The 121,896-nt window shown below is 45.1% G+C and overlaps 1 protein-coding gene across 3 annotated transcripts; it reads left to right on the forward strand.

The window, feature by feature from the left end:
- The first annotated feature begins 65,629 nt into the window (after nt 1-65,629).
- LOC148515112 (uncharacterized) lies at nt 65,630-104,353 on the forward strand. Of its 3 annotated transcripts, none has more exons than XM_088480360.1 (13): nt 65,630-65,747; nt 67,256-67,291; nt 69,349-69,475; nt 72,896-73,028; nt 78,003-78,096; nt 78,869-78,933; nt 81,243-81,303; nt 81,380-81,440; nt 81,700-81,895; nt 81,975-82,056; nt 82,289-82,419; nt 82,803-82,898; nt 102,957-104,353. In XM_088480360.1, exons 1-13 carry the CDS (start codon nt 65,729-65,731, stop codon nt 103,281-103,283), a joined length of 1,428 nt encoding a protein of 475 aa, XP_088336486.1. In that variant the 5' UTR covers nt 65,630-65,728; the 3' UTR covers nt 103,284-104,353. The 3 variants fall into 3 exon arrangements, with proteins under 3 accessions (XP_088336486.1, XP_088336487.1, XP_088336488.1); XM_088480361.1 differs by having other exon boundaries at nt 81,243-81,282; XM_088480362.1 differs by lacking the exon at nt 65,630-65,747 and adding an exon at nt 65,785-65,931.
- The last annotated feature ends 17,543 nt before the right edge of the window (nt 104,354-121,896 follow it).

Raw genomic sequence — 121,896 nt, forward strand, 5'->3', positions numbered from 1 at the left:
AAAACATAGGTGATTATTTCAATATCATAAATCCTATACCAAAATGTTTGTTTTTAATCAAATAGCATAAAAAGAACAAAAGTGAAAAAATTCTGTTGCATATATACAGTACATAGCATATATAAATATATACAAGTAAGATTGAGCATTAACTACCAAGAAGTATTTTCAAAAATCTTCATAATGTGTTCCAAGGTTCTGGGGGGGTAAGTAGTTAAAATAAATTTCCCATTGTTTGTGGAAACGGACAACCCCCTTCTCTACATCTACCAGAGCTCTACGCCTTTCAAAATACCATACAGAGAGTAGGTCGAATTTCACCATAATGATGGATGGTGGGTTTGGGGAAAGCCATTTTTGTAAAATAGCCTTTCTGGCTAATGTGATCAATATGGAAAGGAGTGGGATGTGTGCCTTAGGTAAGGATGCCTGAATCCAGCTAATAAAATCTGCTACTAATAATGGGGCCCACAAAAAAGGTAGAGTAACTCCTGTCAAATCCATTATAAAATTATGAAGTTTGCACCAAAATGTTTTGACCTTAAAACAGTGCTACACATTATCTATAAAGGTTGCAGAGGAAAAGTGACATTTTGGGCAACTACCTGGGATATCATGTGAAATTGCGTTTCTTTGGGACTGTGACATATAAGCTCTGTTCAGAAACGTAAAATGGACTTCTTGTAATTTAGCCGAACCAAGTGAACCCATGGTGAGTGGCATTGTGGATAGAAGGATTTCAGAAGAATCAAAATCGGGAACATCAGACGACCAAGCCTTTCATGTTCCAGCCCACAAATGGCTAATATTAGATGGTAGTAAATCCATATAAAGAAAACCTATTTTACATTTAGTAGAGGAACAAAGCGTTAGCAAGGAACAAAATGTACAATCTGGCATAGGCAGACAGACTGTGCCAGGGGGTAATCTACCAAAAATAGTGTCTAACCTGTAAATATAGGAAAAACTGTGTATGAGGTTATCATGAATTTCTTGAAAAGAATATAGCTGTCCTCCAGGGTCGAATACATCCCTAATCGCTGCTATACCTTTTTGTCTCCAAGTTTTGTAGTGGGAAATGGTTAAAGATGGCGGGAATGTGGGATTACCCCCTAATGGAAGAGAATTAGAAAACCTGGAATCAGAACCAAATTTCTTATGTATGGCAAGCCATGCCTTATAAGTGTCCCGGAACAATAAATTATGTAGAATACCAATAGGTATTTTGGAGCAAGGCATATAAAGGGCTGCTACAGGAGAGTACAGGTGGAACAAAGCATTTTCCATTTGTGGGTCAGTAAAATGTGTAAACCCCACCCACAAATCAGATATGTAGCGAAATGGCACTGCATATCAAAAAGTATTCAAATCCGGCAAGCCGAGACCTCCTTTAGATTTTGGTAAAATTTTGCCTAGTTCTCGCAATTTGGGGTTATTTTTGGCCCAAGAGATTGAAAAAGCTTAGTACACCCTTTGACATTAGAAGGAGAAAGAAAAATAGGGAGCATTTAGAGTGGATAGGCTAGTTTCGGGAACAGCACACTTTCTATTACAGCTATTCGGCTCAAAAGGGATAAAGGTAAAAGCATCCATAGCTTGGATAGGCTAGCAATTATAGTGATAACCATTGGGAAATTTGCTGCATATATATTATTAATAGAAGGTGTAATATTAATGCCCAAATATTTAATGCTTTTATCGGCTATACGGAAGTGAGAGGATAGTATAGGATGTTGGTGCAGCAGGTCGGGACGGGTAAGAGGAAGAACTTTCTGGAGATTAATCTTATATCCAGCAAACAAACTAAAACACAGAATTTCCTCCAAGATAGCTGGTATCGAGGTAGCAGGGTGAGAAATAAACAGGAGCATGTCATCAGCAAATAAAGATCATTTTAGCTGGACAACACTAATATGTATACCGGTGTACAAAGAATTATTTCTCAGAGAGATGAGGCTCTAGTTCTAAGGCAAACAACATTGAGGAGAGTGGGCAACCTTGATCAGTACCACTTTGGATAGAAATTGGTGAGGAAATAAACTTATTAGCTATTACCCTGGATGAAGCAGAAGAGCTTAAGGTGAAAATATGATTTATAATCTGCATTGGGAAACCAAACCTTTTGAGTACCTCATAAAGATGATTCCAGACCACTTTCTCAACATCTAAAGATAATAAAAGGTTGAGATCATCTTTTATGAAAATCGTTCATTTGGTGTAATACCGCCAATACTTTACGGATGTTAGAAACAGAGATATGTCCCCAGATAAACCCTGTATGGTCCCAAAGTACTAAGGAAGAGAGCAGCTGATGGAATCTATTTGCAATAATTTTGGTAAATAATTGATAGTCCACATTTAGCAACGGGATGGGTCGATAGGAGGCTGGGAGAGTGGGATCTTTGCCAGGCTTTGGTAGGTGTGGGTGGAAAGGATAGAGTTAAATAAACTTGTTAGATGCTCGACAATTGATGATTGCAGGATCTTATAAGACTCGGAAGAAAATCCAGCGGGGCCTGGGGATGTGCAGTTGGGAAGGTTTTTAATAGTATTAATTACTTCTTCCATTATCGGTTGACAAAGGGCTTCAGCTTGTTCCCCTGACAGCTGTGGTAATAGAAGTGTTTGCAAAAATTAATTCTTGATGTCATAATCTATTGGGTCCTGTGAGTACAAGGTAGAGTAAAATTTATGGAAAACCTCAACAATTTTTTCACCAGTATGTTGGGGGGAATCTGCATCATCCTTTAGAGGCAAAACACCAGAGCTGGCATGCAGTCCCCGCAAAAGATTAGAGAGAAGTTTGCCAGTTTTGTCTCTTTGGCGATCCCCAACTTGCTGCATCAAACTGTCAAAGCTGTGTCTAGCCTCCTCAAACTTAGTTTTAGGAGAGGTGGAGGAGAGCCACAAAAACGTTGATATGCTAGGGTAAGGGTAGACTGGGCCGCTTGTAGTTTTTGGGAATGTTGTTTATGATAATGTGTGGTATAAGACATAATTTGTCCCCTGAGGACAGCGTTGGCTGCTTGCCAATACAAAGATGGATTTTTTTAAATGTTGATTATTTGATAAAGAGTTCCACGATGATTATAGTGTATCTTTAAATGTGTGGGTGGAAGCTAAATAATAAGGGAAGCGCCAGATCAACCCATTACCAGTGGTGATAGAGGGAGCAAATTCTACCCAAATTAGTGCATGGTCGGTAAGATTTAGAGGTTCAATATAGGAAGATAGGGCTGTATTAACCAACTGGGAGGAGAGCAGTATATAACCAATTATGGAATGTGTCTTATGTGGTGCTGAGTATCTAGTGGGTGGTGAAGTCGCCAGAGATCTGTAAGATGTAGTTGTTCAAATAAGAAGGTCATACCAATTTTACGCTGTGTACCTACATTGGAGGACTGACGGTGCATAAAATGGGAAGATAATATTAAAATCATCCCCTAGCACCAGGTTTGAGTCTAGGAAAGGATAAAGCAAATTGATCAATGATCGAAAAAAAGAGCGGTCATAAATATTGCATAAGGTGTAGGCAGAGCCAGAAAGGACAATCTGGAGTACAATAAAGTGACCAATTGGATTGGATATCTGCTTTTCTACAGATACCTTTGCATATTAATAGCTACTCCACGGGCTTTAGATGTGTAAGAGGAAAACTCCACAACCTGTTATCACAACATAGATAATTTGGATTGCTCTAAGTCTGTCAAATGGATCTCTTGTAAAAAAGATATATCAACCTTTTATAAATTCAGATAAGAAATGATTTTGCAACGTTTAGTTTGGGAATTAATACCTTGGCCATCCCGAGAACATATTTTGAAATTAGTAATTTAAAGGAAGGCATACAAAAGTATTCTCAGATATCCAACCCAAAATATAACACCTGCACTTATTGGGAATAGACATAATGAATATAGTACAGAACGCAACATATCCCTGACTTCCGGGAGGGGAAAAGGGGAGAGAGAAGAAAAGAGGAAAAAGAGAAAAAAAATAAGAAAAATTAAACAGAGAAAACAAAAAATAAACCACAGCATATATCTAATCATAATACTTTGAAGAAAATGGAGAACCATGGGCCCCCTACTCAAATATAGTTAAAAAAATAAACAACTGTACCGACAATAATATTAGAATAATAATTCTATGTAGAACCAAAGGAACAGCAAGATAGGAGAAAACTATAGGTATCATTTAGTAAGAGTGAGAGTAGCGTAACTATATAGGGTACCCATATAAACTAATTTAGTTATAACAATTCTAAAAAGCCAAATTATGGCAATGGAGCAAAGAAGAGGTTAACACATGTTAAGAGGTTAACAAAAACATGGCTCGCACATACTGTACAGACACTTTCTCCCCTGCTGCACTTTCACATGGTGACCTACACTTCTCACACACCTCCAGGCCTGGTAATTGTAAAGGAGGTGGGGTAGGAATATTACTGTCCAAATCTTTCACATACACTGTTCTCCCACAGGTACCTTCACTCACATTTACATCATTTGAAGTACATTCTATCAGGACTTTTACCCCTTTCTCTCTGCAAGTTTCTGCTATCTATTGCCCACCTGGGCCACCTCAACAATTTCTGGAACATTTTTTTGTCTGGCTCCCTCACTTCCTATCCTCAGACATCTCCACCATCATTAGGGTGATTTCAATATCCCCATTGACAGTCCACAATCTCCTCATGCCTCCAAACTATTCTGTTTAACCTCCTTTCTTGGCCTCTCCTCTACTCATCAGAAGGGCCACTGCCTTGATTTTGTATTCACCAGACTATGCTCAGTTTCTGATTTCACTAATGCTCCTTTCCCTCTCTCAGATCACAATCTTATCACCTGCACACTCTCCTCCATTACATCAACCTCAATGTCATTGAAATCAACCAAACCTCCGAAAACACGCAGAAATATTAATGCTATCAACTTTCAACAACTATCCACCTCTCTACAACAACTACTCTCTCCAATTTCTACATTCACTTCTCCTGAGACTGCTGCACCACACCTAAACCAGATTCTAGAAACAGCCCTCAATGAAGTAGTTACAGCTACCCATCACACACCACGTAGACATAGAGGTCAACCATGGCATTCTAACTTAACAAGGCATCTACAAAAACTTTCACGTAAAGTAGAACGTCAGTGGCGAAAGTCTCGTACTGCAAGTGACTTCCTGCCATATAAGACTATCTATAACTCTTATCGTACTGCTCTGGACGCTGCCAAACAAACATATTTCCAATCTCTGCTCAAGCCTCTAACCCCAAGCGACTTTTTAATACATTTAAACTGCTTCTGTTCAAGCATGCCGTGATTACTCCCATTCTGGAAAAAAAAAAATTCTGACCCTAACACTCTCTCAAATTACCATCCTATCTCCTAGCTCCCATGCCCCTCCAAGCTACTTGAGAGACTTATCTACACCCGCCTCACACACTTTCTAAACTCACACAATTTATTGGACCCACATCAGTCCGGCTTTCGTTCCCAACACTCCACAAAGACAGCACTGACTAAGGTAGTAAATGATCTGGTCACTGCCAAGGCTAAAGGACATTACTCACTCCTAATTCTTCTAGATCTCTCTGCTGCTTTTGACACTGTTGACCACTCTCTTCTCATACAAATACTACAATCCCTAGGTCTTAAGGACACAGCTCTTTCTTGGTTCTCTTCCTACCTATCTGATCACTCTTTTACTGTTCGCTTTTCTGATTCTCTCTCCTCTTTGCTACCTCTATCAGTTGGAGTGCCGCAAGGCTCTGTCTTAGGTCCTCTGCTATTATTAATCTGTACCACCTCTCTTGGCAAACTAATCCGCTCTTTTGGATTTCAGTACCATCTGTATGTGGATGATACTCAAATTTACCTATCCTCTCCAGATTTATCAGAATCTGTATTGGTCTGTGTCAATGAATGTCTTTCTGCCATTTCATTTCAGTATTTCTAAAACAAAATTAATTATATTTCCACCAGCCAATAACAGTTACTAACCTGATCTCTCTATCACTGTTGATAACTCGACAATCCACCCTGCCACACAAGCTCTCTGCCTAGGTATCATACTTGACTCTGAACTGTCTTTTGTTTCCCACATTCAATCTGTCTCAAAATCATGTTACATACATCTAAAAAACATATCCAAAATTCGACCATATATCACACAAGACACTGCAAAAACTTTAATCCATGCACTCATTATTTCCCGCATTGACTATTGCAATAGTCTCTTAACTGGTCTTCCCAAAAACAGGCTATCACCATTACAATCCATTATGAATGCAGCTGTGAGGCTTATCTTCCTTGCCAAATGTTCATCATCTGCTGCCCCGCTCTGTCATTCCCTCCATTGGTTGCCAGTTTTCTATCGTATTCCATATAAAATACTTTTACTTACTCATAAGGCTATTAACCAAACCACACCAACATACACTACTGTTCAAAAGTTTGGGGTCACCGAGACAATTTTGTGTTTTACATGACAACTGACTTTTATTTATCAAATAAGTTGCAAAATGAATAGAACATATAGTCAAGACATTGGCAAGGTTAGTAATAATGATTTTTATTTGAAATAATAATTTTGTCCTTCAACTTTGCTTTCGTCAAAGAATGCTCCTTTTGCAGCAAATACAGCATTGCAGACCTTTGGCATTCTAGCTGTTAATTTGTTGAGGTAATCTGAAGAAATTTCACCCCGCGCTTCCTGAAGCACCTCCCACAAGTTGGATTGGCTTGATGGGCACTTCTTGCATACCATACGGTCAAGCTGCTCCCACAACAGCTCAATGGGGTTGAGATCTGGTGACTGCGCTGGCCACTCCATTACAGACAGAATACCAGCTGCCTGCTTCTTCCCTAAATAGTTCTTGCATAATTTCGAGATGTGCTTTGGGTCCTGTTTGAGGTGGAAATTGGCTCCAATCAAGCGCTGTCCACAGGGTATGGCATGGCGTTGCAAATGGAGTGATAGCCTTCCTTATTCAAAATCCCTTTTACCTTGTACAAATCTTCCACTTTACCAGCACCAAGGCAGCCCCAGACCATCACATTACCTCCACCATGCTTGACAGATGGCGTCAGGCACTCTTCCAGCTTCTTTTCACTTGTTCTGCATCTCACAAATATTCTCCTGTGTGATCCAAACACCTCAAACTTTTTCCCAATCTTCCTCCGTCCAATGTCTGTGTTCTTTTTGCCCATATTAATCTTTTCCTTTCATTGGCCAGTCTTAGATATGGCTTTTTCTTGGCCACTCTGCCATTTTAATTCTTTATCATTTCATTAACACTTATTGATTTATCTTTACACATCTTTTCTTTATACTTCACTATCACCTTTTTCCCTTTTTCGTGTGATGCCCTGGGGATGGCCCTTGGCTGGAATTTTTTTGGGGTGCCTTGCTTCTCAGACATGAGCCCCTTAATGTTAGGGACGCCAGTATAGAGGAGCCTTGACGACTGGCCTGGTGCTTATTCATATATTTGCAAATGTATGTAACTAATACCTCTAAATCTCTATTATCATGTAGGATTTAAGTATTGTTTTTGCTGCAGTGTGCTGGGGGGGCAAATCTCTTTTTTTCTGTGTTCAGTGTAAATCCCGCCCTTTACAAGCACCTGTGTTATGCAATTAAGCTGATCTGAGCAACATTAGGAGGAGCTGATGCTTATAGTGCCATGTGGAGGTTTTTTGGGGGTACCTCCAAGGTAAGATAGTTCTCAACTTATATATGTACTGTTATCATGCAGTACATCAATTGTAATTATATGACCCAGAGTGGGTGCTACCATTATGTAGCAATAATTATTTTGGGGTGAGCGTTTGGGAGTGGGGCCCCCGGGGGGGTTCTGGCTGGGCCTTTCTCATGGCATCACCACTTAATTCACATAGAATACTTTTATCACTGCTTTATTTGTTTGTACATTATTTATGTCATTTTAATTCTTTATCATTTCATTAACACTTATTGATTTATCTTTACACATCTTTTCTTTATACTTCACTATCACCTTTTTCCCTTTTTCGTGTGATGCCCTGGGGATGGCCCTTGGCTGGAATTTTTTTGGGGTGCCTTGCTTTTCGGACGTGAGACCCTTAATGTTAGGGACGCCAGTATAGAGGAGCCTTGACGATTGGCCTGGTGCTTATTCATATATTTGCAAATGTATGTAACTAATACCTCTAAATCTCTATTATCATGTAGGATTTAAGTATTGTTTTTGCTGCAGTGCTGGGGGGCAAATCTTTTTTTTTCTGTGTTCAGTGTGAACCCTGCCCTTTACAAGCACCTGTTTTATGCAATTAAGCTGATCTGAGCAACTACCATTTTTTTGCACTCTGCCTAGAAGGCCAGCATCCCGGAGTCGCCTCTTCACTGTAGATGTTGACACTGGCATTTTGCGGGTACCATTTAATTAAGATGCCAGTTGAGGACTTGTGAGGTGTCTATTTCTCAAACTAGAGACTCTAATGTACTTGTCTTCTTGCACAGTTGTGCATCGGGGCCTCCCACTTCTTTTTCTACTCGGGTTAGAGCCTGTTTGTGCTGTTCTCAGAAGGGAGAAGCACACACCGTTGTAGGAAATGTTCAGTTTATTGGCAATTTCTCGCATGGAATAGCCTTCATTTCTAAGAACAAGAATAGACTGTCAAGTTCACATGAAAGTTCTCTTTCTCTGGCCATTTTCAGAGTATAATCAAACCCACAAATGTGATGCTCCAGATACTCAACTAGCTCAAAGGAAGGACAGTTTTATAGCTTCTCTAATGAGCAAACCTGTTTTCAGCTGTGCTAACATAATTGCACAAGGGTTTTCAAATCATCCATTAGTCTTCTAACGCGCTTAGCAAACACAATGTACCATTAGAACACTGGAGTGATGGTTGCTGGAAATGGCCCTCTATACACCTATGTAGATATTCCTTTAAAATCCAGACGTTTGCAGCTAGTATAGTCATTTACCACATTAACAATATATAGAGTGTATTTCTGATCAACTTAATGTTATCTTCATTGAAAAAAACAGTGCTTTTCTTTCAAAAATAAGGAAATTTCGAAGTGACCCCAAACTTTTGAATGGTAGTATACATCTCTTCACTCATCTCAAAATATCTACCTACCCAACTGCGCGCTTAGCACAAGATCTGTGTCTCTCATCCCCACGCAATACTTGCTCCCATTCACGGTTACGGGACTTTATTCGGGCTGCACCCACTCTATGGAATGCCTTACCACACACAATAAGACTTTCCTCTAGTCTCAAATCCTTCAAGCGTTCACTGAAAACTCACCTCTTCAGGCAAGCTTATCAGATTCCAGAACCGCCCACATAACCTTCATATCTTCCATATCTAATTACATCCCCTTTCGCAGTCCACACATAACCTCACACATTGTCTTTCTTTCACATCCTTCTGATATTTGGCCAACATTCCTGTGTGACTGGATCATGCAGACTACCAAGAAACTCTGCATTCTGGCTGGACCAAGATGCAATATATAACACCTATCCTTGTGTATCAATGCCTATTTCCCTATAGATTGTAAGCTTGCGAGCTGGGCCTTCCTACCTATATATCTGTCTGTTATTACCCAGTTTTGTTCTATTAATGTTTCTAATTGTAAAGCGCAATGGAATATGCTGCGCTATATAAGAAACTGTTAATAAATGAAATAAATAAATAAAACACATGGTAACATATGTAAAATATACTCAACAAGCGGGCTCATGAAGAGCGTCAGTCAGGAGAGGCTCTGCGTTCTTCCTCTTCTTCATCTAGAAATGCCTGAGTCAGGGGCGTATTTATAATGAATGCAGGGTGTGCGGGGCACCCTGCACCCATGAAACTTACCTCTCTGGAGTCCCACATCGGCTCCGATGTCTGCGCCTGTAAAAAACGACTGGAAAATGCGTAGTTTATTTTGCGCATGTGCAGGTCCCTGGGAAAATGATTGCAGCAGCCATTTTCCCAAGGACCTGCGTATGCGCTATAGACTCTGGGTACACTCTAGTTCCCAGAGTCTATAAGTGCGGTGCTGGCCACTCAGTGCGCAGCCAGCCGCCAGGCGGAGAGAGGAGGGGGCCCATGACAGAGACTGCACACGGGCCCCCTTCTATCTAGAAACACCCCTAGCTTTAGCATCATCAGCATTAGAGTATTCTTTAAATTCCTTGCCTTGGAAAACTCTGAGTTTGGAAGGATAGAGAAGGGCTGGACAAGTTTGGAGCAAATGGGGCTCATTTCTTTTCGTGCCCTGGTGACTTTGGCGGAGTAGTCCTGGAAGATTAGCAAGCGGTGGTTCATCCACATCATCCGGTCAAGTTTGCGAGCTGCTGACCAAAGAGAGACTTTGTGAGCAAAGTTGAGACAGATGCGTGGGCGGGAGGTCTCTGTGAAATGCCCTATATGATGTGTCCTTTCAATAGCGAAATCAGGAATAGAGTCAGCCACTCCCAGAAGGTGTGGTAAATCAGAATGAAGAAATTTAAGTAGATCAGGGCCTCTCAATGTTTTGGGAAGTCCAACTATACGCAAGTTATTTCTGCGTGAGCGGTGAGCGATTTTTCAAGTCGTTGACTTTATTGAGCAGCTGATACTTATCAGCTGCTCAATAAAGTCAACGACTTGAAAAATCGCTCACACAGAAATAACTTCTGTAAGGAAGCAACTTGTTGTTTCAGGTCAAATATATCTTGTTTGTTTTCTCCAATCTTGTGCTCGTTAGCCACCACTTGTAGGTCTGTAGAGTCCAGCTGGGCCGTAACATCTTTGAAAGCGTCCGCAAATCTAGTGGCTTGTTGCACCTAATAGGAGCCATTGTTTCTTTTATCGCCCAGACCATATTCTCATACATTAAGGGAAATGCAGGTAGCGGTTCTGTGGCTGACATAGTGGATGATGGTGGAGAAACATCTGTAGTTGGTAGTGTCCCGTTTGTGAGCTCTATATCGTTGTGCTTTACTTGGAGTGGGGGCCATTAGAAATATCTCCATACCCCAGGAGTTTGACAAATAATGAATAGGGCAATTGAGGACAGTGTAATTATAGATATGTCAGGATATGGTCAACAGGTGATGCACCAGGAGTAATATCAAGAAATATTAAAGTAGAGTGTCCTGTCTGGTATAACATTCAGCTAATGAGCAGGGAGGATCCCATTTTGTCCCCTAGATCTTCATGTGTAGCATACCCAGTATTGGGGGAAACAATCTGAGTACATGTATAGGGAGGAGAGGAAAGAAGGAGACTTTCCTGCAGGGTGTATAATGCAGGCACAGGCAGCTGTTAGAACGCTGGTATGCCACCTCCAATATGGCCACAGCTGGTCTCTATTGCTGCATAGGAAGGCTGTATTCCATAGAATTAGTGGTGGCAATAGAAGCACTTGCAGCTGAGGTGGCCCTGCACATAACGGGTGAGCGGTCCATCACTTCCCATCGGCACAGCAACCCTGGGCGCTCCGCGAGCAGCGTATACTGAGAGGCAGCGGGTGGGAAACAGCATGAGGCCCAATGGCAAGAGCCGCTCCGGGGACAGTGAGCACCGTACCCAGAGGTACACAGCATCTTGCGGGGGCGATAAACGACCAAGCTGGGCAGTTTCAGAGAGGATGGGCTGCGGGATGGATGTTGAAAATCTCCAGGCGCAGAGCAAAAAGAGGGTGCTGCCGTTCTCCTCCGTGACCAAGCCACGCCCCCTATGGGTTGTACTCTAAATATGGTTGGTAGTTTAGTCAGTCAGATAATAGCAAGATGGTGGCACCCATGCTCCGCTGGTACGGAAGACTTTGAAGGAACACCAACCACCCAGCTGGTTGGCAACCATGGAACTTAGGGATGTCTTCAGTGGCTCACAGGAACACCGATGGCTGTGAGGTGTCACCGCCAAGTCAGATAACTGGGCAAGGTACTCCTATGTGTGACACTCACCCTTCGCTAATTGTGTCGTTTTCCTGTGTGCTCTGTAAATACAGATACACACTATGGGGGAAATGTGAGGCGATTCAGGCGATGTTATAAAGTGCAATAATTTAAAAGGCAAAAATAAGCTAATTTGACTTTTTAAATGGTTCAATAAATTAATGTTTATGAGTTGCCGGTGCTGAAACTACCAGCTCACGTCATCACAAGGCGTCGCGGCTCCACGCACAAGACCTCAGTTGAAAGTTTACCGCAACCTACAATCTGAAGAAGAAACATATTCTAATCCAGGATGGAGGTAGGGTAAGTGAGGGTCAGCTACAGCAATACTTCAAAGCACCTCAAAGGACTTTTTTATGCAAAGCCACACCGGATGCCAAATCTCCCCAAACAACTCCCACAAATATACCTAAAAGGTCTATAAACATTTATAAGTTAAATGTTTTTTATACATTTGTTTTATGTTGTGCTTTAGTCTATCTCTATAATCCTTAACGCTCGTTTTTAACTTTTTATTCTAGTCTATTTTGTACTGAGCTGCTTTTAAGTCAAAGCGCAGGACACTTTTCTCAAATTAGACTCACCTATTAAATAGGTGAGTCTACCAAAATCTATGAAGACAAACACACATTTCAAAAGAATTTATTTATTGGTGGACTTTTTTTTCTTGTTCTTTTGCCTGCATATACTGCATACAAGGAGTCTTCATTTAAGGACACAGCTTGGTTGTCATCGTATTGTTATTTTAGCAATAGATACATCTACTCTAGAGTGGACGTCCCACAGCATAGTATCCTCATCTGCAAAAAGATACCTAAATTTTTAGGGACCTAAAACTTTTTGTCTGGTTTAAGCCAGGCTTCTATTACTGTTGCTTCAAAAAAAGGGAAAAAGCAGGAAAAAGGAATACCTGTTTCTTCTTGCGCTTAAAGAAGGATGCAGAAGAGGCGTCAGAGTCCTATGGGGTCTAATGGACTGCATAAATTAAATGTCGGATGCCTGAACTGGCAGGGGAGTCCCTCTTCCTTATGAGAGGAGTCGGGGAAATTGACTGTGGCCTGAAACTGTCCCTTTTTAATAGCCATATAATGGGCCCATGCTGGTTTCTGTGAAGTAGTAGTGAGAGGTTAAGCCTGTGAGCAAGGAAGAGAGTCACTCACCTGGGACTGTCTGAGCTCTGCAAAAGCATCTGCCATGGGCCGAGTCAATTGTGGGATCACCGCCGCATCAGTGGAGCCCCCCAGGTGACAGTTCCATGGTTCGGTGCTGCACTCTGTGCAGATGGCACCTGGCTCTGTGCAACCTTTAAGTAATTTCTTACCGCAAACAGAAAAATACAGAGCAGAGCAGCACCAGGGATGCCAGCGGGATGCAGCAGAGACACCCAGTCATGGACCAGCATCTTGATCGGGGAAGCAATAAAATGGGTCACGGGCCACCGCTACCAGGGTAGCCTGTTGCTGCACCTACCAATGCCTCCATGGAATGCTGATCTGGCCTGGTAGGGCCCCTAGACCGGCAGAGCTGGTACAGTGACACAATACATGCAAGAGAGAGTGGGATGGGTAACTCCTGCTCCCCGAGAACACTGTCACCTGTGAATAGGGGGCCTGATTCAGAGCCGGACGCTCTGACAGAGCGCTCGCTCTCAATCAGGGCGTCTTTTTATTTTTTATGGAGCGGCCTCCTGGCTGCTCGCATTGCTGTGGGTTGTCACCCACAGCTAATGCGAGTGGCCAGGATGATGGTTGCGAGGGTCAAGACCATCGCGACCATCGGGCTTGCGACGAGACCCTTGTGGTAGGTTCTCGTGGCCGCAAGCCCCAGAGAGCTTTCGGCTCAAACAGAGCCCCACAAACAAGTGATGTCAGTGGGGCCGCCCCCAGACGGTAGGCATTCTCATGGGAATGCCTCTGTCTGGGCAGCCACCCTCCCGGCCCGCCCACCAAAGGGGGTGTGCTGTCACTCAACATCGACAGCACGCTCCTTTTGGTGCGAGACCCAGAGCGACAGATTGCCCGTCGCTATCTAGGTCTCGCGCATGCGCATGACGGAGCCGGCTCCGTCGTGCGCGTGTGCTCTGGGCCACCATCGACCCGGTTGTGAGCACTCAGTGCTTGCGACCGGTCTGAATCAGGACCAGGGTGTGGTAGGAGTGGTTGGTTGCTGGAAGCCATATTGTTGTGTGATTTTATTCATGTATAAAGGGAATAGATATCTGTGTAAGACATTAGTAGGGATAGTTAGGTTGAAATGTATACGTGTGAGGTTCTGATTTTGTTGTGGACCCGGGGTGGTGATAGGAGCAGACACAGAAGCAGACTTAAATGAAAAAGTGGAGTTTTTAATAAGTGACTTAGAAGACATGGGAATGGCAAACGAAAAAGTCCAGGTATAGCACTAAAGTGCACTTGATAACTCTAGTGGGGGTTAATGGGAGAATGTCCAGATAGTGACAGTCATGAACAGTCCAGTATACAGGTATGGTGAGCTGTAACAGAATGCAGGTATGGTGAACTGTAACAGAATGCAGGCAGAGGTAATGAAGTCCAACTGGGAGTGAATGTAGGCAAGGTGCAGGGAAACAGCAGATTCAGGTACTCAGGCAGGTAAAATAGTAGATGGAGGGTGCAGGGTAAATCCAGCAGGTTGGAGCAGGCAAGGTTCAGGCTAGTAGTGCTTCCAAGGAGGCAGGTAAGGCACAGGTAATCTCTCTCAGCCGCAGCTGAGAAACACGTTGCACTGGAAAAGGAAGGAGGGCTCTGGACCTTCCTAAATACTCAGTGCCACGCTGTGACTGGCTGGAATGAGCACATGACCTACCAGGATTGGACAGCTGGAATCACATGGACGCAGACAAGATGGCGGCGCCCATGCCAATGGAACGGAAACACCACCAGACCTCACCAGACCTAGTGACAATGTGCCCACACAGAACCACGCGCAGGCAATGCCCCTCGCCAAACACCAGCACTGCTGCCAGAGACCCCCGCCACAACGACCTCACAGGTAATACCCGGTGACCACCATGCCGAGAAACCCTGGCCGTGACAGTACCCCCTCCTTATGGGTGGCCTCAGGACACTCACCAGGCTTCTCTGGATGGGCAGCATGGAACCTCTTGATGAGTGCAGGAGCATGGACATCTAGGGCATCGGTCCAACAACGTTCCTCTGGGCCGTAGCCCCTCCAATCCAACAGGTACTGCAAATGTCCTCTGCGGAGATGAGAATCCAAGACCTGGGATACCTCAAACTCCACGCCCCTTTCAGTCTGGACACGGGGAGAAGCAGGCAGGACTCTGTGGAATTTGTTCAGCACCAAGGGTTTTAGCAGGAAGACATGAAAGGAATAGGGAATTTTCAGATAAGGCGATAAGCCACTGGGTTAATGATTTTTATGATGGAGAAGGGCCCGATGAAGCGTGGAGCAAATTTCATAGATGGTACTCAAAGCCGTAGGTTCCAGGTGGACAACCAGACTTGCTCTCCAACTTGCATACGTGGTACTTTCCTACACTTCTTATCAGCTTGAAATTTGTAACGGGAGGACTCCTCCAGGTCAGTACGAACTTGAGACCAAATTGATGCAAACTTCCGTACAGTGTCTTCTACAGTTGGGACATCAAAGACGGGCAGGCTTTGAAATTCAGGGACCCGAGGATGAAGTCCGTAGACCACTTGGAATGGAGTTTGGTTCGTGGAAGAGTAGTAAGAGGTGTTATGTGCAAATTCAGCCCATAGCAGCAATACAGACTAATTGTCTTGGGAAGATGTCATAAAAATCCTCAGGAAGGTCTCAAGGTCTTGATTAACCCTCTCAGTGGAACCACTGCTTTGTGGGTGATAAGCCGTAGAAAAATTTAGCTTCACTTGTAATACAGAACATAAGGCTCTCCAAAATGTTGCTGTTAACTGAACACCACGGTCAGAAACTATCTCAGCAGGAAGACCATGGAGACGGAAAATATGTTGAACGAACAAGTGAGCCAAGTCAGGAGCAGAAGGCAATTTTTTCAGTGGCATGTAATGGCCCATGTTAGAGAATCGGTCTACTACAACCCAGATGCTAGTGAACCCTTGAGAATTGGGCTGTAACTGTAAGGTGGCGAACATTCTTGACTCCAGAATAGGAGTATTTTGTTGATTCTCTGATTTGTCATCACAGAGGAGGGATCTGGACAGAGCATCTGCCTTTTGATTAAGGGCTCCAGACCGGAAGGTCAGGGTGAACTGGAACCGAGCAAAAAATATTGCCCATCTGGCCAAACGAGGACTCACGCACTGAAGATTTTTGAGAAAGAGGAGATTGCTATGGTCCGTGAAGACAGTGAAGGGAAACTTGGCCCCTTCCAGACCAGCGGGTATCTCCATTCTTTTAATGCTAACTTCACTGCCAAGAGTTCTTGTTCACCAATGGCATAATTTCTTTCGGCAGGAGAAAATTTATTGGAGAAAAACTCACAGGGATAAACTCGATTATCGTCATAACGCTGGGAAAGAACTGCACCCACGGCCTCTGATGACGCATCCACTTCCAATAGAAATGGCCTATCCAGATCTGGTTGTCGTAAGACTGGAGCAGAAATAAACGCCTGTTTTAAAAGTTGGAAGGCAGTCTCTGCCTCGGGTGACCATAGGGCAGGATTAGCGTCTTTTCGGGTCAGCCAGTAATGATGAAAATCCTTTAATAAAATGTCTATAGTAGTTGGCGAACCCAAGCAATCTCTGGATGGCTTTCAAAGTCTGAGGACGGGACCAATCCAAAATCGCCTGCACCTTCTTGGGATCCATTTCTAGACTGGAGCCAGAGATGACGTAGCCAAGGAATGGCACACTGGGTACCCCAAAGACACATAAAGGTGGTTCTTTATCAGATGGGACAACACTTCCTTCACATGTTCATGATGTTTTGCTACAGAAGACGAAAAAATCAATATATCGTCCCGGTAAACTACAACCGAGACGTACAACAAGTCCCGAAAAATCTCATTAACAAAGCCCTGAAACACGGCAGGGGCATTGCAAAACCCAAAGGGCATCACAAGGTATTCAAAGTGTCCATCTCTTGTATTAAAGGCAGTCTTCCATTCATCACCAGCGCAAATACGGATGTGATTATAAGCCCCTCTCAGATCCAACTTTGAGAATATGATGGACCCCTTAACTCTGTCGAACAACTCTGTGATCAGGGGAAGAGGATATAGATTCTTAATCATTATATCATTAAGGCCCCGGTAATCTATACAAGGTCTTAGGCCACCGTCTTTCTTGCCAACGAAAAAGAAGCCAGCTCCGACAGGAGAGGTGGAAGGACGAATAAATCCTTTCGCTAGGTTGTCCTGGATGTAGTAAGACATGGCTTGAGTCTCAGGCACGGATAAAGGATAGGTGCGACCACGGGGTGGCTTCTTGTCAGGCAGCAGCTCGATTGGACAGTCCCATTCTCTGTGGGGAGGTAAGACATTCGCCTGTTGTTCGGAAAAAACATCAGAGAATATCTGGTACTCCTTGGCAATATCTGGAGATGTTAACAAAGCTGTCTTTCTTACAGGTCGTATCTTGGGAAGACAGGATTTCTGACAGTCAGCTCCCTATGAAAGAATCTGCATTGAACACCAGTCTATCCTGGGATTATGCTGGTGTAACCAGGGTAGTCCTAAAATGATTTCTTGAAAAGCCTCTAGTATTACTAAGAACTTTAAAGACTTGGAGTGAAGTGCCTCAACACAAACTAATGCAGGTTGAGTTTCCTGGGTGACCTCTCCTTTAGTTAGAGGCCGTCCATCTACAGAAGTCAGGGAAATTGCGTGATTAAGAGATGAACAAGGAATCTGTAGTTTATCAACTAGGCTGGAAGTCATGAAGTTTCTGGCTGCTCCAGAGTTTAATAGAGCAGAGACGAAGACAGGGTTGAGCTTGAGATCCAAAGCTAAGGAAATCTTGAAATTTTTGGTATTTGGGGACGGGCTCATAACTCCTAACTTGATGTCCCCAAGGTCAGTTAGGAATGGGCGTTTCCCAATTTGCGGGAGCAGGAGGCCACCAGGTGACACGAATCTCCGCAGTACAGACAGAGGTTTTTTAGCATCCTTCTCTGACGTTCCTCTTTGGAGAGATGGGTTTGGTTCACCTGCATAGGCTCCTCATCTATAGGAGGATGGGGTGGACGGGTAGACAAGGAAGGCGTAAATGACCTTTGCCGGTCAGTTCTGTGCTTTTCAGCCTGACGTTCTCTGAAGCGTAGGTCAATTTTGTTGCAGAGTGAGATCATATAATTTAAATTAGTGGAAAGCTCATGGGTAATCAGATCATCTTTTAATCAGTCAGAAAGGCCATGCCAAAAGGCTGAGGTGAGGGCCTCCTCATTCCACTTAAGCTCTGATGCCAAGATTTGAAACTGTACGGCATATTGACTGACAGGACGGGTTCCTTGTCTCAGGGTCATGATACTGGACGTTGCTGACACTGTGCGTCCAGGTTCATCGAAAATCCTACTGAATGAAGATACAAAGTCTGTATTGTTATCCAGCAGCGAGTCTGAACGCTCTCAGAGTGGGGAGGCCCAATCCAAAGCCGAGCCAGTCAACAGAGACACAATGTATTCCACTTTAGTTCTAGCGGTGGGGAAGTTATCAGGCTGTAATGTAAAGTGTATATCACACTGATTTAAGAAACCACGACAAAGCTTAGGATTGCCGTCAAATTTGCTTGGCATAGGAAGATGTAGACGAGGGGATACCCTGGTCCCTGTATTACCAGGCACAGGAGGAGGTGTAGTTGCTGATACCCCAGGGGTGATTAACGAGGTTTGCAGATTATCTTGTTGTTTAGACATCTCCTGTAGAAACTGTGCCATTTGATGTTACATAGCTTCCAGGTTTTCTAAACGACCAGCAATACAGCAAAATTAATCCACTCCAGACTCCTGTTCCGTGGCCGGATCCATGGGGCCAGTGCAAACTGTGAGGTTCTGATTTTGTTGTGGACCCAGGGTGGTGATAGGAGCAGACACAGAAGCAGACTTAAATGAAAAAGTGGAGTTTTTAATAAGTGACTTAGAAGACATGGGAATGGCAAACGAAAAAAGTCCAGGTATAGCACTAAAGTGCGCTTGATAACTCTAGTGGGGGTTAATGGGAGACTGTCCAGATAGTGACAGGCAGGAACAGTCCAGTATACAGGTATGGTGAGCTGTAACAGAATGCAGGTATGGTGAACTGTAACAGAATGCAGGTCCAGAATGAAGTCCAGCTGGGAGTGAATGGAGGCAAGGTGCAGGGAAACAGCAGGTTCAGGTACTCAGGCAGGTGAAAAGGTAGATGGAGGGTGCAGGGTAAATCCAGCAGGTTGGAGCAGGCAAAGTTCAGGTTAGTAGCGCTTCCAAGGAGGCAGGTAAGGCACAGGTACTCTCTCTCAGCCGCAGCTGAGAAACACGTTGCACTGGAAAAGGAAGGAAGGCTCTGGACCTTCCTAAATACTCAGTGTCGCACTGTGACTGGCTGGAATGAGCACATGACCTAACAGGATTGGACAGCTGGAATCACATGGCCGCAGGCAAGATGATGGCGCCCATGCCAATGGAACGGAAACACCGCCAGACCTCACCAGGCCTAGTGACAATGTGCCCGCACAGAACCACGCGCAGCCAATGCCCCTCACCAAACACCAGCACCGCTGCCAGAGACCCCCCGCTACAACGACCTCCCAGGTAATACCCGGTGACCACCATGCCGAGAAACCCTGGCCGTGACAATACGTATATACATTGCACAAGGTGTTCTCGACAGAAAAAACCCAAGGACAGGACAAAGTTCACTGTTTAAGTTAGGCAAATAGTGTCTTATTGTCCAGACATGTGGCCATACATATGTTAGCCTCTGTCAAAGGGTCTTACCTTCAGTTAAGCCAAGTACACGTCATGAACATTTTCTTAATTGAGGCAACAGTGCCCCCTAAATTTCTATTCTTTCCTCTTTCTTTTACTTAATATTTCCAAATGAACTTTGTACTTGTTAAATGCTTATGCATATGTTTCTTCCCTATATAAGATGTAACCTGTCAGTATACAGTTAGCTTTTTGTCTATGCTTGATGTATGAGATCCCAGCTCCAAGGTGTTGGAGGAAGAGGCTACTGGGAAATGAAGCCGTCTATGTTTTAAGTAGATCTGAAAAGCAAGTTAAGTATTCTTTCCTTTACTTTGTAATAAATGTCTTTTTAACATATATTACTTGTGTGGCTTGATTAACTCTTTGTATCCAAGAATCGATTTCTCGTTCCACCGAGAACAACAGGGACTGAAGCGCTAGTTTGAAAAACTATAAATAAAGACATTTTCTTTTGTATGAAAGAATGTTTCATACAAAAATTAGGATGTTATGAAGTTTACTTACAGGTAAAATAGTTGCTTATTAGTGACTGCCTGACCTGCCTCCATCTTTCTATGCTCTGAGAGTCGACCGATGGTAAAAAGTTCCCTACCTGCTCCCTGTCTAATGAATAATCTGAGGGAGGAGGCTGATATAGTCAAATTATGCAATAGACAGCAGCAGTGCACAATATCGGACACTTTGGGGTAAATGTAATAGGGTGTGGAGTTCTGACTTCGGCGAATCCCGTGTGAAACTACCCCATGTTTTAAAGTAGCAGTTATTTAACAGGTAAAACCAGGTTGATTTTGCCTGTTAAATAACTGCTACTTTAAACATCGAGCAGTTTTGCACGGGACTCTCTGAAGTCAGAAATTCGCACCCTATTACATTTAACCCCTTGGCTGGACTAAATTGCAAAATTGCACATAATTTGTCAAGGCACCTGAACCTACATTTTTTTTTTTTTCAATTATACATTTTTATTGAATTTCACGGTTTTAAATAGAGTTAAAAAACAAAGGGGGAAAATGGGAGAAAAGAAAGAAAAAGAAACACAGCAAAGGGAAGGGTACATCCAATACAAACTATCTAGAGATCCGGCTCAGACAGTTGAACTACCAATCATTCGAGAAAATTTAGGAGCGCAAGTCCATTATAAAAGAAGAACAAATCAATACTCCAAATACAAACAGAATAGCATTGATTATATATGAAGTCATATAGAAATTGTATATATACATATATATATATATATATATATATATATATATAATAAATTGTACAATAAAAGGTTAAAGCGTACATTACAGTTTATGTATGGAACATTAAGTGAGTGGGAAACACATTGATCAAAAAAATAAAAAGTAACCGATATCACCAAATTACCAAGATAGTAAATGGCTACTCCTCTGCCCAGCATCCAGTTGTCTATGAGCCCAGTATTCACTCCAAGTAAACCAGCGAATTAGAAGGTTGCACACAGAGGATGAATAAGGGCAACCTGCTGTCTCAGTCTTTAATAGTATTTATGTTCAGAATAACAGCTGAACGCCAATGGTGAGCATTTAGCAACTTGGTCATAATAAGTATATGCCCCATTATTTACCGGTCATTATTAGTGAGTTCCCGATGATATATATGAAATATAGCTAGTAGAAGGTTTGGGGATAGAGAAATATGTAAAACCTTAGAAATAAGCTCAAAAACTAAGGGCCTGATTCAGACCCGGACACTAAGCCGTGATCACTCGCTATGGGCGATTGTTGCCAGTCTGCGCATGCATGTGCGTCGCAGTCACTGCGATCGGGAATCGTGCACTCGTAGTACACGGACTGAGCGCTACTTTGAGTGATGGAAGGCGCTGCTTGTGGGTGGTAACTGGGGAAGGTCCTGGTAAATGGGGGAGTGGTAGTGCAAACGCAGGCGTGTCTGAGCGTCAAAACGCCGTTCTTGGGGCGTGCATTAGCATTGCAGCATCAATGTACAGGTCACCTGGTTGTATTTCAGCCTGCAGTGATTGCAGTGCTTGCGGTGGGGTAGGGTCTACCTCAAGGGCTGCGTGCTGCTGCGACGGTTCTCGATGTTACTGATTAATCCTGGAGATGACGTCTGCTAAGACAAAAAAGTGGGCATCATTACACCGGCGTCAGATCACTCTGCCGTCGCTCTCAAAGACATAGAGGGCATCCTTAAGCCTGGCCGTGCGATTGTGGAGTTTGTACAACCAGCCCCTGTCGGCTGCAAAAGTGCGCTGCTTTGCGTCTAGGAAGCGACAATGATCTTCTAGTCAATCTAGGGCCCTGATTTACAGCCGCTCGCTGCTGCTGCCCGCACGCTGGCGCTGGGAGTGTGGGCAGTTTATTATTTTGTTCTCTGGCTGCTCGCAAAGCTGTGGGAGACCACCCACAGCTTGTGTGAGTGGCCAGGAGACCATGGTGATAATCGCGACCATCGACCTTGCTACGAGACCCTACGGTAGGGTCTAGGCTGCCGCAAGACCAAGTGGACTACCTGCTCTAATAGAGCAGGAAGTCCACTACTGACATCAGTAGTGATGTCAGTAAGACCTCCCTACAAATGCCAGGCGTACCTAAGGGAATGCCTGCGTTTGTCCAGCCACCCCCCTTACCCACCCACAAAACAGGGCGAGCTGTCACTCACCATCAACAGCCCTGTAGTGACTGAACTTCAGTCACTCGGCGGGGCTCATGCACACTTATGCCAGACGAGGCGCATGCACAGTGCATAAACATTTGGCAGCTTGCGAACGCACAGCGCTTGCAAGCGGCTCTGAATCAGGGCCTAGGTTTCTTAGTTTTCCAAACATATTTAATAAATACTGCATTGAATTTACCTAGTAAATATTTTGGAACTAGAACGGGGATAGTTCTAAATAAATAAATCAGCTTAGGAAGGAGGACTATTTTCAGTGCAGCTGTATACGTCCCATCCACGAAACCTCCTGCATCATCCAGTCCTTTAACATCAAAGAAATGTTATTCAATAAGGGAAGGTAATTGCAAGAAATTAAATTGGTGACTCTTGGGGTGATCTGAATCCCCAAATAATCAAGACTTTTCTTTCAAATTTAGGAATATGTAGCTCTGAGCAATCTCAATAGGTTTGAGTGAAAGGTAATCGGAAGGGCTTCCATTTTAGAGGCATTTAGTTTATAGTAAGACACTTGGAAGTATTCCTCTAATACTGCATGCAAATGTGGCAAGCTAGATATGGGATCAGTGAGGGTCAGCAGCATGTCGTCTGCAAATAAACAAATTTTATGACTCAAACCAGAGATTACTGGGCCCTGAATTGTCGTTTTGGACAAAATAGTTTCAGGGAGAGGTTCTATGGCAAGCACGAATATGAGGGCAGACAAAGGGGCAACCTTGGCGGGTGCCATTAGATATAGAGAACCCAGAGGAGAGGCCATTAACAAATACACTAGCTGATAGTGGATCACCCAAATGCATCACACTGCGCCTGTGCAAACTAGCCAGTGAGATCGGGTTATGGTACGCAATATACACGCAGTGTGCATACAGACCCTTCCGAAATTGATTGACAGGAAGTGCTGTTTGTGGGTGGTGACCAGGCGAATGCAGACGTTATATCGGCGTTATAGGGGTGTGCATAATTAAGGCAGTGCGGCGGCATATGCAGCCATACCGTAAGCTGTACACAGGAAGTGGGCAAAATCCGTTGGCAGGTCAGGTCAACCACTATTATGCTAATTCGTCCGATGGTTTTCAATGTTACCGATGTTTACGCTGTCTTGCATGCTGATCAGGCTGTGAGTAAAGGGAGATGGGCGATTTAGTATGAGGCTGGGAGCCTGCAACTTGTGCTGCGGTCTGCATGCATATGCATTTATTAGCATATTCTTGCAGTGGACGGGTGCGTGCATCTGCATCCGTGCGTTCTTTGCTGAATCAGGCCCCATTCCAAGACCTCATTAAAATGTCGAACCAGATTTGGTGTTAGTGTATCTTTAAATTTCCTATAAAATTTATTAATATATCCATCAGGACCAGACACCTTGTCTAGCAGTAGAGTATCAATAATCACACCCACTTCGAGCAGATGTTTCATCTAACAAAGATAATTATATAGTATTTAGTAACTTGGTGATACCCGCCAATGTAGGTTGTGGTATTTGTGAGTCCTCCGCTAAATTAGAAAGTTTTAGAGAAAGACGGTATAGCTGCACACTCCAATAGATAATGAGTTACGGTCATATATAAGGCCCCATAGTAATTAGCAACCAGTAGTGTTCAATGTATGGGGTGCAGCCCTAATACAACCAAGTTATTATTATTATTAATATCCTTTATTTATATGGCGCCACAAGTGTTCCGCAGCGCCTTACATAGTACATAGAACTAATAGGTGAACAAGAAACAAGTAACTTACAGTACAATACAGTATAGGACAAGTACACGATTTATATACATTGCTGCAATAGCGATTAAAGCACTCACAATAAGCACCCGGGAGTTGGCAGTCACGTGTTCAGTGTCCTTATGGGGAGTAAAGAGTAGAAGAAAATGTAAAGAGGAGCACATGAGGGAAGAGGTCCCTGCTCGTGAGAGCTTACACTCCAATGGGGAGGGGCAGACAGATGGGCGTGACACAGAAGGGGAAGATAGGGAGGAAAGAGCATGAGGTGGGTTAGGATGAGTGCTGGAAGGCCTTGATGAAGTAGTGGGTCTTGAGAGCCCGTTTGAAGATTTGTAGAGAGGTGGAGAGTCTGATGGGGAGAGGGAGAGCATTCCAAAGGCAGGGAGCAGCATGGGTAAAATCTTGGATGCGGGAGTGGGAGGAAGTAATCAGTTGGCAAGAGAGGCGGCATGCATTTGTTGAGCGAAGTGGATGGGTGGGAGTGTGAAGGGAGAGAAGGTCAGAAATGTATGCGGGAGAGGATTTGGTGAGGGCTTTGTAGGCAAGTGTAAGAACCTTGAATTGGCATCTGAAGGGGAAGGGGAGCCAGTGTAGGGCTTGAAGGAGAGGGGAAGCAGATGTAGAACATCTGGAGAGGAAGATGAGCCGAGCAGCAGCATTGAGAACAGATTGTAGTGGAGAGAGGTGAGGGACTGGGACGAGGTTACAGTAGTCCAATCTGGAGATGACCAGTGAGTGGATGAGGGTTTTAGTGGCATCCTGGGTAAGGAAAGGTCTAATCCTGGAGATATTTTTTAGGTGGAAACGGCAGGAATGCGAGAGGTGCTGAATGTGTGGTTTAAAGGAGAGGGAGGAGTCTAGGATAACTCCAAGACAGTGCACTTTGGGGCTAGAGGAGATAGTTGTGCCATCAATGGATAATGAAATTGTGGGAAGCGATGTAGTGGAAGAGGGTGGGAAGATGATCAGCTTAGTCTTAGACATGTTAAGTTTAAGAAAGCGCTGGGACATCCATGAAGAGACAGTTGGAGATACGGGTAAGGAGCGAGGGGGAGAGCTCAGGGGTGGAAAGGTAAATTTGAGTGTCATCAGCATAGAGATGATATTGGAGGTCAAAGGAGCTAATGAGTTCACCTAAAGAGGATGTATATAGGGAGAAAAGGAGAGGTCCAAGAACAGAACCTTGGGGAACTCCTACTGTTAGTGGAAGTGGGGGGAGGAGGAGTCATGAGAGGACACAGAGAAGGAATGATCAGAGAGGTAGGAGGAATGCCAGGAGAGGGCAGTACCATGTAAACCGAGAGAGTAAAGGATTTGCAGGAGGAGAGGATGGTCTACAGTGTCAAATGCAGCAGAAAGGTCAAGGAGAATGAGCAGAGAGTAGTGGCCCTTGGATTTGGCAGCAAGGAGGTCATTGCTGACTTTCGTGAGGGCAGTTTCAGTGGAGTGGAGAGAACGGAAGCCAGATTGAAATGAGTCAAGGAGGGAGTGGGAGGAAAGAATGGCGGTAAGGCGATTGTAGACAATACGCTCAAGGAGTTTGGAAGCAAATGGGAGAAGAAAGATGGGTCGATAGTTGGAAAGCATGTTAGGATCAAGGGTAGGTTTTTTAAGAATGGGAGAGACAAGGGCATGTTTGAATGCAGAAGGGACAGTGCCAGATGATAGGGAGAGATTAAGGAGGTGAGCCAGATGGGAGCAGGCAGAAGGAGACAGGTGGGAGAGGAGACGGGAAGGGATAGGGTCAAGAGGAGAGGTGGAAGGAGGGGAGGACCGGATGAGGGCCATGACTTCCTCTCCAGAAGCAGGGGAGAAGGATGTCAGAGTTGGTAAGACAGAAGGGGAGGGGTGGTCAGGGCAAGGAGGGGGAGGAGTGCCGAGGGTCTTATGGGATATGATGTCCTCACGTATGGAGTCAATTTTAAATGTAAAGTAGGTGGCAAAGTCAAGTGCAGAGAGTGAGGAGGGGAGGCGAGGAGGGGATAGGCATAGGAGGGAGTTGAAAGTGGCAAAGAGACGCCGTAGGTTTGAGGACTGGGAGGAGATGAGGTTCTTGAAATATGTTTGTTTGAAGAGAGACAGGGCAGCACTGTAGGAAGAGAGAATAAATTTGAAATGGAGGAAGTCAGCCTTAGAGCACGATTTTCTCCACTGACGCTCGGCAATTCTTGAACATTTTTGCAGTAACTGGTGCATTTGGAATGCCAGGGTTGTGGTGTGGATCTGCGAGGGTGAGTAGTTATTGCTGGAGCAACAGAGTCAAGAGCAGAAGTAAGGGAGGAATTGTACAGGGAAGTAGCTTGTTCAGCACAGGAGAGAGAAAGGATAGGGGAGAGAAGAGAGTCCAGCAGGGACGAAAAGGCAACAGTGTCAATAGCCTCAATATTACGCTTTTTGTGATGGTAGCCTTAGGAGGTAAAGGAGGGAAAGGAGAGAGGGATAGGTTAAAAGAGAGAAGGTAATGGTCAGGGAGGTGGAAGGGGGAATTGGAGTAATCAGAGATATCATTATGGTGAGTAAAGACCAGGTCAAGTGAGTACCCACTCACATGGGAGGGTGATGAAGTCCATTGGGCAAGACCAAATGAAGAGGTTAGGGTAAGGAGTTTAGCTGCAGAGGAGTCTGTGGGAATGTCAATAGGAATATTAAAATCACCTAGGATAATGGACGGAAGATCTGAGTAGAGAAAGTGAGGGAGCCAGGAAGCGAAGTTGTCAAGGAATTTGGAGGGAGAGCCAGTGGTACGGTAAATGATAGCTACTCTGAGGTTTACTGGTTGGAAGAGGCATATAGCATGAACCTCAAATGTGGGGAATGTAAGGGATGGTTCAGAGGATATAACCTGGTAGGAATAACTGGTGGATAGAAGGACCCCAACACCACCACCATGGCGACCCCCAGGCCGGGGGGTGTGGGAGAAGGCAAGGCCCCCAGAGGATAGAGCAGCAGGAGAGGTGGTGTCAGAGGACGAGATCCAGGTTTCAGTAATGGCTAGGAGATTCAGGGAGTTGGAGATGAAAAGGTCTAGGGTGGGGACCAGTTTATTACAGACTGACCTGGCATTCCAGAGGGCACAGGATAGAGAGATAGCATTCGTGGGGGAGATGTGAATAAGATTATCCGGGTTGCTGTAATGTGGAGGTAAGATTAATTTGGGGGACCGATATGAATAGAGTTTAGTGATGGTGCGGGCACCTGAGCTAGAAAGGGAACCTGTAGGAGGTGGGCAGGGACGGAGATGTGGATGGCAGTGGAGTGAAGTGACAGGGAGAGGAGTGTAGGAGGGTTTGGTGGTGGGGTAGTAGGACAGAGGGGGGGTAGAACAGGAAGAAAGTGGAGTAATGGGAAAGGAGGGAAGAGTAGGCAGACAGAGGAGGGGGGAGAAGGGGAGGAGGAGGTGGAAGAGATAAAGGGGAAAGTATAAAGGTGGAAGCAGGGGGCAGAACAGAGGATTAGGTAGAGACTGATTGAAGGAGGGATTTGAAGAAAACCTTGTCGTGATGTTTATAAGTAGACAAGAGGAAAGAAATTTGGAAATGTGAATGAGATATGAATGCAAGAGATTTGTAGAAATGCAAGAGAAAGAGCAGTGATGGTAAATATGTATGCAGATTATCAAGTTGTTATAGGGAGGATAAAAGTGGGGTTCTAGTGTGTGCAGAATTTGCTAAATAACACAGATTGTAAGCAGATAGAGGATGTGAGGCTAGGCAGGAGAGCTAAGATAAAGTACAGTGTTTCAAAGTGGAAAGATGTACACTGACATGGGAACAAGAAGGATAAGCATTGAGATATATGCGAGAATCAGAAGGCCAGCATTATAAATAGCAGTTGAAGTGTTCTTGCCGTGACTGTACAGCGAGTCCAGTTGTAGCTTGAATATTTAGATCGGTGAGGCTTGTTGCTGGATGGATCTTTTCTCCTTCTGTTTATCCTCGGTTTAACGCAGGTCTAACGCTAGTTTTGCACTTTGAAAAACTGCACCAGCCAAGGCTTCCCCAGCCAAACTACCTACACTTATACAGGGATGCAGGCAAGTGTGGACACTAATTAATGAAAACCCCCAATTAATGAAAACCCAGCCAGAGAAAGCTAGCAATAAAGATGGCTTAAGTCAACAAGGAACACATACCAAGGATCTAAGGCTGGAAATAAATCAAGCCTTCACTTCAGTCAATAGACTGAGAGAATCCTTATAACAATTTAACTATTACAAATCATAAGACATTAGAGACAATAGCAAAAGGATTCAGTAAATAATAAGCTAGTTACCTATATGTTTAATTAATAAACTAGGCACAGAAGGTGACTTGTATTAGTTATTATTGATAATAACTAATAAAAGTCAAGTTTTAATGTATTGATTTTGTGCATGTGTGCCCATCTCTAACAATCCCTAGCCTCTTTTTGTTTAATATAAATTATAAAGTTGGAATAGTATTTTGTGAAAGCATTCACTATTTCCAGCAGATCAGTTACTTTAGCCCCCACCATATTAAAAACAGCTCAAACCCTCTAATTTCTCCCTCAACTTCTACGCCAGCAATCTCCCAGCCATATACATAAAATTTCTGTTTTAATTTGAAGATAGCTTTATGAACCTTCTTTAGAGTTAACACATTCCATTCCTCCCTGACCTTGAGACGTTCCCGATACAATTTACCATTTAGAGGAGAATGTTTATATCTAGATTCCAGATGTGCCAACCTAATTTCTAGGTCCGCTTGATGTTTAAGAATGGCCTTCTTAAGACTAGCCATGGATTGAATTGCGGATCCCGACACAACAGCTTTTAAGTAACACTAAAATGTAATCAACTAATTGGTCTCTAAGTACAATGAGAGTGTTTGAAAAGGAGAGTTACTGTATGGTAAAACTTATGTAGTGGTGATAACCTCCCTGCATTTTACAGTTGCTGGAGATGATTGTGGGAATAGAGAGAGGTTTTCATATAACTAGTTATTTTGTATGGTTGGTGCTGCTGAATAGAAAATGGTAAATATACACAGCCACTTGGTAATAGCAGTAATTATTCATCAATTAATCATCTACAGTCACGTATTGTATCAGTCTTTCTAGCAATGATGAGATTCTGCTACTGTGCTGTAAATTGTATATGAAAATCTCTCCTAGATCTTTCCATAACTGAGCTCTGAACAGATCTCTTTTAGGTTTAGCTTCTTATATACTTAAATGTGGATAGTCTATTTGTCAATAGTACGCCTTTTACACCAAGAGCTGGGCTAGCAGTTAGCGGTCCTTCTCATAATACTAGTGAGAGTAAGGCAGGTGATAACTGCAGTTGTAGTGAAGTGATAACCTCCCTGCATTAGTTAATTTGTCTGGTGTACTATTTCAGTGATGAATGAGGGGAGAGTTTGCTTGGACTGTGCAGTCCTCTTGCCTCAGTACCTCAATTCATGGACAGAGCTATCAGGTTGCTCCCCCGGATCCTCTCTCCAGGCTTATTTGGCTTCTAAGTTTCGCTCTCTATTCCTCTCACACCTGCCGGACCATTCGCCAATCCTTCTTTGTCCCCTCTGTGACAAATCTGTTTCTCCTCAGCTCCAGATCACCTGTCCAGCACCTCTAGTCCTCTCTCTCTCTCTCTCTCTCCCAGGTAACTGCCACTGCACCTGCACTTCTCCCCTTAACTGCCATTTATACTGGTGGGTGTGTCACGTTCTCCCTCTTCTCAGCCCGGCACATGGTCTTCCAAACCTTTCCCTATCATGTGGGATGCTGCAGAGCTTCTTTACAATCACTGCCCGAATGTTTGTTTTAACATGCATGCATATAAAATATATAACACATTACATTTCTGTAATATCTTTATATATAAGCTACCTAAAAATACATATATTTACTTTACCATAATATACACATATTTATACATGACCTAGGGCTCTATTTATTAACATTATTTTGACTAAAATAAAGTGAGAAAGGGTGTTTTCACACCCTTTTCACATTATTTTAGTATCACCTATAGTTATTACAGGGCAATTGGAGTAGAATTCATAAAATTCTACTCCAGCCCCTAAGTATCACTTATTTTTAGTAATCAGATCGCATTTCCCATAATTGTAATGGGAAATGTGATCTGTCTGGTAGTTACTAAAAATAAATTGTGAAAAAAATACCTAGGGAGGCCCTGTGATAATAATGCCATCTGGAGGTGGCATTATCCAGGGTCTCCCCCAGCTACCAGACTCCTACTCTGCGCGGAGAGCAGAGCCGGGAGTCGGTCCCAGTAATCAGCTGTGTGGTCTAAACAGACTGCAAGCTGATTCACTGCAAAAAAAAATTTAAAAATAGTAAAAAAAAAATTAACTTACCTGACTCCAGGGACCGGTGGTCAGGGCTCCAGGTGATGTCTTCCCTCTGATCAGCTGGTCTCCCATGCTGCACTGCGGCCCGGTCATCAGGTGATCACGTCCCAGTGCAGTATAGGATATCACCTGAACAGAGGCATGGAGGACATCACCGGAGGCCCGGATCATGCAGGTAAGTGTAATTAAGGGAGGGGGGGTTGCGGGGGGCCCGCGATCGCAGGGGTGGGGCTTAGCACTCAGGGGCGGGGTCTAGCACCGCAGGGGTAGCAGCAGCGGCCGGTCGGCGCATGCGCAGGCACTTTGTCACTGTATTTTTTCTGAAAATATCACAACTAGTGTGCGAATGTGATTCACAGGGACAGAGCTTTATCGCAAGCTCTGTCCCTGCAAGGGATTTGTAGTAAAACCCTGTGATATTGCCTGAATTCACAATGCGAATTCAGTCGTTAAGATCACACTACAATCTGCATTCAATATGCGGATTGTAGTAAATAGAGCCCTATATAACCTAATTAATACTATTTTGTACTGTTAGGGGTTACATTCTCCCCCTGGTGCATGCTTCCCGAAATACTATATTTTCGAAACCCAGAGCATCAATTTTAACATAACCTTTGTTTTACTTCTCCTATTAATGTATAGAGTGGTGATCAATATGCTACATTATCCTTATTCTAATAACTACTCCCAAAATAAGGCCACATATTTACCAAGTAGGGGTGTACTACCCTTGGTACCTCTAGAGGTATTCCAAGCTTATCGTAAGTACTATAGGTGTTTTCCGCTCTCGTACCGGTCGAGTAGTGAGAGCTTCATCTTGTTCCGGAGTCTCTGCCAACTACAGCTCTTCTGATGAGTCATTCAATTAAAATTCTGCTGCTACATCTCTAAGGATTGATTCACCCTCCATATATCTTCCCTCACTAAAGCCATTAGATGGGCCTACTGCGGGGTCACTAGTTCTATGGCTCATCTGATGATCATGATTAGTCAAGGGGGTGTTATCATCTACCAGTGAGTCTATACTCTCTTTGTAATAATATCCACCAGTACTATATTCACACCTATCATTCCCTAGATCATCACTTTCAGTATAAGGGAGTGCATTAACAGAAGAATGTTGATGTTTTCTTACCCTACTTGTCACAAGCCACATGCGAGACCTCAGAATCAGACCCCGTTACTTACCTCTGAATCCGGACATGTGATGCTCCTTCTGCCAATAGGATCTTCCCTTCTCAATCCTCTGCTAATTGGACTTCTCCAGCCTCTATAAAAGGATATCCTGCTGCACCTTCAAATTGCCAGTGCAACAAGTCCCTTAGCTTCTCTAAGTGAGCCTCCTCAGTGTGCTCCCTCAGATATATATATACTAAGTTACTGAACCAGCCGTCCTCCAATTATCTGGAGTCCAGTCACCTCCCGGTCCTAACCGGTGAACCAGCCATCCTCCAATTACCTGGAGGCCAGACACCTCTCGGTCCTAACCAGTGAACCAACCGTCCTCCAATTATCTGGAGTCCAGTCACCTCCCGGTCCTAACCAGTGAACCAGCTGTCCTCTAATTATCTGGAGTCCAGTAACCTCCCGATCCTAACCGGTGAACCAGCCATCTTCCAATTATCTGGAGTCCAGTCACCTCCCGGTCCTAACCGGTGAACCAGCCTTCCTCCAATTATCTGGAGTCCAGTCACCTCCCGGTCCTAACCGGTGAACCAGCCATCCTCCAATTATCTGAAGTCCAGTCACCTCCCGGTCCTAACAGGTGAACCAACCATCCTCCAATTACCTGGAGTCTAGTCATCTCCCGGTCCTAACCGGTGAACCTATCATCCTTCTACATTCTCTCCACTATCAATTCTATCTAGTACTCTTTTCATGCATAGGAATTTCATTAAACCCAGTCTTCTTCAGAGAGCATCTGGATCTAACGAAACAGATACAAGACCCAGCCCAGGAACACAGCATCCAAATCCTTCGACTGTGACACTACTATTCAGGCAATTAATTCCCTTCTCAATAGTGGTGTTCTGTGAAGATTCTTATTTAGACTCAGCTAATCTAATATCATGACTAATAGGTAACAGATGTTGTCGGTGATATGTTAACACCGATCCAGACCCATTTTCCAATTTTAATCTATAAACAGGAAGATTAGGAAGTTTTTCTACTAATGTATGGTTTTTCCTTCCAATGGTTATACAACTTCTTTTTCTTGGGTAAAGTACCCTATCCCCAATCTCCAAATCAGGCCCTCTCGCTCTCTTATCATATTGGGTCTTATTTCTTTCCCCAGATTTCTGTGCAGTTTGGCGAGCAAGCTGATATACCTCTCTCAACTCTTTTCTCAATTGATTTACATATTTGGTGTGAGATTGGAAAGAATTGTTGACTGATGCATACATCAATGGGTAATCGAGCCTCACGTCCGAAAATTAAAACATAAGGAGAATACTTGGTTGATTCATTACTGGTACAATTGTATGCATGCACTAGCTGACTCAAATACCTACTCCACTGATGTTTTGCCTTGGGGTCTAGAGTGCCCAACATATCAGGTAATGTTCTGTTAAAGCGCTCAGGTTGTGGATCACCCTGTGGATGATAAGGAGTAGTGTGCGATTTAGTGATCCCACAACATGCACAAAGTTCACAGACCAGACGACTCTCAAACTCCCTGCCTTGATCAGTGTGTATTCTTGGTGGCAATCTGTAATGGACAAAAAATTTGTCCCATGTTTTAGCTACAGTATTGGCTTTCTGATCAGGAGTGATGTAAGCTTGGGCATATCTGGTAAAATGGTCTGTTATCACCAGGATATGATACTCTGATACTCAAAAGAAAGAAAATCCAAACAGATTAAATCTAGTGGTCCTTGACTGGTTATGTTAACCATTGGGGCACCATGCTGAGGAAGGGTTTTCCGGAGTAAGCAATTTCCACATGTCTTACTAAATGTGTAACTTCCCAATCCATATATGGCCACAAAAATTGATCAAAGATTAGTCCAAATGTTTTATCCAGTCCTAGGTGACTATGTTTGTCATGAAGGGCAGCTAAAACCATTGATCAGTATACATGAGGTAGCACCAGCTGATAATAAGCCTTTCTTTGTGACAGACATTGTCGATATAATAATCCCCTCTTCAGTGTCAGCTGTTTCAGTAATACCTTTGACTTCCTAGGAAGATTGCTATGTTCCAGCAATACATACATCTTGTGCATAATATTCATCACAGGGCCTATAATGGGGTCCCTCTGTTGCTCTGTTCTCATTTGTTCACACGTTATCTTAGGCAAACCATGCAATTCCATTACACTCAACCAGCAATACATTGAAGAAATCACTTCTCCAGAGACACCCAAGTAGCTTACAGTGGCTACTTTGTTGCTCTTCGATCTTGAATGCACTGGTAGGAGCTTTTAACTGTGGAAGCAGGAACCTCCACCCACTCTTCCCCACTCTGCTCTGTGGTCTGATCAGATATTTGAGAAAGATTGTCAGTGTCAATGTTGCTTATTCCTGAATGATATTTTAAGCTAAAATCATATATGCTCAGGGCAGCAAGCCAGCGATATCCCATGGCATCTAGCTTTACACTTGAATGGATATATGTCAAGGGGTTATTATCTGTATGCACTTCTTGGCCCCATACAAATAATCATGCAACCCATTTTAAGGCCAAATTCTTGCTTGCACACAGGATAGGTCCTTTCACTACTGGTCAGTCCTCAGCTTATATAAGACACTGGACAAAGATCATTCTCATGCTTCTGATATAGCACTCCCCCCAATCCATCAAATGACCCATCTATATGAAGAGTGTAAGGCAGCTTCGGATTGGGATAGGCTAGTACTAGAGCTTTAGTAAGGCTGTCCTTCAATGTAGTGAAGGCTTTTTCACATGCTTCCATGCAACAGCTTCCAAATTCCTCTGAAGGGCGGTAGTATATCTTTTGAGGGTCTTGATTTTTTGCTTTCCTTTGGATGGGAGCATATCGTTTTGTCACTTCAGTGAGTGGCTTGGCAATTTAAGAGTAATGCAGTACAAATTTTCTGTAGTATCCACAGAAACCTAAGAAAGATCTTAACTCCTTCAGTTTTTTGGGTCCATGCCAATTTACTACAGCTTCCACCTAAGAAGGGTCCATGACAATTCCATCCCTACTCACTATGTGTCCCAAGTACTTGATGGACGATTGACAAAATCTTCACTTGTCCAATGACAACTTGAGTCCCCATGAAATCAGACGATCTAACACTTTGATGAGACGGTGGTTATGTTCTTGCAAAGTGGTCCCAAATATGATTATATCATCCAAGTATACTATTACTTTGCAGTAATTCATGTCCCCAAGTGTTTGTTCCATGGTTCGTTGGAATGTTGCCGGGGCTCCTTTTCTTCCCTGGGGCATCTTGAGGAACTCAAAGAATCCTAATGGACAAATCAAAGCAGTTTTACTTCTGTCAGAGGGGTGCATTGGTATCTGGTAGAATCCACTCCTTACATCCAATACAGAGAACCAGTTACTGCCCAAGAGGCAATCTACTGTAATGTTTACTCTATCCATGGAACTGTGTACTGATCTGGTATCCTACGATTGTTAAGCATTCTATAATCAATACACATCCGTATTTATCCTGTCTTTTTCCTTGCTACAAATATAGGTGAAGCATAGGGACTTTCTGAATGCACAATTACATGAGTTTCAATAAGTTTCTTCAAATGTTCCCTTACATCCTCTAGATCAGCTGGAGCCAACCTCCTAGATCTTTCTCTAAATGGATCGTCTTCAGTCAGCCTAATTCGATGCTCCACTCCTTTTGCCGTCCCAATGTCCCATTCATTCCAAGAAAAAGCTTGGGGGCGTTGTTGGATTTCTAGTAACAATTGACTCATGTCAGCTGAAGAAATATCACTGTCTTTGAAACATGCTTCCAGTTGTTCATTCGTGGATAGGATATCTTCCTTCAAATACCTTATGTTTGTCTGCAGACAACAAGATAAAGCATCCATATCTCCAGTGAATATTGCATTATCTTCTCTCATGCACCAGAGGACCAGCCACTTACACAAATGTGTATTCGTCCCTACAATTATGGAGACCTTTCCCTTATCACCCAGGGGATCTAAGGCCATCATTACAATTTCTTCTTTTTGACCAGTAGTATTTTCAAAGAATTTTTATATTCACAACTATGTAGCCTGAATAGGGGTATTTATGGCCACTCAAACCCCAAATTGTAAGCCAGGTGAGGGGATCCTGAGTTTGAATCTCAGCAGTGCCTCCAAAATGTAGTGGGGATAAACTTTTTCCCTGTATTGCTACACTAATTTATTAATCCTTTATTTTATCTCTTTCCCCTTTAGTGCCTTCATCCAAGTCTCGGACCCTTTTACCCCTTCCACGGAGTGGGCTTGGGAACACCCCCAGAAGGTAAATTTAAGATAGGGTTATAATAGCATTAAACAATAAATTATATTTGCTTGTGCATTTATGTTTACAGTATCAATATAGCATATGTCTTATTCTCTCAGTGAAATCCACACAAAAGCTTAAGTATTTTATTATACTGCTACGTTTTTTTTTCAAACTTTAGAGCAAGGATCTAGTTGGATTAGCAATATACATAGGTTTTTACAGTTAACTATTAGCATAGGATAACCATAATACACAGTTAACATATGTGAATAATTCATACATGTGGATTAACATACATTAATATATACAACTATTATATCAGTTACTAAATTGCAACTTCCTTTCAAGCATTAAAGTGCAATACACTGTCACTCACTCCTCTGAGTTCCCTTAAAACTCCGTGTGCATGGCCATGCTCGTTGGTGCACATAAATATTGGCTTTTAATTAGACTCGGTTATAAAAGCAGCCAAAGTTGGGTTGCAATAATATAGTTTTATCAGTCTATATTTATATAGTTAGAACTGTTTGGATCTTTATATTTTACAGTTGCTGGAGATGATTGTGGGAATAGAGAGAGGTTTTCATATAACTAGTTATTTTGTATGGTTGGTGCTGCTGAATAGAAAATGGTAAATATACACAGCCACTTGGTAATAGCAGTAATTATTCATCAATTAATCATCTACAGTCACGTATTGTATCAGTCTTTCTAGCAATGATGAGATTCTGCTACTGTGCTGTAAATTGTATATGAAAATCTCTCCTAGATCTTTCCATAACTGAGCTCTGAACAGATCTCTTTTAGGTTTAGCTTCTTATATACTTAAATGTGGATAGTCTATTTGTCAATAGTACGCCTTTTACACCAAGAGCTGGGCTAGCAGTTAGCGGTCCTTCTCATAATACTAGTGAGAGTAAGGCAGGTGATAACTGCAGTTGTAGTGAAGTGATAACCTCCCTGCATTAGTTAATTTGTCTGGTGTACTATTTCAGTGATGAATGAGGGGAGAGTTTGCTTGGACTGTGCAGTCCTCTTGACTCAGTACCTCAATTCATGGACAAAGCTATCAGGCTGCTCCCCCAGATCCTCTCTCCAGGCTTATTTGGTTTCCAGGTTTCTCTCTCTCCTCCTCTCATTCGCCAATCCTTCTTTGTCCCCTCTGTGACGAATCTGTTTTTCCTCATCTCCAGATCACCTGTCCAGCACTTCTAGCCCTCTCTCTCTCTCCCAGGTAACTGCCACTGCACTTCTCCCCTTAACTGCCATTTATACTGGTCAGTGTCTCACGCTCCCCGTCTTCTCAGCCCGGCACATGGTCTTCCAGACCTTTCCTTATCATGTGGGCTGCTGCAGAGCTTCTTTACAATCACTGCCCCAATGTTTGTTTTAACAGGCATGCATATAAAATATATAACACATTACATTTCTATAATATCTTTATATATAAGCTATCTAAAAATACATATATTTACTTTACCACAATATACACATATTTTTACATGACTATATAACCTAATTACCTAATTAATACCTCTTTATACTGTTAGGGGTTACACTTACCTTCATTAACTCTCTTTCTTTGAAGTCCATAGGGTCCAGACATTGGCGTATAGGTGGGACCTGGAGGACCGGACACCAACAGCAAAGCATTTCATTCCCAGGATGCTCCGTTCCTTCCCCCTATACCCCGCCCACAGCCTGAGGACACTTCAGTTTAGTTAACAAGACAAAGGCAGGAGCAGGATAGGAGAAAAGGAAGACTGGTACACTGAAGAATCACACTCTAACAGAGAAGGAAACAAGTGACCAGGAGAAGAAACCCATAGAAACTAGGAACGTCAAGGCGGGTGCCCTGTGGACCCTATGGACTTTGAAAAAAGAGAGTTAACAAAGGTAAGTTTTACCATAACTCTCCTTTTCTTCTTCAGGGTCCATAGGGCTCCACAGGGAGACACTGGGAAGTCCCAAAGCAGTTGTTCAAGGGCAGGAATGCTCCTAAGCCAATAGGATAACCCTAAGCCTGAAGGAAGCATCCTGAGATGTAATGTATCAAAGGCATAAAACCTGAGAAAGATGTGGACAGAAGACCAGGTGGTTGTCTTGCATAGCTGTTCATCTGAGGCACCACGCCGGGCTGCCCACGAGAGACCCACAGGGTGAGTAGAATGAGCAGATACTGAAGCCAGTATAGGAAGGTCAGTGTGCATGTAAGCCTGTGAGATAGTCATGCGAATCCCTCTGGCCAGACTGTTTGTTAGCTGGCCATCCCTTCTTGTGGAATCCATATAGGACAAAGAGTTCGATTTCCTGATAAAAGTATTGCGGTCCACGTAGATCTTCAGAGCATGGACCACGTCCAATGAGGCCTCACCTGCAGAGAGGTCTGGAGAATTAAATGCCAGAACCACAATTTCCTCATTTAAAGAATGAAACCACCTTGGGAAGGAAACCTGGGTGTGTACGAAGAACAGGCCTCTCCTGATGAAATATTAAAAAGGGGCAGCGACATGAAAGCACCCCTAAATCTGATACCCAACGGGCAAATGCTATAGCCAGAAGAGTCTTCGCAGTGAGCCACTTGTCACCCACTGATTCCAGGGGTTCAAATGAAGGTCCCTGAAGTGCTTGGAGCACCACTGACAAATCCCATTGAGCTCAATGATAGGTAAATAGGGAAAGGGTTGTCTGTATTTGATGCACAAAATGAAAATAAAACTTTTATTAGTCTTTAAAATATGTATATCAATGATACAGTCCGTGAAATATAAAAAAAACAAAAAATTAAATGAAAGTGTGATATAAGTAGGAAAACTGTGATTAAAAATAAGATTCTTGGTACCAATACAGGTCTGTTTCTGTTTTAATGTTTATGTTAGGATCTGCGGTTAGCAGATCATCTTGGTGGCAGTTCCCAGTCATACAGTAGTTGTTACTGGGATGCTGCATCATGTCCTGTCCTTGTTCTGGCTTTTTGCAGGTCACTGGAAATCCTTTCGTCTGTGTTTAGATCATAGCCTGTCATTCATGTCTGTCTGTGTGCTTTATATCATGTGCTCACTAATTACCTAGCTGTCTGTGTGCAGAGCATGTGCACACAGGCCTTTTGATTAGGAAGTGTTCTCTCCAGGTATTGGTTCTGATTGGATCCTGCTTCTGTTAAATTTCAGCCAGCCCTTCACTCCATGCCGGTTATACTGTGTCATTACCAGTGTATGTTTGCCGTGTTCAGTTTTTAAGTGCTTGCCGGTATACTGAGTGCATCTGTTATTGAATCTGGATCATATCACCATTCAGCCCTGCAGTATTATACCACAGTCCTGTGTCTGCATTCAGCTTGTTACCTGCAGTGTCTCCACCTTGCTGCCTCCAGTATGTGTTACTGCAGCATCTGAATCCACCTATCTGTTGTTTGGACCCTGCCAAGACCATCCCAGCTACTTGTGTCTACCTGGCGGCACAGGCCGCATTACAGCATCAGCTGCTCATGTCAAACCCGGTGGCACAGGCTGCACTACAGCGTCAGTTGCTCGTGTCAACTCGGTGGCACAGGTCGCACTCCAGTGAGGTTAATGCGCTATCCTGCACACTGATAAAGCCGGAATATGTGACTGTACATGTTCCTTCAGCAATTCACGAATATATGCATGCTTACGTCTTTCATTATTATTTTTATTGCAATTAAGAATATATAGAAATGATTCAGGATATATATTACTTGTAAGTTGCAGAGGACGTCACATGTGTCAAATGGCCTCAGGCCTAGATATGAGGCCTACCCTCTATCTAAAGTAGGCAGGTGTTTGTCTGAAGCAAGTTATTATTGTTTGATATTGTTTAATCTAAAGGTATAAGTGGTATTTTACAGAAACAGAACTGATTAAAACCTTTTCTTCTCTAGTAAGACAGAATAATGGGTTAGTTGAATATGAACAGACTAGGAGACAGTAGGTCTCAGATCTGGCTAAACAAGGAGGGAGCTAATCAGAATAGCCTTAGCCTATAAGCAGTCACCAGCATTTTGAGAACATAGAAAGGAGATTATAGGTTTTGTTATGATTAAAATATATAATCAGTGAAATGTTTAGTGCACATGAATATTGACTTAATTAATATTCACCATTTTAAAATATGTCAGTAACAGAGAGGGAAAAAGTATAAAAGATTGATCAAATATGGGAGGGGTCGGTCAGTCGGGTTGAGCAGGAGAGATCGTAGGTCGAGAGAGTAGCAAGGCGCTGGGGTGTAAGTATAAAGAGGGCTGATTGTCACCTTGGGAGTCTATGCTAGGCATTGCAAATAATCATTTTGTTACTGCTGTTGAACTAATGTTTTTTTATGTTATAAGTCTGCTTTGTCAATAATACAGTGGTGCATGTAGAATTGATTTGCTTTTTAAGTAAACCATTGTCATTTATTTTAAAGTTGGTATTGGTGTGAATTATTCCATTTCTTCTTATAATAAGTAAGGTTTATAAATACTATCCAAAACACCTCGCAATATTAGCACCAACACCAGAGACTTGTTACAACTTTACTCGGCTGCTGCTGCACTTAGCCAAGTACCAGCCGGCTCTCAAAGCCGCATCTCAGCCCACAGGCTGATTCTTTGACAAGTACCACCCGGCTCTCAAAGCCGCACCTCGGCTGTCTCAGCCACTCCTCAGCCCGCGGGCTGCTTCTTTGCCAAGAACTACCTGGCTCTCAAAACCGACTTCGGCTATCTCAGCCCAGTATCACCCGGCTCTCCAAGCCGCATCCCGGCTATCTAAGCCGCACCACGGCCTCTAGGCCATATCTAGTATCCTGTGTTCATTTTTTTGTGTCCAGTCCGTGTCTGTTTTTCTGTCAGTCTTGTTATGTTTAGTCTAGTCTTTTATTGTTATCCTGCTATTCACACTACAGTCCTGGTCATTCCTGCCCTAGTCCCAAGACATACCTAGACCGTTATTTGTTGCTGCTAGTGTACCCTGTTCTTGTAGTGTCATTTACTGCACCACACTCCAGCTAGCCGTAGTAGTGAAAGGACTGCCACTCCTCCATTATACTTTGCCCTGGTCAGCAGTCCTGCGATCTCTCCTGTGTGAGAGAATCGTAACAGTTTATGTGAGTTATATAGTAGTATCCTGGATATGTTATTATTTATTTAGTATATTACAGCAAATAATTATTTAAATCAATTGCCACTCTGTCAGTGTTATTTCAAGCATTAATTATAGTACTGTGTCGAAACTGGATTATTGGCTGAGACAAGATCAGTTTAAAATTGAATCGCAGCGACACCATCTTACGACTGGCCGCAAGACGCCATTTTGCAAAATAATTGTATTACGCATGCGCGAACCAGTCATTGCGGTCGGAAATTGTGTGCTCGCAAAATAGTGAATGCCTGCTAATTTGAGTGACAGAATGAGGCGTTTGTGGGTGGTAACAGGGGAAGGTGCTTGAAAACGGGGAGTGGAGATCCGAACGCAGGCGTGCTTAAAGGTCAAAACGGGCGTTTTAAGAGTGTGCATAATTAACAAAGCAGCGTCATCGACCACGTCACTTGGTTGTCTTTTAGCCTGAGCTGCTCGCATGATTGCGGTAGGAAAATGCTACCACAAGCACTGCGAGCAGATCATACGCCTTTCGATGTACTCGATTAATCTAGTAAATAGCGGAGATGACGTAGGACGCGAGCGGTCAGGGGGCGTTTTTTAAAAATAGCGAGCGCATGTTTCGTTCTCTCATTCAGACATAGAGGCGTCAACAGACCGCAAAGAGCAAGCGCTCTATTTAAATATCCGGACCCTTTTTCTGAACGAGCGAGCGCAAATAGCGTCCTGCTCTGAATCAGGCCCATATTTCAGAAATGGCTTTACAGTATGTCAAAAATTGGATTGCATTAGATGAATAGAGCAAATGGCTACGTGACAACTAGCTTGTGTAGATAAGCTTCCTGGACAGTGTCTGCTCTCACTACAGGTGGTCTGGCTCAAATACACACCTTACAGTAGCAGGCTTCCTGCAATAACATGATTTCAAAGACTAGAGTGTCATCTTAGATCTATCTCTTGTAGCTGGGCTATTTGCATTTCACACAAGAGACTGGGAGAATAAAGAGTTTTTCTTTTGAAGCCTGGGACAGGTGGGGGGGACTGCTGACAGAGTGGGCATGTGGAACTATCTGGCTCAGCATGTCACACTCCTAAGATGCTCACTTAGTGAGAGTTAAGTGCACCCTTCCTCATACACACATTAATACGTCTTTATATCAAACCCCGAATACTCACACATTACATATTCACACATAAGGTTTAATAAGCTTTAAAGTATATGATTTAAGTTGGTTCAGTTAGTTTAAATGCTGTGAAATAAAGATATTTGATAACTAAGGTTCTATACATGTTAAGACAGTCGTGTTTGGTTTCGAACTGCTGAGTACTCTTTCAACAGAATTCCGGTACTATCGGTGTGGAGATCGCATCATGCATTCCCAACTTATGGACCGCAAAGACTACAAGCAAAAAAATGTATATTTTATGAACAACTGTTAGGATGCAGCATGGTGAGGCGGGAGGGAAAAGACCCTCAGTTGTTAGAGGCTGAGCAAGTCTATTTGAACCAGCCTGTTAAATGCACTGTAACATATGCTTCTCCCCTGGGAACCAATGGCATAAGCAAGAAACCTCTATTGTCCTGTCTATTCTGGGGGGTTATAAATATGTGTGCTCAAACACTGGGTTTTTAGTCTTCTTGCTGAATGCTGATTGACGGAGGTTTTCTTTCTGAATGCCGGGATTTGGTCCAGAGGCGCTGCGTATGTATACTGTACTTGGGTCTGTATAATTCCTTCGCGCTAAATTGTACACAGATCATAGCATGTAACTGACTGTACTTTTACTTGAATAATACTTTGTGCTTCGGAACCACATGTTCTAAGTCTGGAGTCTCTATTTATTGTATGACTGCGTATGCAAATTAGCGTCATCCTTAGAGGTTTATAGGAAGGATTTTAGAAGGTACAGGCAGGGGTATATAGAGGTTCATTTTAATATCGACAGATGGGGGCTCGTCGAGTGAAGTCACTTACCTACTTACACGGCACATACGGCTATCGATATCTCAGCAAAGGGTGGAGTGGCCACATGCAGGGTTTTCCTGCAACCGCTTTGTGCTGAAAAACGTTTTCGTGTAAGCAAAGGAAGCTGACTAGAATCCAGGGACAAGAAAGGAAAAAGTTTGTTTTCCTTTGTTGATAGAACCTAACGTTTAAAAGGGGTGCCGCAGTATTGAATACGCGGCTGAGTCGCAGCTTTGCGCACAGAAAAGACGCACTTTTGCGTACGCAGTTAAAAAAGTCATTATACAGTTGTGTGGTAGTCGCATTATTGTGTATGCGTGTATGCGGCTGGTCGCACAATAGTGTATACGTACTTCCGGTTCTACTGCCACGTGTTTAAACAAAGCCGTCGAGGTTTACCTTTTTCAATTGTTGTCAATATCTAGGTTAACGTGTATTTTTCTGTGCAGGAAAAAGTGTGTAACAGTGAATATTTGTTGGACAAAGTTAAGGGTATCGTATGATCCTCAAGGGCTAGGTGCAAGGATTAGTCTAGCCGCTCGGTAAGTAGCTTTACCGTTCTATACACAGTAGCAGGTGTACACGTTGTCTTTGTTGTAGAGAGGTGCGTGGGAGCGGCCGACATATAAACGCCCATAGGTGTGGAAGTTGCCTTACTAAATCTTATCCGGGTGTGGAAGTTGCCTTTTTCAAATCTTATCCAGGTGTGTGGGCGCCGCCGACTTAAATCGTCCACAGGTAAGTGAAAGTATCTTGATTGTCTTTCACTAGTTTAAATCTTTATTGAAAAGCGTAGGATTTTGTCTCAGAATGGGAGCCATGCAAACAATAGAGATGTTAGACAATGATGTGCTGCTAATGAAAGCTCCGATTGGATCGGCCCGTCGTATTATGCATACTAAGTACGGTACTTATGCAATAAGGTATTGTGATGTATGGTTTAAAATCACGATGAAGAGTGTTAGACCGTTTCCCAGAATTGGTAGTTTTGATAAGGATAAATTAGATAATGTCCGGGATCACATCAGTTTGATGCACTCCCGAGAGAAAAATGTCAAACATTGTGAATGTTTAAAATTGTGGCAGCATGAAGGGGATGCGTGGCTTAAAAATGTGAAAGCGACGCAAACTAGCGTCGCGAGCGCATTGCCAGAAAATACATCCGCAACATTAAATTGCAATACGGGCGAGCCGCAAAATGGCGCGCACGTGCAGCAAGGTAGCGTTGTGGAGAGTATTGCCAGCAGTTCATGCTCACCTCCCCCACCTTATGTGGATGGAGGTGCAAGTACAGTTACCAAAAATACCCATAAAAATTTAACAAGCAATTTGTACCCTCGCTTAAGAAACCATAAAGAAAATGTTTATGATGTGGATGATGAGCCTATTGTAATGTCTGCCATTTCCCATGCTGTGCAAATGATAGATGCTGCATCACCACAATCACGGGTGGTGCCGCCATCTCCATCGGTAACAGCAAGGGAAGTGTTAACACACTCTGCACCCATAGAGGAAGTTGTTAATACCATACGTAGCAGCCCCAGCCAGGTAACCAGGTCAGAGGTAGCAACGCTACCGGTCTGCATCCCATTCGGACGATAACTGTTCCGAACGGAAATGCAGATGCGAACGGTGTAGTGCCCACAAGGGATGTGGTAATGCATTGTCCTTGGACAAGAGCGGAACTAAATTCCATCATAAATGATTTCCCCGATCCCAAAAAGGAACTAGCCAAATGTCAAAGATTTTTGAGAAATTTGGGTAGTTCACATAAGCCAACTAATAAAGATTGGTGTGTGGTGTTAAGGGCCTGTCTGCCACGCAATACCGACGTGACAAAATTTATCACGGATTGTGTATTGGATGGTGACGTTCCCTTAACAGACCAAGTAAACCAAGGTAACATTTCCCGCATTGTAACTCAATTGGGTATATATTTTCCAGTAGTAGTTAACTGCAACAAAATTTTCACAATCAAGCAAAAGGAGAGTGAAACTGCAGAAGACTTGCGACCGGGCTCTGCAGGCTATCACCCAGTACACTGGGATAGAAGATATTAAAGATAGCACTCACCACAGGGGAATGATAGTCACGGTACTCATGGATGGTCTGAAAGATGACTTAAACACTCGGGTTCAGACCTCACAACCTGGCTGGAGGGGAATCACAATAGATAACCTCATAGAGTCTGCCATAGAACATGATAAAAATATCACAAAGAAGAGAGAGACCCATTGCGAAAAACTAATGGCTGTCAGTATCCAAGCTCTGGAAGGAATGACAATAACATCACAGCCAACCTACACACCTGCACCCACACACACACCTGAACAATTACACGTGTTCACCAATCCCACACCACAGCAAACACATCCTTACCCCACATATCATACACAACCACAGGTCTCATACTACCCACAAACTTCATACCTCCCACAATACCCTTATCCTTCACATCCTTACCCATACCCACCACCTTTCCCTCTTGCTCAAATCCCACAACAATCTTTTCATCCACCTCGCTCAAAAATATGTTTTAACTGCAACCAAGCGGGACACATAAGTACTGCAAAGTAAAGAACACCACACATGAACACGGGATTCCCATGGGTTCATAGGTAACCCCAGTATCTTCTCCCAGGCCTTATATGACTGTTTACAATGTTTTCAACCTGCCAGTGTATCTGTTCTAATGTAAAATGTGGACGATTTATTGTTGTATTTTAGGTCATGTTTAAATGATATTAAACTGTTGTGCTTTATCTCCCACTCATAGGACACAAGGTTGCTAAGGATAAACGGCAGCCATGCCAGGCTGAGGTCGACTACTCGGAATACTATACAACCCAGTGGCCCAGACATTATTTAAAGCAGTAGCTATTAATAACAAGATTTAATTGCAGGAACCTGTATGCAGATACTATATCCCTAGAATTATAAAAAAAATGATAGGGGGACTTATTTTACAGGTGACGTTTCCAAGGACATGTGTAAGGTGATGGGTAACAACACTAAGATTATCCCAGACTGTCTTTTCCTTTATTTGCCCCCCTTTGAGATACTGTTCAAACAGGTAGCCTCATGTGAAAATATGATAATGAGGTTACTGTGCAGGGTCTCACGAAGATGAATGCGAATAACAGAAATTGAAAGTGTTATTAACCAACATATTTAATGCAAGCTGTCATGATGTCAAACCTGGGGAATTTGTTATGATCCAAATTTTTTTTTTTTAGCTCAGATTGTTTGACTGATCGGTGGAAAGGTCCATATCTGACGATACAACATCCTCAAAGGATGGCCGAGGAAGATACGTGGGTCCATTCCACTCACTATAGGGAGGTTAACCAACCGGTGGAGAAACAAGGTGGAGACAAGGCTGATAACGTGGACCTGTCAATTGCGAGCTTGTGCCGGAAGGATTAAAAAGGTGACAGTGAGATATCTGAGCTAAAGAAATGTGTAGATCAGTGCTTCCAGCAATGGAGTGGTCTGCTGTGGTCATCCTAGTTCTTTCTTCCAGAAGTTTCTGTCGTGATGATCTGTTTGGAGATACCCAGTTTCTGTGATTGGGGACCGATAAAGGAAATGTGAGCTGATGGCAGAGCTGATGGAGTGGAGTCAGGAGGAGTGCAATGCCAATCAGGGGAGTGTCTGACCAATCTTAGTATTGTAATTGTTATGTTATTTGAAAAAAATACTTCCAGAAGTTATGACCCTCACACATGTTGAAATGCTTGGTATACATAAAAACACACCATCACCATATCTTCACACGCAATATGAACACAGAGGCAAGAGAAATATGATACCTGGTGACGTGCATAAAGCCACTCAGTTAATTAGTGAGACAACTGGCTTTCAAGTTTTAGTCGCACTGGATCCCACCAGAATTGCTCGGGGTACATTAAAATTTAGATATATTCAGGAACTTGCTAAATTGATAGATAATATCACTGAGATGTACGATGACACATTCAGGTATACAGGGAGAGAATTGCAAGCGTACAAGAAAGAACTGGTGCAACACAAGCTAGTGTTGAATTATTTAACTGCTGTTACTGGAAGGTATTGCGTAATGTTAGCCACCCAATTTGAAGTAAAATGTTGCACCTATGCCACCAATGATACCAGCGACCCTAAGGAGGTGATAGACCGGAAGATGAAATTCTGCAGCTAAAGTGGGAATTTCGTAAGAACCATAACGCTTCAGTGGCTGAAGTAGGGGAGAAGATAGAAGGATGGGTTTCATGGCTGAACCCAGTGAAATGGTTCTCAGGTCTAGGGGAATGGGTCCAGGAAGTGATCGCCAGCATAGGCAAATTCTTAATCCTTATACTGATTGTCATCATAATTGGCATATGCGTCCGGTGTGTTCCTATTGTGTTGAAGTGTGGAAAATGTAAAAATAGAGTAAAACGAAAGAATTAAATTATGATAGTGGCCAATATGAATACCGAGGTAAATACAGAACTGCATTACAACCCTGAGCTAGGAAATACCATCATTTAATGTATTATATTTAGCCATGCATAAAAATGTGTTATTGAAATGTTATTTTTAAAACACCTCAGATAATGTAAAGTCTCAATTCCCCTTCAAGACTGCTTTTATAAGACTGGTGCATCCCCACACCTTTCACATGATCTTCCAAGATCCGTGGTGTGCGTATAATAGTAGTTTTATGTCCCCAACCAGAGACACATTATTGATGGATTAAGAACCACCTTGTGCCATCCCATAATAACACTAAATAATATATAAATGTAAACCTAAATTAAATTTTAAGATCAGTTTGTGATAGCATGTTGTTTGCTATCAAAGGGTGGACTGTCGAAACTGGATTATTGGCTGAGACAAGATCAGTTTAAAATTGAATCGCAGCGACACCATCTTGCGAAATGGCCGCCTAAGCGCCATTTTAGATAAACTCACACTTTAGTACATGTGGAGATAATACTATTAGCATCATGCGAATGCATCTGTGACCATCGCCATAGGTTACGGCGATTCACCAGAAGCCTATTTCATGACTTTACGTATTAGAAAGGATATATTTCAGAAATGGCTTTACAGTATGTCAAAAATTGGATTGCATTAGATGAATAGAGCAAATGGCTACGTGACAACTAGCTTGTGTAGATAAGCTTCCTGGACAGTGTCTGCTCTCACTACAGGTGGTCTGGCTCAAATACACACCTTACATTAGCAGGCTTCCTGCAATGACATGATTTCAAAGACTAGAGAGTCATCTTAGGTCTATCTCTTGTAGCTGGGCTATTTGCATTTCACACAAGAGACTGGTAGAATAATGAGTTTTTCTTTTGAAGCCTGGGACAGGTGGGGGGGACTGCTGACAGAGTGGGCATGTGGAACTATCTGGCTCAGCATGTCACACTGCTAAGATGTTCACTTGCGTACTCTTTCAACAGAATTCCGGTACTATCGGTGTGGAGATCGCATCATGCATTCCCAACTTATGGACCGCAGAGACTACAAGCAACAAAATGTATATTTTATGAACAACTGTTAGGATGCAGCATGGGGAGGCGGGAGGGAAAAGAACCTCAGTTGTTAGAGGCTGGGCGAGTCTATTTGAACCAGCCTGTTAAATACACTGTAACATATGCTTCTCCCCTGGGAACCAATGGCATAAGCAAGAAACTTCTCTATTGTCCTGTCTATTCTGGGGGGGTATAAACATGTGTGCTCAAATACTGGGTTTTTAGTCTTCTTGCTGAATGCTGATTGACGGAGGTTTTCCTTCTGAATGCCAGGATCTGGTCCAGAGGCGCTGCGTATGTATACTGTACTTGGGTCTGTATAATTCCTTTGCACTAAATTGTACAGATCATAGCGTGTAACTGACTGTACTTTTACTTGAATAATACTTTGTGCTTCGGAACCACATGTTCTGAGTCTGGAGTCTTTATTTATTGTATGACTGCGTACGCAAATTAGCGTCATCCTTAGAGGTTTATAGGAAGGATTTTAGAAGGTACAGGCAGGGGTATATAGAGGTTCATTTTAATATCGACAACTGCTTTAAATAAAGTATGTATTTGTCCACATAATATAACATAAACAAGTATATTCAGAGGCTGTAGGAAATGTAGTCTAATAGGTTGGTCAGATATTTGTACATTTGATTCTCATAGTAGGATATAATTATGGAGTAGCAGAAAACATGCCCTCCAGGGAGTCTGACAACTCTCCTGCTTGTCATGAAACTGCTATTCTAGATGGATATTAGAACACACCCATTAGTATTTTTATTTTAAATATATAGATAATATTATGCACTGACAATGCATCTATGAAGACCGCGTTGGGGTCCTGTGTTCTGACTCCATAAATTGGAAGTTTGTTGTTGTGTCTTGAGGCAAAGAGATCAACTTCCGGAAGACCCCATTTGGCCACTAGAAGCTGAAAGACTTCTGGATGTAGAGACCATTCCCCTGCATGCATGTCTTGATGGCTGAAAAAAATCCGCTTCCCAATTGAGAATCCCTGGGATGAACACTGCAGAGATGGCTGGGAGATTGCTTTCGGCCCATATGAGAATGCACGACACTTCTGTCATTGCTGACTGACTTCGAGTGCCCCCTTGGTGACTGAGGTAGGCCACCACTGTGGCATTGTCTTACTGAATTTGTACTGGCTGTTTTTCAGAATATTCTGAGCCAGAGTGAGAGCTCTGTAGATGGCTCGAAGTTCCAGGATATTGATTGGTAACACTGCCTCGACTGGGGACCATTGGCCCTAAAAGGAGTGCTGGCCGGTTACTGTGCCCCACCCTCGGAGGCTTGCGACAGTGGTGAGAAGAGTCCAGTCCGGGATCCAAAAGGGATGACCCTTGTTCAAATGGGAAGTCTGTAGCCACCAGGTTAGGGACAGGCGAACCTCTAGGGGGAGGTTCATTGCCTGGGATTTGAGCAGATGGGGTAGCCCATTCCAGCTGGAGAGGATCAGGTGTTGTAGGGGTGTGGAGGGAAACTGGGCAAACTCCACCATGTTAAAGGTGGATACCATTGATCCGAAGGCCTGCATTGCAGAGTGAATTGACACTTGTGGAGCAGTCTGCATAGTCTGTGCTGGATTGCTGAAATCGTATCCACTGTTAGAAAGATTCTCTGAACTCGAGAGTCCAGGAGGGCTCCCAAATGTACCATCCTTTGAGATGGTGTTAGAGATCTTTTCCAGTTGATCAGCCAACCGTGCGTTTGAAGAAAGGAAATAGTTACCTGTAGATGGAGGTGAAGCTGGCCAACAGCAAGAGATCGTCCAAGTATGGGAGCAGTCTGATCCCTTGATGGTGAAGAGAGGCCGCCATAACTGCCATGATATGGGTAAAGACCCGGGGGGCCGTTGATTGGCCTGACAGCAGAGCCTGAAATTGGTAATGTTGATGTAGTATAGCAAACCAGAGATATTGTTGTTGAAAAGGTGCTATAGGTACATGTAGGTAAGAGTCCTGAATGTCTAGAGATCTATAGCTAGGATAATGGAATGGAGGGATCCATATGAAACCTGGGCACCCTGATAAACTTGTTCATAGTTTGAGGTTGAGGAGAGACCAATGAGACCCATTGGGCTTCTGAACTAAGAAAATGGTAGCATAATAGCCCTTGCTCTATTGTGAGGAGGGGAAACAGAATTATTACTCCTGAATTCAGTAAAGACTGAATGCTTTTATTGGAGCAGCAGGGCCTTGGATGGGTCCAATGGAGGTCCTGTGCAAAAGAACTGCTGGGGATCGCCTCAGGAATGAGAGGGCGTATCCATGGGAGACCACTTCCCTTAGCCAGGCATCTGATGTGGTTTGAAGCCAAGCCTGGGAAAAATTAATTGAAGGGAGAGGCCCGCCCTGTCAGGCTGTAGGCTTGTCCTCAGACTTGGCAGGTGAATGTCTAGCCTGCTTGGCTCTAGGCTTGGAGGCCTTGGTTGATGTCTGCTGTCGTGGAAAAGACTGACCCTTGGCTTTTCCTTGAGGGAGAAAGGACCGAAAGGATGATGTCTGATGCTTTGTATTATATGCAGTGGGCAGGGACGCCATCTTGTTATCTGCCATAGTCACAATTTTATCCAATTTTGGACAAAATAGAATGTCTCCTGCACACCTGTTTTGATTCTGAATCTGCTTTCCAGGAACACAGCCAAATAATACGGCGGGCCACTACCAAAGTAGGTGATAACTAGGAGGCCAGAAGAGCCGTATCCATAGCTGCTTTACCTAAGTAGGAGGCTGCATCTCTAATGTGAGATATGTAGGACAGCCGTTCCCTTGACGCATCAGGGGGAAAAGTCTCTTGTAGGGCCTCTGCCCAACTCTCAATGGCTTTTGCCACCCAGGCCACTAGCAGGACAAGTAATAGCTCCTGTAAGAGAGTATATAGATTTATGACAAGCTTCTATTTGCTTATCTGTAGTCTCCTTCAAGGAGGTTGCAGTATGAATGGGTAAGGTGGCATTTTTAACCAGAAGTGTTACACTGCTGCTGGGGGAACTTCCCATTTAGTACAATCAGTAGCTGGAAGAGGGTAAAAGGAACTGAACCATTTTGGAATTTTAAACCTTTTAAAGGGCATATTCCAAGCTTCACTCATGTGATCAGATAGCTGGTCAGAGTGAGGAAACTCTGGTAAAACAACCTTTTGTCCCTTAAAAAGTGCATGTTTTTTTCTTCGAAGTGGGTTCATCCTCTTCTATTTGTAGAATAGCTTTAACAGCTCACAAAATCAGGTATACTTAGTTTAGAGGGTGGCTCCTCTTCTCCTGAGACGGAGTCAGAGTGAGAGAGGTGTGCATCTTCTTCCTCCCCAGATGATATCTCAGAATCAGATAACTGTGTGGATTGGAAAGATATCATAGTACATTTAGTAGGCTTAGTAGGAAAAGGCTTTTCTTATTGCAGCCATGGGGGAGGCAAAGGATTTGCAAGGAGTACCTGCTGTGGCCATCCCATAAGGGGAGCTACCACCGGGACTGCTACTTGGTCCGCAGGTTTTGCCAGCATTTGTGAAAAGGCAGCCCAGGGTGGGTCCTGAGGGAGAGACACCGGGGCTGATGGGCCTGGGGCTGTGTAACAATTAATACAGAGACCATCCTGAATGAGGTCCCCTGTGGCTAAGTCCGCAGAGCAGGACTTACAAGACACCAGTGTAGGAGGAGCACCATCACACTGCTTGTTATTCTATCCTCTGCCAGCCATAGCCACTAGAATAACAAACTACACAGTATGACATAGTGCAGCGAACACCCTGGATAATATGGCACAGTGTAGCATGCAACAGTGTTATAATGTATGTGATAGCACTCATAAGTATCTGGGAAATATGAGGTACAATGAACCCCTATACCTTAGTATGTCAGAGTATAAAATAAAGGGAAATGTATAAGCTGTACAGTATAGAAAGTACAGATTAGCGCTAGCACAAGTCACATACAAATGCAGAAAAACATTACATGTTTACAATGGGTACTAAAATCAACTACACAGACCACAGTGGCAGGTAGGATATAGCACTGTATGACCTGGCCTGTGGGAGAGGTATACAGGGAGACTGGACCCAGCGTTCCTGGAGACCTGTGAAGCAGAAAATGGTTGCTGCACCTCTATGGGGGGGGGGGGGGTGAAGGGTGAGGTAGGAGCGGTGCACATGTGAGTAAAATGTGTAATCTCTAGATGAGGTATTCTTCACCCTCCAGACATCATATAAATCATACTCAAGTAAAATTTGGCCAAAGATATGAGAATGGTCTCTGATAGTTTGGGAGCTTAGCCTACATGTAGGGGAAGATATAACCATAGCCAGGTCTAAAGGCCCCCATACATCAGCAATCGATTGTGGCAATTCTGCCCTTTGCAATCTATTGTGTATAAAAAGCTGCAATGTATGGGCTTCACAGATCGCAGATTGCAACCAAAAAGTGATTGAAATTGTTATATCAATTGTCCAACATGTTGGATTTCACAGATCGATTGGGGCTGTAGATTGCTAGTGTATGGAGAAGATCAGCAGATTTGCAGACCGTTACCAGTAAAATGATGGGGCTTTCAAGATGGGCAGAGCTGTGTTTGCTGAAAATGATCTGCAAATCGCTGCAAAAGATCTGTAATGTATGGGTGCAGATTGCTAGATTGGGAAAACCTATAAATCTTCAAATTGTTCAATTGTGGTTTTCAGATTGCTGATGTATGGGGGCCTTTAGACCATGTTAAAATCCCCTAGGAGGATAACTGATCCTTTACAATATTTTTGGAGGGCAGAACAGAACTTCCTACAAAATAAAACTTGTTTAGTATTTGGGGTGTAAATAGTTGCTATTGTGGCTATCCTATCCTCAAGTTTCCCAATCAGTATGAGGAAGCGGCCATTAGGGTCTGTGGGTCTCATTCAGACTTGGTCACAAGCGCCGATGCGCTCGCAACTGGGTCGATGCGCACAGAGCATGCGCATGACGGAGCCGGCTTCGTTGTGCGCATGCGCGAGACCCGCTAGCGACGGGCGCTCTGTCGCTAGGGGTCTCGTAACAGACGGGGCGAGCTGTCGATGTTTACTGACAGCTCGCCCCGTTTGCTCAGCGGGCCGGGGGCATGCCCGGCCAAACGGAGGCGTTCCAGTTGGAACGCTTGCCATTTGGGGGCGGCCCCACTGACATCATTGATGATGTCAGTGGGGAACTTCCTGCTCAAACAGAGCAGGAAGTTCCCTGGGGCTTACGAGAGCCCAGACCCAACCTTAGGGTCTGGTCATAAGCCCCGATGGTCGCTATGGTGATGACCATCGCGACAATCACCCTGGTCGGTCGCTAGAGCTGTGGGTGGTAACCCACAGGCTAGCGATCGACCAGAAGGCGGCACTTAAAAAAGTAAGTGGCCGCCCTCATTCAGAGCGATCACTTGCAGCAAGCGACCGACTCTGAATGAGGTCCTGTGACTTGTTCATCTAGCTCAAAATTACAAGTGTGAGAAAGTAAAATGGGTACACCAGCTTTTTCTGAAGGCCATTAGACATATAGCAGTGAGGATAATGAGAATCAGAGAATCTAGGAGGGACAGAATTAATAAAATGTGTTTCTTGAACTATATGTACCTTGTTCTTAAAAAAATCTGTAAAATAGCTATAAAATATGGGGACACATGAACACATCAATACAGGGCAAGGCAAAAATGTCAAAATAAAGAAAGAAAAAAAACAAAATAGCACCCGAAAGGGGCTAAAGTGGGCCACCTCTAAAGATGGCACATGGAGAAAAACGTGGGGGATAGTGACCTCCCCCCACCACTCCAAATAAATCACATACTAAACATTATATAAACTAAACATTCTATAAACTAAACATTATATAAACTTTACTGATTTATCAGTAAAGAGTAAATACCAACTTACCAAGTAAAATTTGTCTAAAAAAAGATACTTATGCAGAGAAACTTCACAAAGTGTCATACAGCTTTGAAATGATACATTTACCATTATGACACTAGACTTTCTCTAAACAATGCTAACCAGACATTTCTTCAAAAAAGGAGAATAAACAAGGAATATGTCAGGCAATATGTCCCTTTTAAGCGATGCAGTCAGGAAGCCGACAGTCAAAATGCCGACCGCCGGCTTCCCGACTGTGCAATTCCAACAGGGGACTAATGATAAGCATAGAAATTGCGATACCTATTATTATCCCTATGCCGGGAGCCTGACGCCAGGCATACCGAACGAAGGTAGGTAAGCCGGGCGGTGGGCGTGAGGGTTAGGTTAGGGGCTCCCGGGGGGACTTAGGGTTAGGCACCTCCCGGGAGGGTTAGGGGAAGGGAGGATAAGGCACCCCCGGGGGGAGGATATGGTTAGGCACCCCCCCCCGGGAGGGTTAGGTTTAGGCTGCGGGGAAGGGGGGGGTTAGGTTTAGGCACTTACGGGGGGTTAGGCACTAGGGGGAAGGTTAGGGTTAGGCACCCCTTAAGGTGGGTTAGGGGGGATAGGTTAGATCGTTACTTACCTTGTTGGTGTGAAGTTCTGGTCTTGTTGGGGGCCCGGGGTGGTAATAGGAGCAGACACTGAAGCAGATTTAAAAATAAACGTGGAGTTTTTCATGAGTGGCTTAACAGACATGAATGTGGCAAAACAGAAAGTCCGGGTAAAGCACTAGAGTGCACTTGGGAACTGTAGTGAGGCAATGGGAAAAAGTCCAGGTAGTGATAACAGAAGGCAGTCCAGTATTCCAGGTTTTGTGAGGCTGAAAATGAATTGCAGGCTGAAGTGAATAATGTCCAGAAGAAATGCGAGTGGAGGCAGGGTGCAGGGTAACAGCTGACACAAGTACTCTAGCAAGGGAGAGGCAATGGAGGAGGCAGGAGACTCCAGCGGGGCTGGACAGGCAGGGTGAAGCAGGCTAGGTAATGATCCCAACAGACAGGTGAATGAGCACAGGAACTCTCTCTCAGCTCTCGCTGAGAAACACGTTCCACTGGCAATGAAAGGAAGCTCTGCACTCCCTTAAATACCCAGTGCCGCACTGTGACAGGCTAGAGAGAGCATGTGACCCACCCATGATAGGGCAACTAGGTCACATGTCCGGAGGCAAGATGGCGGTGCCCATGCCAGAACGGAACGGAAGTACCACCAGGCCTAACCAGACCAGAGAGACAGTATGCCCGCACAGGACTACGCGCAGCCAATGCACCCCGCCAAACACCAGCGCCACCGCCAGTCGCCCCTCGCCATAGCATCCTCACAGGTATTACCTGCTGGCCGGCATGCAGAGAAACCCTGGTCGTGACAGTTGGGATCCTCACTGCGTCAGGATTTCAACCGCCAGACATAGGTCCAGCGGTCATTCATACCGGAATGGGTATGATATACCGCCGGCCGCTTGGCCGGCGGTTCGATTCCCGTCAGCGGCAGCCTGACAGGAGCAGAGTGCGACGCAGCGGAAGCCCAACAGCGCTGGAAATCCCGATCATGGATAGTTAAGTATCCACTAACCTAACCTAACCCCCCTAACCCTCCTTAGGGGTGCCTAACCCTAACTTTCCCCCTCTAAGTGCCTAGCCCTAACCACCCCCTTCCCTGCTGCCTAAACCTAAGTCCCCCGGGGGGGTGCCTAACCCTAAGTCCCCCCGGGGGTGCCTAACCCTCCCTCCCCTTAGCCTAACCCTAACCCTCCCAGGGGGGTGCCTAACCCTAAGTCCCCCCCGAGAGCCCTAAACCTAACCTTTCCCCCTACGGCTGTCCGCTCGCGGCGCCCGGCATCACTACGATCGTGTTCGGTAGTAATGTCCTTTTTAAAGGATTCAAGGAGCAGTTTCATGGAGTACAGTCTGGGGCGCGTCATCACCCAGAGAATCCTGTGATGTAGAGGGTAATGAAACATGTTTAGACACCATGTCAGGACTGGTAAATGGTTTAGCTTTCTTTTCACTGGACAGGCGGTCTGATTCACTACAGATCGCTATTGCGATCGCAGCTGCGAATATGCACGCAGACCCGTTGCAAAAATATGCTAGTGAATGCTAATTCAATGCCGTCGCACAGCTAGCAGAGACACCCACTACCACTATCTCACATCCGTAATATCTTGCTGTCCTGTGTATACATCGGTAACATTAGCCCCTCACACAGAACTACAGCATGACTGACCTTACTCAGAAAATGCTAACCTCATTGTACGCAGTGAGTACACAAGATGCATGACATATGTCACAGTGGTTAACTTATGCATGCCCATACAACAGCGTTCAAATGGCCAGACCCACCTGTTTTTTTACAACACCCCCCTTTCACGACCCCCAAGCGCTCACTGCCTGTCAATCATTCTGCCCTGGCTCTCTGTGGTCTGCGTGATTGCAGTGATGCCTGCGCACTGCGATGCGCAGTATGCAAGAATAGGCTGTCTGCATATGCTTTAGCAACTGCGATCCATGCTGAATCAGGTCCAGGGATCCCTTGAATCCTTGTACTGGAGCCACATGCTTAATAAAACTCACAGGGGGGACCTTAGTGGGGTCATTCTGATGCTTAGGGGCCATTGTAAATTAAAAAGCTGTAGCTGTTGGAATCACAAAAGGCCTTGTAAAAAAGAGGTGTGGTTAGATCCACTTGTACATATATACGTTAGAGCATCATAGAGTGATGGGGAGTTTGGAGCACAGGCACTCAAAACATCAATGCAACAGTGGCAGGGACACCATAAAAAAATAGTACACCTGGCCAGATTATAAATTGGCAAGACTCTCAATTTTAATAGTGGCTTGCCTCTTATAAGGCTATAAAGTAATAACAGCTAGCTACCTCAGGAGGGAGCCAAAATATATGGAATGAGCACTGGTAATCGAACTGCCTATACTATAAAATGGCAGAAAATATTAACTTATACTGCCCAGTCACAACAATAACAAGTTGGTAGGAAGGAAAAACTCACCTCTGCAGAATTGTGCCAAGTGCAGGTGTTGCTCAACAATGTTGAGCCAGGCAGACGGATCATATGCTACTGGGAGGAGTAGGAGAAATGGCATCGCCTGACTCCCAGGGTTGCAACCTCCATTCCAGAAACATGGCAGGGTAATGAAGACCAGCGGGGGGAGACCATTGCCAAAGTCCCCCTATCAGCCGGAGACAGCAGATCCCTGATGGAAGCGGCCGTGGGCAATCTGATCCTGGGCACTCTCGCAGCAGGAGGAAGTGTCACAGGAGTCCCCAGATCAGGCCACACCGACTGCAGCATGTGAGTGGTGTCGATCTGGAGTCTTCAGGAGCAGACAGCTCGAGTAAGGGCACTTTGGTGAGACTCCAGCATGGAGTTCCTAAGCTGCACGTCTGCCACTGTTACCGGTCAGGCCAAGCCCACCTGAACCTACATTTTAATAGACCAAAAGTGTGTTCTATCACTGATCTAGTGGATTTGTGTCATTATACTTCTGCTGCGGAAGCAACAATGGAGTCGGAAGCCAGGAGCAACAGCCATAGCCTCAATCACCCTTAAGGTCAAAAACCAACAAGGGTATAGTGATATTACAACACAAATATTTAGAGGTGCATTCCAATTATGGGACACACTAATGTGTACATACCCAGAAACCATAGCTTTGGCATTAGTCCCACCTCTAACTTATCATAGAGGGATGAATGACTGAGCATAAAGGCATCATGGAACGAGCCAGGATAGTCAACTACAACACTCATTATTTTTTGGTTAATGAGTGTTTGGTCACACACCACCTGCACATTTGTAGAATAGCTATACAGGTGAGTTTTGACAAGGGAGCAAAACAAAAAAGGAAAAAAACTTTTTCGTGGCACTTTTATTTATAAATGTAAAAAATTATTTTTATTAGGCATACATTAAAAAAGCAATACAAAATATTTTTTTACATTTATAAAGAGTGTCCCCAAAAAGTTTTTTTCTTTTTTTGCCAAAACTCACCTGTATAGCTAAGATATATAAACCCTGGGGTGCACCACCAACACACTATATTGCTGGGCATTAACCCTATTGATGATAAACCATATTGTTGGCACATACTGATCTATTGTTATTATTACTCTCTTTATATGTTTGGTGCAGGATCCCCCCCCTTTCTGTTTCCATTTGTAGAATAGGCAAGTTGCCTATTAAGATATATTTGGGCCCTTAGGTGATCTCAGCCCAAAGGGTGTGTAGTCTATAGCTCAAAGGACATTATACATGCCTGCAATACTATAGAAAGCTACCCTTATCTTGTGACACCTTGATTGATTCCTGGCAGGGGAAGCAGATACAGGTGGAGAGGGTCTTCAGTGCAGCCAACACCTGGATCAGCTGCGGTGACTGACTGGAAGGACCTAGTGGACTGGAAGGACCTGACTGGAAGGACCAACCCAGAGGTGACTGACTGGAAAGACCTAGTGGCAAAAAAAAAGCATTACAGCCAGCTGCTTGTACATCACATGACCGTCAGTGTCTGCCTCAAGCTGGGTTTTGGCGAAGGCATATCATTAAGTTGGTACGGTTGAGGTAGAACATCTAGATGGCCTCACCATCAGACACTGTATTAAGATTTAGCCATCCCCAAAAGAACCTAGACCTGCGTAGGCTCTGCTGTACCTCAAAGAGCGGCTGATCCAGCTCTGTTTCTGACTGCTGGGCCCTTTCAGTCAGGTGGTGGAGTGCTGAATATCTTAGCTAAATGTTCAACACACAAAAAAAGCCTGCTTCTGCCATATTTGGTTCAGCAACATTGCTGCAGGTGATTTAGTCCCCTTTTATTTGCATGATGAATAAGCTGGACAAATTGGAGGCCCTTTCACATACAAATCCACCACTCATTTTCTATTCTATTTTTTTTCTACTATTGTGTTGCGGTTGTGATCGGTTTTAGTGACACATTGCTTAGTAAATCTGGAATATGTGATGCTGGGTTGTAGTGGATGACAGCTCACTGCTGCCGTTGAGCAGCAGCAGCAGTCTCCTCTGCCTGTGGGGGGATTTACGGAGTGCTGAGGGGCTCCCAGCGGAATGGGTATGAAAGCGTGACACTAAACCTAACCCCCACTTCCCCGCCGCCTAAACCTAAGTCCCCCGGGGGGTGCCTAACCCTAAGTCCCCCCCGGGAGCCCTAAACCTAACCCCCCCCCGCGGCTGTCCGCTCGCGGCGCCCGGCATCACTACGATCGTGATGCCGGGCGCCGGTCTCGGGGAAATGCGGGCGTCTACATCTAGACGCCCGGCATTTCACCCTTGCCGGGATAAGACAGTCGGGAAGCCGGCTGCCGGTATATAGGCAGTCGGCTTCCCGATTGCTTCCCCTCCCAGCACCCCCCCTCCCAGTGCAAATACGTTTTTTATTTTTTCTCTAAGGGGGCATGGCAATGCTTCTTGTGATTAGGCCACACATCTTTCCCTGGGCTAGCTCTCTACGGCCCTGGATGAAGCCATCGGATCACTTGCATGAACATTGGCCATCTGAGTAGGTTGCCATGAAATTCACTCTTCCTGGGCCAGTGAAGCTGAGTCAGGACACAAACACTGGCCTCGGCACGCCCCCATTTTCTGGCACACTGGCTGTCGCCGCTCCCAAATGGCTGCAACTTAGGGGGCACTGCAACAGTCATCACAGAAAGTTTGGTACATGCACAGTACAAATCCTGCACATGCGCTGATTGGTAACTATCAAGAGTTGTATGTTAACCATAGGGTTTGCGTACAATACTGAGTCAGGCTCTATGCCCCAATGTAGGAGTTTTCAGGCAAAACTTTTCGTCCTGATACTGCATGTGTGCGCAATTATCAAAGGAATTTTGCAGGAAATTTTGCAGGAATCTTAGCCACAAAATGTATCTCCAGGATTTAAGAAGGGCTAAGGAGGGGGCTGCAAGAGATCTAGGAGAACTCTGCAGAGGTTCCAACATCTTCGTTTACAAATGCAGCCCCTTATGTCTTTCTACGAGCGCTGCTTAATTGTGAAATTTACACAGCTCCATAAAGTGTAGCTTTCCGGCCCTGATAGCTAACACCATTGTAGCCTAGAGAATACATTACGCCAAATTCTTCAGTCATCCCTGCATGCACGTGTAGTCTGATGACCGTGCATGTGCAGTAGCCGTGGTGGGGGCCAAACCCAGAAGTGACTGCATTACCCCTCACTTTGTTACACACTGCAGGGGCGGGCACCTATCAGAGCTTGTTACCTGCACGTGATTATTTCTACATTCCAACCATAAAGAACTTATTATTACTGTGAAATGCAGCGCTAATGGTGCATACACACGGTCAGATTTTGTCTGATCTGAATGATAACGATTTTAAAAATCGTTCATATCTGAAAGAAAATCTGACATGTAAGCCTGCAACAATGAACGATGCACGCTCCCAGATAACGATAGCTGACATCTGATGTGACTGTCTGAAATCATTCAAATCGTTGGTACAATCGTTCATTTGACAGATCTGACCGTCTGTATGAACCATAAGATATTTAGCGTTCCCGCTAGGCTGTTTTAGCGGGGCGCGGTGCCCTGCCCTCTTTCTGGAAGGCAAAAAGCGCCCTGCCCTCCAGAAGGAGGGCAAAAAGCGCCCTGCCCTAACAGCCTGCGGGAACCGTCTTCTCCCGCGGGTGAAGAAATGTGCGGTGACCCGGTCACCGCTGGAGAATAGACGCCGGGCGCATGCGCCCGGCATCTATTCTCACTGTCTGCAGGGCTTGGGGGCTGCCCGGCATGTCCGTAAGTGCCGGGCACGCCCCCAAGAGTGCCGAAAAGGGGACGCGTCTTATAGACATGCCCCGTTCGGCGCGCACACGGACATGCCCTCTCTAGCTCCGGCGCCCTGCCTCCCACCGGAGCTAGAGGGAACACTAATATTATTTTTATCAGAACCAATTCACGTATATTGCTATAGGGTGTAGATTAACAGACATACAGTAAAAAGGTCGACAGTGTCTATTATTTATTAACAGTTTCTTATATAGCGCAGCAAATTCCGTTGCGCTTTACAATTTGAATCAAGATTAACATTATACTGGGTTGTAAAAGACATACATACATGACATACATAAGGGTAAGGGGGCCCTGCTCGCAAGCTTACAATCTATAGGGAAATAGGTGTTGATACACAAGGAGAGGTGCTATTGCAAATTGGTCCAGCCCAATTGCAGATATTCTTGGTGGGCTGTATAATCCAATCACACTGGAAAGTTGGCCTAGGGTTAGGAGGATGTTCAATTGAAGAGAAGATGTGATAGGTGTTTACTATAAGAAGAGAGTTAGATAGGGAGCTATAAAAGGTTAGGTGGGCGGTCCTGGAATCTGATAAGCTTGCCTAAAGAGGTGAGTTTTCAGAGAACGCTTGAATGTTTGGAAACTAGTGGAAAGTCTTATTGTGCATGGGAGGGCATTCCACAGGGTGGGTGCAGCCCGAAAAAAAGTCCTGTAACCGTGCATGGGACAAGTAATGCGAGGGGATGAGAGACGCAGATCTTGTGCAGAACGGAGATGTCGGGTTGGAAGATATTTTGAGATAAGTGAAGAGATGTATGTTGGTGTGGTTTGGTTAATAGCTTTATGTGTGAGTGTAAGTATTTTAAATTGAATACGGTAGAAGACCGGCAGCCAATGGAGGGACTGACAGAGTGGATCAGCAGACACTGAACGTTTGGTGAGAAAGATCAACCTCGCAGCTGCATTCAAAATGGATTGTAGTGGGGAGAGCCTGTTTTTGGGAAGACCAATAAGGAGACTATTGCAATAGTCAATGCGGGAAATTATGAGTGCGTGTATAAGAGTTTTTGCAGTGTCTTGCGTAAGATAAGGTCGAATTTTGGCTATGTTTCTTAGATGTATGTAACAGGATTTAGAGACAGATTGAATGTGGGGAACAAAAGACAGTTCAGAGTCAAGGCTCACACCTAGGCAGCGAGCTTGTGGGGTGGGGTAGATTGTCGAGTTGTCAACAGTAATAGAGATATCAGGTTGGTAATTGCTATTGGCTGGTGGAAATATAATTAATTCTGTTTTGGATATATTAAGTTTGAGGTGGCGAGATGACATCCAAGATGAAATGGCAGAGAGACATTCAGTGACACGGACCAGCACAGATGGTGACAAATCTGGGGAGGATAGGTAAATTTGAGTATCGTCCGCGTACAGATGATACTGTAAACTAAAAGAGCCGATTAGTTTGCCAAGAGAGGTGGTATATATTGAGAAAAGCAGAGGACCTAATACTGAACCTTGTGGTACTCCAGCTGATAGAGGTAGCGAAGTGGAGGTAGAATCAGAAAAGCGAACAGTTAAAGAGCAATTAGATAGGTAAGATGAGAACCAAGAAAGGGCTGTGTCTTGAAGACCTATGGATTGTAGTGTTTGTATGAGAAGAGAGTGGTCAACAGTGTCAAAGGCAGCTGAGAGATCTAGAAAAATTAGAAGTGAATAGTGGCCTTTAGCCTTGGCAGTGACCAGATCATTTACTACCTTAGCCAGTGCTGTCTCAGTGGAGTGTTGGGAACGAAAGCCTGACTGAAGTGGATCCAATAAGTTGTGGGTGTTAAGAAAGTGTGTGAGGCGAGTGTAGGCAAGTCTCTCCAGTAGCTTGGAGGGGCAAGGTAGCTGGGAGATAGGACGGTAATTTGAGAGAGTTAGGGTCAGAATTTTGTTTTTTCAAAATGGGAGTGATCACTGCATGCTTGAACAGTGATGGAAAGATACCAGTAGAGAAAGAGAGATTACAGATTTTAGTTAAGTGTGGAATGAGCACAGGAGACAGAGCTTTACTGATTTGTGAGGGTATAGGATCAAGAGGAGAGGTAGTAGAGTAGGATGAGAAGAGTGTAGCTACTTCATCTTCATTAGTGGGGTCAAATGATGAGAACATGCCATTGGGTTCAGGTAGGGAATTGAAAAAGACCCTGGCTGAGGAAGTGCATACCATTTCATTTTGGATATTATCAATCTTGTTTTTGAAATAGGAAGCAAGATCTTGTGCACTGATAGTAGCAGGTGGGTTGGGTGATGGAGGGTTAAGAAGTGATTTAAATGTATTAAAAAGTCGCTTGGGGTTAGAGGCTTGGGCAGAGATAACAGATTGGAAATATATCTGTTTGGCATTATCCAGTGCATTACGATAAGAGTGGTAGATCGTCTTATACGTGAGGAAGTCACTTGGAGTATGAGACTTTCGCCACTGACGTTCTACTTTACGTGAGTTTTTGTAGGTGTCTTGTTAATTTGGAATGCCACGGCTGACGTCTAAGTCTACGCGGAATGTGATGGGTAGCTGGAGCTACTTCATCAAGGGCTAGTTCTAGGGTCTGGTTCAGGTGTGATACAGCAGTCTCAGGAGAAGTGAAAGTAGAAATAGGTAAGAGTGATTGTTGCAGAGAGGTGGATAGTTGTTCAAAATTAATAGCATTAACATCTCTGCGGGTTTGAGGAGGTTTGATTTGCTTGGCATTGAGGCGAGTGTGCAGGTGATAAGGTTATGATCTGAGAGAGGGAAAGGAGAATTAGTGAAATCAGAGACTGAGCATAGTCTGGTAAATACAAGATCAAGGCAGTGGCCATCTTGATGAGTAGAGGAGTCAGTCCATTGGGAGAGGCCAAGAGAGGATGTTAAGGAGAGAAGTTTGGAGGCATGAGGGGATTGTGGACTGTCAATGGGGATATTGAAATCACTCATGATGATGGTGGAGATGTCAGAGGATAGGAAGTGAGGGAGCCAGGCAGAAAAATTTTCCAGAAATTGATTGGGTGGTCCAGGTGGACGATAGATAGCAGCAATGCGCAGAGAGAAAGGAGTGAAAGTCCTAATAGAATGTACTTCAAATGATGTCAATGTAAGGGATAGTACCTGTGTATGTAAAAGATTGGGACAGTAGTATTCCTACTCCACCTCCTTTACTATTACCAGGCCTGGAGGTATGTGTGAAGTGTAGACCACCATGTGAGAGTGCTGCAGGGGAGGCAGTGTCTGTTTGTGTGAGCCATGTTTCTGTTAATGCCAGAAGATTGAGGTTATTAGAAATAAAGAGGTCATGGATGGATGTTAGTTTGTTGCAGACAGAGCGTGCATTCCATAAGGCACATTTCAGTGTTTTGGAGGGTGATGGGAGGCATGTGATGTGTCTGAGGTTTGCTGGATTTATTTTCCGTGAGTAGGGCACGTGTGTAGGGCCTGGATTTGGTGATATGTCACCAGCTAAGAGAAGTAGAAGGAGAGAGACATATAGTTCTGTGTTTTGTATGAAAGTTTTTTATGGCAATAGGTTGTGGATGTTATGGTCAATTTAGAAAGATAAGTAAATAGCTCATGTGTGTCTAGATAGACATCAGATGTTAGACAGTCCATAAGTCAACAGGGACAAAAGGCCGACACATTAAATGTCAACATGTAAGAAGGTTGGTATGTACAAATGGTCGACAGTGTCAAAAGGTCGACATGAAAATAGTTAACACATGATTTTTATTGTTTAGCCCTAAGCTTCACCCTAACCCTACCCTTCGTGCCTAACCGTCTGGGAAGGTGCCTGACCCTAACCCTCCGATAAGTGCCTAACCGTCGGGGTAAGTGCATAACCCTAAAAAACAAAAATAATCACGAGTCAACCATTTTTTGTCTATTTTTGTTGACCTTTTGACCTTATCAACCATTTGAACCTGTCGACCTGTCCCAGTCAACCTATTGCCTGTCTAACAACTTGTGTCAATCTAGACATTGTCGACATTTTTACTTTCAATCTATAGTTAGGAGCCCATTGCTAAACACGCCCTTAAATCAAGGCACGTTAATGAATCTATGGCAACAAGACGGGATGGTGAGAGCAGCACCTAATTACAACTACTGCTTTTTCAGCAGGATCCCCAGAGACAAAGCCCCCCCAACTCCCACCAGAGTCCGATAATCAACGAACAAGCGTAACCGGAGGGCATCTCCCACAAGAGCGCCACTATCACCGAAAAACCTCAGTAACAACATGGCCGCCGCTGGATGCGGGCCCCGTCTACTACCACACACAGCTCCCCGGCCTCGTGGCCTCCCGGACGTCACATCCCTCCAGCAGCCAATAGCCTCCCGACTTTCATTCTATGGTCACTGGCTCCGAGGAAGGGCCCAATCAGAGTGGGCGGTGTAAGGTGCCCTGTGCGCAGGCGCAATAGTAGCTTCCGGGAGCAGCAGGCAGAGCGCCTCTCTCTCAGTCACATTGGATTAGTGCTGCTGCTGGGGACATGGATCCTGCATACGGGGGTAAGAGTGATCCGCGGTATAAGGAGCGGGCGGCTGGGGACAAAGGCTCGCAGTGCTGAGCAGCCGCCCGTGCATATACCATTGCTGATGGCGCTACAGAGAAGCTAGCAGGGCATTGTGCGACTTGTAGTTCCATTGCCACAGTAGAGACACAGAGAGCCTGAGCGCTCTCCCCTGGAAACGTGTAAGCATCGGAATGTGGTCCAGGGCTTGGCTGGATCTTTACCACAATGACCCAGTACTTCCTTATATGGGGGGCTCATACAGTGGCAGAGAGTATGTACTAACAGTGAGTGAGTCGCTGTAGTCACTAGTGACTGACATCTATGATATCATGTGATCGCTGACCCACCTGTATGAGCCGTTCCATCTACATAGTCCACTTACTGCGAGAACCTGGCCTAATAACTTGGTGTGAGGTGTAATGATTTTAGTACATCAACACAGGAAACTACAATAGGGATAAGGCCATCAATCATGTTGGAGGGTCATTAATATTCGTTCACTGGGTGGGTATGTGTTAGACAAGGTTTGTACGTGTTTTGCTTCAACATTTGGGGCCATATTCAATTCCAGTCGAAAAGTACCCCCCCCCCCGTATTCAATTAGAAAACAGGACCCGGCGAAACTCTTAACATGCAAAAAGCCCTGTCAGATGTGGGGAGCTCAGCCTGACACCCCACAAAAGATGCACTGATATTGGGGATCACTATAGATCACCCCTAAATAGGCCTGCTGAATGGATTTGGGGTACTTAAATGTTCTCAATAGATGCTATTTAGCATCTTTGCATAAGTGGTGAAGAATAGCGTTTAGCAGGTTTTTTTAATGAAAATAAGTAGTCCCAGCAAATTTGGGGTACATAAAAATGGGTGCTAACATATTTTTAAGTTGCTAAAGTGAAGTTTTCAAAATCGTAAAAAATCCACCTGCCGCAAGCACCTGCAAAATTAAAAACATCTGGGACATACTTGGGGACACCACTGGAATCTGTTTTGCTAGTTTTTAACTTTGTCCCCCAACTTTGGTCTTTTTTGCCCCCAAAATGAAAGTAATTTTTGGGATGATCTACAGATTTTTTATTAGTTTTTTTTAACGCAGTTTACCTTTGGGAGACTGTCCAAATGGGGCAGGGGGCTCCCGCAGCTTTTTACCCCAAAACTGCACTTTTTTCAACTGCTGTTCATAGGCAAATCTTTTTCGCCAATTCCAATGCATTGAGTTAACGCAACGACAAAAACCCTTTGGAATTGAATACGGAGGAAACTTTTTGCATGGTGAAATGACGTCACTCGCAATACTTTTCCGCAGAAACGGGCTTATCGCGGCTAATTGAATACGGTCCAAGGTTTCTTATTTTGAAGTGTACCAGCATGAGAGATATTACCTTTGTTCCTACCATAATGTGGGTGGTTGAGACTTTTGCTCAGGATGCTATTCTTCTTTTAGGACATGCGTATTAACGCAGTACTTGCCGTTATCTTAAAACTTTTTTTTTATACTTACAGCGTTTGGGTCATGGGGGGCGGAGAGAAGGCTACACGGTGAGTACCACAGGCTGCATTGAACTTCCCTACAGTGATGCTTAATGCTGTTTACTTATTTGTTATCTTATCTTTTTGATATCTTAAATTTTTTAACTTTTTTTTTTTTTTTTCCCCCTGGGGAATATGGACAGGTTTGTTGTCTTGGCTAGGTATTGTGACCATTTGCGACTTTATTCTGAAATGCGCTTGGTGTAATAAGTAAAAACTTAGGTTACTGTCACTTTATGACCCTTTAGTAATTGTAAGGTTTATATTTGTTTCCTCCATTTAGGTTTGATTATACCCTAAAATAAGTGTGATTTTTATGTGTCATTGTTGCACCGTTGATTGTTTTTATAATATTTGAAATGCATTTTTCTGTATAACGTTTGCCTGTAAGGTAGTGAGGGCTTTATAGCCCTAGGACATGGATAGAGAGAAAATGATCTCTCTTGGGGTGATAACTGGCTCCAGTAAATGATTGAGCACCCAGTAAATCTGGTCTCTTGACTTGAATGTGATGAAAAAGTCTCATCATGGAAACCATGTTACATGTGGGTATAAAAGAAGGGACACACACATACCCTTCCAGCGGTAAGATTTAACACCATGTATTGCCCAGCTACTCCCCTCTGTTAATGCTAAATGTTGTACCCCTGTAGTGTCACCATCTTGACCAGCCAATGTAATATGCTACCCTGTACAATTGGAGACCTGCTACAAAATGTTTTGGGCTTTGGGTCAGCAGTAATGCACTTTCACAAGTGAGACTTAGGGGGCGATTCTATTATTTTCACCCACGTCTGTCACTAATAGGCACCCGACGGAACAATTAAATTGTAATGCCGTGTGTGGACACGTTTCTGCTCGTTCGCGTGGAGAAATGTGCGAAAAGTCCCGGTATTAGGCGCGCTAACCAGAACGTTAGACGAGTTTAGCAGTTTTAGGGCCAAATTCAATTACCCGCGAAAAGCCGAGATTGGTGAAAAGTTTTGCCGATGCGCGGTTTTCTCATGCTTTCAAATTATTGCCGGGAAGTTTTTGCATAGGCGAAAAACATTTATCCAGCAAAAGGCAGGAGAAAAGAACAGCAAAATCCATATTTTCGGGTACAAATGTGGGCACTTGGTTCAGAACCCTTTTGGACACCCACCCTAATGACTAGGCAAACATTTTTAACAGATTATCTAAATTCACCCTAAAAAAAGAAATCATTTTTGGTGCGAAAATGTAAAAAGTGTAGGAAAATGGGTGAATAGTAGTGGGCCTGGTATTTTGGGGGGCTATAAGGTTGAGACAGGTGTTTTTAGTATTGCAGGAGGTGTATATATTTTTTTGTTTTGTTTTTTAAATCTTCACTTCAGAGACACCAAAATGTACTACGGTAGTACCCATTTACATGTACCCCAAATTTAACTACGGTTCTTATTTTTCTCGAAAAACATTGCTTTATATAATTTTTCCACACTTATACAAATATGCATATAATAGCCCTTTGCCTCAATCTAAGATCACTAAATACTTTTATTAGGGCTATTTATACTCTTCTGTATTGATTCCCAGGGTCACTTAGGCTTTTTATGAGGTACAGACTGATTTCCCCAAAATATGCTATCCTCTTCGCTAGTTTCACCTTTAAATACATTCGCCTATCTGCGTTTTCGCCTGTTTTGAAATGGAATAGGGCGCGCATGGAGAAAACATTGTGTCCAAACAGGCGAACGAGGCGAAAATATTGTGCTTTTCGCGGCGAATTGAATTCGGTCCTCAGGCGGCTAAACCCGATCTATCTGAGCACGACAAGCGCAAAAAGGCATGGACTCCCAAAAACAATTGAATATCGCCCCCTGATCTCCCATCACTTTAGACGAGAGATCTGGCGCGATAAAACAATTGAATCGCCCCCTTAATTTCTCCAAATATTTACACATCACAAATTAATTTTAGATTTTTAGGTGCAACCAAGTCATGCCCTCCTGTATTTGTTGTTGTTTTTGTTGTTTTAGAAGTAAAGGTTTCCAGGGCTAGTCACGATTCACGTTTTTCTCCTAATTCTAGTTTTTATTTTCGAACAGGATTCAATTTTTCAGATTTACCGATGGTCGACTTTCAGGGTAATATGCTAAACTATTCTGATGATTTGGGCCCCTGGTGCAACGAAGGTTTTGGGATGAGGTCACCTGACTTTTCACACCATGAGAGGTAGTTTTTGACAGTCATTTCCTTAATTGGTTTACAAAACGCTGAAGCTGGGCCTATAGCCAGGCTTGTTATATTTGCAGTCCGTTCTACTATGCACAGGTGACATTAAGTTACAAGTGACACATTTCTCCTATCGCACACAAACTGGGGGCGAAGCTTAAAGAGCAGTTGATTATATGATATAAGTTGCTCATATAAAAATAATAATGTGATAAACTTACCATGTTCACTGTGCTGGAGCGAGCCAGAGCCTTGACTCCTCTGATTTGTGTATACTATGTGCCATATGTTTTTTTCATTGAGAACAGTGTGCTCACGATATGTTTCTTGCAGCATACTTCACATCAGTGTACGTGCTCTTTCTTTTTGTCCCTAATCTGTTCTAGCACTGTGCGAGAACACCTGTGGTAATTACTGGCCACTTGATTCAGAGTTGGGCACAGCTTCTTATATGGCCACAAATAGGGAATTTTAGTAAACTGCACATGTGCAGAAGCAAATTAAAATTTTTGCCTATCTTCAGGTGGTTCTGTGTTGGACAGTTGTTTGCCGGATGACTCCTTGCATGTAATGGGTCTTTCTGGACCGCAACGTTGCGGTCACATGCAAGAGTTCAGTCTTGTGGTAGTGTAGTGTAGCTAGAGGTGCATGCTATTCTGAGTTGTGCTTACAGTGAAGGGAAGCCTTTTTCTTATGGATCTCTAGCAACCAGCATAGAAGCATGGTGCAGTTAATTATATGTGTCGATCTTAATGATGCCGGTTGTGGTTGTCAACACCAAAACGGTGGGCGGTGCGACTTACCGCTTGATGCTCTACGGTTACTCGTATTGACATAAGGCAAGTTACGTGGCTTCCCACCAGTGCCATACCGGGGCTAAATAGCGCCATGTGCTGGCCTGTTCCCTTAGCGCCTGGCGACATGACGTCGCATCGAGTGTTCGGGGACAGCAGAACTTGTAAGTGCAGCACTGGTTGTAGCGTCCTGAAGATGCTCTAATCACCGGCATAGAACACAAGGTGCCTGTCTGGAGCATCTAAAGTACATTTCTGATGGCATTACAGCAGTGATCTTGGCGGCACCCTGTTAGCCAGAAGCTAGGGTGGGGTGATGGCGGTGCCGCCCACAGAGCCCTGCACTCTGTGCGGAGGCACACCTCTAGTTACGGCACTGCGTCCCGCAATTACAACCACCTTGTGCTTGACTAATCATGCCCAATAACTGCAAGAGTCACAAATCTATATAGAGGTGTTCATATGCTTATCAGTTTTAACTATATTTAGGATTTTCATTGTAGGGAGTCCATTTTTTTGCACCATGCACATCAGTCTTGCTGGTAGTGTTTCTTTTTACCTCTCATCTGTATCCTTTCCCATGTAGCATTGATTCTAGGCACCTTCCATCGTTTTTCCATCTACTCTGATTCTCTGAGTGCAGGAGTTTCACAATATCATATTACTTTTATTTCTCTTTTCCTAGTAATTGGTGCTAAGATTTTTTATGTGCACTGTTAATATATAAATTGTGCCCTCATTTGTATTGAAACTTCTTCTGCTATTTGTTGTTATCATTATGTCTACACACATAATCCTCATTGCCATACTGAGGGGAAATAGACATAAGTGCCCAACAAGGTAAGGCTAAATACAGGACGTTCAAGAGGTATAAATGCAATAATAGAAAGAAATGAAGCATAATACTGTATACAAGACATACTGGGTGTAAGGTACATAACAACTTTAATACGGTCAGGTGCATAAATATTGGGACATTGACAGAATTTTCATAATTTGGCCTCTATTCACCACCACAATGGCTTTGAAATGAAACAAACAAGATGTGCTTTAACTGCAGACTTTCAGGTTTAATTTGAGGGTAATTACATCCAAATCAGGTGAACGGTGTAGGAATTACACTGGTTTCTATATGTGCCTCCCACTTTTTAAGGGGCCAAAAGTAATGGGACACACTAAACAATCCTAAATCTAACTTTCACTTTTTAATACTTTGTTGCAAATCCTTTGCAGGCAATTACAGCCTGAAGTCTGGAACGCATAGACATCACCAGACGCTGGATTTCATCCCTGGTGATGCTCTGCCAGGCCTCTACTGCAAATGTCTTCAGTTCCTACTTGTTCTTGGGGCATTTTCCCTTCAGTTTTGTCTTCATCAAGTGAAATGCATGCTCAATCGGATTCAGGTCAGAGGATTGACTCGGCCATTGCATAACATTCCACTTTTTAGCCTTAAAAAACTCTTTGGTTGCTTTTGCAGTATTCTTCGGGTCATTGTCCATCGGCACTGCGAAGCGCCGTCCAATGAGTTCTGAAGCATTTGACTGAATATGAGCATATAATATTGCCCGAAACACTTCAGAATTCATTCTGCTGCTTTTGTCAGTAGTAACATCATCAATAAATACAAGGGAACCAGTTCCATTGGCAGCCATACATGCCCAAGCCATGACACTACCACCACCATGCTTCACTGATGAGGTGGTATGTTTTGGATCATGAGCAGTTCCTTTCCTTCTCTTCTCTTCCCATCACTCTGGTACAAGTTGATCTTTGTCTCATCTGTCCATAGGATGTTGTTCCAGAACTGTAATGGCTTTTTTAGATGTTGTTTGGCAAACTCTAATCTGGTCTTCCTGTTTTTGATTACATCTTGTGGTGAACCCTCTATATTCACTCTTGTGAAGTCTTCTCTTGATTGTTGACTTTGACACATCTACCTCCTGGAGAGTGTTCTTGATTTGGCCAACTGTTGTGAAGGGGTTTTTCTTCACCAGGGAAATAATTCTTCTGTCATCCACCACAGTTGTTTTCCGTGGTCTTCCGGGTCTTTTGGTGTTGCTGAGCTCTCCGGTGCGTTCTTTCTTTTTAAGAATGTTCCAAACAGTTGATTTGGCCACACCTAATGTTTTTGCTATCTCTGATGGGTTTGTTTTGATTTTTCAGCCTAGTGATGGCTTGCTTGACTGATAGTGACAGCTCTTTGGATCTCATATTGAGAGTCGACAGCAACTGATTCCAAATGCAAATGTCACACCTAGAATCAACTCCAGACCTTTTACCTGCTTAATTGATGATGAAATAACGAGGGAATAGCCCACACCTGTCCATGAAATAGCTTTTGAGTTGATAGTCCCATTACTTTTGGCCCCATAAAAAGTGGGAGGCACATATAGAAACCGTTGTAATTCCTACACCGTTCACCTGATTTGGATGTAATTACCCTCAAATTAAATCTGAAAGTCTGCAGTTAAAGCACATCTTGTTTGTTTCATTTCAAAGCCATTGTGGTGGTGAATAGAGGCCAAAATATGAAAAAATGGAGATTAAAAATAGACCAGGAGGAGAGAGGGCCCTACTTGTGAGAACTTAGTCTGTAACAAAGTGCACTTTCTTGTTCTTACAGACCTTCTTTCCGTCATGACTCTGGAAATCCTGGATTTAATAGAAATGCAGGTTGGCAAAATGGGAGGGGCAATATGTTCTGGGACAGACCTCAACCAAACTTTTCAGGACCGTTTGGCCAGAGAGATTCCAGGGTAAGAGTGTTCTTTTGGGATTTCAGTCCTGTAATAGTGTTCCTCCTAAGTTTTTATAATTGCATGCTGCTGCTGATTTATTTGTGCATTGCCCTTCCTCTAACTTACGTAAAATTAAGTTTGCCACTAATCGAGCTTCTTAGTGAAGCATACCATTCACAGAGGTCCAGAGTGCGAGGATTCAATCCTGAAATGCCCCTTCTAGCACTCACCGGAATAGCCATACCTAGTATATATATACTTACACACATCTGCATTGATCAAAATTTATAGTCTATAAACTCATTCTATTCTGCCTTTTGAATTTTTATTTCTGGTGGAATAAAAGTGACATGGTATTCAGCCTGAGAAACTTGTGACATTCAGTTGCCAAATGCGGAGCATATTCTGCAAAACCATTTGGGATATTATTCTCCTTCATCCACTAGGGGACACTCGAGCCTAGACAATGGGGTATGGATGGTGGTAGAGTACAGCCTGGCACTTTAAATAATTTTGAAGTGTGACTGGCTCCTCCCCCTCTATGCCCCATCAGCCCCAGTTTTAGAAATGTGCCCGAGAGAACCAGTAGCACATTAGGCTGTGTCCAGCCTTTTTCATATTTTTTGTTTTCTTTTAATCTTTACATTTTATTAATACAGTGAGGACAGGCAGACTGTTCTCTTTGGCAGTCTGCTTGATACGTGGGAGCTGCCGGGAAGGGTCCCAAATCTTACAGGTGTCCTGGGAGGTTTCTTTAGTGGTCCACTGGTCTTTGGCAAGGTCAAAACGCATCGGCGACAGGTGTATGGACCACTAGAGAAACCTCCCAGGACTCCTGCAAGCTTTGGGACCCTGTGTGTATGACCTCCCTAGAAATCCAGAATTTCAAGGAACCCGGTGACCTAGGGGTCCCATTGCACACCATCTGGGTACGTTTTATTTACTTCATCTGCATCTGCTCCCCCTATCCTTGAGGTTGAGGTAGAGCTTTGTATATGCTATAAACTGGATCTAATACAGATCTAATTTGGATTTTACCTTCTTGTAGCACCACATACTGCATATTGTGGATTGATTTGTTTTATATTTTGTATGTGATTATTAAACTTTCTATTGTTTTTGAAACGGATATTACTGTCCTTCTGTTTTCTATTCATCCCAGCGCTAAGAGCAATCTGCCTCACACTTTTTAATTTGTACTTACTATTTCTGGTCCTGGGGTGAACTGGATTTGAGGCAGTGCACTAGCTGCTGTGGGAGTTCAGTGCCCAGGAGAGTACCCCACTATTATTCTTTACAAGCATGCCTCACATTGACTCACCTTAAGGAGGGGCAGTTCTCCTCCCATGCATATATGTGGGTTTATATTGCATCCTTCGGCAGCACATATGCTAAAAGTTATAAGCTCGGTTTAAACAGTTATCACCACAGCCATCTGTGCTAACCTTGGGAAGTATGCATACGCGTTTGTATATGTATTTATATTTTATATGCTTGCTTCGGCAGCACATTACACTACAATTGGAACCTGAGATTATATAGCGTAGTGTACAATAGATTAGGTGGCAATATACACTAGAGATCATGTTCTACAGCTTTACCTTGTGATATTCACGGGTTAGATTCCTAGGGCGCACATGTTTTTACAAAGCAATGTTTCAGGAAGTGACCATTTTACGAAACATATACACACACATATATTAAATATATATATATATGTCCTGTGGCTATCTTGTTTTTCTATACATGTGTATATACAGATATGTATTTTACATGAGTGCTCCATCGGCACTAGGTGTCAGGTACAGCTTAGGCTGCTCTTAGTGGGCATTTCGCCCCACATCTCTTAGGCCTTGGGCTATCGATTTGCGGCCTTTGTCTAAAATCTAGCGTGTTATCAGTTAATATCGGATATGCCTTATCTGGAAATCTATTATTGAAAATTTCAGTAATTCAGCTCTCTTGGAAGTATGTTCTCTCTAAAGGTGCGTATCCACTAGACGAGAGCGGAATGACTGTACAATTACAACATTGTAATCATGCAATCGTTCATCACCCTGTGTAGTGGATAATGTGCCCACACTGAACGATATGTCGTTCATTGCAGGCACCCTCCCTCATCCCTGAACATGCACAACCTGTCAACATGCAGGCTAACCTGCCGATATCAAGGCGGCGATAGATGTCAAACTACCAGCGGTAGTGCACATCGCTGGTCGTTTTTGACATTTTACTGCACGATTTACGAACGATTAATGAGCCATTGAGCGATAACGATGTTATCGTTCAATTGCTCATTTTAATCGTCTAGTGGATACGCACCTTAAGAATGTGTATTCTAAGTACCGTATATATTAAGAGGGCTGTGATTGGGAGTTGGACTCGCTGGGTGCGGGAGTCTGACAGTAAACTAACTACACTTGAAGTTAACTCTCCCTTAAGTATCATTACATACCCTCTGTATCACTAATAGGTACCCTTTTCGGGGGTACATTCCGGTACTCTAAAACAAACACAGGTTCTCAAACTCAGTCCTCAGGACCCCAAACAGTGCATGTTTTCCATGTCTCCTCACATAATCACAAGTGAAATAATTAGTTCCACCTGTGAATCTTTAAAAATGCGTCAGTGAGGACAGGCTGGACTAGAGAATAGCGACACTATTACGCTAGAATCTGTTTGGCTTCTGCTACAGTCTGGACTGCCACGCAGGAAGCCTTGTTATGTTTTACTGCTTGTTGATGTTTTTCATGATACCGATGCCACCCCTTGGTCCCCTCTTGAGACAGGTGTCGTTAATCCCCTTCTTATCTCCGGGTATTCACGCTAGTGTATTCCTGTCAGTCCACGGCCTTCTAGATGCGAACTCCCGTCTTATCTAAGGCACCTTCATGAAAGCCCTCCTAGTGTTCTAGCTTCACTGAGTAGGGTGCTTCCCTATATTGGGGATGGCCCCTGTCTCTTGCTTGTAGGCTAGCTCTTATTCTGAAGAGATCCTTAGTGTTCTTGCACTCTAGGTGTAGCTGTTACTTCTGTGATTTTCAAGTGCTAGGTTATCCCAGTTGTTTTTTCTGCTATGTTTCGTGCTAGGATGCTGGTACCAACTGCACACTTCCATCACCTTTTGGAAGTTGTCTCGTTTTGGCTGATACATGGGGTTTTGGTTGTTTTCTTCCAGACGAGGTGGACGCCGGTTCCGCCTGGGCTCGTTGAAGGGTTCATGTTGCCGCCTTCTCTATCTGCTGTCTGAGCCTCTGCAAGGTGTTGTAGTCTCCTATCTCTCTTGGAGTAGCCTCTGCTTCTGCCCTGTGGGATCTCAACACGTTGGGGACTTCCTACGATCTAACCCTTTTGCTGGCTGGAACCCCCCTACTTCTGTGTAGCGCAAAAATGATCCTGGCCGACTGTTCTATAGTTGGCTCCTGCCTTTATGTATTCTCTGTTGCTAGAGTATTCTTGGACCGGAATAGCTCTATATCAATTTTACTGCCCGGCAGTGTTTGGGATTCTATTGCAAGAGTCGGCTCGAGCTTGTTCTCGTGTTTGTTTCCCTTCTCCTGCCAACTCTGGTTGGTGCTCTCTATTTCCAAAGTGCAGGGTTGGTCTGTTTCCAGTAACATTAGTGTTCTGAGGAAGCTCTTCGGCTTAGGCTGGGAGTTTGTGGAATTATCTGCAGTAGTCCTGCGCGGAGTTCTGATTCTCTCCTGTGCTCTATGGTGCTTGCTCTTCAGCTCTTCTTAAAATATTGTCCTACCGTCCGTTTGTGGCGGTCCCTGTTCAGTTGGCCGCTAAGTCGCAAAGTTCTCAGTGCTTCCCACCCGTGAGGTTAGCCTCGGACTTCCCCATTGTCTATGCTCCAGTGTCCCCTAGTGGATGAAGGAGAAAATAGGATCTTGGTACTTACCGATAAATCCTTTCCTCCGATTCCAAAGGGGACACTGGACGCCCACCCACCGCTGCTTTCCTGCCTTCTTGTTTTGGGTCATTGTTGCCTAGTTTGACTGCGGTTCCTCTGCATTATATTGTATGACTGCATGTGTTCCCTGCAGTGGGTCACTCTGTTCTACTTCTGTGTCTTTCCGTTCTGTTTAGTTCTCGTTCTCCTCCTCGTCTTCCTGTTGTCCTCCATCTCCTCTGGCTGTTTCTTAACTTGGGCTGATGGGGCATAGAGGGGGGAGGAGCCAGTCACACTTCTAAATTATTTAAAGTGCCAGGCTCTACTATACCCCATTGTCCTATGCTCCAGTGTCCCCTGTGGAAGCGGAGAAAAGGATTTATTGGTAAGTACCAAAATCCTATTTTCTCATGTCTTCTTTATAAGAAAGTGGACATGTTATCATAACACCGTGTGTTGGGGACAGGACTATGATGGGGACAAGCTTGCGATTGTGATAAAGAGGCAGATTGATTGGGATTAAACAAAGATGAGGAAGATGGAGGAGGAGTTTGAGTGGGCAATGATGATGCTGAGGGCACTGGAAGGGGTTGAGATGGGAGAGGGAGCTTTGAGAAAGAGATACAGGAGTGAGATTAAGAATATTATTGAGGTGGGGATAGAAAAGTGTTATGTGGATAGAAGTGAGTGTAATTTCTGTCATAATGGTTGCTAGATGTATTATTTGCTATTCATTAGCGGATACCATGGAAAAAGGTTTCAAAATGTGGCTTTTTCCTAGAATAAACAAATTATTGAATTACTCCCATGTTTTATAAAAGCGGTGCATCTTGTTGTTGTCATCTATGATAAGTTGTCCACTAAAGGGGATTTGCCATGTAAGCATGCTGCTGAAGTTTACTTTTATATCGGCCTGTACATCAGCATGGCAGCGTCCATTTGGTTAAATTTTGCAAAATACGCTCTTGACTTAATCCAGCAATAACATTTACAGAAGCATTATAGGAAACATTGGAGTACTCTGGAACAATAGTAGATCTACAAAATGTATGATGTTTGTTTCTTCCATATTTATTTATTTTTTTATTTTTTTTTAGATGGCCAAAAACAACTTCATAAAAACCAAGAAAAAGAAGACCTTTGTAGAAATCAAGACCAATCCGGGCCTGGGGTCAGCAAAGGAAAAAAGTGGTACGTTTGTCCCAGGGTTCTCCTGGATGCCGGTGAAGCACCCAGATTGGATCAGCTTGTTGCCATAGAAAGATTAGAGGCCAGTAACCTTAGCCTCCTGGCTACAGATATCACTGGAGGGGTGGATGGGAAGGCATATTGGTGTCATGTTTGTTGGACTTTTTTTTTTGTCAGGGTGATAAATATAATGGGTTAGTTAGGATCTTCAGTCCCACAGGGGTCTGTAGTCTATAAACTCATTATTTCATTACTTGCCCAACTAATTATATTGTAACAATGGATCACCACTCCCAGGTTTCACTTGGGACATTTTGCTGGGCATGAGTCTTTCTTCAGGCATTTAACTGTAGACAGGGAAAGTACACTCACAATCTTAGTCCCATCACTTAATATTTGAATTGAAGACCAGTCAACTAGTCTGTAGAATGGGAGGAGGCCCAGATCACCACTTGTAGAACAATACCTGCTTAATTTTCACTGATCAGTACCTGGCTATAGTCTCTTAAAACACTGCAGTACTATAGTAGGTCACACATCTGGACATGGGATGCTCCCAGCAGCATAAGTTCACGGAGTGGAGCCTAATGTAGAACTAAAGATCAGACATAACTAGAACTGATCACTCCTTGGGAGCTGGACCATGGATATTGTCCCTCCCCAACTCTTTGTTTTATTATTTTGTTTACCTATGAAATAATACAGACTTCATTTTTAAGTTTTCTGCCTTCGTCGTCTTTGTATGAATAACTGCTTCTTTCACTTTCCCTTGCAGGCACGACAAAGGCTCCACAGCAGCCAAACAAAGCTGCCAGCCAACCAGCCAAATCAGACACCACGGTGAGTACTGGGTTTATCATATAGGATTTGGCAATTTTTTACTCCACTGCCAATTTGGATGTTTATACTCCTTCATAATAGGAGACTGATTTGTTTTACTTGCTGTGGGCAGTGCTCCACCAGATGGAGGTGGTGGCTTTTCTGCAATTCTTGTAGCCGTGCCATTATTCTCAGTCTGGGTGTGTCGTGCAGGAGCTAGGAGAAATTTAGCTTGATTCCTGTATATCCAGTAACTGTACATTAGGATGACAGTATTGTTTCCAGAAATATTTTACAGCTGAGCGTCATTATAAGGTAGCCAGGATCAGGGCAGATTGGTCTTGTGGAGGGGGAGCCCTGACAGGTTTTCTTCCAGCAGGGGCAGCTCCGTGCATTGAGCTTTGCTGTTGCTTACGGCGCCCTCTGCTGGCTGGTGCCAGTGTGCTCTTCTATAATACCCCTTTACCACTGGCCAGAATACGCCGGTTATTACCGTGTCAACCTGGGTAGTGGCTCAGTGGAAAAGGCTCCTAGGAAAAAATCCTGGGTCGATTTCTTCCCATGTATCGTGCAGAGATTTTAGCGGGTAAAACCCTAGTCAAGCTCAGTGGAAACAGGTTACCCAGGTCTTACGACCCAAGACCCGTTTCCAGCATGGTGATTGGGTGGTATTCAGAAGCTTTCTGCGTGACAGCTTTCACCGGGGAGGGAGAGATTACAGCCTCCCCGTATGGTCTGGACCGTACCAGTTTTTACCCCATCCCCGCTTCATACGGGGAGGCTGTAATCTCTCCCTGCCCGTCTCCCCGGTGACAGCTGTGACATCAGACTCCCGAAAGGACTACCCCTTCCCCCAAGAAGGACCCCCGCCCCTGGTCGCCTGTCCGCTTTGGCGTTCAGGGTAGAGCTGGAGTTTCCAGCGCTTGGTGATGACATCATCTCCAAGCGCCAGCACCTACCCGGGATATTACTGGGTTGGCGCCGCAGTGGAATGGGTTAAACCCCGGTCTGGAAAAGTGTTGCAAATCCCGCGTCAGACCCGGGATTTTGGTGGTAAAGGTGTATAAGTCGGCTCAGCCCTGGATGCATGATGCTCCGATTTCCCACCGGTCAGCTGGGTGTTGTGGGGAAAACACTGGATGGGGTAGCCCTTGGACTGCAAGATTACATAATTGCTGCCTCTCCTTTCACTGATTACAAAACCTCAAGCACAAGCTTTGTGTCAAAAAATTACTAATGGCATTCACACACAGCGGTGTAAGTCTCAGACACTTACTGTATAAGAACTGAAAATATGACAACTTTGTCCTCTACAAAATCTGTCTAATAGTCAAACATTGATATGCACTGGAGCATAAAACTGTTCAGTAGCAGAAGACAATAGCTTGCCCTTAACCATTGAAATACTGCATTTACAGAAAAACCTGAAGCTGCTTTCATCTTTGTGCACATTTTAAATATTTTGGAAAGGGCCTGGGTTTTATCATTGTCACGGTCTGTTATTGGTTCTAGTGTCCTACGTATTGTAAATTGGTCTCATTGATAAAATAAGTAGGATGATCAGCAAGTACATCCACGAGAAGCATAATTGGCGAGCTGTGTTTTGTCATTTAAACTTTTTGACCCACATCAGCAGCCCTTTGACTACTGTCCAAGAGCTTGTGGGAAGTTTTGTATATCTGTACTTTTCAACTGAGGAACAATGGAAGGTCAGGATTAAGGTGCCCACACACTAGGCAATATTTTACACGATCAGCCCGATTCCGACGCATCGGGACGACAGATCATGTAAAATACATCCTAGTCGTGAGTCTCTACTCAGGATTACGATGCCGATGCACGTACCCGCTGGTCTTACATCGCATCTTCAGATCTTGCCTGCTGCAGGCAAGATCTGAAAATCTTAACACTATGCACTGGAATAGTATAGGATGCACGATAGATCGTGGGTCAATTTGGATTGTTTTTAACACCAAATCGTGCCCACGACTGCAGAAATCGGACACTATCGGATCGTGACCTGAACGCCTAGTGTGTGGGCACGTTTAGACTGAACACCACACTGTAAGTTTATGCTTTGTATTCACTTTTAGGGTCCAATTGCCTCCTCCATAATCTATTTATGCCTGTAGGGAAACTTCCTGGGCAAAAGAATAAGGGATCTTGAATCTATTAACAGTGCTTGAATAAATACAGGTTTAGGAAAGGTAATTGTTAGCTGTATGCATACACTATTTTAGCGCAAATAATTATAATTCATATACATTTCAATACCAAATAACATTGTTCTTAGGCTGTAAAGGATTTATGTCTTCTGTTCTATTGTTTAGACAAAGAAGACTGAAGCCCAGAATGGAGACACAAAGAAAAGTGAGTCTGTGGGGAAGGCAGGTAATTACTTTGTTACATTACACATTAATCATTTAGTGAGCGCATGAGGTTACAGCAACTCTTTTCTAATCTCTAGATGTGAACAGTCCACCAAACAAGAAGCCGAAGACAGACGTGACAGCATCTACTAAAAATCAGTAAGGACAGCGCCCCTTATGGGCCACTTCTCATAAACCTCTGCTGACCGCATTACTGACCTCATTGTAGGGTTATCCAGTCTTAGACCATTATGTCAGTATGCGGCTTCCTATGTGATATATGTAATGGCAAAGTAAATCTGACATTAACTTCCATTAAGTGGAGGTTACCTCAACTTCTCTACTTATCCAGGAGTTCTAACAGCAAATGTATTGTAGTTTTGTCTTCCTTTGCTTACTGTCTGCTCCGTTTCCAAAGGACGCCCTCAGATGACCGAGCAGGGAATGAGCATTCGGGGAACAGTGATGCCAGCACAACATTTTCCTGTAGCTTATGCAGGTTTCACACTCAAGACGAGATTGAACATCAGATGCACATAAATTCCACTCGGCACAAAGACATCATAAAGTACCTGTATATCTTCTTACCCAACCAGAGAGTGGACTTTATTCAGGTGGGTGATAAACTGATCGGTGTCCTGCGATGTTTGCTCTTCCAATCAGAATGGACGCTCACTCTTTCTTTATTCTTAGGATTACCTCTTGTATCAGAAAAACAAAGTGTTGCGAGAACAGAAGAGGCAGAATATACGCCCCTTCAGAGACTCCTTTCCAGGTGTGGCAGGGCATCAATCAGGCCTTTTCTGGTTTCCCACCTACATACATAATCTGTATTGCTAATGTGTTATTTACCTGGCTCTCTTTCTTGTCCTCTATCAACTTTGGGTTCTATCCATGGTTGCCATTCTGTTCAGCTTCAGGTTTCTTTTGAAAGTACAACACTATTTCTTATTGGTTCCTCGGACAGACTGACGCATCTTACTGAGCATCCATTGTTTGTCTCCCAGGGATAGGTCAAGAACATTTCATGCACCGTATCGCTTTAGCCCACTGCCTGGCTTGTGATGTCTTCATCAAGGATGTCCCGCAGCTTTTGTTGGAACACACAAAATCAGAGAACCATTCAAATAAATGCAAGGTTAGCAATGAAGGGGAGATTTATTATGATATTGCCAAAATAAGACCCTTTTGCCCATTTGCTTCTGGAGTTGTGCACTAGAAATAGACTACACCAAAAGCAAAATCATTATCACAGAAACTATATACATTCAATTCCAGGGAATTTTTATATAAATTGTGAGAACAAGATCAACATTATTCTGATTGTTTTACCATTCCAGCTTCCTTAATCCCCCTTACTATATCAGAGCCTTTCTCTGGTTAATTTCTAGATTCCCTGAGCCATGTTTTTGCCATTTGACCAGAGATCCCAGCTGCCGTCCCCACTCTGATTATTCCTGCAGGAGATGCCGGTCTCCTCCTGTTCCAGGACAGTTACTGTAATTGTTGTATCTTCTACAGATCGCAAACAAGGACATAAGGGGCAACTGCATTGCGGCTGCAAAGACTCTTTTAAAAGATAAAAAGGTTTTACAGTTGCTGGAGAAATATAATAAGGTGAGGACGGTGACCACTTCTGATTCTATCCTACTGACTCTCCCTGTCACTTGCTGTGTGTCACTGAAAGATGCTTGCAGTGTACTTTTTACTGATGAGTTTTATGTACATGTCAATACTACACTACCTGGAGCAGGAGGCTGGTGCTGTGAACATATTAATCTCCCACACCAATCCACTATGCCAATCACAGCACGTACCCTGCCATTAGATATAGCTCCCAATGGTGAACACACTACCTACACACACCTCCAGACACTTCAGAGTGATTACACGAGTGTCTGACATACCCATTCCCCCGCCTGGTCTGCGTGAGCCACCAGGTCCTGTGTTACTCTGCTAGTGTCAGTGGTCTTTTGTTGCGGAAAATGTATGCTGCCATGTGACTAGGACGCACCAGCAGACTGTGCTGATTTTGATATGTGACTGTATATGTATATGCACCTGAGTCTGTATATGAAGCACAATGGAACTTGGAATGAAAAAAGCTGCAGCCCGCTACATTGTAGCAATTCCTGTACAGATTCAGAGACTCAGTCGTACTCCGATATACAAGTGTCGCATATCAAATTAACCAGCTGGTGCATCCTAGTCGCATTGCATTGTGACTTAGACACATTTTCAGTGAAATAAGGCGCCAGCTGCTAGCCGTCTCACGGGACCTTGGACGATGAGAGGAACTTTTTATCGCGACTGCAGTTAATCTGTGGAACAGAAAGGGTCTGGTAAACTGCTTCTATTGAGCATTTAATTAATAAAGATTACTGCAATATGACATGTCACACGGGTGGATTAGAGCAGACCATTTACACCATGTACATTTTTTAGTTTAAATATAGACACAAGTTTGCATACTATTGTATTTTATAGCTAACCATGTAACATACTTCATTAATAAATTTGTAATTGAATACAATTTGAATAAATAGCAGTACAGCTGAGTAGCCCAATTATATTCCACACTTATGCTGGGCATACACGATACAATTATCTGGCAGATATCTGTCCAATCTGACTGGTTGGAGTGAAAACCTGGTAATGTATGGGAGCAAATGACAATCGTCCATTTGCTCACAAACACTGGAAAACAGACAAAAATGGACATTCAGCCAAATTGGTTAAATAAAACAAATTTATCCAATTTGAACAATTTGTTTTTTTTTGTCTGTTTTCCAGTGTTTAAAGACATACAGTGACTTGCAAAAGTATAAAATGGATTGTATGAAGGTGTGCATCATTTCATTCACCGAACATGCCTACAACTGTGAAGTTGTGTTTTTTTTTTTATATTGTGAATCAAACAACATTTAGGGCAACATAACAGAAAATTTCAGTGTGCGTAACTATTCACCCCCCTAAAGTCAGTACTTTGTTGAGCCACCTTTTGCTGCAATTACATTATGACTTATAGAAATAGTGTTCACTCTAGCTCCGGCGGCAGGCAGGGCGCCGGAGCTAGAGAGGGTACCTTTGTGCGCGCGTGCCGGAAAAGGAGGCGTGGCCATTGTCTATAATACGCGTCCCCTTTTCGTCACTCTTGGGGGCGTGCCCGGCACTTACGGACGCGCCGGGCAGCCCCCAAGCGCTGCAGACAGGGAGAATAGATGCCGGGCGCATGCGCCCGGCGTCTATTCTCCGGCAGTGACCGGGTCACTGCACATTTCTCCACCCGCGGGACAATGCGACCCGCAGGTGAAGACTGCACCCGCAGGCTGTGAGGGCAGGGCGCTTTATGGCCCTCCCTCTGGAGGGCAGGGTGCTTTTTGACCTCCAGAAGCAGGGCGCCGCGCCCCGCTAAAACAGCCTAGCGGGAAGGCTAGAAATAGATTAGATGATCAGTAGCGGTTTCTGATATCTGCTTCAGTAATTGATTAGAACGATTTCTATCCTAGTTCTTACATTCAAGCCAGTTCCTGATGTTGAAACTAAGCCCTATTTTTCTACTTCAGGGTCCATAGGGTATCCACAGGATACCTTGGGGTATAGGTGTGACGTCAGTCGCAGGGCACCAAAGAGTTAAGCTTTCAGCCTCCCAGGATGCACTAGGTCCCCCTCCTATACCCCGCCCCCAGGCCAAGGCACCTCAGTTTAGTTTGGTGCCCGGCCGGAGTCGGGTGCACCTGTTGGAGTGGGGGCTAGAAGAGCCCCTGAAGCTTATTCTTCATGCAGCTGTGGCTGCACAACTGGATGAACAGCATGGACAGTCAGTCCTGACGTCCATGCTGTCTTCCCTACACCCCGCCGGTACCAGAACGCCGGTACTGATCCGGGGATGCTGGTGGGCGTCTGGGGTCACAGCTAGCGGTGACCCCAGATGCTCCGGACCATGGCCGGATTCAAGGGGGACAGAGGTAAGCAGCGGGGTCCCGCGGTGGGTCCCCGCTGATCACATGGTCCTAAGTCCCCAGGCAGGGGGCTCCCTGGGGACTGGCTGCAGCGTGGAGCCAGGCGACCAACCTGCGCTTCCACTACCCCCTGGGACAGCGGACCGCAGCAGAGCGGTAGCGCTGCGGCGTCCCAGGGGTTAAATGCATGCCAGGGGAGCGCGCCTTCCCTGTCTCACAGCCGGCGCCTCCCCCGCTGCACACAGCCCTCTCTGCACTGTGCTGACTGGTCCTGTGTCAGCGCTCCTCCCCCAGGCCAGCTTCTCTCTGCTCCTCGGCGGCCATCTTCTCTGCAACGCATGGTGAACGCTGCTGGAAGTCTGGAAGGAAGCATCGTGGTCTGGGTCCCCCCGCATACCTCTCCTCCGCTGTGGCTCAGGTCTGTGTATGCAGCGCTGTGTCCTACCAGGCCCTGTGTCTGTGTAGTTGAGTGATCAGCGCTGTTAGTGCAGGAATTGTTATTTCTCTGCATTGTATGTGACTGTGCTAGCGCTGCCTGTAACTATTCTTCACTAAACTGTCAGCTTTATTACTGTCCCTGTTCTTTCTGCTAAAGCCCTTGCGGTGCGGTGCTGCAGGGTGGTCTCTCGCCTATTTAATACTTAATTGGTGAGAGAGGTCACATACGTGGTGCCATCATGTCTGAAAGTGATTTTCCCCTCCGGCTACAGTGTACCACGTGCAAAGTACCGTTAGCGGAGGGGGAGGGTAGCGCGGAGGGCCTTTGCCGGCAGTGTTGTCCATGGCGCGGCCTATTACGGTTACAGCACCGGTACAGGAGCCGCCCTGGGCTTGTTTCGCTCAGGCGTTAACAGCTTTAGTGGGCCAGTTAGCTCCGCAGCCCGCGTTTACTCCGATGGGTTTGTCCCAGCAGTCTGTGGTGTCGTCACCCATGCAGGGGTTCCCACGACAATTGGTGGTACCCCACAGTCTCCCTATTTCCCCGCACCCGGGTTCTCAGGAGCCAGCGTGGGTTAACTCCCTGACGAGTTCTTTACAGCACTTGTCGGATGTATTGCAAGGGGAGTCTGTGATGCGGCCTCATAAAAGGCCGGTGGCGTCTCTGTCCGCTCCTTATGAGGATGACGAAGGGACGTCTGATGATGGGGAGATTCTGGATCCTTACGATCAGGAACCTTTCCATACTAAGGACGCTGATGCTAAGTCCAAAGTATATATTCCTGGACTTATTCGGGCGGTCCGCACAGCCTTGGTGATTGAGGACGAAGTTCCCCCAGCGGCTAAATCTAAGTATGCCTTTTTCAAAGATGTGAAGGGCGATGCCACAGTCTTTCCTCTTTCGGGTCAGTTGGTGGACCATTTAGAGGAGGCGTGGAAACAACCTGGCAAAAGATACCAGCCGCAGAGACGCCTGGCGGTGGCTTATCCGTTCGCGGATAATTATTTTGCTAAGTGTGAATCCCCTCCACAGGTGGATTCTCACGTGACCCGTCTTGTCCGTAGTGCCACATTGCCGATGCCATCCATGTCCTCCCTTAAGGATGCTACGGACTGCAAGGTAGAAATCTGCCTGAAGTCCGCTTATTCCCTTGCAGGGGGGGCAGCACGGCCGGCTATGGCCATTTGCTGGGTTGCCAGAGCGATGGAGCGCTGGGCGGATTCATTAGAGGCTTCTTTTGAATCCGACTGTCCGGCCGAACAAGCGGAGTTGATTGGCAATCTCCGTGATTCGGCCACCTACATCAACGAGGCGGCTCTAGACATTAGTACTCTGGTGTCTAGAATTTCTTCAGCAGCGGTAGCTGCTCGTCGCACCTTGTGGCTGCGATCCTGGAAGGCGGACGCAGATCCAAGAAAGGTCTGGAAGCGTTGCCGTTTACCGGAGAAGTTCTCTTCGGTCCGGATCTGGATAAGATTGTGGCCACGCTGGCGGCAGCCAAATCTGCTTGTCTCCCGTCGGCCGCTGCTCCTTCTGGTTCTGGACCATCGTCCTTTCGGTCATCTAGGGCCCAGGGCAGGCCCAAACCACAGTCGTTTCCTCGACAGGCTGGCCCTAAGAAATCGGGCAAGTCCCGGAAACAGGCATGGAGTACCAGACGTCCGGCCCCCAAGCCAGATGACAAGCCTGCGGCCTGACGGTCCGGGTCTCCCCTTGGGGGATCCCAGGGTGGGAGGCCGCCTGCTGCAGTTCTCCCGGTGTTGGTCGTTCACTACGACAGACACTTGGGTTCTGGAGGTGGTCTCTCACGGGTACGCCCTCTCCTTCCGGCACAGACCCCCGGCTCGATTCTTCACCACGGGTCTACCATCAGACCGGAACAAGGCTACGGAGCTGCGGAAGGTATTGCACACTATGCTCCAGGCTGGAGTTATAGTGCCTGTTCCATTCTCCCAGAGGGGCCAGGGTTTCTATTCAAATCTATTTTTGGTACAGAAACCCAATGGGTCATATCGTCCGATTCTCAACCTCAAAGCACTCAACAAGTCTTTGCGGGTCCCGAAGTTTCGGATGGAGACCCTACGGTCCATCATTCTGGCGCTGGAACCTGGGGACTACATGGTGTCATTGGACATACAGGACGCTTACCTGCATGTCCCTATTCTTTTGCGCCATCAAGAGTTCTTTCGGTTTGCAACCGCAGCGACCATTTCCAGTTTCGGGCGTTACCTTTTGGCCTGGCGACAGCACCACGTGTTTCACCAAGGTGATGACGGTCATGGCGGCTTCTCTGCGGCTGCAAGGAGTCCGCATGTTGCCGTACTTGGACGACCTGTTATTGGTGACAGGATCTCCAGAGCTCCTGTTACACCACTTGGACCTGACCATTGCACTGCTGCAACGGCACGGCTGGCTAATCAACTGGCAGAAGTCCACTCTAATCCCGTCTCGGAGGATTCTGCATCTTGGAGCCTTATTGAACTCGGGACAGCAAAGGATCTTCGTGACGGAGGACAAGATCTCTGCTTTACAGTCAAGGGTGCGCAGTTGTCTGCACAGCCGCCGGGTGTCCTTACACTCGGCGATGAGGTTACTGGGCTCCATGGTGTCGGTGTTCGACATGGTGGAATACGCCCTGTTTCACTCCAGACCTCTGCAGCACCTGATCCTGTCCAAGTGGAACGGGCTGCCTCAGTCTCTGAAGTTCCAGACGATTGTGCTCACCCCGGAGGTTCGCCTGTCCCTTGCGTGGTGGTTAAAGACGACCCACCTCAACAAGGGACGTCCGTTCTGGGTTCCAAATTGGGTCCTGTTGACAACGGACGCCAGTCTTCGGGGCTGGGGAGCAGTTTCGGGTCCACACTTGTTCCAGGGCAGGTGGACGCCGACAGAAGCGGAGCTTCCAATAAATATCTTGGAACTCCGTGCGGTCTTCAATGCTCTCCTGCAGGCACAGCGGTTTCTCCAGGGTCACCCGGTGCAGGTCCAGTCGGACAATGCTACCACCGTGGCCTACATAAACAGGCAAGGAGGAACTCGCAGTCGGGAGGCTCTCGTAGAGGTCTCTCGGATCCTGGTTTGGGCGGAGCGCAATCTTCCGGCCATATCAGCGGTCTTCATCCCGGGAGTGCTAAATTGGCAGGCGGACTTTCTAAGTCGCCAGGACGTTCATCCAGGGGAATGGTCCCTGCACCCGGACGTTTTTCAACTACTGGTGGACAGGTGGGGTCTTCCAGAAATCGACCTCATGGCGTCCCGGCACAACAACAAGTTGCCGGTGTACGGGTCTCGCACAAGAGACGAAGGGGCGTCTCTGGTGGATGCTCTGTCCGTCCGGTGGACGTTCAGGTTCACATACCTGTTCCCTCCGGTCTCCCTTCTTCCACGGGTAGTCCGGAAATTCAAACAGGAAGGAGGGATGCTCCTGTTGATAGCTCCCGCGTGGCCCAGACGGCACTGGTTCTCAGACCTTCAGGGTCTGTCCGTGGACAGTCCTCTGCGGTTGCCGCTACGACCGGACATTCTGTCTCAGGGTCCTTGTCTTCACCCGGACCTGACTCGGCTGTCTTTGGCGGCGTGGCTATTGAGACGGCCATGCTGAGGTCCCGGGGGTTTTCCAGCTCTGTGGTGCGTACCATGTTACGAGCTCGGAAACCGTCTTCCGCGAGGATATACCATCGCGTGTGGCATATGTTCTTCCAGTGGTGTCGACCGAGAGGTTATGCACCGCGGGAGTTTCGTCTGTCTCGGATTCTCGCCTTCCTGCAAGCGGGACTAGATCATGGGCTTCGCCTTGTTTCTTTGAAGGTACAGGTTTCGGCCCTATCTGTCTGGTTTCACCGTAGGATTGCTACAATCCCGGATGTGCGCACCTTTATGCAAGGTGTTCTCCGTATTCAGCCGCCCTTTGTTCCACCTGTGGCGCCTTGGGATTTGGCTGTGGTCCTGAGGGCTCTCCAAGGACCGCCGTTTGAACCACTGGGCTCAGTGGATATTAAATGGCTAACAGCTAAGACTGTTTTCCTTCTGGCCGTTGCTTCAGCCAGACGTGTTTCTGAGTTAGGGGCTCTTTCTTGTAGACCCCCTTTCTTGGTTTTTCATGGGAACAGGGCAGTGCTCCGCACTCGGCCCAAGTTTCTTCCCAAAGTTGTTTCCCAGTTTCATGTTAACGAGGAAATAGTTGTTCCGGCCTTTAACTCACCGGGTCTTTCCGTGGGTGAGGCCTCTTTGGATGTTGTGCGGGCCTTAAGGACTTATGTGGACCACACTTCTTTGTTTAGGAAGTCGGACGCTTTGTTGTCCTCTATGGCTTCTGTAAAAAGGGTTGGCCTGTTTCAAAGCAAACTTTGGCAGCCTGGATCCGTATGGCTATTTCTGAAGCTTATCTTCATGAAGGCCTACCGGTCCCTCCTTCTCTGAAGGCTCATTCCACTAGGTCTGTGGGTCCTTCGTGGGCAGCTTGACGTGGTGCCTCGGCAGTTCAGATCTGCAAGGCTGCTACGTGGTCTTCTGTCCATACCTTCGTGAGGTATTACAGGTTTGACACCTTCGCCTCTCAGGATGCTTCCTTCGGGCGGCGGATTCTCCTTTCTGCACAGGAGCGTCCCCACCCTTAAAGGATACTGCTTTGGGACATCCCCAAGGTATCCTGTGGATACCCTATGGACCCTGAAGTAGAAAATATGAGATATGGTAAGAACTTACCCTTGTTATCTCTATTTCTACGAAGTCCATAGGGTTCCACAGGACTCCCGCCCTGTCGCACCTGTGCTGCAGATGGGCTTTGCTCTGGTCACCGGTTTTCCGTCTCCCTCTGGTGAGAATGTGATTCTTGTATGTGTCCAGATCTTTGTTCTCTCTCTTCCTTCTCCTCCTCCGGCCTATGGCTTGGTAACTAACTGAGGTGCCTTGGCCTGGGGGCGGGGTATAGGAGGGGGACCTAGTGCATCCTGGGAGGCTGAAAGCTTAACTCTTTGGTGCCCTGCGACTGACGTCACACCTATACCCCAAGGTATCCTGTGGAACCCTATGGACTTCGTAGAAATAGAGATAACAAGGGTAAGTTCTTACCATATCTCATATTTTTAATAGTCACTTTGTAATACCTCTAATTAAGGCAGGCTGATCATGATCAATGCCAATCCTAGTAATGAGTGTTTCTTCTTCAGGGTCCATAGGGCTCCACAGGGAGACCTTGGGGTGTAGGTTGTGGTTGAGGACCGGGCACCATGCAGTTAAAGCTTTCAGCTCCCAGCACTGGTCCAACCCCCTATACCTCGCCCCCGAGCCAGAAGCACCTCAGTTTCGTCGGTTCCCGGACAGAGTCGGGTCACCATTATGCAGCCCAAATAGCTTTATTTTTATGATTTTATTTATTTTTAGTTTATCTTGAGCGGGCAGCAAACTGCCGGCAGGACTTCTGCGCTGCCGCTCTATCACCCCTCCGGGCACCACAACGCCAGCTTCGGCTGGTGATTTTGCCATGCATCCCGGCGTCCTCGCTGGCTGGCCCCGTGGATGGACCCAGACTGCAGCCCAGACCCAAGGGAACAGGTAAGGTAGGTCATCGCTCGCGGTGACCCTCGGATTGGCAGCCATACCTCCGGTCTCAGGGGACAGACTGGAGGAGCTGAGGCCCTGATTCAGAGCCGGTCGCTCTGACAGAGCGCTCGCTCTGAATCAGGGCCGTCCCTCTTACCTTTTGGAGCGGCCTCCTGGCCACTCGCATAGCTGTGGGTGACAACCCACAGCTATAGCGAGCAGCCAAAATGATGGTGCGCAATTGGGCTTGCAACGAGACCCTTGTGGTAGGGTCTCGTCTGCCGCAAGCCCTGGAGTGCTTTTGGCTCTATCAGAGCCAAAAGCACTCCCACTGACATCACTAGTGATGTCAGTGGGGCCGGCCCCAGACGGTAGGCCTCCGTCTGGGCAGCCACGCCCCCGTCACGCCCACCAAAGGGGGCATGCTATCAATCACCATTGACAGCACGCTCCCTTTGGTGCGAGACCCATAACGACGGCTCTACTGTCGTTATTCGGGTCTCGCGCATGCGCACGACTGAGCCGCCTCCGTCGTGTGCATGCACACTTGGGCAACATCGACCCGCTCGCGAGCGGGTCTGAATCAGGCCCAGAGGGTGAACGCAGGCTTTGTCCAAGGTGATCCACTAGACCACCAGGGTACATACGGAGCGGGAATCCAGCGTGCTGGTGGTTAAAAAGTCAGCATGGGGAGGTTGGCTTTCTCCATTAAATTGGCCCCTCAGCTCAGGGCGCCATTCCTCTGAGGTCTCACTTCCCTGAGCTGCTCTCCTCCTCTGACCACGCTCCCTCACAGGTCTCCGGTGGCCATTTTCTCCAGGCTCAGCCAAAGCTCTCTCAGGTAATCGCAGGGTCCGGTCCTCCTACATACCTCTATTTGGAGTCAGGTTATGTAGCGCTATACCCTACCAGATGTTGAGTCACTGACCACAGAATCTGTGTAGTTGATTGTAATGCCATTCTGCAGTTCTATTGTATTTCTGCCTTGTATGTGACTTATGTTAGCGCTGCCTGTCTGTTTATTTCGCTATACTGTCAGTGTGTGTGTATGTATGTATGTACGTACGTGTGTGTGTGTGTATATATATATACATACATACAGTCAGGTGCATAAATATTGGGACATTGACAGAATTTTCATATTTTGGCCTTTATTCACCACCACAATGGCTTTGAAATGAAACAAACAAGATGTGATTTAACTGCAGACTTTCAGATTTAATTTTAGGGTAATTACATCCAAATCAGGTGAACGGTGTAGGAATTACAACGGTTTCTATATGTGCCTCCCACTTTTTAAGGGGCCAAAAGTAATGGGACAAACTAAACAATCCTAAATCTAACTTTCACTTTTTAATACTTTGTTGCAAATCGTTTGCAGGCAATTACAGCCTGAAGTCTGGAACGCATAGACATCACCAGACGCTGGGTTTCATCCCTGGTGATGCTCTGCCAGGCCTCTACTGCAAATGTCTTCAGTTCCTGCTTGTTCTTGGGGCATTTTCCCTTCAGTTTTGTCTTCATCAAGTGAAATGCATGCTCAATCGGATTCAGGTCAGGGGATTGACTTGGCCATTGCATAACATTCCACTTTTTAGCCTTAAAAATCTCTTTGGTTGCTTTTGCAGTATGCTTCGGGTCATTGTCCATCGGCACTGTGAAGCACCGTCCAATGAGTTCTGAAGCATTTGACTGAATATGAGCATATAATATTGCCCGAAACACTTCAGAATTCATTCTGCTGCTTTTGTCAGAAGTCACATCATCAATAAATACAAAGGAACCAGTTCTATTGGCAGCCATACATGCCCAAGCCATGACACTACCACCACCATGCTTCACTGATGAGGTGGTATGTTTTGGATCATGAGCAGTTCCTTTCCTTCTCTTCCCATCACTCTTGTACAAGTTGATCTTTGTCTCATCTGTCCATAGGATGTTGTTCCAGAACTGTAATGGCTTTTTTAAATGTTGTTTGGCAAACTCTAATCTGGTCTTCCTGTTTTTGTGGCTCACCAATGGTTTGCATCTTGTGGTGAACCCTCTATATTCACTCTTGTGGTAGTCTTCTCTTGATTGTTGACTTTGACACATATACATCTACCTCCTGGAGAGTGTTCTTGATTTGGCCAACTGTTGTGAAGGGGTTTTTCTTAACCAGGGGAATAATTCTTTTATCATCCACCACAGTTGTTTTCCGTGGTCTTCCGGGTCTTTTGGTGTTGCTGAGCTCTCCAGTGCGTTTCTTTCTTTTTAAGAATGTTCCAAACAGTTGATTTGGCCACACCTAATGTTTTTGCTATCTCTCTGATGGGTTTGTTTTGATTTTTCAGCCTAATGATGGCTTGCTTGACTGATAGTGACAGCTCTTTGGATCTCATATTGAGAGTCGACAGCAACTGATTCCAAATGCAAATGTCACACCTAGAATCAACTCCAGACCTTTTACCTGCTTAATTGATGATGAAATAACCTAGGGAGTAGCCCACACCTGTCCATGAAATAGCTTTTGAGTTGATAGTCCCATTACTTTTGGCCACTTAAAAAGTGGGAGGCACATATTGAAACTGTTGTAATTCCTACACCTTTCCCCCGATTTAGATGTAATTACCCTCAAATTAAATCTGAAAGTCTGCAGTTAAAGCACATCTTGTTTGTTTCATTTCAAAACCATTTTGTGGTGAATAGAGGCCAAAATCTGAAAATTCTGTCAATGTCCCAAAATTTATGCACCTGACTGTGTATATGTATGTGTGTGTGTGTGTGTGTGTGTGTGTGTATATATATATATATATCAGAAAACCCAGCACTCACCATGTTTAAACACTCACAATGATGTATAAATAATGGGGATTTGGTTCATGGATTGATCAATGCATTTAAGCCCGCAGCCCACATCACGGGACCCCACTTCTCTGCAGGTCCTACACTATCCGTCACACTGATGGAAACCTGGTAGCTGCTATCACATAGTTTAGACTGAAAAAATGTTACCTGGCTTAAAGCTCACCTGCCAGCTAATGGCTTTTAAAGGTAAGGCAGTCACCTAACATAGCTTCTATCATACTACCAAAAAGACAGCTGACACAGGTTAATATAAACGAGTTTGCACATGGGGTGCATAAGAAAGCTATGATCACAAAAGGTTAATAAATATATATTATATATCTCTATATCCCTTTTTTCTGACTTTGTCCTTACATGTGTATTCAGGGTTTTTCCCAGTACCTCACATCTCTACAATTAATGTATTGGTGAGGGTTGTCACATACAGTTGGTTACTGCACAGTGCAATATTTGTGCTGTGCGCTCCTGCAGCTTGCCCAAGCCCGGATCAGTATATTGCATTCCTACTTGTATCCTATATACCCAGTGGTTGCATTATACCCAGTGCCACATTGTGTGCTATACTACGCTACAGCTATGTCTAGCAAAGGCAAGAGAAGCAATCATCTGCACCCATACTGCTATCATGCAAATTATGTGCTGCAGGCTTAAGTGAGGAGGATTTGATACAAGATGGGTTATGTGTTAAATGTTATACTCTACCAGGCCCATCAGACTTCCCAGCTCCTGCACAAGAGGGCCCTGGATTTCCTTTTCTCAAGTGCTGACTACTATTGCGGACCGCATAGCGGTTCCGACTGTAATTCCCCCTATGGGGTTACCACAGCAAGACATAATTCCCCCTTTGGGGCTACCATAACAGATTCAAGCTATACAGGTACCTCCTGTGCCCCCTCCATGGGTAGACGTATTCTCTGGACCAGTACAGAGTCTGGTGGCTACCTACAGCCTTTCAAACTATGTTGCAAGGTGAGAAACCCCTACCCAGAAAGCCTTCTAAGAGTCCTGTATTATCTTCACAGTCCACGCAGCTCTCAGTGTCATCTGAGAATGCAGAAGATGCTGATCTCTCTAACACTGACATCCCTCAGGAGGAGGACGAGAGTCTAAAATTAATATTCCTGCCTTGGAGCGAGCAGTTAGATTCATCTCACTAATAGAAGATAAGTCAGCCCCTAAATCAAAGCACCCACTGTTTAAACAACAGAAAGTTGCTTCAGCAGAATTCCCTCTATTGGATCAATTAGCTGAACACATGTCTGCAGCCTGGCAGACGCCTGGTAAGAGGTTCCAGCCTCAAACACATCCGACGACCTGTTATCCATTTCCTGTGGCTCACTGTTCAAAATGGGATACTCCCCCTGCAGTGGGTTCGCGTGTTACGCGTTTAATTAAAAGCGTACGTTGCCTATCCCCCAAGGTATCTCTTTCTACTTCAGGGTCCATAGGGGGTCCACAGGGTTGACCTTGGGGTATAGGTGGATCTGGATCCACGGGCACCACGCAGTTAAAGCTTTGCTGCTCCCAGGATGCACTTGGGTCCGTCCTCCTCTATACCCCGCCCCGGCCACAGGCACCTCAGTTTTAGTTGGTGCCCGGCCGGAGTCGGGTCACCCTGTCGCAGTGGGGCTGCAGGAGCAGCCCCTAAGCTTTATTTTAAAAGAGAAATTTTTTATTTTTTTCTACTTTTTTTACACTGTTAGAGCGGCAGCATCAGACTGTCCTTTAGGACGTCCACGCTGCCGCTCCTTCTCCCCGCTGGCGCCGCGACGCCAGTACAGCTCTGGGGATCGCGGCGGGACCCCAGAGCCTGTACTAGCCGGGCTCTGGGGACTCCCTTGACTGCTGCCGGACGCGACGGGGATCAGGTAAGCGGCGGCCCGCGGATACTTCAATGCAGTCAGGAGCCTCCGGTCTCTGGGGACAGACCGGAGGCGCTAGCGGCGGCGGCGGGCTCCCCCTCAATTGAGGAATACCCCGCGTGTACGCTAGACCACCAGGGTATCAGGCTGGTAGCGGGACCGGCAACCCGGGGGTTAATTGCTAGCCAGGGGAGGCAGCCTTCCCTGTCTAGCGGCTCCTCCCCTCAGCTCAGCGCGCCTTTCAACTAGGAGTCTGGCGTCGCTGAGCTGCTCTTATCTCTCGGCCACTCCTCCTCTGAGGTCTCCGGCGGCCATCTTTACTGGCACATCGCAGACTCCCAGGCGGTATCAAGTGGACCGGTCCCCCTGTGTACCTCTCCCCTGCTAAAGGACAGTGTACACAGCGCTATAGCCCTCCCAGACACTGAATCTGGGCGGTTGATTGTAGCGGAAGGTGAGTATAACTTTTCTGCATTGTATGTGACTATTGCTAGTGCTGCTGCCTGTCTGTGACTTATTCTCCTTACTGTCAGCTTATAACTATCCCTTTCCTTCTCCTACGGCCCGGCAGGTGTGTGGGGGAAGGGCGTTTTTCTGAGACCCTCACTTATATAAAACACGTATTTGTGGGGTCAGTCACATACTGTTGTGTGCTACACAGTACCATATCTGGGCTGTTGTGTCGCATACTGGTGAGTGCGCGGGTGTTAAAACCGTAATTCCTCTGGTGATACCTGTTTCTTGTGATTTACGGTATCATGTCTGATGAGGAGACTGAGCGCTCTGTGGCTCCTGTGCAATTTTCCTGCAGACGCTGTGCTGCTGGAGTTGATGGGGAGGACTTCTCTCAGGATGGTCTGTGCGGGCGGTGCCAGCTGGTACCGGGCCCCTCCAACCCCCCTGTATCACAGGACCCTCCTTGGGTGATGTTTTCACAGGTGCTGGCGTCTATTGCGGACCGGTTATCGGTCCCATCAGCGGTCCCTTCTAGGGCGTTACCGCAGCCCACCATCCCCCATTCCCCGAGGGTTCCACAAATGTTGCGGTCTTCCCCCGGGGCCCAGACTGTGGGTCCTTACTCGGGACTGCCTGTGTATGTGCAGTCTTCCCCAGGGACGCGTCAGTCTGTAGTGCCTTTGCAGAGTTTTGCTCCGACGACTCCTCCGCCTTGGGTGGATGTTCTATCCAGCTCCGTACAGAGTCTGGCGGCTTCATCCTCGGCGTTTCAGTCCATGTTGCAAGGTGATGTGCCACCAAGGGTGTCTAAACGTCCGGTTGTGAGTTCACTAGCTGCGCAGTTGTCGGACTCGGAAGTGTCCTCAGATGATGGAGAAATCCATGAGGACTCTGACTCTGATGTCATGGGGCAGGAGGTGGAAGCTAAGTCCTCCATTAATGTTCCAGCCTTAGTTAGGGCGGTGCGGGCTATCCTACATGTTGAGGATGGTGCGCCGGCTCCTAGGTCGAAGTTTCCTAATTTTAAAAAGGCCAAGGTGACCTCAACTGTGTTCCCCCTGTCTGATCAATTATCGGATCATATGGCGGCGGCCTGGCAATTACCTAGTAAGAGGTTCCATCCACAGAAGAGGTTGGCGGCGAACTATCCTTTTCCTGAAGCTCATTGCAGGAAATGGGAAACTCCGCCGGCGGTGGATTCCCACGTTACCCGCTTGATCAAAAGCGCGACGCTGCCATTGCCGTCTATCTCCTCTTTGAAGGATCCCACGGACAGGAAGGTGGAGACTTGTTTAAAGTCCATTTATTCTCTTTCCGGGGTGGTGGCTCGCCCGTCCATGGCTATCTCCTGGGTGGCTAAAGCCATTGAGGCATGGGCCAATGCCTTGGAGGATACCTTTCCTGATGAGGCTCCGGATATCCAGAGAGCGTTAGTGGGACAGATGCGGGATGCAGCTTCCTATATTGGGGAAGCGTCTTTGGATGCCAGCCTGCTCACTTCTAGGGTGTCGGCTGCAGCGGTGTCTGCTCGGCGCTCCCTGTGGCTGAGGTCCTGGAGGGCTGATGCAGATTCAAAAAAGGGTCTGGAGGCCTTGCCTTTTAATGGTGATTTACTATTTGGTCCGGATTTGGACAGAATAGTGGATACTTTGGCTAAGTCCAAGTCGGCTTTTCTCCCTTCGGCCTCTGCGCCGGCTAAAGTGAGGAGCTCTGCCTTTCGGTCCTTTCGGGTTCAGGGTAAGGCCAAGGGCCAGGCCTTCCCGAGACATTCGGCGACCAAGGCCGCACCCAAGCCCAAGAAGCAGGCATGGAGTGCTCGGCGCCCTTCTTCCAAGCAGGAGGATAAGCCTGCTGCCTGATGGGACGGGCCTCTCTCTGGGGGACCCCAGAGTGGGAGGCCGACTTCTCCAATTCGCCCAGTGTTGGCACAATACCACCACGGATGCCTGGGTTCGAGAAGTAGTCTCTCGGGTACGCCCTGTCTTTTCGGTTCAGGCCGCCCCACCAGTTTTTCTGTACGAGTCCTTCTCGGGACAAGACCAAAGCTGGTCAGATTCAGGTAGCTATAGAATCCTTGCTACAAGCAGGGGTCATTGTTCCCGTTCCGCAGTCTCAGCGCGGGACGGGGTACTATTCTACTCTGTTTCTGGTACAGAAACCCAATGGTTCTCATCGCCCTATCCTGAATTTGAAGTCTCTGAACAGATACCTCAGAGTTCCCAGGTTCAGGATGGAAACGTTACGTTCCATCATTCTGGCAATGGAACCCGGGGATTATATGGTCTCCCTCGATATCCAGGACGCCTATCTCCATGTGCCCATAGCACCGGCACATCAGCGGTATCTGAGGTTTGCTATCCTGAACCATCACTACCAATTTCGGGCGTTGCCTTTTGGCCTTTCCACGGCTCCGAGGGTGTTCACCAAGGTGATGGCGGTTATGGCTGCCCACCTTCGGGGTCAGGGTCTACGTCTGTTGCCGTACCTGGACGATCTTCTGCTGCTGGCGAGCTCCCCGGAGGTGCTTCTTCGACATCTCCACCTGACCATTGCTTGTCTTCAAGCACACGGGTGGTTGATAAACTGGAAGAAGTCCTCCCTGATTCCATCACAGCGGATGGTTCATTTGGGAGCCCTGCTGGATTCTCGTCAGCAGCGGATTTTCCTGACTCCAGAGAAGGTCTCCTCCCTGCAGCTGCGGATACACAGTTGCCTGAGCAGTTGCCGCCTGTCGGTCCATTCAGCTATGAGAGTTCTGGGGTCCATGGTGTCGACATTCGACATGGTGGAATTTGCCCAGTTCCATTCCCGGCCCCTGCAGGGGCTGATTCTATCGGAATGGAACGGGTTACCTCACCGGATCCGCTCTCAGATGCTGGTGTTGTCCGTGGAGGTTCGGCAGTCTTTGGCTTGGTGGCTTCAGACGGTGCATCTGGTCGAGGGGCGCCCCTTTTGGATCCCGGACTGGGTCCTGCTCACGACGGATGCCAGTCTTCGGGGTTGGGGGGCAGTGACCGGCTCATTATCGCTTCAGGGTCGTTGGTCCGCGGAAGAAGCACTTCTCCCCATCAACATCCTGGAACTGCGGGCTGTGTACAGGGCCCTGCAGTCGTCCGGCCCCGCTCTTCACGGAAGGGCGGTTCAGGTGCAGTCCGACAACGCCACCACGGTGGCGTACATCAACCACCAAGAGGGAACTCGCAGTCGGGCAGCAATGTCGGAGGTGTCTCGCATTCTTGCTTGGGCGGAGTGTCACGTTCCAGCGATCTCGGCAGTCTTCATTCCCGGAGTCCTCAATTGGGAGGCGGACTTCCTCAGCCGTCACGATGTGCATCCCGGGGAATGGTCGCTTCACCCAGAGGTGTTTCAGCTACTCGTGGACAGGTGGGGGCTGCCAGAGCTGGACTTGATGGCCTCCCGTCACAATCAGAAGTTGCCCGTTTACGGGTCAAGGACAAGAGACGCAGGCGCCTGTCTGGTAGACGCTCTGTCGGTGAAATGGACGTTTCACCTGGCGTATCTGTTTCCTCCGATATCCTTACTTCCTCGGGTTCTGCGGAAATTCAAGCAGGACGGCGGCACGCTCGTGCTGGTGGCTCCGGCGTGGCCCAGACGTCCTTGGTACTCCGATCTGAGGTGCCTCTCCATCGACGCTCCGTACCTTCTTCCTCAGCGTCGGGACCTGTTGTCTCTCAGGGGCCCTGCCTTTACCCGGATCTGGGTCGGCTGTCTTTGACAGCGTGGCTCTTGAGACAGCCGTCTTGAGGTCTAGGGGTTTCTCCAGTTCAGTGATTGGTACCATGCTTAGGGCACGCAAGCCTGCTTCCGCGCGGATTTACCACAGGGTGTGGTGCACTTATTTTCAGTGGTGTGAATCCAGAAACTATGATCCGCAGGTGTTCCGGGTTTCCAGAATCTTGGAATTTCTTCAATCGGGTTTGGACCTCGGCTTACGCCTGGCCTCTCTGAAGGTTCATGTGTCTGCTTTGTCCGTGTGGTTTCAGCGACGGATTGCTACACTGCCAGATGTTTACACCTTTTTCCAAGGTGTTCTCAGGATCCAGCCTCCCTTCGTGCCTCCGGTGGCTCCGTGGAACTTGACGGTGGTACTGAGGGTCTTGCAGGGTCCTCCTTTTGAGCCGCTTGAGTCGGTGGAGCTCAAGTGGCTGACGTTTAAGACCATTTTTCTCCTGGCAATTGCTTCGGCCAGGAGGGTTTCAGAATTGGGGGCGCTTTCCTGTCGCCCTCCTTTTCTGATTTTTCACCAGGACAGGGCAGTGCTCCGCACGCGTCCTGAGTTTTTGCCCAAAGTGGTTTCAAAGTTCCACATTAATCAGGAACTTGTTGTGCCAGCTTTTCAGTCACCTAATCTTTCTGCTGGTGAGGCTTCCTTGGATGTGGTCCGGGCACTTAGAATCTATGTGGACCGGACTGCTTCGGTTAGGAAGTCGGATTCTTTGTTTGTCCTCTTCGGTTTTCACAAGAGGGGTTGGCCTGCCAACAAGCAAACGTTAGCCCGTTGGCTTTGTTCAGTTATTTGTGAGGCTTATGCGCAGGAGGGTTTACCTGTGCCAGCCTCTGTTAAGGCTCATTCCACTCGTTCTGTGGGTCCCTCTTGGGCTGCTAGACGTGGCGCCTCCGCTGTTCAGCTGTGTAAGGCGGCTACTTGGTCTTCAATTCAGACGTTTTTGAGGTTTTATGCTTTTGACACCTTCGCCTCTCAGGATGCATCCTTTGGGCGCCGGGTACTCCTTTTAGCACAGGAGCGTCCCCGCCCTTAGTTGAACTGCTTTGGGACATCCCAAAGGTCAACCCTGTGGACCCCCTATGGACCCTGAAGTAGAAAACAAGAGATATGGTAAGAACTTACCTTTGTTATCTCTGTTTCTACGAAGTCCATAGGGTCCACAGGGCGCCCGCCCTGACGCACCTGGCTTCAAATGGGCTGTGTGGCTGGTCACCGGTTTTCCGTCTCCCATTTCTGTGAGTATGGTTTCTTGTGTGTTCCAGTCTTCCTTCTCTCTGTTTAGTCACCTCCTCCGGCCTTAGCTGCTTACCAACTGAGGTGCCTGTGGCCGGGGCGGGGTATAGAGGAGGACGGACCCAAGTGCATCCTGGGAGCAGCAAAGCTTTAACTGCGTGGTGCCCGTGGATCCAGATCCAGCTATACCCCAAGGTCAACCCTGTGGACCCTATGGACTTCGTAGAAACAGAGATAACAAAGGTAAGTTCTTACCATATCTCTTGTTTTTTGAAGGACCCTTCGGATAGAAAGGTTGAATCTTACCTTAAATCAATATACTCTCTTTCAGGGGCTGTTGCCCGTCCGACCATGGCTATTGCATGGGTGGCTAAAGCTATATGGAGCTGGGCTGTGATGCACTTGAAGACTCTTTTCCCTCAGATGTCGTTCGTTGCTCACATATGAGATGCAGCTCCTAATATTGGAGAAGTGACATTGGATGCCAGTCTCCTAACCTCCAGAGTCTCAGTCACGGCAGTGTCTGCCCACCATTACCCTGCGGCTGCGCTCACGGAAGGCCTAGAAGTGTTACCCTACAATGGGGAGATCTTGTTTGGCCCAGACCTTGACAAGATTGTAGCCACATTGGCAGCATCATAAACTGCATTTCTGCCTTCAGCAACTACTACAAAGCCTCGGACTAAATCTTTTAGGTCCTTTCGTCCTCAAGGAAAACATAAAGGTCAGTCCTTTACTAGGCAGTCTGCTTTCACTAGGGCCGCCAAGCCCAGGACCAAGCAGGCTTGGACCACCAGATGCCCTGCTTCAAAATCTGAGGATAAGCCCTCGGCCTGACAGGACGGGCCTCCCTATGGGGAATCCCAGAGTGGGAGGCTGACTTCTTCAGTTTTCCCAGTACTGTTGTCAAACCACCACGGATGCTTGGAAGTGGTCTCTCATGGGTACGCCCTCTCATTTCTTCGACTGCCACCCTATCCGGTTTTTCTACACAGGCCCTCCTTCAGACCCAAGCAAGGCCTTACAAATCCAGAAAGCCAGTCATTGCTGCCAGCAGGGGTAATTGTGCCAGTCCCTCCACCTATACTTTCTTGTTACTTCTGTCCTTTTTCCCTTCTATGCATATCTTAGTCATGGCACCACTAGATGCCCGTCGTGTATAACAAAAGTTTGCCTTTCCTTTGTGGATGTGTACTGCACTGGTTCATGATGCCTTTCTTGTTACTTCTATTACTTTCAATAAAAAAAGAGTTTAAAAAAAGTTAATGTTGGTCTGCAGGTCTTGAAAAATAGGGAGTTTCAGTCTCTGATTAAAAAATATACAAGAAGCAGACCGTTAAAGGAGAACAAATAATACACATAACCCGATGTTCATGGGAAGGATATGAAGTACTCCTGACAATAGTTTGTATTTCTAACTAATTTACCAAAATTTTGTCATGCACTGGAGGGGCATGGTCAATAAATGTTAGTGCTCTTTTTATGATGGTTTTTAAGCTACAGAACAGCAGAGAGGTGCAGGATTAACTGGTGAATGAGCAGTAGTGAGAATAATAAACTCTTACACTTGTCCTTTGGTCTTTCCAGGGACAGAATCCTTTTACCGACACAGCAGAAAATGCATCAGTGCCAAAGGGAGTGGCCAATTACGAAGTCCTAGTGGCTGAGGAAGATGATGATCATGTTATCTTTGATGATCATGATGTTGACAACAATCATAATGGGGATCCCACACCTGATAATGAGGATCCTGATAAGGATGTCCCTCCTTCCAGTGAGCTGGAAGCGACGGAAACGGCTATTCCACATGACTATAACGATTTCATAACTCTAGATGTTGTTGGGACACTGGATGGGGAGGAGGAGGAGGAGGAGGAGATGGAGGAAGAAGAGGAGGCTGCTGAGGCCCCATGATCCAGAGTCTTCATCTGCAGTGAAAAATCACCTCCCGTTGGTCCTTACTGTGACTATGTTAAACCTTACTTTTACTTAGTGCTACTTTCTTCTTTGAAATAATATTATATAAAGCAAGAAATGCTCCTGTCCTTATATTGGGAAGTTTTATTGAATGTCTGGGAGGAGCCAAAGTTATTGCTGCACAAAGGAGAGCTGCTTGCTCCAGACGTTGGCCCCTGTGAAATCCAATGAATGTTGTATGCGCCTCATGGAATATGTGGGGGGTTGATCATGTTATAATTTCCTCTAACACAACGGCATGAGCCAAAAACCTGTGAGTCATTGAAAAGGCAAGTTTAGAAAGACTACTGCAGTACATGTGTATCCTCTGAAACCATTGCTGCATATTCCTAGCAGTTGAAAATAACAGTATAATCGGTGATTGTAAAAGTTGGTTACCTTGAAAAGAAGTTTGATGCAGGATCCCTGCCTATTTCCCCTTCCCTTGTCTGCATTAATTTGATTTTTTTTTTTTTTGTAATCAATTGGTAACGTTTTTTAAAGCATATAACCGCCTTAAAAACCGTATTGGGATATAAAAAAAATACCAACCACATCATCTGTGTATCTCTGTTATATTACATAGGCAGGGACTTGGAAATTACCATTTGCCACTAATCAGTCTTTTTCTCTCAGTTCATATTGGTTGAGTTGCTCCTCTTCAGTTGCCAAAACATAGTGGGTAAAGGGTGGGAGGGGGACATCTTCAAGTCCTATCTGATAAAGAGAAAACAAGCAGTCACAATTTTTACTTCTGTATAGTTAGATAAATATGCCGATGTATTTAACAATAGTGTGTGTTCACTTCTCAAGCAATGGAGTGATAGGTCGAGATAAGCAGCCATTGTACTTAAAAGCCTGGACTCTTGGAAAGTAACAGTGAGGTCCACTCTCCACCGTCAAAATGTCTTCATTCGTTTTAGTTCAGTGGATAAATTGTTGGTATGACTACAATTTTGTGTTTTTCTATTGTATTAAAATTTTTCATTTAAGTGGAGTGATCTGTAAATAAAAATGTAAGACCTAAAGCTGGCTCCATAGATGTTGGTATAGCTTCTTCATCCTGATTTGACATGTAGATTATTAATATTATCTTTTATTTGTATGGTGCCACAAGTGTTCCGCAGCGCCTTACATAGTACATAATACTAAGTGAACAAGAAACAAGTAACTTACAGTGCAGGACTAGGACACGATTTATATACATTGCTGCAATAGCGATTAAAGCACTCAGAATAAGCAGCAGGGAGTTGGCAGTCACGTGTTAGGTGCCCTTAAGGGGAGTAAGGAGTAAAAGAAAATGTAAAGAGAAGCATATGAGGGAAGAGGTCCCTGCTCGTGAGAGCTTACATTCTAAAGGGGAGGGGCAGACAGGTGTGACACAGAAGGGGAAGATGGGGAGGAAAGAGCATGAAGTGGGTTAGGATGAGAGCTGGAAGGCTTTGATGAAGTAGTGGGTCTTGAGAACCCATTTGTAGAGAGGTGGAGAGTCGGAGAGGGAGAGCGTTCCAATTGTAGGTAGCAGCACGGGCAAAATCTTGGAAGTGGGAGGAAGTAATCAGTTGGCAAGTGAGGCGGCATGCATTTGTTGAGCGAAGTGGGCAGGAGTGTAAAGGGAGAAAAGGTCAGAAATGTATGTGGGAGAGGATTTGGTGAGGGCTTTGTAGGAAAGTGTAAGAACCTTGAATTGGCATCTGAAGAGGAAGCAGATGTAGAATGTCTGGTGAGGAAGATGAGCCGAGCAGCAGCATTGAGAACCGATTGTAGTGGGGAGAGGTGAGAGACTGGGAGGCCAGCTAGGAGAAGGTTACAATAGTCCAATCTGGAGATGACCAGCGAGTGGATGAGGGTTTTAGTGGTATCCTGGGTGAGGAAGGGTCTAATCCTAGAGAGATTTTTTAGGTGGAAACGGCAGGACTGCGGGAGGTGCTGAATGTGTGGTTTAAAGGAGAGGGAGAAGTTTAGGATAACTCCAAGACCCGCCCACATAGGGGCATATGTATCAAAGCTTGATGTGAGGTAAAATTGTGAGATATCACCAACCAATCAGCTACTAACTTACATTTTGCAGGCTGTGTTTAAGAAATTATAGTTTGGAGCTGATTGGTTGGTGATATATATTTCACAATTTTATCTCACATCAAGCTTTGATACATATGCCCCTGGGGCTAGAGGAGATAGTTGTGCCATCAATAGATAATGAAGTTGTGGGAAGTGAGGTAGTGGAAGAGGGTGGGAAGATGATCAGCTCAGTCTTAGACATGTTAAGTTTAAGAAAGCGCTGGGACATCCATAGAGAAGACAGTAGGAGATACCTAAAAAGGATGTATATAGGGAGAAAAGGAGAGGTCCAAGAATAGAACCTTGGGGATCTCCTACTGTTAGTGGAAGTGGGTGGGAAGAGGAGTCATGAGAGAAGACAGAGAAGGAACGATCAGAGAGGTAGGAGGACAGCCAGGAGAGGGCAGTGCCACGTAAACCAAGAGAGTGAAGGATTTGTAGGAGGAGAGGGTGGTCTACAGTGTGAAATGCAGCAGAGAGGTCAAGGAGAATGAGCAGAGAGTAGTGGCCCTTGGATTTGGCAGCAAGGAGGTCAATGCTGACTTTCGTGAGGGCAGTTTCAGTGGAGTGGAGAGAACGGAAGCCAGATTGAAATGAGTCAAGGGGGGAGCGGGAGGAAAGAAAGGTGGCTTTAAATATGCTCAAAGAGTTTTAAGGATGTTATGGTATAGATGACATTATTTCCATTGCAGAGTATACCACCTCCTGTGGCTACTTTATTAATTATACTTATAGGTAACTAGCTTTTTCTTTACTGATTCCTCTTGCTATTGTTTCAAATGCCTTATGATTTGTAATAGTTAATTTGTTATAAGGATTCTCTCCAGTCTATTGACTGGAGTGAAGGCTTGATTTATTTCTAGCCCTAGATGTTTGGTATGTGTTGCTTGTTTACTTAAGGCACCTGGAGTTTGCCAAAATGCACCTGAAGGACTCTCAATGAGAGACAAAGATTGAAGTCTTTGGTGTGAATGCCAGGCGTTGTTTGGAGGAAACCAGGCACCACTCATCACCAGGCCAATACCATCCCTACAGTGAAGCATAGTGGTGGCAGCATCATGCTGTGGGGATGTTTTTCAGCGGCAGGAACTGGGAGACTAGTCAGGATACAGGGAAAGATCAATGCAGCAATGTACAGACATATCCTGGATGAAAACCTGCTCCAGAGCACTCTTGACCTCAGACTAGGCGACTGTTCATCTTTCAGCAGGACAATGACCCTAAGCACACAGCCAAGATATCAAAGTGGCGGCTTCAGGACAACTCTGTGAATATCGTTGAGTGGCCCAGCCAGAGCCCAGACTTGAATCCAATTGAACATCTCTGGAGAGATCTGAAAATGGCTGTGCACCGACTCTTTCCATCCAACCAGATGGAGCTTGAGAGATGCTGCAAAGAGGAATGGGCGAAAATGCCCAAAGATAGGTATGCCAAGATTGCGGCGGCATATTCAAAAAGACATGAGGCTGTAATTGCTGCCAAAGGTGCATCAATAAAGTATTGAGCAACGGTTGTGAATACTTATGTACTTATTACTAAATGTGATTTCTTAGTAGTTTTTTATTTTGAATTTTTTTTATAACATTTGCAAAAATCTCAAAACTTTTTACTAGTCATTATGGGGTCAAAAATGAATTTATTCCATTCTGGAATAAGGCTGTAACATAAAATGTGGAAAAAGTGAAGCGTTGTGAATACTTTCCGGATGCACTGTATACAGAATGAGTATATCCTTATAATTTTAAAATATAGAAAGAAAAACATCTGAATACATTATAAAGAGAAAAGCAACTCCTCACGGAAGAGAAGACAGCCAGGTAGATAGCCCATCGGAGAGAGTTGATGTATATGGTGGTGTTCTGCAAGAATCAAGAACTCGGGTGTTGTCCAACTCCGGGTGGTCAGGAGATCGTCTTGGTCTTTGCTTTGGACGTTGGATCATTTGTCAGGAAGTAGATTTTCCTGTAGTGGCTGGCAAATCTTGCTGAGCAAAGGGGTCCTTCAAATCGGCTGTTTCGACCAAGGGGAGATCAGCTGGAACGTGAAGGCAGTATGTTTTACCTAAGAAAGTCACTTGTAAATGAAACGGGAAACCCCAACATTACTTCAATTGGCGTTTCGTAATTCCTCATTCTGTGGTCGAAGGGCTCTGCGCAGTTGCAGTTTATGCCAAGATAAGTCCTGGTAAACATGAATGGTACCACCGTTGAAGTCCACACCATCCAATTGCCTGACTTTCCGCATTATCGCTTCCTTTTGTGAAAAGTAGTGTAGTCTACAGATGACGTCACTCGGTCTGTCGGAAGAGAGACCCCTAGGGCGCAAAGCCCTATGAGCCCTATCAAAGACTATTTTGTCATTTGGATCATTACCGAGAATTTCATTAAAGATTTTCATCAAAGCATCAATTAAATTAGAAGGTTGGACATCCTCCGGTAGGCCTCTAATATAGATGTTATGTCTCCCTCGGATGTCTAGAGCATCAATCCTGACCTTCAGAGATTGCAGTTCAGTAGATTGAAGAGATATAGGGGCATATTTACTATAGTATGGGTTTTTAGAACTGTAGATGTTGCCCCTAGCAACCAATCAGATTCTACTTAACATTTATCTAGCACCTTCTAGAAGATAATAGCTAGAGTCTGGTTGCTATGCTACTCCACTTCTAAAAACCCTCACTTTAGTAAATATTCCCCATAATGTCTGCTAGTTGAGACAAAGTTGTTGCTGTAGAATGTTTACTTTCTTCTACAGTGGTAAGGTGATCTTCAAGATACTATTAGGCAAGAGATGGTGTCTGTTAAATTTCAGATCTTGTGTAGTTGGCAAGGTTTTAACATAGGTTAAGATTTCGTTGATCTCTCTACCAATTTGGAAGGTGATTGCAAGGAAAGGTCATCCATTGAAGAAGGGCTTGGAGGATTGGGTGGAACAGAAGAAGAATCAGATGTGTTGAGGGTGGATGTATTGAAACAAAAGAGTGGGGGGGGGGAAGGAGAAGGATGGGTATGTCTACTACAAAAAAGTACTAAGGCAAAAATAGGAAATAAGATTTTATGAAAAAAGGCTATGTCCACAAATATTCCTCAATATAAGAGAATAATGTACAGATAATGGAGTGTGTGGTGGTGCTTCTACTCAGAGTAGGCGACAACAATACAAAAAAAGAGGGTCAAAAAGATGATCCACAAGACTATTTTAGGGAGCAGTCTTTTAGCCTATATAAATTTCTATTATAAAACATAACTTTTAATATATTAAACAACTAGTTAAAATAGACTTACAAAACGGATATAATAGAAGATGTGAAAAGTATAAAGAGAAGGGTGTGAAGGGCTCAACCCTCTAGGGGTGCCGAAATATGAAAGGAGAATAAATGTAACATATAAATGACCAATGCACATTGGTGCAAGACACTGAACGGTGCTAACAGGGAAACGTAACTGGCTGTTGTTTCCAAGGGTTACTGTGGAACATGTCTCTCACTTCCCACCCTATGCTTTAGGTATGATGGGAAGCAGCAGAACTGTGCAATACAGGTCTCTCACACCCTGACTTTTTACTTCTATCTTTCGAATGGTATCAACTAAGTGCTTTTTTTATGTCATTAAATTACAATAATTGGTATCATTAGAGGCAAATAATTCAGTCTCTCCATCTTTGTGCATAAAAGCAGTGACACTATCTTTATGATATTTTGTCCCTGGGTGTATTTTATATTGTTTTGGTATTATCTGTATTTGTCATTTATTTTCCGTCTTTCATATTTCACCAACCCTAGAGGGTTGAGCCCTTCACACCCTTATCTTTATACTTTTCACATCTTCTCTATTATATCTGTTTTGTAGGTCTATTTTAACTAGTTGTTTGATATATTAAAAGTTATGTTTTATAATTAATATCTATATAGGCTATAAGAGTGCTCCCTAATAGAGTCTTGTGGATCATCTTTTTGATCCTCCTTTTTTTTTTTTTTTTGTGTCGAGGGTGGAACCTTGGTTGGAAGGAGAAGGCAGGAAAAAAGGCCTCAGATCAGTTTGGGAAGTTTCGTGTTTGGTACAAGGATTATCTTTCTTTTGTGCGGATTTGCCCATGATATGAGAAATATGATCAATAAGCGTAGTATGAGGGCGTCGTAGAAGTATATTGTTATCAAGATGTCATATATAAGAACTTCAAGTGAACATCGACCCCCAGACGCGAACTATTAGGCAACCATGGCAGACATCTGCTGTCACATATACATTGTAGCGATAAAGGTTGCGACAACCCCGGAATCTCTGGTTGCTTTTTTCCTGGTTTTAACTCTGCAATTTCAGGTAATGGACACAAAATGAAGCTCCGGGGCAGGACAGCAGCAGCAAAACACAATGATTTCAACAAATGAAACCGTAGAATTGCATTATTTAGATGACGTGTGTCATGAAAGAAGAGCACCCCAGCATAGGAGGGGCCACATCATCAATGTTGCACAAAAAAGGAGTGAGAAGTATAAACCAGCTATACCGATAAAGGTATTACTGAAATCCAATAATAAAATTCCAGAGAAATGGCCATTTAAAAAAAAAAAAAAGGGGGGGGAAAAATATATCAGATGCATATAGACAAAAGACACATGTAACAAGTATAACAAGAAATAAAAAGCACAGGGATACTCATCCAATTTGAGATGGGACTGAGGGAGAGGTAAGCTGCTTGTTTTTTCTTCCACCCCTCCCTATTCCCTCACCTTTAAATCAAAGATGGCCACCGGCTCCTATCCAGTACCAGGCTCCCGGGACTAAACGCTGTGACAACACTCCAAAGGAGGGTGCCAGCGAGTGGAGCAGCACAGCCGCAGCTCCCGCCAGGTAATGGGGTTAGGACCAGTTTGCAGCGGCCAGGCAGGATGTGACAAGGGGAGGCAATCGGGAAGCCGACTGCCTAAATACCGGCAGCCGGCTTCCCGACTGTCTTATCCCGGCAAGGGTGAAATGCCGGGCGTCTAGATGTAGACGCCCGCATTTCCCCGACTCCGGGAGACCGGCGCCCGGCATCACGATCGTAGTGATGCCGGGCGCCGCGGGGGGGGAGGGTTAGGTTTAGGGCTCCCGAGGGGGACTTAGGGTTAGGCTAGGGGGAGGGTTAGGGTTAGGCACCCCCCCGGGAGACTTAGTTTTAGGCAGCGGGGAAGGGGGTGGTTAGGGTTAGGCACTCGGGGGGGAAGTTATGGTTAGGCACCCCTAAGGAGGGTTAAGGGGGTTAGGTTAGTGGATACTTACCTATCCACGATCGGGAATTCCAGCGCTGTCGGGCTTCCACTGCGTCGCACTCTGCTCCTGTCGGGCAGCCGCTGACGGGAATTGAACCAGCGGTATTTCATACCAATCCCGTGACAAGCGGGGGTCGCGGCAACCGGGAGTCCCGCAGCTAGGTGCCGCACAGCAGCATAACGCCGCGGGATCCACCCAAAGGGAGAGCAGCTCGAGGGAGCCAATGAGCAGCAGGGTAGTCATCCAAGATAGGTCAAACAGGGCTTGGATGCAGGAGCACAGCTGAGACACGTCCCCTTACTGCTGCCGTCAGGCCACGCCCTTGATAATTATTTCTAATGAATGATACTAAGTATATTCCAAATTGTTTTTATACAATTGCAGTTCAGTTTAATATATTATATTGTTAATAATTAATTATGATTTTAATTATATTGTCAATAATAAATTATGATTTTAACAAACAACTTTTGGGAATCTCTAGCGTTTATATTGGCGCAGACACTTTCTTTTATATGTTATGAGTACAGTCACAAAATTTAAGAAAAAAAAAAAATTCACCAGCCAACATCCTGCAGGTGGCGCTATGTATTTTGTTATCCAGTGACTGCACTGTGCTGGTGACTAGCTTCCTTTGCAGTTGAAATGAGATTGATCGGTATGAGAATAACTATGGGGGCGGTTCAGACCCGGACGCTAAGCGGCGATCGCTCGAATCCAAAAGGGGCCGGGTATGCAAATTCTGCGATCGCACTATCTAGTGTAAGGACACCCACTATGTCTTAGAGAGCGACGGCAGAGTGAGCGCACGCCGGTATAAAGACGCCCACTTTTCATACTTGGCACACGTCATCTCCAGAAAGTGTATGATTAATCAGAACCACCGAGAGCCATCGGAGCTGCACGCAGCGCTCGAGGTAGAACCTACTCCGCCGCAAGCACTGCGATCACAGCAGGCTGAAATACAACCAAGTGACGTGTACAATGATGCTTCCATGCTAATTATGGACGCCCATTAAAGGCCATTTTGACGCCCAGGCACACTCCCCCGTTTTCCAGGACCTTCCCCTGTTACCACCCACAAACGGCACTGTCACTCAAAGTAGCGCTCAGTCTTTGTGCTACGAGCGCACGATTCCCGCAGTGACTGGCTCGCGCACTGCGATGCATGCGCAATCGGGCGAAAATCGCCCATAGCAAGCGATCCCGGCTTAGCGCCCAGGTCTGAATCAGCCCCTATGTACATACAGTATCAAGACATTAACCTTCCCTAGTTCTCTCCAGGAAATGCAACTTTAATAGTTACTAATTATAAGATTAATGTTCTCAAATCTGAAATACTAGACCTAAACTTGCCCTCCCAGTTTAGCATTGTACAAATATGCAAGTATTTAAATTTGTGGTTTTGCCAACAAAAGTCATAGTTCTGTTTAAGTTGTGTAAAACTTAAACAGAACTATGACTTTTGTTGGCAAAACCACAAATTTAAATACTTGCATATTTGTACAATGCTAATTTACCACCATTGATTGAAATGATGAAAATGGACTTAGCCGAATGCAACAATCTTTCCAGATTCTGTATTGGTAGAATTGTATTATTGACATTATTCTGCGACTCTAAAGCTGGGTACACACTTGAAAGACCCAAAGAAATAGCGACCGCTCGATACAATATGATACATAATGTCCGTGCGCAGACTACACAATCTGCCATACGATGGCATGATATAGTGTATTCAGGGAACTTTACAGCAGTACATTGTCACATCTGATGTGCAGCACATCAGATGTGACAATGTACTGCTGTAAAGTTCCCTGAATACACTATATCATGCTTGAAGGAAGCATGCTTGAAGGAAGGCCAGGACTCTAGAGAGCCTAAAAACTCGAGGGTCAAAACTTCTGGTAACACACCACTGGAAGTATATGTGCCATACTCTGTAATAGATCCGAGCAGAGGTTGGCTTATGCGCTCTGAGCATAGTCTGGACCACCGAGCTAGAAAATCCTTTAGACCCTAGGAGGGATGTCTGAAGAGCCACGCCGTCAAAGACAGACGGGCCAGGTCCGGATGTAGACATGGACCTTGAGACAACAGGTCCGGATGTTGAGGAAGTAGGAGAGGAGTGTCTATGGAGAGGCTGTGATGATCGGCATACCAATGTCGTCTGGGCCAGGCCGGAGCCACCAGCAGAACAGTGCCCCTGTCTTTCTTGAACTTCAGAAGGACTTGAGGTAGAAGGAAGACTGGAGGGAATAGGTACACCAGATGGAAGGTCCACTTCACAAGGCATCTACAAAGGCTGCTATGGCATCCCTTGTTCTGGACCCATACACTGGCAGCTTGCGATTGTGTCGGGAGGCCATGAGGTCCACCTCTGGCAGGCCCCACTAGTCCACTAGGAGTTGAAAGACCTCTGGGTGGAGAGACCATTCCCCGGCATGCACGTCATGACAGCTGAGTAAGTCCGCTTTCCAGTTGAGAACCCCCAGAATGAACACCGCAGAGAATGCGTGACACTTCTGCCATTGCTGACTGACTTCGAGTGCCTCCTTGGTGATTGATGTAGGCCACTGCTGTGGCGTTGTCAGACTGCCCTTGCACAGGCTTACTCTGAAGAATGTCCTGAGCCAGAGTGAGGGCTCTGTAGATGGATCGGAGTTCCAATACATTGATTGGCATGGTCAACTCAACCGATGTCCAATGGCCTTGGAAGGAGTGTTGACCGATCACTGCGCTTCAGCCTCGGAGGCTTGCATCCGTTGTAAGGAGTACCTACTCCGGGATCCAAAAGGGGATGTCTGTTACCACCAGGAGAGGGAGAGACGAACCTCTGGAGAGAAAATCATTGTCTGGGATTTGATCCTCTGGGGAGGATTAAATGTTGCAGAGGCCTGGAATGGAACTGAGCGTACTCCACCATGTCAAAGGTGGATACCATGGATCTCAGAATCTGCATTGCTGAGTGAACTGAGATTCGGCGACTTTGGAGTAATCTGCGCACTCGTTAAAGTGTGGAAATCTTGTCCGTTGTCAGGAAGATTCTCTGAGCTCGAGAGTCCAAAAGGACCCCCAGATGGACCATCCTTTGTGAAAAGTTCAGGGAGGACTTTTTCCAGTTGATTAACCAGCAGTGTGTCTGTAGGAAGGCAATGGTTATCTGAAGATGTCATTGAAGAATCTCTGGGGAGCATGCAAAAAGCAAGAGGTCATCCAGGTATGGTAGCAGCCTGACTCCCTGACAACACAGATGGGCTGTCATGACCGCCATAATTTTGGTAAAGACCCGTGGAGCTGTAGAATGTCCAAAGGGCAGAGCCTGAAATTGGAAAGGTTGCTGTAGTACAGCAAACCGGAGATATCGCTGATGAGAGGGCGTTATAGGTACATGTAGGTTAACTTCCTGAATATCCGGAGATACAATAAAGTCCTCCGACTCCTTAGCTAGTACAATAGAGCGCAGGGTTTTCATCCGAAATCTGGGCACCCTGATGAATTTGTTCAGGGATTTGAGGTTGAGGATAGGCTGATAAGACCCATTTGGTTTCTGCACCAGAAACGGTAGAATAATAACCGTTCCCTCTCTGCGATAGCGGAACTAGAAATATTACCCCTGCTGCAGCAAAGACTTAATGGCTTTCTGGATAAGCAGGGTCCTGCTCGGGTCTGATGGAGGGCCTATGTAAGAAAGCTGGTGGGATGGCAGTCTTAGGAATGAGAGTGTGCACCCGTGAGAGACCACTTCTTGTACCCACCCGTCTATGGTGGCTTGATGCCAGCACTGGGTAAATTGAAGAAGTCGGCCACCTACTCTGGAGTCCCCCAGGGGGAGGCCCGCCCCATCAGGCTGAAGGTTTATCCTCAGATTTGGAAGCAGGATGGCGGGTGGCCCAGGTCTGCTTGTTCCTGGGCTTGGCGGCCCTTGTGGAAGGGCTGATCCCATATTGCTGCACTCGATATCCGGATTACCAGTGTAGTTGGGGGAACAGTGAGACAGACCTTGAGCCTGTGGGCTTTTTGTTTTTATTTTGTTTATATTTTACCCTACGTTAATCACTTATGGAATAAAGCCCATATATATATATATATATATATATATATATATATATATAATGATATAAAGTGAAAGAAAGGAGCGCCTACTAGTGTCCAAAATAACTTCATAGACACAACAAAGGATAGTGAAATAAAGTGAAAAAATGATCTGTGATATTTCCACTACTTATCTGAAAGGATGTTTCTTCGGTCAAATGACCATTAGAAGAGATATGAAAGAGAGAAAAACAAAAAAGAAAACGACATAGTGTGTACCATCCTATACTGTGTATGACTTCATATATTATGATAACTGACTAGACCCTTTTGGAAATCATTCCTATTACCTAGAAGATTATACCAAGGCACATTTCAGGGTCAGAGACAGATTATATTAAAACAGTTTTAATGACACAGTATCCAATAAATGGTAAAAAAAAAACACATACAAGACATAAAGTATTCAATGCTTATCTGTCCATATGTGAGGGGTTGGTGAGCAGCAATTTCCAATGAGTTTCATCTTTTTATGACTTCATCAAGGGGATGGAGACATAGTAACAAGATGCTCTACTTATACCCTATATTGTGCCTCTGACTGGTGTGCATATTACTATGTGTATATATATTTTTTATTTTTTTATACATCACTTTGTGTATTTTGGAGAGGCACTCCACCCAAGGAGGATAAAAAGAAACCGTGATATGTGTCACATATCCAACGCTGTTGTGAGTACTGGTACACCCACCTTGTCTGCCTAAAGATGGGCGGGGCATCTGGAATGGCCGTTTCTTAGCTACACTCTCAACAGAGATCCATATAATCTATCAACATCCTCACTTTCTTGTGCTTCTTTAGGAACATTATTTACATTACTGTTCTCAACAACCGAGGAGGATTTGATTAAGATCTCTATTGGTCGGGACAGTGGCATTCCGCCGGAGTCTAGCTGCTGATAGCGGCAACTTACCTGAACGCCACACTTTTGGCGCGAAAACTAGTGTGGTGCTCACAGGGATTGATCCTGCGCCTCTCGTGTTCTCCTGCTGTGGTGAAGCTACCTCTCAGTCTGGACACTGGGGTGTGCCGTGATGCCCGAAGTTCAGACTGCACCTAACATTGCTGCCCCCGCGGCCATCTTCTGGGCGCTAACCCCCTCTGGTGATACTTCTTAGACTGCCAAACAGGGAGAAGTGCAAGCCGAACCATTACTTACCTCACCTGTATTCCACTGCCGGCTGGTGGTGGATGGTGGAATAGATCCAGTAAGTCCTGTCTGCTGGAGTCCTGGCTGCTGCAGTCTTGAAGTGTTCCTTCTGGATTGCCGACCTCACCTGCTGTCAAGTTACAATTGCTATACCTCCTGGAGATCGACTGAGTCCAGAGCCACTGATCTGCTGGGTGACGCCGGGCTGTTGATTCCTGTGGAGCAGCGCTGGTGGTCCGATCACTGAAGCCTCTGGTATCTGCTCCACACCACCCACGGAGCTGAGCCGAGATCTGCCTGGGCTGATGCTGCAATTTAGCTGAGTGCTCCCTCTGAACTGCACCTTTGAGCTATTTGAGAAGCTGTGACAGCGTTGCAACTCACAACAATATCCTTCCCGTGAGGTTATCTGAAGCCGCATTTCAGGATTACTTTCCCCCAATACCGCTGGATGATCGTGGCTGAGGTCTGTCCAGAGCTGTCCTTGCAGTGTTCCTGTGCTGAAGCCTACAGTCTTCTCCTTCTGTGTTGCTTCCCTTGGACAACTGATCTGCACCCTGCTTGGCTCCTTCTGGCTGGCTGTGCTGCAAGGAGGTCTGCTGGAGGCATGTTAGATCTCTAAACATTTCTCCCAGGAACATGCTGTTCACTTTGCTGACCCGTGGTGTGACTACTGTGACCAGCGTTGACAGCATCAGCTGTTTTGGACCCTCCCACAGAGGCTGCCTGCTGAACATCCCTTCTTGGTACCAACTTTGTGTTCTTTTTCTTCTTCCTAACACCTCTATAACTTCTCTTTATTCCTTTACCTGGCTCCCTTCCCTCCTGGTGTGTTTTCCCTTCTCTTATACCTCATCTCCACTCCCCATCCTCCGTTTGCCCTCTCGTCCATTTCCCCCACCTTACTTCTCTGGTGGTATGCTGATCCTGGACATCTCCGTTGGGCAGTGAGTTATAACTGCCTGTGTACTTAGACGGCTGTGCAAGAGACTGTCCACAGTTCTGTTATCAGGAGCTCATTCTAAATATTGTCCCAGGTGCTCTCATCCACATTACAAGAGGCTCCAGGCCTTGGAATTGGGATTCTTTCTCTCCCTTTACAAGTAACTTTTTTTTTTTTTCCTCTTTCCCAGTAATATACATAGTATTGCTGATTCCAAAGTTACAAGTATTTTCATTGCCATTCATTTAAATTAAAAGAAAATCAAACAACCTCACTTGCGCTCCAATCGTTTTCAACTTCAATTATAAATGACAGTTTTTCTCCAATGATGGAACCGCTCTCATATGTAAACAAAAACACACAAAAAAATAGCATCATGGGTGTAATATTGTAAATAATATAAAAGTTAAATTCTCGTGGTCGTGCTTAAAATGGAAATGAGTGCATACAAAGTCCTCTCCAAAAGAATTACACTTCTGAGAGACTCCAAAGAAGATCTTCAAATCCCAATCAGAACACCAAACTCATGAAGAATAAAAGACGTTGTGGATTCTCACATGAATGCTTACTTCAAATAAGCTGGTGCAAAGCACATAGCGGTTTCTTTGATCCCCATATATCCATCAATTAATGGTAGGGACAAATGATCTCCATATGGATGGAATAACACTGAAGATGGTACCCAGGTATATTCAGTGTAATGTGTGTACTAGCCATGCACAAAACCAATGTGCGACACTCTTTTCTTTTCTACGCGTTTCGATGCCCTGCGGCATCTTTTTCAAGTAGAGTGTCAATGTGAATGAGCGCTCCTTAAATTAATATTACTGGATCACTGTTAGAGTTCCAGCCATGCCGCTGGGCTTGTGAATTGTTGTCTCTCACTGCCACCTAGTGGCTATTTTCTGCATTTATTGGTAATGTCCTATTATTGGTAAATTGTGTTGAATATTACTACTTTTGCTGAACACATCTAGTAAGTGTCACATATATTGTGTGATCTGTTATTTATACTAAGATTGTTCATCCAGTTTAGCTATTGCATTAGCTTTATAATGCTGTGTTGTTTTCTCTCAAACATATATTTTCTTATCTTCCCTAATTGTCAAAAATGACCACTATGAGGTGATGTAATTTAACAAACACTATAAATTTACCGTTTTTGAGAAATATATTACATTTGTTCCGCTGCTTATTATTACACTGCCATCTTTTAGTAAATTTTTGTACTGTTTATTTTAAAATATCAAGCCATCTACTATTTCTATGTACCCTTTTTACTTAGTAAGTCTGCCACATACTGTGTTCTACCCATTGCATTTCTAGCGTTGCCTCTTGTAACTTGTTGCTCACCCCGTGTGGCTAATTCGCTCTGATTTAACATGTAAAATAAAAAAAATTTATTATCCTTGAAGTGGCCTTTCCACATCTGCATTCATTTGCCATATATCAAACTTGACAGTTGTGATTTATTTTATTATTCAGTATTGTGATATTGCTTTAGGAGACATTTTCCTTTGTATTGCATGTGAGGTATGGATAACTACTGTCAAAGGTCATCCTCTCACAGATCTCAGACTTCTGCTAACACATCCAAAATGGGGAAGGCTAAACAAAATGTGGGTCGATCTAACCCTCCATCCCCCCCATACGTGATCCTTCTGAGGACAACTCCCTGAGCGCACCCTTATCCCCTGATATTGCTGCTAGACAACCCTCAGCTACTGAAACTGCCCAAGAAATTTAAAAAATTCTCATGCCATTAATTGATAAAAAGTTTGAGGCATTACAATCTGCATTTGATGCTGCACTAGCTAAAATTGACACTAACACATCCCGTTTTACCTCCTTAGAACAGAGGACCAGTGATTCTGAGGATCGCACTAATGAACTACAAAATCTGGTGGATGCTCAGGCCACCTCTATGCAATCTCTCCAGGCTAAGGTTGACGACCTATAAAACTGTCATAGGCGTAATAACCTCCGTTTTGTTGGCATACCCAAAACAGTTATGGGACCCCAACTTATTGAATTCCTTACGACTGCCCTCCCTAGAGAATTGCAGATTTGGGGTAATTCCTCTCTACCACATATACAGAACGGGCTCATCGCATTGGCCCTGAAAGGCCTAATTCCGCTACTAGACCCCGTCCAGTGATAGCAAAATTCCTTGACTATCGCATGAAAGAGGAAATCTTGAGTGCCTATTGTAGAGCCCAACAATTGGAGGTTGAAGGATCTTGCATTTTTATCTTTCAGGACTTTTCAGCTTATGTTTCGCAAAAGCGAAAAGAATTTGCTGATATATGTAAATTGCTCCATGAGAATAACAAACGCTTTAAACTCATGTACCCTGAGAAGTTACGGGCGCAAGATAATGGCCAAACCCTTTATTTTTCTGACCCAACTGGGGCCAGAGCCCACTTCACCCGAGTCCTCAATGTAGCTGGTTCACCTGACCGCTGAGATGTCTTTAACTATAATATTGTTTGAATTAATGATTGTCGCGTTGTCGATATAGTTAGGCCACTTAAATTGTCCTTATTTTTCTATTAAACATGATTCTCTATGTTTATTTTTGGGTGTTTACTCACTAACCGTGATACTCACCCTAAATTTGTTTGGTATTGGAAAATTTTGAAAACATGTTTTGAAGTGTTGTGTGTCCATTGCCCATGTACTGCTGATGCTCGCCTTCTCCCCCCTTGCCCCCTTGTTTTTTTTTTACTTTTTGCTGCAACTGGTCAACATCTTCTGCTGGCTGGGACGGAAGGGTTATTTACTTGTGGTTTATATCCTTGTTTTCAAATTTCGCTAAGTTGGGTATAGGATAAATGTCATCAAGCCCCAATACTGACCCTATTTCCACTGCCTCAACTCACTTTAAACTGATTTTGTGGAACGTGGGGGGTCTCAACTCCCCTGTCAAAAGAAAGCTGGTAGTTACCCATTTGCATAAGTTCCACCCTGAGGTCATATTCCTTCAAAAGACTCACTGGGAAGCTGGAGGCGATTTTACACTACGGGCCCCCAGGTTTGGAGAATGTGTTTCCTCTAAATTTCAGAGAAAGACAAGGGGAGTCTCCATTCTATTTCATAAAGATGTTCAATATACTATGAATTCCACGGTTTTAGATCCGGAGGGGCGCTATTTAATATTAGATGCAACAATTTGGGGTATGGATTACACTCTAGTCAATTTATACGCACCAAATGTGTCCACCTCCGAGTTTTTACATGCCATCACACAAGTTCTGGCTCAGCAGCAAAATGGCTTCCTGATCGTGTGGGGTGACTTTAACTCGGTAGATAACCCTTCCTTGGACAAACAACCTTCTTCTAGACACCCTACCTTGCCTTTATACAGACAGATGCAATGTCTAAAAACTACCGTTCAGCTCACTGATATCTGGCACCTTCTTAATTCCTCTGATCGTTCTTTTACTTTCTACTCTACGGTAAATAGTTCCTTTTCACGCATTGATGCATTTCTAACAGGGGATGCATTGGTCTCACACACACACCAGACTGACATGCACAATATTGTCATTTCCGACCATGCTCCTATCTCCCTTATGCTCACTAAGCCTGCTCTTACAGGGGGATTTCATCCATGGCGCTTCCCGTCTTATCTCTACACTTCAGATGAGTTTCGTAACTTCCTCATTCAATGTTGGATGACCTATTCCGATGATATTGATTTCTGGGATAGGCCTGCCACATTTTGGGGGCCTCCAAAGCTACTATGAGGGGTCACATTATTGACTATGTCTCTCGACAGAAAAATAAATCTTCCTCTCAATATCAAAGTCTATTGCCTAATGCAATATGTGCTTATTTGGAGACTCCCTTTCATGGGACACAAATGGCATACACCCAGGCGAGGCAGTCATTAGATGACTTTTTGCTGACGCAGGCGAAGCGTGATTTGACTTTCTCAAAGTTTAAATATTTTCCCTGGGGCAATAAAACAGGCCGATTATTGGCCAATATGTCTAAAACAGGGTCTCAGAAGAAACTGATCCTAGGCAATTAAAGATCCCTATTCTACCTTTGTTGATACCTTTATTTCCCATATCCTTCAACATTTTGAGGCCTACTATTCTAATTTATATGATGCTCGTCCGTTTGATCAAACTCTTCATGACCGTTTAATGGATGAGCCAACTCTCCCCCCATTGTCCTCTTCTGATAGTGAAACACTGCAACAGGAAATCACGTTGGACGAATTAACACACGTAATTTCTACTTTAAAATTACACAAACTCCCGAGTCCGCATGGTCTCTCAAATGAATACTATAAAATACTAAAAGGACATATAGCTCTTGCTTTACTTGAATTATTCAACAATATTCTTAGCAGTAGCACAGCTTTCCCACATTTTAATGATGCGTATACAGTGTTGATCCCTAAGCCACATCGAGATCCCAAATCAATAGACTCTTACAGACCCATAACATTGTTAAATACGGATATTAAGATACTTGCTAAAATCATGGCTGATAGGCTTCAGCTTTTGTTGCCTCAGCTACTCACAGAACACCAGCTTGGATTTGTCAAAAACAAACAACTGGTAAAAGGGATTGTGGTGGCGTCTCATGGTGAAAGTCGCACACAAAACATACTTCTTAGTCTAGATACAACGAAAGCCTTTGATACGGTTCTGTGGCCGCATCTGTTTGCCGTCCTTCGCTTGAGACAATTTCATCCATCTTTTATTGATTTTATTAGAAATCTTTACTCCAGTCCTTCCACTTCCTTATTGATCAATGGCTGCTGCAGCAATCCCATTACTATAGAGGTACTCGGCAAGGGTGTCCCCTCTCACCCCTTTTATTCAACCTTGCCCTTGATCCCCTGCTTAGACTTTTACAGTCTGGTACTTTTTTCCAAGGTATAAAATTAGGCAACAAGGAAATTAAGCTCACAGCTTTCGCAGATGACATTCTGCTATATGTGTTGGATCCCTCGGTGTCCCTTGAACGTATCTTTGCTGTTTTTGCTGACTTCGGCTCCATATTAGGTTTTTCTGGTTAATATTACTAAGTCGGTGGCGCTTCGTCTGGGT

This window comes from Taudactylus pleione, unplaced genomic scaffold (genome assembly GCF_031769625.1).
Source record: "Taudactylus pleione unplaced genomic scaffold, aTauple2 ptg000253l, whole genome shotgun sequence".
Classification (NCBI taxonomy): Eukaryota; Metazoa; Chordata; class Amphibia; order Anura; family Myobatrachidae; genus Taudactylus; species Taudactylus pleione.

Bases quoted from the DNA above. Each gene is read 5' to 3' on its own strand.
- LOC148515112 (XM_088480360.1), top strand. The intron at 67,292-69,348 runs GTGAGTACCACA...ATTTTCGAACAG, and splicing joins GGCGGAGAGAAGGCTACACG to GATTCAATTTTTCAGATTTA. The intron at 78,097-78,868 runs GTACGTTTGTCC...TTTCCCTTGCAG, and splicing joins GTCAGCAAAGGAAAAAAGTG to GCACGACAAAGGCTCCACAG.